The sequence below is a fragment of the Archocentrus centrarchus genome, chromosome 19, assembly GCF_007364275.1.
Source record: "Archocentrus centrarchus isolate MPI-CPG fArcCen1 chromosome 19, fArcCen1, whole genome shotgun sequence".
NCBI lineage: Eukaryota > Metazoa > Chordata > Actinopteri > Cichliformes > Cichlidae > Archocentrus > Archocentrus centrarchus.
Window position 1 is genome coordinate 8,810,249 of NC_044364.1, and position 144,179 is coordinate 8,954,427.

Consider the following 144,179-nt stretch of genomic DNA (forward strand, 5'->3'; position numbering starts at 1 on the left):
AGCTTTCAGACATTTGGTCATAGCTCTGTTTAAGTCGTTGATTGTATTTAGGCGAATAATATAAACACAATTTAGAAAAACCCTACTTTAGAAAATTACTCCTCTCTTTGATTTCACGGGACTTCATTTCCCTGCGCGTCTCCAGCGCGTTTAATTGGCCATATCTCTTTAACTTGCAGACAGCATGCCCAAACTCTCCAATTAATAGTCTGCTAACGTCAAAAACAGTTGACCATTGTTTTATGGGCTTTGTGTTCGCTCTCTCTCTCTCTCGCTCTCTCGCTTGCTCTCTCTCTCTCTCTCTCCATGGCAGTCAGACTTGAATAGGCGCCTGTCTGCTCCAGTCCACCTCTATACAAATACCTCAGTGGAACTTGTGTGGAGCTTCCAGAGTAAAAAACACAGAGACCCCAGACACTGGAGGCTTGCGCGTCTGCTCTTGCAATTTCATCATTTGACACTGTTTGAAAAGTCTGAATCATATTTTACCCACTATGTTAACACCTCGGAACTCAGAAGCGAGTGGAGATGAATGCGTGCGTGGCCTCTCCTCCCTCTCTCTCTCTCTCTCTCTCTCTCTTTCTCTCTCTGGTTGAGACAAATGAATGCCAGGTCTGTGGAGGCGCTTGAGGTATGCGTTGCGCATTAAGGAGCGTAGTAAATCAGCCTTTTCTAAAATCACTGTGACGGCGTGGAGCGTCAGGCAGTCCACACAAAGTCACCGAAACTTTATCGTAGTTAGTAACTCCACTCCACTTCGGAGCCCAGCCGTCTACACTGCAAAAAATCATTTGCAAAAGTCTTTCCACCCTTTATTATTATTATTATTTTTTAATATATATAAAACGAGGCACAGTTTCAGGGGTTTCCGATTAAAAAAGATACAAGAATATTGCAAGAATACTAATGAATGAAATGGCATTGCTGGGATGTATGAAATCCCTCCAGTTACCGCGAATGGAAACCAGTGAAACGTAACTCTGCAGCTGGGAAAATTTTTACAGCTTAATGAGACATTTTTAGATGATGCTTTTTTTTTTTTTTTTTTTTTTTTTACAGTGTACACGCCCCTCTGGATATACACAGTCATAAGCATGGGTTCACACTAACACATGTTGAAAAGATGGACTTTATTGCTAAAACGTGTAACCATAACATGTACACTGATATGTTTTTATTTATTTGTTTATTTTATTTATTTTTTTGTCATTTTTTAGAAATATTCAAGTAGACATCTCCCATATTTTTTTTTCTGGTATACTCTGCTATTCTCTTTCCTTATGCTCTATACTCACAAATCGTTAAAATAATAAATAAAACGTACAGATTTGTTTATTCCTACAATACTATGTATTCCAAAAAAAAGCTGAGTTCACGCCTTTATATATATCTTTAACCTCAACTTTTTTTTTTTTTTTTACAATTTAATTATTATTGATATTAATATACAAAAACTCTAGGCAGCATTGCAGTGAAATAACAGTCAGCATCAATGTTCAGTTGAAAAAAAAGTCACTTCTTGGAGAAGTGTAGCATATGCATTCCATCTTCAATGTCTCTTAAAAATATCAAAAAAAAAAAAGAAAAAACGCTCCTTCCTTATGAAGTGCTCGTATTCCCCCCAAAAAACATTTCAGGGCTGAGAATAAAATATGGTCCTGGTTCAATTAGAAAAAATAGCTGCATTTTCTTAAATATGTACAATGTTGGTATTTCACTTAAAATGCTATATAAAAAAATAGATTTGCTATGGTGCCCACCTCTGTAGAGAGTTAACAGTGCAATAGAAACCGTATTTCCAGTCCACTCCCGCGTCGACCACTACTACTACTTCCTTCCTTAGAGAAAATCAGCACGAACACTTGCACTCTGAGATGATTGGGTATTGCACCTGTATCCACGTACAGTATTTCTGTCTTAGAAACCCTTGACAATACCACCGGAGGAAAATCTTGGTGATTGACTTCACGGGTTTGCAAGACATCCCCTCGGGGAAGGAGCACGAGCGCTCAGAGAAACAGTTTCCCTCTTTGATGTAACGTGGCCAGAACCTCACACCCAAATCTTTCCAGGTGTACACCACTGGGCAGTGCGTATAGGTCCATATCCACTGCAGAAATTTCCTACGGGCTTTCTTGCCCACTTTTACCCGCTTTCCATAGGGAGTCTCTGTGAGGTCCAGCTTTTTAATATCGTTGGGCATGGGCCCCTGCGGCTTCACCTGGTTATCTGGCGCGGAAAGGTTCACCAGCATGGGCGAGCTGATGGACATGAAATTGGGGTCAAAGTTACTGCCGAGTTTTTTCCTCAGAGTCCTCTCGACCAAGTCCTGCTCACGGGGGTCGTACTCCGGGTCTGGGTCCTCCTTCAAGTCGGGCACTGGGAGGTGATCACTGGGCGATGGACGGAGACGAAGGTAATGCTGGGAAACTCCAAGGTGAACGCAAACCAGCGCGTAAACGAACAGCGTTTGTGAGAAGCCCATTATTCCTCTTGTTAAACGCACCGGCTCTTCTCGCGTGAATAATACTCAGTCCCTTTCCCGGTTACTGTGTTCTCTGCAGTGACTAGCCCGGGGCTTCATAAATAGTAGAAGTTCAGTCACCAGCAAGACGATACTTTTAATAGACCGCGTCGGGTTTGAATGACATGGAGCGGAGTGCTTTGCTTTTTAGGGCTCCTTCAACTTTGCAATTTGGCCGCTGATGCAACTCTGCAGCGTGAAGCGGTGCCCCCCGCTTTACAGAAAGAGTTAAGTCTAAACAAAAAATGGGGAAAACTCGAGCCTATTCACGCTCTCTCCTGCCTCACCCCGCTCCTCGGATTCACTTTGGGTTTCTTTCGGTTGTCATGGTTACCCCGAGGACTTGAAGCCACGACGAACTGTCTGCACTGGATGACAGCGGCCGAGGCGAGAGCTGCATGGAATGAAGTGTTTTCTAAAGGGACAGAATAGATCCGGAGCTCCCAGGAGAGACGGGCGCACAAAAGAGCACTTCACCAAGTTTTAAATGTCACGCGCCCGGCAAAGAGGGCTGCCTTGGCCAATGTTATTTTTACGCACGGCTTTTAGAAACGTGGCTTCTCTTAACGTTGCCTGATGCTCTCAGGTTTGACAAGGTCCCAGAGCGCACAGTCCGTGGACTGAGGAAAAAAAGTCTCTGCAGCCAGTCTCTTGTGGTATTCCAGCCGTCAGTGCGCACTTCCCCTGAAAATGACAGAAAACTTGGAGGAGCCGTGTGACACAATCTCAATTTATGACACAACAGCCATTTATTTTATTTTATTATTATTATTTTTTTTTTTTTGTAGAGGATGTTCCAAATCGCAGAGCAGCTCTAGTTTATATATACGTTTCGGTTGAAATATTCCCACAGAACTCTGGTTTTGCTTGTAACAAGAAAAAACGATGAAAACAGGCTTTCCAGCGAAATGCAGTGTCAGTGCACGTGAAATGCAAGCTGCATAAAGATTGAAAACGTGGTTAGTTCAGAGTTCCTTTCAGTGTGGCATTGCTGAATCTTCACAAAAAGAAGAAGAAGAAGGGGTAAAAAAAAAAAGATTCTAATCGCAATGTCGTTGCATGACGAGACAGTCCATAATCTGCGTTTTTGCCCGGTCTGTGAGAGCAGTCAATTCCTGGGGGAGCGTCTCTACTCCTTTGATAACTGGTACAGCAGCTACTAAGTCGCTCCTACTTCAGGAGTGTGAGAGACTTGGCGCTGGAGCATTTCTTTGCTTAGGCACACTGTGTGTGAGTGTGTCTGTAGCGAGTGGTGCTCAGTCCCAAGTTAAATATCCCCCTCCGACGGTACAAAGTGTCAGAGGGGCCTGCCCACCCTGGCCACTTTCACTATGATTGACAGCACCCCCCACCCCCTCCCACCCCGGCCTACCCCCTCCCTTCACAACGTGGAAAATATCAGCCACAATGACAAGGATCAACTGGGTCCTAAAGCACTAGTTTTATTATATTGCATTTAAGTGTAATATTCCCAGACATGAACAAGATAATGCATACAAGAGATATTTTTTTCTCTTACACACTAAGTGTAACAACAACTGTTTCTCCTGCGGTTTTCATCATCGGAGTATCTCTGACGCACTAATAGGTTCAATGCGCTGTCAATATTCAGCTGAAGCGTAAAAGAGTTTCCTGAACTTTCCCATGAAAATGATGGGAAACGTTTGGTAGCTTGTCTGCGGAAAAGGGGCATCACATTCCACCTTTGTTCATCGGGATTTGGGTCTACACAGGAATTGGCCCGTTGAACTCAGAGGTCACAAAATAGGCGCATAATTAAGGGCTATAAATGGTCGTGGATAACTAAGCGGTACCTTTCCCATGCTAAGCAGTCATTAGGAGAAAATCAGCAACCCTGCTGAACTTTTTACTATTGAACTATGTTGATCTTCCCATAATCCAGATTAGAATTTACACAAACAAGCTACATTTATTGACATTCAAATTGCTTAAACGTGTCGTTTAGACGCACTAAACGGATCCAGGAGCCACTTTGACGTTGACCTCCATTCCAATGAACATTTACACATTTTCAAAACTTTAATAAACTAAAAAATGCTTTGTAATTAAACTTTCCAACAAAAGCTGATTAAACTTAATCTCGACGTGGTTACTCTGAATTTTATACTGACGGTTGTATTTACTCACGCAGTTTGGATAGGCTGTCATTGTGCTTGTCTTTTGTAGTGGTCACTAGAGGGCGGTGATCCAGCATGGTGAGGACATGAAGCCAGGGGCTCCCCAGACTCTCCCTCACTGCTTGACTACTCATGTTTGAGTCCATGGGGAAAGAATGTTCACTCGCAGTCAGGATGCAGCTTAAGTGAAACTGCTCACCAGCTCTGTAATCAAACTTCTACACTACAGAGGGCGAATGAAGTAGTTAACCTGAATCATGTTCAGTATGAGTATAATATATATAGATACAGATGGAATGACTTTTATCACAAGAAGCACTGTAATTTCAGTGTCTTGCACAATTATTCAACTTCATTATCTAAGTCTAACCAGATGGAAAAAGGTGCCAGCGGTCTTTGGCATCCTGTGAGTAAATTCCTACTGATCCCTCTAACATCCATGCAGACACACAAAGTCATAATCTGGTTAATGATTTAGGTGCCGGTGTAGACAGAACTCAGTGGGCTGCAGGGACAGTGAGGCTGAGCTGGCTTCCTCCACAGCTCTTAGTGTGCTGGACTAAGAGAGAAACCCCATGCAGAGAGAAACACTTCCTTAGTCCCATGCCCAAATACTCTAGAAACCCTGCAATGAGTCAACCCCCATTTACTGGCTAATTACTGGAGATAAAGACAGAGAAAGGGGAGAGAAGGGGACCGGTGAACACAGTGGGGAAGGGTCGAGGTGATGTTGAGCATGTGAGGGAGATGGCAGAGGGGTGGTGGTGATGAAGATGGTTTCAGCAACGGGGTGGGGGTAGTTTTAGTGCTGGATGACAGTTTTCTGTGGAATGGCTAATTAAATAACGGCATTAAAGGACCCCAGCTCGCTTTAACGAAGCCCGTCAACCTCTGACAAGTGGGTCAAACTATAGAGGAGTGAGGGGGTGGGTGCAAGGGGGGTGGGGGGGGGATTGGTGCTGAAAATTGGCCTTGTATAACAAGGGGACTTAGTTCTTTGGTTGTGCAGTGATTGTTCACGCTCCCTTAGGCCTCAATAGGGCACATGTGAGGGGGTGCTGGGGCAGCAGGGGTGCCCTAAGGCATAGATTTGACTCCCTTCTCGTTTTCTGCTATGAATGCTATACAGACATACACTCCCACACATAGCATGCACAAACACATACACTAACACCCCTACAATTCCAAACAAAGGCCTTTTCCCAAGGTCCAGACAGGAGCTTATCCACTGCAGGGGCACAGCAAGGGGCTACCCTGGCCAGACTGGCCGACTGTGCCCACTGAGGACTGGTAGAATGGCACAGATGGGTGGATGGAGATGGACAGATTGGAGAGGATGGAGAGGAGAGAGAGAGAGGGGCGAAAACACAAGTGACTCAGAAACTAACACAAAAAATATTACCTATCAGAAGATTAGTTAGGGAAAGTTAAGGATTTTGGCAAGGTGCTGTGGCTGTTTTGGAAATAGGATTTAGTGGCAGCGATAATACCCCCCCCCCCCCCCCCCCCTTCCCCCCCACCCAGTCAATAGATATGCCTGGAGAATGTCTTATAATTAGTTTTGTGTTGTGGCATCTGCAGCAGAACGCTTTCTGCTAGATCTTTGGCAGCCTGACAAATCTCAGAACCAACCAAAGTCTGAACATTTTTTTTGTTGAGCTGTTAAAACAGCAGAAACATTTTTTAGTATGTCAGATAAATATTTGCAGTAACTTGAGATTAGGACAGTAGTGTATGTGTTTAATAGTCATTTTAAATATGTTTGATGTAACTGTCATATGAATAAGACCAATGAATTATATCATCCGGCATCTCTTGCCTTGCAGGGACATACACAGAAATACTCACATTGCAAATAAATAGTTTTCACTATTGCTCGTCAATATTGCATTATCCTTTATTCCTTCTCCGCTGCCCTGTCATCTTCTCCAGTCTTACTCCCCTCTTCCTTCTCCCCCCATATTCGACTCTGTCTCCGAGCTTTAACCCAAAGCAGATGGCTTGGGAACCATGTCAAAAATCTGTCTTCCGTTAACACTACTTTTGAAGCCCCCCCTCTACATTTTTTTTCTTCTCCGCTAAATTCATCATAAAGTTATTTTTTGCAAAATATCCAGTAAACAGCATCAAAGTGATATTTTTTCCTCTTTCCTCTAAGAGGAGAAAAGAAAGCTGCATTAAGTGTATAGCGTGTTATTGAAAGAGCGCTGTGCCACACCGTTGTTCAATCTGAAGTCAATCTGAGCAGGGCCCCGCATCCTTTGTGTCTATTACGGCATTCCAGTCGTGATGGCGAAAACGCTGCTCCATGCATGATCAAAAGCTGTGATTAATGGTGATCATATCGTAGACAGCTCATTGGCTTTGTGTGTTGACGGCGGGGCCCACTTTGAACTTTGAGACTGAAGCATTTGAGCTAATCCAGGAAACTTTACTGTGGCACAAGCACCGCTAATATAAATGTTTTGCTTTAGGTTTTGTGTGTGTGTTCAGTCATTCATTACAGAAGCTGTTCAATACCTGAGTTTTCCTGTGAAGAAGATTTCATTTGACAGTGCACATGCGAAGAACTGGGCCTGAAAGCTTCTTAACAGAAGGGTAACAGAACTTCAACATTTTGTTGAGCAACTCACTAAATAATTATTCCTAGTAACAAAATGAGTCACATTTCTGCAGTATTGATAACTAATCCTAAAAAAAACCCTAATCTGGAAATGAAATGAGCCATACTCTTACTGTACTTAATTTTCTTTTACTTTGTTGAATGTAGCATTGTTATTGAGAAAAAAGTTTAGCTCCAACAATAACAAGACATACCCAGATGCTGATTATTCAGCTGTGATGTCACCCACTGGCTGGTGGAATCCTGCTTCTGAGCACACTCCTTTGGAAGAGGCTTTTTAAAAACAAAGTTGCCACTTGCTAATGGGCCAGTCACACTAGAGGGAAAATAGGATGGCAACTTCCTTGCGAATAGGAAAATTGGGAATTGGATTAAGTATTTTCGCAGTTGGTGACCAACTGCAACCAGTTGCAATGACCGCTTTCAGTCTCAAGGTGACTGCGCATGTCGCCTGGTGGGAGGCAACCTGTCTCCAAACATTTGCAGTCTGACTCAGATGGGCTGCAATCACTCTCCGACAGATTGGTGGCATCTAATTTATAAATGCAAACTGACTGACAGCACATTGAAATCAATCTGAGTCAGTCTGCGATGATGAATGCAACTCACCTGCAGTGTCTCTTTGCAATAAGGAAGTTGACTCAACTTGTTGCCAGCTGATTGTATTCTGATTATTTTCCTATATAAAAGCAAGGCTGCTGAGTGCCTGTGTCATGGTTGTGCAGTGATTGTTCACGCTCCCTTGCATTCATAGATCAAAGTATTTGTGATTACAAGTCATAACAACTTGATCAAATGTCATGACAACCAATGAGCTAAGCTTCAATAAAGGACCAGTATGTAGGATTTAAGGGTTTCTGCTGTATTGACAGAAATGGAATATGGTGTCCACAGTTATTCTTTTTATTGAGTTTATAATTACTTGCAAGTGTAAATCAATCTGTTTTTAGTAGCTAAGAATCAACCCTTCAGATCTACATATATGGAAAAGGAGCTCTTTCAAATATGGCTGGATTATTGCAAAATGGTTGCAGAAGAGCAATAAAAAACTATTATGTGCTTTTTTCTGCTTTTGTAATGGGCTAGCTGGGTCACTTGGAAATAAGCATTGTTAGTTTCCGTAAGTCATTCCCACTCTTTCTTCATGAATTGCTATTCTCCTGTAATGACGGCTGGCAGCTTTTAATTGGGTTTGGTGTGACCTCACAAAATTCCAGGGTGATTACTCTTATTCACATCTTCTAAAGTTGAAGTAAAAAGAGGATCTCAACAGCTCAAAGCATCCCATGGTCTTCTTCTTTTCCTCTCCTTTCATATTTGTTGCATCCCCTTTTGGAAGACCCCAAGAGTGCCCCCATCCTTCTTCTGTCCTCTGAATATCCTCCTCCTCCTCTTGCTATGCCACCATCCCACCTCCCCCATCTTGCCTCCTTGGCCCCCTCAGATCACGGAGTGATGAGGGGGGGGATTAAATTGATCGCCACCTTCCGGAAAACAACAGGAAAAAACAGCACATTCCAAACGCCAGGAGGGCGTTCCCCCTGGTCTTCCCTATGGCAGGATGACATCATTGGCCTGCCGCCAACAGCCTAGAGAGAGGGAGAGGCTGAGAGAGCAACACAGAGAGATGAATAAAGAAAGCTAGGGGGAAAATAAGAAGGATACAAGTAATGTAAAGTCTCAAAGGCCTCTGTTAACATATCTTCAGTCTTGTGACCAGTCCTCCACATTCCTCTGTGCAGCCTTGGCCGGTTGGAAATGTCAAGTGGTGTGTGAACAGATGCCATGGCAAAGATACGAGAGCTGCGATAGTGGAACATACAGTATATCACAGTTTATTTGGACAGCTATGGCATGTGTTTTCACTATCCGCAAATCCTAAAGCTTTAATCTGTCATTCTAATCTCCTTTCTCATCAGCGAAATCATTGTTGGCACACTGTATCGATGAGTCTCTGCATGCTTGTTACTGTGCTCTTCATTTACATAAGAAGCAAAGTAACTACAATGGAATAAAGACTTCAAACAAAAAAAACAATTTGCAGTTCCACTTGAAAAGATCACATTTTGAAATCCCATTTTAACACTAACTAACGAGTAATATAATGTAAAATGTGACCACATGTCTTTCAGAAGCTCTGTCCAACCTAGGTAAACCCTGACCACAAATAACTGGCAATTCGTTCATTCTCCCAACCACTAAGCCATTGTGTTGCCACAGGCCATCTTGTCGAAATGAAACAGTTTGCCCACAGCCACTGACCACAGCAGATGTTCCTTTGCCCGACGCTCTCCACAGCATGTGTGTTCTGTTGAGTCTACAGCCAAGATACTTCCATGGACTGGCACTGGGTAACAAAAAACAAAGAGAGGGAAATTCTACGATGGCGTCTCCACCAGTCTGTGACAGGATTCAGAGTGAGGTAATTCTGTTTAAACCTGAGATCTCGTTAAACCGCATTAAAAACCAATGTGTCATGGATGGAATGCATCCAAATAATCGCCACAGGTTGCACAGACATGATGGACCGGATCAGTGTCACGACCTGAACGAGTCCCACCTCTCCAGTTCAGGCATTTCTGTGGGTTGTAGTGCTGGGATCCTTGTGCCCTTTGGTCCTCTGGTGTGCTTGTGGAGCATGCAGGAGGGTACGAAGGTGACGGCCTGCCGAGATGCCAATAGGACTGGGAAGGCTTTGGGAAATGTCTCGCTGGTGTGTGAGCGCACACTTCTGCTCAGGGGGGGTTGCCCGCTTGCTTGGGAACTGGACGGAAAGGGCTGGAATCTGACAACAGCCCAAGTGTGCACTCAGTAAGATCATTTGTCCAAAAGATGTACGAAATGTTGACTCTCACTGGTTTGCTAATCAGCAGCCACAAGCCCCTGGAGCCATGTGTAAATAGGAGTGTCTGCCTTTTTCTGTCACTCGTAGCGGAACAGAATGAGGCTTGAGAGGGGCAGGTAGGCATGAAAAGCGAGAGTAATAAAGTGCCAAAATCACGAGATATTAAATTGGCGTGGTTGAAGAACAGAACATCAGTAAAATTCCCTTCAACCTCATTAGAGCTCAAGCTGAAACTGCTTGTGTCTTAATCAAGTATTCAAGTTTGTTTTTGCTTTTTTAACTAGAAATGCAGTGACAGAGCTGACAATCCTACTCAACTGTCACTGTAAATAAGAATTTGTTTCTTAACTGACTGCCTGCTGAAATAAATGTTGGTGAGAGAGTAGCTACAGACAGCACATTCCCACAAAGACGATTTAAAAAAAAAAGTGTGTAATGAAGCCAACTTTAGGTTTTGCTGGTGCAAAAATGGTGTGCAATTCTTCTCCAACATGCTGTTTGTTTAAGTCTTCAATTCACAAATTTTGGCAGATACTTTTCTGGCTCAGTAAACCTTAAACTTAGTGTCTCTATGAAACAGGAAGCAGACAAAAGACAGCTCCCTCCATACATTTAGCAATAGACAGAAGCTGTTAAATGCATTTACACTCCAATAACTTTCACAAGTCAGGAGGACGTGGATGGAAAGATTAAGGGAAAAAGAAAACTGCCCAGTCAAGTATATCCACAAGGAGCTATTGATACTATAGATCTGTGCTGGTGTCAGCCTTAGAGCCAAACAGGATCACAGTTGTGGCTTGTGCCAATAACCTTGCTGACCTTATTTAACCTTGCATTTGGCCTGATGAGAGGTCATGTTTGTTTGAGTCTACTCTTTATTACATGACCAAATCTAGACACCCCGACAATAATAACGCCACAGCAAACAATGACATGAACAATTTTGCTGAGAAAGAAAGTCACTGGCATGTACAGAGTCCAGAGGCCTGACCTCAAACCCTTTAACATCTTTTGGATGAGATGGAGACCGAATCAGCCCATTTTCCCAGAGAATTACATTCAAATGAATTAATATCTTGCAATTCATGCGCAGCGATGATATTCAGTTGTATTAGAGGAACTTTATACTAAAGCATAAAATATTGGTGTACACTTTTTTCAACCTTAAAGTGGACCTAATTTATGTTTGCATGATTCAAAATAGTCCTTGTTGATCTTATACCAGACAACACATTTCATCCACATTTTTTAATGATTGTTTTTTTTTTTTTTTTTGATTTGCAATTGATCAAACATCAAATAGATTTCTATTTAATGCTGATTTTCTCAATCTTCTTGTCATTATAATTCTGAGACCGTTTAGGTGTGCGATGTCATTGTGGACGTAATAGTGTAACGAGACAGAGAGAGCGAGACAGAATTCAGGAGCCGAGCACCTTTCACTGTCTGTCTGTTAACAGTATGTGCATCGTGAATGTGTGTGTGTGTGTGTGTGTGTGTGTGTGTGTGTGTGTGTGTGTAATTACAGCCAGGTCCCCGGCATGGAGCCCAGTAGAAGTATCGTCAGTCTGTCTGTGGCATGTGGTGGTGGTGCTGACCTCTCCTCTCCTCTCCTCTCCTCTCCTCTCCTCTCCTCTCCTCTCCTCTCCTCTCCTCTCCTCTCTACGACACTCCACCCCACATCACTCACACAGGTGTTAACAGCAAAATTCCCTGTCTCGTGAAGTCTTCCCTGTCCATGTATCAGAAATAAATTGCATTGATTTCTATGTGCACGGGCAGTCAGCGTTGCTTTCAGTGTATTGCAGACTGTAGAGACAGACAAACAGAAATCAGACTGCTCCAGTCACTATTACCTCGTTGCTCTCTTGGAGCCAATTTTCACTTCTGTGTTAAGGGTTACTTAATAAAAGATGACTATTTCGATGGGAATAAAGTTATGTTGGAGAATTTGAAGGTTGCATCTGCATCTCACATGTGCCTCCACCACAGCCACTAAAGCTGCTGGATCCAACTTTGGGCCCATGGATTTTGTGGTGCTCTGGCAGCATCAGCTTTTACGCACCAGCCAGCTGTTTTTTTTTGTTGTTGTTTTTTTTTTTGAGGAAGTATGCAGAACTGGTTCTACATCAGCACTGCCTACATACTGAACTGCTTTTTGTTTAATTTTTGGTCAGTTAACATTAATCAGTAAGGGTCTGGTTCTCAGCCGCGCAGGTCTCTGGGCCTTGAAGGTAAAACTGAGATGGACACGTGCACTGAACAGCTCTATTGCTTTTTGTATTTGCCAGTTTATGTGTGAGCGTGTTGATAACAGCGCCCAAAGTGTGTGTCAGCGAGCCTGTCTGTAAATTGTGTGTCTCTTGTTTGTGTGTACAGTCTGTGTGTTTAAGCAACTGCGTCAGTGTTTGAGGAATGTCACAAGACATCGCAAATCCTAATGATCAACATTGTGATCCTGTGTTACATGTGCTGTGTGGTTAGTGCACATTAACCCAAAGTGACTTAGGCTGCCTCTGTTGTGGTGAGACGAGGGTTTTTTTCATGCCAGACATTGGACAAAAATTAGATGAAAGTACTTGAGAATCAAGCAGCGCCAGAACAGAGGTGACATTCCACGGGAAGTTATTTAATTCCTTTGAAAGCTGAATCAAAAAACGTGTCAGTGACAGTTTGCAGTGGAAACATTTGAAACCGCTTAAATGCCTAAAAATGCTTATTCTTTGATGCTTTTGAAATGTGTTTCTATAATCACTGCAGATGAAGGAGAGAGAAAAAAAACACACAAACACAAAAATTAAAGTTATTAAAGTTGACGCATCCAGAAACTTTGATGTGTCTAAGCGTGAATGTGAGCTCAGGTAAACATGCTCAGAGTGTGTGTGCGTATATGTCTGCAACACCACCACCACCTTAACGCATACACACTGCATCCAGGGCGATTTATTTGACCCCTTATTGCCAGCGGTGAGCCTGTGGTGGAGATGAAAGCATGCCTTCCCAGTGTGGCCCCAGTTTCTATAGCTATGGACACAGGCTCACACTGGTTGGGGACAATAGAGGGGCCCTGCCACTCGCCCCTGCCAGAGCCCTCTCCTCTCCCCACCTCATCCGTCACCGCAATCATATTTTCAAAACAATAACACAGCCGGGGGAGTGGGGGAGCATGATTGAAGTGTGTGCATGTTTGATCTGCTGGTATGCGAGTGTGTGCTGCGTATGTCCTTTGTGTGCATATATACATGTGTGTTGTTATTTTTAGGCACGTGTTTGGTTTCAGCCGAGTGCGAACATGCTCATTTGACTTGGGTCTGTGGGTGCGTGCATGCAGTTTAAAAGCAACTGCTTGCAGGCATGCATGTGTTTGTCTGTGTGTGTGTGTGTGTGTGTGTGTGTGTGTGTGTGTGTGTGTACAGATGCAAGAGTGTTGGTGAGTGTGTGAGCTGTGAGCTGGGTCTTTGATGGCATGGCCGGAGCGTGCCTAATGTGACTGCTTGCTGGGGTGGGGTGGAATCAGAGGGGTGGCAACGTTGAGCCTCTTGCACTCATACTGTCTATCCTCCCGCAGCCCCAAGGCTCCCCCGCAAACTTGAAAGGACCAAAGGAATCCCCCCCCCCCCCAAACCCCTACACACACACACCCCACCCCGCTCTGTGTTTTCAAAAAGCATGACATCATCCTTTGCACAAAGGGGATTGGAGATGTAGTCAATATGGATGTACAAACGGGGTACAAATTAAAGGGGAAACTAATATAAAATGTTTTAGTAATGTTTTGGGCCATCAGGTGCCACCAGAACAGCTTCAGCACACCTTTTCAAGGATTTTACAATATAAGTGTTTGGAACCATATATAAGAGCATCCAATCGGCTTTTGGAGCCCCACCTGACACTAACATTTCCTGATTTTTGCTCGGAGATACCATCTTTCATTCTGAGAACGTTTTGTAATGCAATGACTCAAACTGAAAGAAAATATATTTCTTTCAGAGTTCAGCTCCAGACACAGGATTTTGAACTGAACACAGAACGTGGCTTGACAGATTCTTTTGCTGCCCCTTCCTGCTCTCATCAGTGTCTGCTTTTCTTTTTTTCTGTCCACAGTGTTGGCTTTCCTCGTACCACCGTTCCGGCTACTCGGCACGCAACCAACACTCGGAGAAGACCCAAGCTGCTGTTTTCCCCAGGGAAACAAACAAATGGCAGTTAATGACAAATGGTGTATGCTTAATTAAGTTTTTTGTTTTCTGTGAGAGCTAATGTCCCCCTTGCCTTAATTTTTGTAAATCATCCATCCATCCATCCATCCATCCATTTTAAATATTATAAAAGGCTTAAAGTTATTCATGCTTAAAGTGGCAAAGTTACTTTGTGCATGGCCAGTTTGAGGTACAGGTGGGTGCCAGCATTGCTAACTGGAATCACTGAATTGGACCTTTTGATTGTCTCTGTGATGTTGGTGCCATTTGGAACCATTTGGATGCCATTATCTGTAAAACAAGATTTGTTTCACAGGCTTTAACAGCCCATCTATAGAGTTCATGCAGCAGTTTTATTTCTATTTTACTTAGCACTAATTAGCCGATGTCTATGTCTGTGTGATGTATCCATACAGATGGCACCTTAGCGTGCCTCCTTCTCATCCAAATACGGTCACTTCTGGCTCCAAAAATTCTAAAATTTAAATTTCACAATCTGAAGTCTAAAAACCAGGGGGTGACATTGGTGGCTGCATCTATCTTTTATTTATGGTCTATGGTAAATGTGGAAAATTGTTAAACTTTTTAGCTCATAACTTCAATTGTCTTCTCAGCTTTCAGAAGATATATCTTCACCATATATATAGATAAAACACAATGACAAAAAGGTGGAATCAATACAGACAAAAGCAATATAATCCCACTTTTTTCTTTCTAGAGCAAGTAGTAAAACTGAATTGGAGAAGGGTGTCTGAGGGCATAATAAGAAAATAAGATATTCTCCTGTCATAGCCTTGTTAAAAGCAGAGAATACAAACCTTTGTGACATTGAGAGCTGCAGTGGGCTCAATCAAAGCCACCTGCACGCCTAATGTCATGGCCACTGACTTGTGACTGCCACTCAAAACACCCACACACAATTACACACACACACAGAAATCTGCAGTGGCACTTCAGAGGTAAAAAAAAGAAACAACCCAAAAAACACTGAGGTTAACACACAAAAATGTGCACACACAAATTCTTTGTTATTCACGCGTTCTATCTTTGCCTTTGTCAGACACACTTTCTGCTCATACAAGTGCTGCTTAGAGTTGAGGGCTCGTCGCCCTTGCCTGTTTAATGGGCCGTCCATTTGCCAACTGTTCCTTTGAGGGGGCCAGTGCGTCGGGTGTCGGAGCAGGGATTTGGGAGGGAGGCCCGGTGCCGCTGGATCAGACAGATGGAGGGGGGTCCGGCTCCATTCATTTAGCTCTATGAGAACAACAGAGCCCCACTTCAAACAACAAGAACGCAACCTGCTGGCCCCATCGTCTGCCATACACAGGCATGCACATGCTGAAACACATGCATTCATGCACATGCTTTTATTAGAACTTTCTTAATGCGTATTTGATCTGATGTGTCTTAAATCTAAAATCTATCCCAACTCAATACCTCAAGATAAAGTTGTCACCACTGCTGTTCACACTGCCTGCGTAGCTCATCTGCCTCCCTGACACACACGTACGCACAGGGGGCATAAAAACAGCAGGCTTCGCAATGCCCATCCCTGTTCCCAGCCCTTCTTTCCCTGGGAGTCCCTCTTCTGCTACCACCCAGCCCCCCCTCCTGAATTCACTGGCACTTCCAAAAAGCTCCGAGGCGCCAGCGGAGTGGGGCTCATCTCTTGGGAACAATAAAGCCAGATCTTCATAAAAACTTCAAAAAGGCCTCGCCAAGTGTTTTATAGGTGCTTTAAAGGTTTATGGGCCCTGGGGAGGGAGGGAGAAAGCGAAAGAGAGAGAGAGAGAGAGAAATGAATGATGTAGTAGTGGTAGGCTTCACTTTTCCCACCCACTGCACACACATAGCACAAAAACACACACATGCTATCATGCACACACATATATGCTGCTGCTAATCTGCCAGTAAGCGCCACGCTGATGTCAGTTGGTGGTAGGCAGGGTGCAGCAGGGGGTGACTGTGGATGAGGGATAGAGGGAAAGGGGATGGTGGGGGTGTAACAGGTGAGCAGTTAGTGTAGAAAAGGAATAGCAGAATAGGAAAGCAGGATGCCACTGTGGCGTCAGTAGAATGCTGTCAAAGCAGCGGTTAAAATTTATATTCTTTTTAAGCTTAAGCTCTTTTGTATATATTCAAACAGTTGAGTATATGTCCAGTGTCACATTTTAAGAGGATCTTTCTAGATAAGATGGAAATTAATTGACTAGCTGGACTGGTCTGCCAATTTGTACTTCAAATGTGTAGTTGTCTGGCCAAGGTGTAGCCCAACCTTAATCCTCAATGACCTCAGGGTGGGTTAAGAGTCAGAGCAGATTAAGGTCTAAAGTCTGCTCAGCATCAAAATGCACTGGGTGCTGTTTCTTAGGTGGACCTCGTTTAGCTGCACACGAACTGGAGCAGGGTCTCACATAAAATTAGCAATTTGAACTCTTCAACTTCCAGTACACAAGCTTAACAGCCTCTGAATCCTACCTCTCTGCCAGCTAAAGTGCTGACAAAATCACCTATTAAATGATTCCCCCAGATACATAACTTCACATTGCCACATGTGGATGCATATATTTTGATGAGTCACTGGGCCTGTGCTAAGCATGCTCCATGTTGAATCTCTTTTATGAGCATGAATAGCCACTATTCAAGATGTTTTTGGAATGTTTTCTTTGTAGGTATTCAGATATATGCCAGGGGTTATATTTAGCTCGGGTCTTCCTGGAGTCAGAAGGTTTAAAATTAGGAGGTGTCAGAATTCCAGTACAATTCTTAAGTTACTGTCAATAAACGGTAAGGGGTTGCTCTTAAAGGAGTAGTGTGTTGGCAAGGGTGAATTATGGCATGATATATGTGTGATAAAGAGCTTGGGAAAGTGTGTATGGATTTGTCTTGATATAGTACAACAGTGTAAATCTTCTACATGGCAGCACATACATGCACACTTATACATTTGCACATCTCAAGATTCCTGAGTGCCTGCCATGTGCATGTTGTGCATCGGTGTGGGTTTTGTGCGTCCTTCTCTACATTAGTGTTTGTCGGATCTGTTGACAGCAAAGCATGCAGCATTTTATTTGCTCAAGGGCTGAAAAAACACATGGCGTTAGCAAGGGAGCGCTGTGATTTGAGCCTGCTGAAAGCAACCTAGACAGACAGAATTCAACCATGGTTCAGCTGCACATATTAATACGCTGTATGAAAACATAAGATTAATCAGTGCACAAACATAAATTCATATTCTGCTGTGATGCAGATGGGCTGAGTTTAAGGTATTAGACAGACAGACAGACAGATAGACAGATAGATAGATAGATAGATAGATCTGTCCTTCAAAATGTGCTGAAGAGAGAGCAGATATAAAAGAAACAGTAAAGTCCCCAAAACAGAACCTTGTGGCACACCGTAGGCAAGAGAGGGTTGGGGGGAGGGTTCTTAGGTGGACCTTCTTTAGCCACCTAGGAAACTGTGATACCCGTAGTGTGAATGATGATGGTGTTAACATCTGACTTTTAAGAACTCATATACATTAAATGACACCAATCAGCTCTTACAGGGTGGAGGTGGCTGCCATCAGGGAGTGCCATTGTTGCAGGGGAGGCCTATTCTGAAATGCATCACCACTATAAAACCTATGTTTGTAAATGGGTGTAACAAATTTGTTTCTGGTTCTTTTACTAGGGCAGTCTCTTTTTCACAACACTAACACTAGTCTGCCTCTGAATTGGTGTTAATTTAACTCAGAACTGGATGCTTGTGTTTGAATTTGGATAAAAGTGCTTTGTGAAAAAAAGGTGGGTTTTTTTTCATCTTATACTGAGTATAATTCTGCACACCCTAATGCACCATCAGCCAGAAACTGTTGAACCAAATGCTATTACACCTTCATAGTACTTTTCTAATGCTTAATCTTCATCCAAGCCTGTTACAAAAATGATAGTAAAAACACTCACTACACATTATTGTTCATCCATGGGGAGTGCACGCTGTTTCCCTTATGCGGCCATCCCCTCCACTTATGGACTAAGTTTCAGAGCGCAGCTGCCCACCATTCAGTTTTCATCAACTGGGTGGCAAACAGAGGTGAGGTCATTTCAATATAGCAACAAGAGCCCTCTATTTGTCACTCTCATTCATATCAAATGAATGGATGGCTTTTGGGAATGTATCATACAAGCCCCACAGAAAACCGGATCTACACACACTTGAAATATAAGCTTGTTGCGGTGCTTGTAGCTAAAAATGTCAGTGAGGCTAGTTTTCAGCTTTCACAAACTTGGAAAATGTGGTGCAGTTCATTTGTAGAGTGGACAATCTCTGAAACAGGAAGTGTAAAAAGGTAATATCACATAAAAGGAGTTGTTATTGCTCACATGAAGGTCAGAAGCTTCCTACACTTGTGTGCGGCAATAACAAGAGTAGAAACCACAAAAACAACCGAGGCTTTCATTTTGTAATATTCATTTATTGTTCAATAAAAATAGATTTTAAAAAAGTGACGTGATGTCTCCTTCATGACTTTGCCTGATGCATCTGCCAACTCCTTGTAAACATGGTGCCTAACTTTTTTTTTTTTGGACTGGTAAGGGAATTTCTTCCCATTCAGCACAATTCTAAAAAACAAACAAACAAACAAAAAAACAGCCTGCTACTTCACTGATCTTTAACCTCAGTTACGATAACCCGTCTTATGCTCACTTTCACATTTAGGGCAGATACAGTACATTCATCCACACTGGTGTTTGTTTGTTTGTCTATGTACATTGTTCAGTTTCTGGCTGTGTGATTTATTTTTGCAGATGGCCCTCGTAAAAACAACTTTAAACAATTTGAATAAAGAAGACATCTAAGCGCTAACACAAGAGTTCAAGCCATCAGTAAAACCAAGTACAACTTATTAGAACATCAGTTTGCCTTAAGACATCTTTATACAGTAGTTACAGGTAAACAAAAGGAGTAAGGAAAGTAAAGTCTGTAAACACTTTGAAAGACACCACTGTTGGCTCCCCCTGTGAAAGCTTCAACAGCATCCTGTGAACCTGGAATGCTACAGTAACTGAGGCCAGGTCCATCAACTTCATCAAACTCTTCTCTTTTGGACCTTTCTGGTGCTACATTTGAAAATTCTGCAGGTCATTATAATGATAAGACATTGCTGAGCTTGGCTGACATATTAGAAGAGGAAAACTATTCATCGTAGGCTGAAAACAGCTGTGAGAAAAAGAATGAACTTCCTGTTACCATTAGATATGGCGCTGTAAACTATGCACAGACTCTTCTGTTTCAAGTGCTTCTGAAGTTGAACTAAAAAAAGAAAAGAAAAGAAAGCGCCGATTGGTAAAAGGCCTAATTCACCGCGTAGAAAGAATGAATGGGGTTAATCTGAGAAAAAAAAAAAAAAGATAGTATTTTGTATCTATAGGGGATTGTCTCATTCAGTGAGAGCGAGACAGTCCAAAATGATTTCTATAGGAAATAACAAAAATGTAATTCAGAAATTATAATGTATTTTAGAATGCAGAAGTATTTATATGTGGTTTTCAGAATCTGAATGAATATTTATGGGATAATTATATCATATTTTGGAGGTAGAGTAGATTAAAGAACATTATGTAACATTTGCGGAGGAATGGCAACAGTGACCTCTGTGGCCACAAGTGGTAATTACAGTCAAAAAACAGCAATGGTATACAAATAAGACTGCCATACTGAACTACTTTTTCAGCATAATTTTACCAATATGCAGCAGAAGCCAGTGTTAGAAGTTATATTACGAGCTGAGTGAAGCAGATGTTTCTTTTTTAAACTGAGATGTTAAAATGTTTTGACTTGGGCATCTTCAAAACCGACAAAATCAACAGCTTTGCTAAGTGCACGAGTGTAAGACATAACAAGCCAGCCATTGCTTCCTAACTGCAAGACTGACAGCAAGAATGCCAGCTCGGCGTCAACCTTGCAGCCTTTTGTTTCACTAAGATCTTACTCAAACCCACTCCACTTGTATTCAGCTGCCGATTATAGGTAGCTGTGATGACGACTTTCAATTGCAAGGCGACTGCACACCTGGTCACCTGGTGGGAGGCAACCTGGCTCCAAACAGTCGTTGTCTGACTCGGACTGAGTGCAACCATCTCGTACAGTTTGGCAAAGGTTTAAATTAGAAATGAAGACAGATTGCCAGCATGTTGCAATCAATCAGCTGATGTGAGCAATTTTATTTATTATAACCCACTCGACTCAACTGGCTGCCAACTGGTTTTATTCTGCTTATATTCCTATACAAAAGCAAGGTTACCAAGCACCTACAACATTTTGGAACTAAATTGCCATCCTGCAGCAACAACATTACTACTTGTGGAGGAATCTGAATTTTTGTTTCATACCTACGCTCCCCTCCAAAAGTATTGGAACAGTGAGGCCAATCCCTTTATTGTTGCTGTAGACTGAAAACGGGAAAAAAACGATTTAATCAGAGGCAATAAGTGGAAGGTTTTAGACGGGCCTGGTCAGTCTCCAGACTTAAACACTATAGAAAATTCATTTTACCTGCTAAAGAGGAGACTGAAGGGAGTAACCCCCCCCCCCCCTAAAAAAAACAAACAAACAAAAAAAAAACAACAGCTGAAAGAGGCTGCAGTGAAAGTCTGGAAAAGCGTTACAAAAGATGAATGAAAAAGTTCAATGATGTCAGTGGGTCACAGGCTTGATGCTGTTATTGCAAGCAAAGTATTTGCAAGTAAATATGAAGTCTTATTCAGGTTAATCTATTTTAAGTGTCTGGTACTTTTGCTCGCAAGAAAAATGGGTGGCTTCAGACAAAAGGTGATCTCTTCTGAACTGTGTATCAGATCCACTAGTAATTCCCTGGAAATAAAAGCTGAGATGTTGATCTTTTGTCTTATATTGATTTTTTTAAATTTATTTATTTTTTTATGTCAAACCCAAATGTTTTCAGTCTACAGCAAAAATAAAGGGATTGGCCAAACTGTTCCAGTACCTTTGGAGTATGGGGAGTATATGAGGTTCTAGCTGGACTCTGAATGCCAGTAGTTGATGTGAATTTCTGTTTAATGTGAATTTCTGTCTATGTAGATGCAACAGATTTGCAGTTTTTGCTGATTTATCACAGTAAATTTCTGTATTATCACAAATAGATTCCATGTAGCTGTCAAATGGACCCCAATCAATTGCAAACTGAAAGCAAACTATCTCATTGAGGTTTTATTCCCATCTCGACGTATCAAAGACAGCCTGATATCCAGGCTGTGACTACCGAGCTAGCTTGTTCTAGCTAGCTGAACACCCAGTTAGCATTGCATGATGTAGCCCCACAAAGTGTTACGCACATTTCACGGGAGATAGTACCTGGTCAACCTGAATTCCAGTGCAAGATGCTTTGGAAGCAGAGTGGGAATGCCACTGTATGCTTGAAATGAATGTTGAGACCAGCTGTCCAATGCAGGATTCATGGTACCACATCTGTATCCTTTTGCGCAGATTTGGGGTATACAACCTACACAGTCCTCCAGAACGTGCCATCCTCCAAAAAACGAACAGTGCATAGTCCATACGGATTGGTTGAAAAGTGGGCCTGAACAGGAAAAGGAGTGACATGTAGTGGGAGAACTATGAAAAAACATCAAAGATAAAACAACATAAAAAGTACAGACAGTGGCTGCAGTGGACTTTTTTTTCTCGTTTTTAACACTGTTTCACTTCAGCTGTTTGTATGTTATAACTTCGGTCTTCTCCAAGGCTGGCTGACATAGTCCCATAGACAGCATAATAGATGGAGGTAGTTTTTGGGTCTCAAAAGTGAACCCAACACGAAGTGCCTTAAACCTGCATTCTTTCAAACAGCCATCAGGGGTGCTACCTGTGGTTGCACAAAGACGTGTGGTCCTATAGAAGTCTATGAGAAAACAAATCTCTGATTTGACCTCTGTAAAACCTTTCCAGCTGACATTAGGCTCTCAGTCACCCAGTTCAGGTCTTATTGAATAAAAAATTAAGCCCATTTTGTAAATCTTGATCATACTATATTTCAGAAAGGCTTACTTTGGGTATGTTCATTGGCTAAGGACTTGTCAAAAGTCCTTAGCCAATGAACATGTGGTTTCACATCACACCTGGAGGCAGACCTGTGGCGACTGTGGCAGGAGGTAGAGCGGGTTGTCTATTCATCAGAAAGTCAGCGACTTGATCCCCAGCTCTTGTAGTCTGCATGTCAAAGGATCCCTGGGCAAGATACTAAACCCCGAGTTGCCCCCCCAGTTAATATATCAGAGTGTGTGTGTGAATGTTAGACAATGTTTTTAAGCATAGAAGAAAAGCACTGGATGAATGTGTGTGTGACTGGGTGAATGAGGCTTGTAGTGAAAAGTGCTCAGAGTAGAAAAGCACCAGTCTGTTTACCTGTCCCTTGCTCATCACAACTAGTTTCACAACACCGAGGTGGCAACTGCAAAAACACTAACCTTGAGGCTTCAAAACAGGTCTTCAAAAACCAATAGGTGATGTCATGGAAACTATATCCATCTTTTATACTGTCTATGAGTAATCCACAGACCGCGTGGTCCACATATTTTTGACACTGACCCCTGGTGGCAGTAAACAGCCACCACTTGTAGGTAGCAATTTGCCAGACAGTTTGTAGGCTCTGCATAGGACCAACACCCAACAATGCTGACCCCTTAATGCTCTTCTTTATTCTTTTCTATAAATACAAATACGAATGCCTTTGGCTGTTGGTCACATGAGCCTCACTTTGCAGGTTGTTACAGTCAAGAGTCATGAGTGTCATTTTGGCTAAAATAAAAAATATATAAATACATACTTGAGTCCCTTTGGTTGAGTCCTTTCATGTTTAACAAATTTTGAAGTTGAGTAAGACACAGTTTTGGGGTATATTGTATAGTGTGCATCTTAGAAATCGTGGGCCTTTTAACAACCCTTTGGGAGAGCTTGTCCTAGACTGACGGGCACCACTTTCTGTTGCATCTGGGAACACCACTGAACCAAACACAACAAAACACTGAACTAGTTAACTCTGAGCACAGCATGACAACAGTACTTGAAATGTACTCAGCACAATTCAGGAAGGTTTGCATGCTTTTTCCATCAATTAGAATAACAAAAAAGTAAAAAGTATTGCTTGTTTTCTTTGTTTTGAAAACCCAAATCAGCTGGTTTTATTTTGTGTTTCTTCACAAGATGATCATATTAGTTAGCTACACTATGACTAAGTCTACTACACAGCGGACTTGTTGCTGCAAAAGGGAGAAAAGGAGCACCAGAGTTAGTGCCAGGATTTGTGTGATGTAACCTCCACCCTCCTCCTATTCACTCTTCTTTCTCAATCTCACTCTCTATCATACTCTCAATTCCTTGCTTGGCTGCTTGCTACTAGACAGTACAGTGGCCAAGAGCAGTCGAGTGACAAGCTGACGGGCCAGATTGTCGGGTCCATTGCATCCCCCAGCAGAGACGCCAGCCACCTCTGTACTTCTCCCCTACTCCCCCTGCCTCCTGGGCCAGGTCCAGAGCCCACATCCTGGGAACATGGGGACGGACGGCTGGAGCCGACAGCAGAATAAGAGAGTTCATAGGAAAAGCCGTGTCCGCGTGTGGCTGGGGAGGCGTTGATGCTGCCCATGTCATTTTGGCAATACGCACGGCTCGATGTGCTGGCGTCAATCACGCCAGAAGTCAAAGAGACGCTCCATTAATCTTGCTCAGCATCACAATCTTTTACCCAATGACTTCTGACAGCACAAAAAAACTGTTTTCTCTTTGTTCTACTTTGTTATTGTTCATTTGGTGTCCATATGAGGGTCTCTGATGTTCATAAAAAAAGGTCCTACGTATGGGAGAACAGATTTCATGGAAACAGATTCTCAGAGTAGCATTTCAGATAACAAGAACACAGCAGAAAATATGACAACATCATATAGCTGCAGCTGAAGACGGTATAAACACAGTGAGAGAGAAAAAATTATAGAGTTTAGGAGCCTGCAGACAGCGTGATAGTTCGGTACATTTATCAAAACAGAATCTCGGCATGGCACGAACTCTTAAACTTTGCCCCTCTCACTCCTGGAAGTATCACACTGTGGTGGCCCGGCTGTGTTTGAGCGCTAGTGGTGAATACTCCTTAATACGAACGCACAGTTTGCCCCTCAGCCAGGGGTTCTGAAGCTCCAGGGGACAGAAGTCATCCTGAAGCCACTTTTCTCTGTCGTCCACAATCAGCACGAGGCCAAAGTGCTTCAGCTGTTCAGGACTGTAGTAAACACACTGCTCCTGTTCATCGCCATTTCCACTGCTGCCCATCATGCGCCGAGACACAACGTTCATCTCCTGCACCACCAGCTGGACCATCTCCCGTGCGGATGTGCCTGGAGTTACACAAAGCTAAAAATGCAGGAGGAGATATTAGCTTTTGCCAAAATAAACACAAGGCGGTTTTACTTCAAGTCCCTTCCAATCCAAAATTTATCAATACCTTAACGCTGGTCTCCTTTGGCAGACCTGTACGATACTGCGGGTAGACTCTGAGTGTTGCATGACAGCCTTTCCTGAGAGCAGCAGGCGATGGTGAGGCGAGTCTCTGAGTGCCGCTGTCCTCTGATAATGTGCGTGCCGGTGGAAGCCGTGGTAAGCAGCGTTCAGCGGAACAACAGCGGTCTACTGATGAGGGCCTGTGCCATCTTTGCTGCGGTGAAGTGGAGGGTGAAGGGCAATTAGTGTGGTAGGAGTAAGGCTGCTGGTGGGCTGACGTGGTGGAAGGGAACTCTAGACTGCTGGTCCTCACACAGAAGGCCTGTCTTTTCTCTGTGATGTGCAAAAGCTCAATCTGCCTGCTGGGCAGGATGAAGTCACTGTCAAGCAGCTCCGGAGCCCCCCTTCGCCTTTCTCCTCCACATCGAAACCCTCCACCTCCTCCACACCTCTCACCTTCTCTCCCGTGCTGCGGCTCTGATGCCTGAAGGACGTCTGGTGTAGAATCCCGCAGCGCTCCCCCTCCACGTCCACCCCCACTGAGATGCATCCCTCCTCCTGAACCACTCCCCTCAATACGCAGGAAACCACGGGGCTCCAGGGGTGCAGAGGACGAGAGAGGTGAAGGGGGCAACAGGTCCAGCTCACGGGGGCTCTGGGCACGACTGGAGTCATAGTCACTGTCAGTAGTGAGGAAAACTTCAGAGGAGCCTTCCTCATCTGAGAGACCAGCAAAATCTGAAGGGTGTGAGAAAGAGAAATCTATATGAGTAAAATAGTTCCACAATATCAGATTTTCTGTTTTAAAAATCTTATATTTATAATAAAATCTTTTGCAGCCACAGAATCAGATGTTTCTGACCTGAGTGCTTGCGGCAGGGTTCAGGTGAAGGCACAGGGGAGGGCATGAAGTCTGGTTGAGATGAGGTAGAGGGAGGCTTTTCAGGCATCACTTCCTTAGAGAAGTCAATTATCCAGCTTACAGAGATGCCTCCTGTTGGCTGCTTGTAGCGGGCATACTGCAAGGCATCCATGATCCACCTCACATCCCGCCACACCTCCTCCATTTGCTGTTGTAAAGTCATTGAGATCATAACTTACAAGTGACATGTAATACTGTGCTAATCTGGAACTGTGCTTTATAATGGGATCCTTGCACCAAGATGTTGCTACAGTGTTAGATAAATCAAAATAGTTGAGATGTATTGCCCCGTTTTTGCCCCTGGATGCTGGCAGTATGCTGTACCTGTATGTGGTCCTGAACTTGTTGGTGTTTCTTCTTGGCAGCAAGGAGCTCAGCTTCAGAGAACGCCTCCCGCAGTGCCTGCTGAGACATGAGGGACTCCAGCTCCAGCAAGGCGGACACCCTGCAGTACTGGCCGATGAAACTGGGGCAATAGGCATTAAAGTGGACTGCGGAAGAAAGGGAATCCAATAAGGCCCAAAAAAGAAATATAAAATGCTCTGCCAGTGAATACAGAAACATATACAGTAACAACAGTTGGTCAAATATTTATTTTATATAATACTGTTTTTGATTATGACCCTGCATAAAATTTGATATACTTACCCAACTCAAAGATCTGCAGGGGCAGTGTGAGGAAGCCAGAGCGGGGGGAGTATGGATTATTCTGACCAGGAGCTGTGCATACTTCATCTGAAGGTGGCAGGAGGAGAAGGAAAGATACTTTCTCCCCAAACTCCAACACTTCCTGGCTGTAAATACGGAAGTCCTGTGCCTAAACATAAAGAAACAGGTGATCTTGGTGGATCTCTGGAACCACAGGCACCGATATAAGCTTAATTTAAGTCCTTTAAATTAATAAGCCATTTTTAAGGAAGGGGAACAGGGAAAAAAGGCTGAGTTATGCCAAATTACACAAGAACTTGACTAAAAATCAGTGGCAACAGGTCTGATGGAGGGATGAATCCAAATGTGAAATTTTTGGTTACAGCCATCTATAAAACACGGTGGAGGCTCTGTCACGGTTTTTGAGGTTTTTGAGGCTGCATTTCAGCCAGTGGTGTTGGAGAGCTTGTCAAAATTTGATGGAATTATGAATGCATAAAAGAACCATGAGATTCTGATTCACCATCAAATACCATGTGGAAAGCATCTGATTGGCAACGGCTTAATTTTTCAGCATGAAAACTATCCCAAACACGCTGCCAATGCTGTTAAAGCATATATGGATAGAAAAATACACAATGCAACAGTTTAAGTCATGGATTGGCCTCCCCAGAGCCAGGACCTCAACATTATTGACAGAGAACAGCACACAGAGCAGCCAACATCCAAAGAAGAGCTCTAAATGTCTTTCAATAATCCATTCTCCTAGCAAAATACAAGGAAATGAGAGGTGGCTCAAGATTTTTGCACAGTACTGTATATGTATCAACACAGCGCATATTTATATTCATAGTCATGTAGCTTTTTATAGCAGTAAAGTTTATGGTGCTGGTGTTCCTCCATTTGAACAGTTGGTGGGAAAAATCAAATGGACAATGACTACCATTGTGCAAGAATTCAAACCATGTTCTTTTAGAGAAATCATGTAGAATTAGTGGTCTAACCAACGCTGCCTCAATTTCCACTGGAATCATTTTAAAGAGCTTTGTGCTGGTGCTGCTGCCCGACTGGCTCTATGTTTCCCTAGGTTCTATGCATCAGTCAAAATCAGTTTTACTAAACAAATTGTGCACTCGCTCACTAAGTAGACCTATCAGGCCTACTGATGCAGTTGTCTTGTTCTGACCTGATTGCCAGGAACGTTGATGTGAGCTATCAGGTCCTTGATGGCACTGCGCAGGTCCTGTAGGAGGCGATGGGGAGCACTCTGTACGTCATGGTCCATTTCCAGCGACTCATCCAGAGAGCTGAGGGCCTGAAGCCACTGCCACTCCTCTCTAAAATGTCACAGAAACAACATTTTCATTGTCTTACTCCTGAAATTCACCAGCCTAACGAGCAGCATACCAACATAGACAAACATTATTTCAACCCACTGCACCACAACTTAATTAACATATTAAATGACACATGATCCCCACCTGGACACATTACTGTTGTCTCGAATTTTGGTATGACAGAGCACGTTGGGGAGTTTCTGGGGTACCAGTGCTCTTATCTGCTCCACTGATGTACACAGCTTCAGGTAGCCCAGGTATAAGCCTGGAGACAAAAGCTTCCTGCTCCGCCTGTGGTATGCCAGTTTCTCCTGAAAACAGCAGGTAACAGGATGGCAGGGTGTCCTTTAAAACTTTTTATTACATTTTAATACCACACAAACTCAAGATGGGAATCCATAATAAAAGTAAAACTTAATGCAGTCACTTCAAAATAAACAGTAAGGTCAAATTAACACTGTCCACCTGCATTTACTAAAAAGCAATTAGACAATTCCTGACAGTCTGGTAGCAACTTGCATCTTCTAATTTCTGTAGACAGTCAAGCAGGCCATCCATTCCTTAACTAACCCCTTGTCAAAATTTGTGGGTCAGACTCTGGCCTGTTCCAAAAGCAGCATGGCCTTAACAGTGGAGTTACACTGCATGACCTAAAGGTGTACAGGAGGCCAAAATAACGGCTTTGTATGCTGGAGTTTCTTGCGCTGATTTAAGATCCACCCAAACTAAAATTAAAATTTACTACAATTTAATACCCTTTTATTTATATAAGTGACTTTCAGATATTTTAAGGCTTTTTAAAGCCCTGCGGCCATCCTTGAATCTAGTTCTTGCTCTGTGAGCATGCTCTCATTCAGTAGTACTGTTTTGTATGTTTCGCTCTTTGGTTAGTGTTGGATGCTTTTCATATTGTTTCAACATGTTTAAAGTGGAAGCCGGTACTGCAAAATAGCCCATAAGCACATTTTTTTGTATTTCATCATATAATTTGTTCATAACTGGCCACAAAACAAATATTTCAGTGAGCTGTGGTTTTGCCAGAGGGAATCTTCACTATTGTTTTGGAACCACGGGACCAAACCAGTGTACACTGGAGCCCAAACAGCACTGCAACAACGGCATCAGGTTTACTAGGTTATATAGACAAAATCAACTTGCGGTTTACTTCCAGATTGCATTTTTTTTTGTTTTGCTGAACAAAACGGCCACACAGCATTAGTTATATAACACTAAATAACAACGGTTGCATGATTAGATCATCACCATGTCCAATGCACTGAAAGTTTAAACTGCTACTGGCTGAACAAAATGCTTTAAAAGTGGTTACATTCATGTTGTGCTGTCACGGATCGAAGATATAACTTGACATTTGGCATTTTAATTAATCAGATGACAAGTCAGTACACCGAATGGCCTAATAACGACAGTGACAAATGGAAGAGTAGAGTCACGGTGATTAATGTTTGTCTAAATAAAGGGTGTCTGCACAAACAGAACTTGTAATTGGAAGCAGATTTCAATTTAGAGTCCCATTGTTCCTGCCTGAGTGCCTCATGTCTGTCAAACCATGTTTGGTTTTCCGTGAATGAGAGCCTTAGAGACATTACAGCGATTCCACTAAATACATGTTTAGGGGCATTTTTGTTGTTGACAAAGCCCTTTACTCGACACTGTTTGATCTTGCCACATCCTTGGGTAACATAAATGCAACATAAACTGCTGTGGAAGCATTCTTTGTCCAAAACAAAAGCAAAAATAGCCAAACTTACAAAACTGAGGTCACTTCTAATCACTGCCAGCCTACAATTGGGGGAACCAATCAGCTTGCTTTGAGGTGAGTGGATATCTGGACAACAGATACCTAACATGAGGGGTAAGATTTTGTAAGACTTTGTATTCTGCACATTCATACACAGATGCAGTTTTGTCACGATCCCAAGGTTTGGTGTTGTTTCTGAGTTCTGGATTCTTAGTTAATATATTCGAGTTCTGGTTTCTGTTTGGCATTATTGTGATTTGTTTTTCTGTGCTTGTTGAATTTTTCAGATTCCTCTGTGAGACAACTACACAGTCATATCTTAAGACCTGTAAGACTCACATGAAGCGTGATGAGGAGCATGTCCAACGCAGTGGGCTCTTCAGGGGATGATATAGATTTTCGTTGGAGCTGCAGTTTACAAAGCTGAGTCCAGCGCACCCCGTCCAGGTTGGGAGAGGTATTCATGTCCTTCAGCAGCACCAACAGGGCATTACCATGCTTGTCTTTGATTGGCTCAAAATACACCTGACCGAGGTCCTGGGTTCCCAGCGCTCCCTGATGAAAACCATCAGACAATACACATTACACTGCTGTTCAGGAAACATAGAAAACTTGTACTGACAAAAAATTCTGGGACTAAGCTCACTAGTTCATATCCACCATAATTTACTTACAAAATCATTATACTACCTGTAGATGGGAGACAGCCTGCAGCATCTTGAGGCGAGTCTGCAGAGTGCATGAACATGATGTCTGGGAAGGACTGAGGCACTGCTGCAGCCAGGAAATCTCCTCCCATAGATAGGACACCTGTTGCAGGATTGGGAATCATAATAATGGATACTGTATTTTTTTTTTTTGTGCAAATGCAACGATATGTCATTGTCAAATTAAATTGTGGTCCATGTACCTTGGTAAACCACAGAAAGTCCTGCATCAGTGAGCTGGAGTATGAATCTTCAATCTCCACAATAGGAATCTGCTCCTCTGGAGTCACCAACACATTATCGTCTCGGTAGAATATGGACGCCAGGTAGAGACCTCTGGAAAGAAATGCAGAAAAAGTATGTGTGTATGAGTATTTGACACAACACTGAATGCTAAAATGTAAAAAAAATAAGATCAGTACTTTGCTCTCTAATGTAAACATAAATACCAAAGGCTAGTGTAAAAATAAAATAACAAATTACACACCAAATTTGTTTTACACATAGTTAAAAGTCTCAAACACCAAGTTGTCTCATTTTTTTTTTTTTGACGTGACATTTCAAGGGTACATTTTCATCTACCTTTTCAAGCTTTTGACAAATTTGTTTGTGGGCTGGAAAAGGTGCCGCAGACTCTTGGACACTGAGTGCTTCCTGCTCTGTGGTGGAGCTTTGCACTGTTCTGTGTGAAAAACACAGGGAAAAGAAAAAGGATTAAATTAAGTCCATACCAACAACAGAATCAGATTTCCTGAAAGACCATTACAATGCCCCTGGATGCTTAAAATCACAATTAGCATATTAAACGCTGTGTGACTGGTTGTTCAATCTTCTTTCTAAACCAATGACTACTCCTGTCCTAACCAACCTCAGAAACATCTATTCCAGTGGCAGGCTGTTACCAGAGTTACCTAACTGACAACAAACCTGACACATCCAACGACACGGTCAGAATGGAATATTTTTTTTGACATTTCATGCTCTCCAGTGGTGCGGTACCATTTGACAGTCAAGCTGGCTGCCAACAGCAGGGTATGAGCCTGAAGGGAACCGCTTACTCTCAGGTCCCTGAGGAGTTGTGTCTAGATGTGTGTCTGTGTGTTTACCTGCACACGCTATAGCTGCTGGAGCATGGCGAGCCTTGAGCAACAGCCATACGCATGGAGTCGAGGAGCTGTCGTAATTTGTGTGTATGCCTGTATGTGTCTTAAGCCTTCGCTGCTCACTTACAGGGAGGGACATGTTTATTTTTAGTGGGGGTTGGAGGTAAGAGACAGAGGTCAATGCATATATATATATATATATATATATATATATATATATCTGTGAGGGTGCTTGTTGGTGAGATAACGCACCTCCCCACTAATTAGAAACCATGAGTCCCAAAACCCTTTACAGATATCCTCCTCCCTGCAGGTGAGGTAACTCCAGCCCCAAGCTACTTAGAGTCAATAAATCTCCCCATTCAGGGCCCAACAAGAACTAATTTTCTCTTCAGGTGGATGAGTTGAGGTGTAGTAACCTGAAAAAAGCAGCACCCATGGACCCTTCTCACCTCCCCAAATTTTGATCCACGTGCAACTCTGTTCAGCTCCGGCCTGCCAGGCCTCAGTCCCTCTTTGACACTGAGTAAGAGAGACTGCTGGGGTGCCTGTGTTAGTCAAGGCTTCTTTCACAGTTTAATTAATAGTGTTTGGACAAGAGGGAGAAGGTGGTGTAGGTTTTGGCTGTGATGGGGGGCGTGTACATGAACATGTAGGGGAGTCACAGTTGAAAGTGAGAGCATGTACTTGAATATTTGTGTCTGCTCGTGTACATGCGTATCCATGTGTGAGCCTGTCTATCTTTATGTGTGCGTATATATGTGAGGACAGTAGACAAGATGACTAGTGGGCTGCAGGGGGCAAGAGTGGGAGGCAGCAGTAGTCAGTGTTAATTTATGCCCTCTCCAGTCTCCAGCCTGGGACTTGTCTCCTACAGGAATAACAAACATGACCCCAGGACACGCCACCTTGACTACCGTGTCTGAACTCTCAAACTCAATCAGCCACCGTCTGAAGAACCAAGAGCCACTCAATACTGGCTATTATATTGCATCTTGCCCTGTTGCAAATATGGTCTAGCCACAGTGGACAATAGTAAGTGGGTGAGTGTGTTTGGGTATGTGGGTGTGAGAGAAAAAGAGAGACAACTTGCTCAAGGCTAAGTGCAGTTTGCCATCATGTAAAAGAGGCAGTGTGGACAGGTTTTGACACTTATGGGACCAGCTTACAGCCAGCAGTGTTTAGGGATATAAACAGCTTGAGTGTGAGAGAAGCTGATCTGCATTTTGTCACAGAGAGGGAGAGGTATTCAGCTGAGGAACGGCTGAGTCATGGAAAGACTCGTGCAGGAGCAGGGGGTTGTAGAGACAGACGGGAGCGTATTATTTTTGAGGCGGCATGTCACCTTAATATGTGAGGCCTGAGATTGTAAAGTGTCTGTCACGGTGAGATGAAAAGCAGCGACCTGTTGCACCTGTGAATTAAACTGTGCATTGTTGGGTCTTTGCACAGGACAAAAATGTTCCTGAAGCATAAAGTTGAAAGTGGCTAAACATGCTGATCTGTTTTAAAAGTGATAAAGTTGTACGGAATTTACTTAAAATTGTACCAATATTAAAAACTGATCTTAAGGCTGAGTATAAAATACCTTGAAACATGCACTGTCTTGACACAGTTTAGTGGGGTGGATTTCATGTGGGGTCAATTATGCAAATGCTCACATTACTGTTCAGTCTTTTAAGTCAACAGCCTCTTTAAACTGATCAAAAAGTTGTACCATGGCAGACGCAGTGTCGGTGGGCTTCTTTTATCTGCCCAAGTAGCTGGTCTAGTGCCTCCTTCTGGCCTCTCTGACGTGGAGCGCGTCCATCAATATCCCTCCAACCTGCAGGCGGATGAAATCAGAAAAACTGTTAAATTCAAACATTAATTGGACACCTCATTAAGTACACCAGACAATTACAAGACAGAAACTCCATGCATGCATGGTGCATTCCAGATTAAGTTGGAAGCTGGAATTTTTATCTAGAACATCTCCTCAACTAGGATTTCCACCTCAAAAATTCGGAGCAGCCCCACCAACCCTGAGTTGACCATCCAAGATGGCAGCAGTGAACGTAAGCAGTAGTAAAACTGTAAAACCTTTAATTGTACTGCCGCTGTTGTGTATTTGGGACTGACAAATAAGCCATATGCAAAGCACTGACCAAGCTCTATCCATGAGTGTGCTGCAGAGGTGTTTTGTAAGTGCAAAAAACAAGCATTATGCTGTATTGCTAGTGATGCATGAATGGCTCTACTTTGCTAAGAAGCAAAACAAATCCTGTTTTTCACGTCTTTCCAGCCTTACTACTGGAACACGCTAACTCGGGAGTGATGTCACTCCCGAGTTCCGACATCTGAATGTGACATTAGGCATGTAGACATGGTCAAGACAAACCGCTGAATGTATGCAGAAAAGCATCTCTGAATGCACAATACATTGTACATTGAAGAGGATGGGCTACAGCAGCAGAAGAACACACCGGGTGCCACTCCTGTCAGCTAAAACTAGGAAACTGAGGCTACAATTTGCACAGGCTCTCTAAAACCGGACAACAGAGGATTGTAAAAATGTTTCCTGGTCTGATGATTCTTGATTTCTGCTGCTACATTTGGATGGTACAGTTAGAATTTGGTGTAAACAACATGAAAGCATGGATCCATCCTGCCTTGTATTAATGATTCAGGCTAGTGATAGTAGTGTAATGGTGTTGGGGGATATTTTCTTGGCACACTTCGGGCACCTTAATACCAATTGAACATTTGAACACTGCAGCCTACCTGAGTATTGTTGCTGACCATGTCTATCCCTTTAGGACCACAGTGTACCCATCTTATGATGGCTGCTTCCAGCAGGATAACGCTCCATGTCACAAAGCTCAAATCATCTCAAACCAACCAACCAACCAACCAACCAACCAAGACTAACCACTCTACCACTATGCCACTCAAGCTGACATCTTATTTAATGTTTTTGTGAAATAAGCTGAAAAGTATTAGACGTACTATCACAAAATGTGGAGCAAACATTTATGTTTTGTTCAGCTGTGTTTTTAAAAATCTCTTTCTGCCCTCGTCAGACCAGAAGTATCTTTATATAAAATGTGGAAAACTGTAAGTTTAGGGCTTTGCACTAAGTGGCAATTAGCTAGTATCAGAGAGACAAAACACTAAATCACAGCAGTTATGTTCTGTAAATTATACTTTGTTTATGTTGCATTGTTATCCAGGTGAGACTCGTATTCTCTTCTGGAAAGGGAGATCCACTGACTACTACTGCTTTTGGGTTCAGGACTGAACATGTGCACACATCCACGCAGATATTCTAACGTAGTGTTGCTTCCACTGTGACAGAGTCTAAGGAACGTTAATGCACCACAAAATTAACTATACCTCCAAAAGCAAAACATTCTGAATATTCTCTCTCTGTGTGTTTCTTTGTTTGTTATTATGATCGCCTTTCCCTGTGATGGAGGCACACTTACAAACACTAAACAATAAAGCCTACTTACACCGTATTACAAAGACTCAAACACACACACACACAGTTGGCCTTCTCTCCTTTCGAATGTCCAGCTCTGCAGAAATCTTTCTCCCTTATGTGTTAGCACCAGAGGATGTGTCAACGATAAACTACCCCCAACCAACATCAACTCCAACCCACCCCCACTCCTTCTCCTGGAGCCCCCCGGGGGGTGCATGGGCCTGAAACACGGTGAGCTCTATTCCCGGAAAGGTGCCTGTCCCGACAAGACAAGCGGGCCCTTTAATGGGCGTCTACGGCCCGGTATAAGGCCCCCACTGTTGGGGCCGCGTCGCGCACTACAGCACAGACATGCAAATATTTCCAGTGGTAGGCCCAAATGGAAAACACAAACACGCAACATCGAAATTAGCTCTGAGAGAGGGAGGGAGAGAGGTGGGACAGTAGAAAAAAAAAGAGAGGGGGAAGCCTAGTTTCACAAACTTGCTGAAAAACACTGTGTGCTGATGAGGACAAACATGTTCATGTGTTCCCCAGATGTGCTGTGAGCGTGCCAATATGCCCACAGTACTTCTACCTATGTTCATGCTCTTACAAAAGGTACATATCAACTTTGGAGGTTTTGCATCCTTTAGACAAACAATCAGAAAAGTCCTTTCACAAATCATAAAAAAAAAATGGAACCGTAAAAAGCGCACACAAATAAAGCACATTTTTAAGAGATGGAAGGATAGAGGGAAAGGGAGAAAGAGGGTCAGAATTGCAGTGGTCAACACCTCAGCTGTTGCACATGACTCCATGGTTAATTTCTTGGCTGAACCCAGGCAGCTTCTCCTGGCAGCCGGGCCAAGCAGCATCCTGAAGCTACTGTTACACTCACTAACATCCGCAGTGAGGGTCCCACAACCCACCCAGCCATCCTGGCAGAGCTGGAGGAGAGTCCAGCTGCCATCCCTCTAACAATGTCAGAGCAAAGTTGGAATGATGCCGGAGTGACAAAATCAATTAGCAGAATTAGGCAACGTCCAGGTCATGTTATATGAGAGACAGCGACAAAAATCACTTATGCAGGACACACACACACACACACACACACACACACAAAAAAAAGTTATTAATTTAGTGCGGCCAGCCCAAAACCCAGTTGAGCAAGGGGCACATTTTGAAATCATTCTAAATTTGGAGCTTTATGTTTAGCTTTGTGTAAAATTTAGACACAGGCTTTGAAATACTCACATTTATACAAAAAAAAACTAGACACTTACTGGAAGGTGCAGCGCAGGCTGGAGTGGAAACTTTTGGAGGCCCCCAGCCCTTCATGTTATACGCTGACACCTGTATGTAGTAATAGGTCCCCTGGGAGGACAGGAGATAGGACAGTTAGAGCAGAATTTGCTTGCACAACTGCACAATTGCAGCTACAACTGAAAAGGAAGGGATTCTGTAAATGAGCATTTGCATACATATGTGGAGATCAGTGCATCTGCGTGTGCATGTAGAGCTCTCTGTCTCTCAGCATGCAGACAGCAAGCCTCTGTCTCTCCTTTCTCAGCCAGATCAATCACGCCAGCCGCCAAAACTTACTGGCCTTGCCTTGACCCCTGTCTTGTGACAGGAGTGAGCTTTGGCTGGTAGCAGGGGTCTTAAATGGGGGAAGGGTCTTCACTCACATAATAACTAACAAGCAGTGGAGTGTCCATTTGTCTATGTGCCCGCTTAAAAATGGCACCCATAAATCAGGTGGCAGGCTACCAAGCTGCATTTTTTTTTTTTTTACCATTTTGGAGGCCGTCTTGCAAATGTCACTTATGAGTGGTCAGGAGCAAAGACTTTCAAATATATTGCTTAGGGTTTCACATATATGGTAAAGAAGAGTCACTTGGAAAATGCTTTTAAATGCCGCCCAAGCAAATGCTCCAGGCTTGTGTGTAATAATATCAGGGCCCTTCACGTGAAAGAATAGCTACAAAATTTTTCATCGGTCAGCACCAACAGCTGGAGAAGCTGCAGCTTAGTGTTGCTAAAACTACAATAATAAAGTGTGATTGTATCTATTTTATCTGCAAATTGGAAGGAAACACAACTGCTCAACTGGGTGAAAGTGGTTTAGACGAGTAAAATGCACATGGATACAAAAAAAAAAAAAAACCAACAACAGACGTGCTGGCAGAACTTACAGGTGTTAGTCCAGTAATGTTGCACTGCAGTTGAGTGGTATCATCCACTATCATCTCACCAAGTTGCGGACTAAATGAGGGATTACTGCTCCAGCTCACTTCAAACATACACAAATATGAACATTTTTAATTAGTTATTTAATTAGTAACAATAGTAATGACTTTAAACAGGACCTACTTTGCTTTTCCTTGTTTTCTTTAATACATACCATGCTACAGTGGTGGATGCTTATGCAGAAAATGCCCACAAGAAGTTTCAAATAATATATATGCACAAAAAAAATCACTATGAACCAATAGCTTCACATTTTGGGAGCTTTATGACGTCAGAGAGAGTGGATATCCTTAATATAGTCTTCTCAGACACACAGCTCTAGTCTCACCCACCTGCTGTCCATGTTTTTCCCCCAATGGGCTGCCAATCAGAAGAAAGCTGTGGCCTTTAAGAAAGAGGTGCTAAAACAGCTTGTTTCAGACAGGGGATGAACTGAGGGGCTTCGGGCCAAGTATAGGATAAATAAGGATTTTGAACTGTGGGCCATGCGAAGCAACTCTCGTAGAGTCCAAAAATAAAAGGATGGAGCTGGGAATGAACCTAATTGGTCCACTTTTAACTCTACATATTGTAATACCGAGCAGCTTGTTCTAAATGAAGTGGTTGGTCTGATATGACGGCTGACCTTTGTATTTGGTAACCACAGCAGAGTTGACACAAAGAGGTTCCTGGAAGTCAACTTTTAGACTGGTGCTGCTGCTGACAGAGAGGGAAATTACACTGGGAGCATCTGGAGGATCTGGATAGACAGAACCAGAAAGATGGCCAAGTAAATAAGCAGAAAGAGAAACAGGAAAAGACAAACTATGATCCTCTACACAACAGTTTACTAACTAAGAATATACAACAGTCAGCTTACTGCAATGGCATCTTTTGGATTTTCTGATCTGTGCACAGCGCACTCCTCAGTTTGAGAAGGTTTGATATGCAGTGAAATAGTGGACGGTTCTAAACTTGAAGCAATCTAATCTTCATAAACCCATATAAACTTAATGTCATTGACTCTCATTGTGAATATAACAGCATAGACATTAACCTTTGACAGTTGGGTTATTATTTTCATGTGCATTCACACGTGCCCATCAAATTAGATGAGTGTTGTATTTATAAGGTGGGAAAAGATCTTTTTTTTTCACATCAAAATGCACATTGGTGTGGGTACAAGGGAGGAGTGTCTGCTTTCTGGAGGAGGGGGGGGGGGGGGGGGGGGGTAGCTGTCTGCCACTAAGCGTGTCACGAAATGCCTATAAAAAATTAAAGCAGGAATACAGGCGTGTTATGTTTGTGCACACACATACATGCCCACATAGTTGTGTGTTAGGCTTCCCAGTGTGGAAGCCATTAAGTCAGCCCAGACAGAATGACAGCAGAGGAAAAAAAGGAAAAAAATAAAAGGTGCAAAAAAAAAAAAAAGAGAAAGAAAACCAAAGATGACTGCTGGACTGCAGGAACGATGCAGGCGGCAAACTTTCATCAGCTGTTTAGCACGTGAAAAAAAAAAAAAATCAACTTGAAGCCTTACTGGCATGCTCAAAGCCTGTCTGCATGCGTCTGAAGAGCCGGAGCCTCCACTCCCAAGCTTTTAGCTGTCGCTCACGGTCAGATCCCTCCCGCTCACCGGGACCCTCATTCCGCACCTGGGGCTGGAGCTCCAATACTCGCTGCTCAGCCTCCTGCACCAGTGTGGCCAAATGAACTGCTCGGCCCTCCAGACTCACAACTAAGAGGGAAATGGGAGACACAGTGAGAGGTAATGTCAGTGTATGATTTCAGTCTTGAAAGGAGCAGAATTTTATCACGTAACTCCATTATTCCATCATTTTGATTAGAACTATTAAATCAGTGCATGTTTCCAGGAACAAAAGAAGTTCACCCCAATTTATTCACCATATATTTTATTCAGTGATTCAACAATGCAAGCACTCATATTGCTAGAAACCCATTGCTTGCAATGTTGCAAATTGCTTCTGCAGGCCACTCTTTTTAATGTCTTTGTTTGCCAAAATACTGCGGCAGATTCCACAATAAACAGCATTTAATGTAACTAAGCAGACTCTCTTTGGGGATGACATCACCTAGAAAATGACACAGAAAATGGGGCAATGAAAGTGAGAGGGGTGAGAGAGGGAGGGGCGTTCTTCATATGCGGTTATAAGGGAAAACAAAATGGTGGGAACGTGCATAGGCATCATTTTAAAAGTGCCATTGTAAAACTATTTTTCTGCAAAACGTGTGGAAAAACTGATCTAAAAATATAATAGGCCCCCGTCTACTACAGCCAGAAGATACTTTCAAAGGGGAGAGGTGGTGCCACGAAAACACTGCGAACAATGATGTTTAAAATGCATCGCTACAGTAGATGAGATGTAACGCCCAGTGAAAACATTCAAACCATGGCCCGAGCGGTTAGTGATAGTGAGCGGCGGCATAACACAGAGATCAAAAGTGCGCCAGTTGCAAATGCACCCAGATCACTATAAATAAAAGTATAGGACAAGCAATGTAAAGCCGCTAAGGTCAAAGAGGACAGTAGACTACTGTACTCCTTCTTCAGTGGCTGGTCATTTCTTGGAGTGTTTGGGACTGGTGTGTGTCTATGTTTAGTCTGTGTGGTCTGTGTTTGTTCATTGTAGATTCCACTGTTGAGCGTTAGATTCCACTGTTGACAGTAAGTTTAAAGCTCCGTGTCAAAATGTCCATCTGGGTGTTTAATTCTGCGGCTCTCTCGGTGTCTCCTCGGCGACTGGGAGCTTCTCTTTTCGATCTGAGCGTCTCTTCTGGGTGTCACTTTTAAAAGGGATAATGTGAAGGTCAGGGTTGAATTAGGTTAGGATAGAATTATTACTAAGGTCTCTTGGACCTGAACTCTAGCTTGGATGGAAATAATAAAAATAATAATAACAACAATATTGGTCCATTTTGATTTATATTTCCAGCTCCTCCGGGCTTAGAAAAAGGCCCAGAAGCTGTCACCAATGTGTATGTGTGTCTTGATTTGTCCTTATTTCACATTAAGGCTTTGTCTTATTGAGAGCCACTAAGGGATTAATAGTGTGAAGATGAAGTTGCTTTTGAGAATGTGTTTGTCTTTGCCTGCCCTTGTCTCTCTGGTAACCACACACTGTGTAGTCAAGCATGACAATAACAATAAGCACCATAATCAATTCCTTTTAAAGTTCAAGGAAAAGTCTGCATCATCTCTCATGTCAATTATCCTCAGATGGAGTTTGAGTATGTTCTCTAAAACTATAGAAGGAAAGCTTTGACTTTCATTATGCCCTGTTGTTTTCTTTTTTTATTTCACTATTTATGTCTTTTGTAGATGCATGCACGTGCGCACACGGCTCGCTGTCTCGTGAGTTATTTGGGTTCTGGAGAGGGAGCAAAATCAAACACTAAACTTTAGTAAACACCACTTTCCATTCAAATGTTTTCAATTTAATGATACCTTTATAAGACGTCTGGCTCAGCTCTTGAAAAAAATGTGTGTGTGTGTGTACAAACACAAACAGCCCAGGAGCCTTACTGGCGAGTTCTAATCATTAACAGAGGAAAGGAGCAGAGGCTCACCAGATCACAGACAATTAAAAGTGCTTACGCAGATGACTAATATTGCATCATTATTACGGCCCTTTCATTGGCTTTAATATGTTTTCACTGGCAGCAGAAAGCAGAAGGAGGTGTGTGAAGCTGTCAATAAAGTGAGGATAAATCCATTACTGGTGTGAATGAAAGGAGATTGTGTAATGAGTTAACACCTGCAGTTGATTTATTTGATGCTGACATTGCTGGTTCAATACAACAATTCCCTCTTAATCAACCTCCATCAGAACCAGGGCTGCGACCGTGTGACCGTCAGCTACTTGGCATGAGGGGAAATGGAAGACAGACAAAATGAGCATTTGAGAAACAATAACAGGTTGGTTTTGTCTGTAATAGAAGATCAGAAAAACACAGCTTTGGAGCCAGAGGTACCCGCGGAAGGGTTCAGGGAGAGAAAAGACACAGACTACAGGACAGCCGTGAATGCACTGAGACTGAAAGAGAAGATGGAAATCCAAGAGACCAACAGGACATCATAACACAATCTCTAATCAGTCACACCTTTATGGTAATTTTTAAGCCTGCTGCAGACTGAAATCAGCAAAGCTGATTAGAAAGCAGCAGTACATTACTTTCTCCCGGTGTTACAATCGGAAAGCCCACATTTAGAGCTTTGATGACTTCTGATCACTTCCCTGGGTCAAACGCTCTCCTGACTTCAAAGCTCTTACTGAAGTGGCACTGGTAATTCCAGTCTCCAGTGTGGGAGCAGAGCACAAATTAAGCCTCCAGAACTAATTAAAACCGCCATGATAAGTTGACTGTTGGAGGCACAAAACCTAAATGACAACTGCCCTTGCAGCAATGTCTCTTGATTTGTTTTGAGTATACAGAAATGGGTGCTCGGCTCAAGTGCATGCAGACGAAGAGAAAGGCTTGAGTTCAAGCTATTCCAACAAAAGAAAAACATTTTTCATATTTTATATAGTGCTGAAGTGGAAGGTAATGCACAGCTATTGTCTCTCTTTATCTTTTCTCTCCCTGCTCTTAAAAATCTTAAATTTGTACATTAATTACTGTAACTCCAATTACAGTGAGCACAATACTGTGTGTGCATGTGTGTATGCTGTATCTCTCAAAACAGAATACTATGGAGAAGGTGTGCTAAATAAAAAAAAAATCATACAGAAACTGTAGTTTTATTTGTTTCATTAACATTACCATAATCTTAAATTACCAGTAACAGCATTAAGTTTTGCTTCTCTACTCACAGTGGGGGCTCTCCTTGGCACCGGCTCGCAGCAGAAGCTTAGCCATGGGCACATTATTGGTCATGATGGCGATATCAAGGGGCAGGAGGCCCTCGCTGTTAGGAGTGTTGAGATCCAGCTCCTCTAGACTGTACTGTGAGAGAAGGAGCTGTACCAGGTCCAACTCTTGGTGTTCCACTGCCTCAAACAGAGCTTCATTACTCTGAAACTGTGATATAAAACAAAGTTCACACCAAGTTTGAGCTTTCCTTTCATTTGTATTCATTTTTGTTACTATTCTTGAGTGTAAATGCTGAGCATATGGGAAACATTGTTGCTATACAATAAGTCGATAACTGGGTGTGCAACATCAACACCTAAAGTTCTTAGACAATCCAAGTCTACGTGTTTTCCCAGACTATTTTTAGATTACAGTGTTCCTGGGCTTATTATTTTTTCCCTCTCTTTCTCTCTCTGACTTACTATGGTGGTTTTGCGCAGCCTCTCCTTGTCTCCTCCCCGTCCTGACACCACGCTGTCCTCGAGAGCAGGGGGGTTGGTGCCCACGCGGAACTTTCCAGACAAATTGCGGTAAAGGCGGCGAGCTGCGCTTGGTGAGGAGAGGCTGGCAGACTTGCGAGCCGAGGCCGGCTGGTGGGCCTGGTCCCCTCTCATGGGCTGCGTCATTTTGGCCGAGTCAGCCCTACAAAAGAGATGGGTGTGCAAGAGAAACGAGTGATAGGTGAGAGAATGAAGGAGAATCTGACAATCTGAGGTGCGATACATTATACTGTAGGAGAAAAAAGGGAAAGAAAAGTACAAAATGCACCATGTGGTCACATCTCCAAATGTTTACCATAATAGCTTACATCTTTGGAAAAGGTCACTGGAATCGTGACTCCTTGTTATAGTATTGGAGGAACAAAAATCAAGGGAAAATAGAAAAGTATGCATTTTAGCGCAAAAAAAACAAACAAAAAAAAAACTCAACATTCTCCTTTCTAAATGTTTCTGCTTATGGAAAACAGCACATAAATTTCAAGGGTATGAACGTGTTTTAAGAGCCACAGCATCAGGGTTATGCATGACTTACGTTGTGCAATTTCTAACCAATTAGTTGTTGAAACAAATCTCAAGTGTAGGTTTCATGGAAAGCCGGCAGTAAGGAGAGTACCAGCAAGACCTCCGTACAGAAGTTCACATCAGCCTCAATGCATGTGACACTGACTGATCAGAAAGAGGGTTGCAAATCAGCTAGCAGATGCATATCTTTGCCAGAGCTAGAGCAGCTTAATTTGTGCACTCTATATAAGACTTGCCAATTAGATGCATAGAAGTATATTAACCCAGAGATTGAAGTTGGGCTTGACTTTGTGGCCTAATTAACGCTAGGCTCTATTACTCTAATACTATTACCCCACGGGAGAGGGGACTAAAACGCCAGTGAACGAAGGCATGGTGATACATTACACTGATTTGCCAGATGGGCACCATGCTGACATTATCAGTTCTCACTCACAGGTGGTACACAGTCATCCTAATCTTGCAATGCCAGCTTGGTAGCCAGTTTGCCAGCCCTGTTCTGTAACATCACATCTTTTGTCAAAAAGATCACCATGTCTTGCTGATGGTTTCTTGGCATGACTGGTACGAAGATTATACTGTCCCTCTACATTCTGCCATGGGAACTATGTGGATGACACTGTGTTTGTAGCGAGAGTCTGGCATGTAGTGCTCACACACACTCAGCTGCTGAAGGAAATGTCATCAGGACTCTACAGGCGATGGTGATAAACTCTGTGTCTGGTCCCACCAAAGAGAAGTGGAGAGATAAATGAATTCCTCAAGGACGCCTTTTCAACAGCTCTAGCTTCTGTTTAGTATACCTCTCCTGATATCTTATGAACTTGTTCCTCCTCTAATCATCTGCTCCCCTCTCTGTCTAACAGCTCCCCTTCTTTCTATTACTGTTTCACTCTTACTCTGTATCCTCTTATTGTTTGTTTTCCAGTTTTTTTTTTAAATGCTCTCTGTACTGTTGTCACGAAATCAGCATGAGTATAAACAATATTAAAATCAACATCCAGGCATCAAAACCCACTAAGAATCCATACTGATTAGTTTTACACATACTAAAAAAAACAACAACTAGGTTTCAGTATGAGATGTAAGATAACAAATAAGCAAAAAAATAGTAAGTATTTTCTAGCTAACCTATGAGAAATTTAACTTAAACATACAGCATGTTTTTCTCATTCAGTTACCTGAAAAATGCTCATTTATTGTCAATCCCTCTGAAAAACAACATCAGTTAAATACTTAAGATGTTCTTAAAAAGCAATGGCTTCATAAGAGTGGGCACCGGTTGAGGAAACTACTGTAAATAAAGCTGTTAGTTTGGGCCATCGTGACACATGCCAAGAAGTACCATACAGGCCAAGAACAGATTTGTAAAGGTGAGAACATCTGTAGGAAAAATGTTATTTATACTCCCGCTCTACAATGGACGTGTGAGCCCAAATGAGCATGCACACACACACACACACACACACACACACACACACACACACACACACACACAAACCCTCCCCCAACACACGTAGTTTGTACAACAGCTGACAGCGGCCTGCATTGTAGACTTTAAAGCAGCTCCAAGCCCCCGCAACAAGGCCTTTTTCACATGGCCAATACACCTAAAATACCCCCGATCCCCGTCCCTTCCCACTCCGTCCCATCCATCTCCACTCCATCCCGTAATAGAGGCCTTATTTTAGACATCCTCGTGTTCCCGGCTGGGTCTAACCTATTCCAGGGTTCCAGATAAAGCGCGGCAGGTATTTGGAATAATTTTTCCATGGGCCTGGCCCGGAAGATAAAACAAGAGATATATTTGTAATGCGTGTGCTGGTATCCCATTTCAAAGAGAAAGCCCATTGGAATCCAGCCCTAGGCTTATTGTTATTTGCCTGAGATGGAACAGTCGACTTTTTTCTGTCGGCAGGATGGTGCCCCATCACTCTCTGACGACATTAGGGTGTGTGTAATGTGCTGTGTGTGTGTTCTGTGCTTTCAAAGGGATGTTGAATCTTACACATGAAATGGGGATGTCATTCCCCAATGACACGGCCCCTACCCTAGAGAGAGAGACGAAACACATAATGAATGGAGCCATTTAGAAAAAATATATCAAATCAAATCTGAACAATTAAGTGTCTCAGAAACAGAAATGTATGAACCCTTTTAGAGAGACAACAGTACTGTGCAAATCTCTTAAGCCACCCCTCATTGCTTATATTTTGCTTCCAGGGAGGAAGACTTGTCATTTTTTAAAGTGGTCTTGAGTAGTTCTCCAGGCTTTCTGAAGCTCTTTCAAAAAATATTTTGGACATTGGCTGCTTTTTCACTCATTTTCAGGCCAACCCTCGTACCTGACCATTATAAAGGAATGCTTTTTTTTTTTTTTTGGGGGGGGGGGGGGGGGGGGGGGGGGGGGGTAGCTATTTAACACTGATCTATGAATCATTTGAGCACATAAAAGGCACCTATTCAAGAGATAAACCAGACACATCTAAGCCTTTGGATGATCCATATACTGTTCACTGAAGCCTCATCAGAAATGGTCTCAGTTCAAGGATGCCTGTCAATAAGCCACTGTTAAGAAGGGAAATAGGGAGAAAGGCTGAGGCTGAATGCCAAATTACACAAGAACTGGACTAAAAATCAGTGGCAACAGGTCTGATGGAGTGATGAATCCAAATGTGAAATTTCTGGTTCAAATTGTTGTCACTACGGATGAAGGAAGTCAGAAGAGAGTTATGGAAAGAGCTACAATGGAGGCTCTGTCGTGGTTTGGGGCTGCATTTCAGCCACTGGTGTTGGAAATCTTGTCAAAATTGATGGAGTTATGAACACAGAAAAGTACCACCAGATTTCAACCCACTAAGCAATATCATCTGGTCATCTGAGCCCAAGCACACTGCCAGTTGAGTAAAAACATCCTGGATAGAAAAACACACAATGAAACACCATCAGTCATGGATTGGCCCCTCCAGAGTCCGGACCTCAACATTACTGAATCAGTGTGGGATCATCTTCACAGAGAACAGAACAAAAGTCAGCCAACATCCAAAGAAGAGCTTTGAATGTCCTTCAAGAAGCCTGGAGAACTATTCCTGAAAACTACTTAAAGAAATCACATGAAAACTTAAAAAATAAAAGTGGTCATACCAAATATTGACCTTCAAACTTGCTAAAATTGCACAAAATCTGTTTTTGCCTTATATACTGTATTTCCGCAAATGGTTGCACGTTTTAACCCTTAAAGGAACCAGCCTAGAGAAAAAGAAAAAATATATAAAGCAAAATATAAAGAAATGGGGGTGGCTCAAGACTTTCGCATAGTACAGTATATATAAAATGGTGCAATTCACTAAAACAATAAGTAACATATTAAAACTGAATTAAAACTGACAGCTGAAGTTAGTTAAAATCCACACTGATGCTGTTTCTGTTATAAAGTGACTACAGTTTCTTCATATGAAGAACCAGATGTGCAAACTCAGACTCACAACACACAAATAACCATACTTGAACCTATTTGAACTTGAACAAATCCAGACAGGGACTACTGCACACAATTTCCTACTGTTTTACCAGTTTTTGGGAAGCAGGAAGCAGTTGTTCTGGGAAACCAAAAGTCTCAACCAAAAAAGCCAAGCTCTACCCTTGGCTCTTGATCAGTCCCACATCAAATACACCAAGCATGCTGCTGTGAGACTCTATTAGGCCCACAAAAAAAAAATAAATTAACACCCCCAAGTTGCAAACACACATACACGCAGCATCCGCTTTATCAAACCATATCAAAAACAGCTTGGGCCTCCAGTCAGTGAGTCAGATGTAAACAAAAAGTTCACAAAAACATGCAGACAGAGTCTAGACATTTACTTCACTTTTTGACTGAAAGTCAAGATAGGAAAACCTATTACTTAAAGAAATGGTAAATAATTGTTGGTTAAAGCATTTGGGATTTTCCTAGCCAGCTAAAAGACAACCACAAGCATGCAAATACCAGCAGTGGTGTGCAGACGGCCATGTCAGAGAACCTGGTAGCAGAGTGAATAAACAGCAACTTCAGTGAATCCATCCAAACTGATGGATTCACCCATCATGTCAATAATAATAATATATTGTCTAGCAATAAATCCATCCACAGCCACAACAGCTGTTCTTGTTCTGGTGGTTCAGTTTTGTCAGGCTTGGGAATGAGAACACGTTCCTCTCCCTCACCATCACCAGCTTTGATTCTGACACATTTTTTGCTGTTCCGCTCTCTCCCTTTGTTTCCTCGTCTTTCACACACAATTAGTTTGCCTCCTCTTCTTGTCATATGGTAACATGTTTTTGCCATTAGCCGCACAAGCAACTCAAGGAAAAATTAAAAACAGTTGCTCGGATGTTTATAACGAGGTAATGTACGAATAGTTAAGACAAATAGGAATGAGGATGCAAGGAGAAAAATGTTGCCGGCAAGTCCTTTGTATTCCTATAAACACAGATAATGTCAAGATAAACTATAAACAGTGGAAAATATCTTTAACACACACACACACACACATAAAAGCACAAAAAGTGATTATGTGGTGGCGGTGCTATTGCAAAGTATGCATGTGTGTGCATACGTGCCAGAAAAGGACATTACAGGGAGTGCTGCTCAAATTAGCTACAGCAGCACAAAGGAAGATCTATTGACAGCAAGGTGCATACAACATAATTACAGTAATGCAAAGTGAAGCAAAGAGAACATTCTAAATAAATATGGACAAGTACACCAGGTCTTTAAAGTCCAGAGCTGTGCAAAAGGGATGTCCTTAAATGAGAGCAGGTACAGGACCCAAGAAGCCATCATTACTTTTCTTTTGTTTTCCTTTCTTTTATAAAATGAACTTAACATCCCTCTCTATCTCCCTCCACACCACCTCCCACTTCTCCTCTCGCCCCTTTTCCCACTCAACCCATCGCGTGCCATCCAACCCCAGTGTTTTCACATTCAGTCTCTAATGTGACTCCCTCAAACTCCTCACTATGGCTGCTGCTTGTCTGTGTACTTCTAACTGAATTTACTACTGCACTGGAACAAATAAATATTCATATTACTTGAATGTGACTGTCTCCACAAAATAACTGGAGGTAGATGGATGGACAGAAGGATGCAGAAAAGGCAAAGAGCAGTAGGGGGACAGTGCTCGGTGAAAACAGGGTGGTAGGGAGTCACAGAGGTAGACAGCGAAAGGAGAAAGTCACAAACTCACGCACTCACTCACACGCGCAAAGACACACATGCACAGAGTACGCTGGCTGCTCTAAATGTGGCTTGTAGAAGGAAATTCTGAAATCTGAGTCTTGGCACCAGACAGGCTGGAAGCAGCCAGGCTGCTAGAGGGAGAGGGAGAGAGAGAGAAAGTGGGGTCGGGTGGGAAGAGAGAAGGTTGGGTGGGTGGATCGGGAGGACGAGGGGCAGTATTGCTAGAATTGCCTTGGCTCTTATCAGCTTATAGGCAACATGAGGCCACGGCAACACTCAGCCACATGCAGCCCCTCGTGCATACCACATGATTTTACAGAGGCAATCAGAACAACTCTTACTGCTCTTTTGGGTCAGATTCTGTGCATGAAAATTCACTAAGGATGTATCAGGTGTGTCCATCCATTTAAAAAAATCCCTTTTCGCAATAATTCTGAGTCACATGTGGATGGAATATCATTCCTGATATGCATTCAAAAAAGAGGTTGACTGGCCTGTAAGTACGTAGTGTAACTGATTGGATTTGTAATTTATTATAATGAAGTTATTCTGAAGGCAAACAGCCTCATAAGTGCAGAGAAACTATTACTGTGGGAGAACAGGGCTGCAGACAGGCAAACTGATTCTGGACAGGACAAAGATTTTTCCACTGCAGCTTCAAGTTTCCCTTTCTGATAAGCTCAGGGTGCTGGGGCTGTATATCTCTGTTCCTGTAAATTGGTATTTATTTGTTATTGTTAGCTCTGGGTGAGTCAGGCTATATTCTTGTGACTCATCTTGTATGTGAGACATAATCTGGGAAACTTGATTGTGATAAGCTCAAGTCTGTGCCGCTGACTGATACATGTCTGATGTAACAGTAAAAAAATAACTGAACCGAAAAACAATTTCAGTATCTTGCTATCACTTTTAATTGTGTGCACATTTATAAAGGAGCTGTGGACACCAGGTATCTACAAAACCATGCTTCATGTTCCCTGACACTGCTTTTTTTTTCTCATTTCTGTCTTTTCCCCCTCTCTTTTACTCACTTTCTCTTCCCCTCTCTTGGGAGAATGGCAGAGAAGGGGTAGGCGGCCCGCTGTATGTTTAACCTCTGAAGTCGGCCTGCTGTGCCGAGCAAGGCCTGCCACCTGTTGGCTCTGTGTGTGTGCATGTGTTGTGTGTGCGCACGCAGAGGTAAATCTCTCTAATTTTGATGAGCAGAGACAACAGCGGAGTCACCATGGGGATGTGACGTGGCGGGCAGTGGCTTGACGTTCTCAGGAAGGAGGGGGTTACTTCCAAGGTGGGATCACCCGCGCACAAACATACGCAAAACCCCTCCTCTGTTAGAAGCTTGGTGACACTGTGTCTCCCACGGTGATCGTGGGTCCAGCCTGGGTGGCTCCAGGCCTTCTGTATGTCTTTCAGTATGCATGTGTGTGTGTGTGTGTGTGTGTGTGTGAGAGACACCAATGGGGTCCCTGCCTGGGTCACCATATGCCACCCACCCAGCCAGAGAGAGGAGTGGGGTGGGGGGCGACCCTCGGCCACTGAAGCCACCAGTTGGCTCATTCTCTCAGTCACACGCCGGCCGGGCGCCATGTTTAAAGTCCCACGGCTATTTATCTGGGATAGGGATGGAGGGAGGTGGTTGGATGGGTGGGGAGGCTATTCTTCTTACTGCGATAGATGCTTTGTAAAAGTGATAACATGCATTCTCACACACATGTACACAGTCCACATCGGATGGACAGATGAATGATAGAGAGAATGGAAAGGCTGATGAACCCATATGACATCATTGTGTGTGTATGTGTGCGTACACTGTGCCAAACATGGGAAAATCACATGTTAATGCCAAAATGAATTAAATTATTATACTACGTATTATACACGCACACAGATACAGAGAGTTTAAATGAAAGATGTCTCATTCATAAAGCGAGTTCAGAGTTCAAAACACCTCTCGCACAGCTATTTGCAGTTTTTCTTATATCATGAGAAATACCCTCATAGTTGAGACTGATCAGGATGAATGCTTATTTAGATTAGTTGTATTTTTAATATTTTTTTTATTACCTTATTAATAAATCAGTTATTAAAAATCTATTTCATCATCCAGTCCCTGCAACAGTGCTGCGTTATGACACATGATCAGAAAAATGTTGGACTTTAAATCTGAAAGGACACCGAGCATTTATCGGTACTTTCAGTGTTTGACTTCAAATTTCACTTCAATAACATGCAATTAAGATCATCAACAGCAAATGTAATTTTGCATGACGCAAATGGTGACTTAGTGAAATGGTTTACAGACTAACATTAGGTTAAAGCAAATAACAGTGTTAGAAGATGAATGGTTTAATGTTACAATTACCCCTAACATTAGCATTAGCAAAAGGTTTATTCGTATGGGAGAGCTGATAATCTGGTGCTGTCTTTCTGTTGCTGCAGGATGTTTATGCTTTAAGTGTTTGTTCATTGCTCTTGTACTGGTTTGATAACACTTCAGATATTTGAGGGCAAGGTAATTTAGTCGCAGCTTAAACTTCGGAGGAAGCGGGAATCTTTGCTGTATTTTACTGTTCATCAGTTACATTAAATCCCAATCACAGCCTGTCATTTAATGTTTCCCATTTGATGTTTCCTCAAGAGAAGTTTGACTAAACAAATGAGCTCGAAAATGAGCAAGGGATGTAAATCCAAGTGACCAAAAGTAAGATCAAATAAACAAAAATTCAGTTTTCATTTCAGATGTGAGAGCACTTAGTGTAATTTCCTGTAATATACAGTCCTGATAGTTTCCCTCCCCTTTGTTTCACCACACCTGTGTGTGTGTGTGTGTGTGTGTGGGGATAAGCCTCTGCATGCAGAGCAGAGAGAATATTTAAACTAGAGGAAACACTGCTAAGGAAAAAACAAGCAAAAACAACCCTCCAAAAAAACCTTCACTGTAAGCCAAAAAAAAAAAAAAAAAAAATGCTGAAGTCACCCCTCCACTAGTGGGTCCCCAGCAAAATACCGCTCAGTTTAAACAGATCTGATGCCTGGCTGTTGAGAACAGTGAGTTTTCTTTGGTTATTTGTGAGATTAATTTATTCGACTGTTAAGGAAAAGCTGCTGTGAGCCACACCGTTCACACTGAAGAACTCTGAGCCTTCATATGAAGTTCTGATCAAATGAGGCCCCAAAAGTGACACATTCTGGAGCTTCTACTGATAAAATCAGTAGCACACAAGTGGAGGTGGGCCACTGAAGGGGCAGCTGAAGGCATCTCCTAACAGGGACATTTTTAAATTGTAACATAAACAGAGATTGTGACAAAATCTGATAGTGTGAGATAAATATGGCCACTGCTAGTTGAGTGAGAGCTGCGAAAGTGAAAAGTAGGAAAAAACTGATCCACTGATTCATAAGCAAATTCAACTCTTTACTGAATTTTTTTAGAGTGCTTCTGTTGCTCAAATTGGAAATTGTTTTTCAAGATGACTTTAAATTAGGGGGTATAGTTCCTCAAGCCTTGGCTGATTTAATCATTTTATTAGCCATGCATGATTCTGCTCAAACTCTTTGCACACACATACACACAAGCAGAAACAAACACACCGATACTACACATTTCTCCCATGCTCTTGTACCTTCTCCCTCTTTCCTATCCTTCTAAGCACTCAGTCCAGTTTTTAGATCTTTTCAGCACTCTCTCTTGCTGTCTATTTCCATCATCTTTTCAATCTGTCTTTTCATCTACTTCAGTCTCAATCAGTCAACCTTGCTCCAGTTTTCTTCTCTCCTTCTCTTCTTACCTATTTCAGTCTTTTCTGACTTTCCCAACTTCTCTGTTTAAGTCTGCTTCCCTCCCTCCTTCCCATTACACTCCATCCCTACTCCAGTCTCTCTGTGTCTGTGTGCTGAGTTGAGGTTTGGAGTGGAAACCAAAGTATCAAGTCAGAGACACACAGGACAAGAGGGAGCCAGCCTCATAAATCTCCCTTAGCGCAGCCCACAGCATCCAGAGTCAAGATTCTGTATGAGTGTGTTCTGGATGCATGTGAATGCACAGACATATATGTTTATATGCATTTGACACAACATTGTTAATCTGTGCGAGCACATTTTGAGAACATGTGTATCAGTTATAGTCTGCCTTTATATGCAAAGTTTTTGTGCCGTTGCAAGCGTGTGTGAGCGTGGGTACGTGTTTTGCACGAGCGTCAACGTGTAAGAAACTCGGGACTTATCCAAAAGCAGAGGTTAGCAGAAATTCTGCACCCACATGCAGACTGGAATCTGTAGCCTCATCCCGCCAACAACTCAACCTCAACAAATGAATATTGCAGGTCAATATTCAGAGGAAATTGTTTCCCTTATCCTCAAGAGTTTGTCAATAAAAAAAATGAAATCTGGGCCAAAAATGTCAGGCTGCACCAACTCTTTACTTTTTGTTGGAAGCATTAAAAATAGTGTACAAAAGTCACTCACCTTTTTTCAACAGACTTATTCACCCTTATTGAAGGATTTTTTTTCTTTTCAAACACTCCTGCAAACACTCCTGTATACCTTTAGTGTTACATTTAATTCAATTGAATTTTAATTAAATTTTATATAGCACCAAATCACAAAAACTGACAGCTCGAGGCGCTTTATTTTGTAAGTTTGAGACTCTACAATAGTACAGAGAAAATCTCAAAAATCACTCAACCCCCTATGAGCATGCACTTCGTTTTAACAGGAACAAACCTCTGGTATAACCAAGTTGAGGGAGGGGCAGCTATCTGCTGCAACTGGTTGGAGGTGAGGGGGAGAGAGAGAGAGGGCAATTAAAAAAGAAAGAAAATATCATAAATTGAATTTCTTATGTTGCATCTACAGTCCTGTGAAAAGTAAGCACACCCCAGATTCAGTAGCGTGTAGAACCACTTAGCAGCAATAATTTGAAGACTTTATCAGTCTCTCACATCATTGTGGAGGAATTTTGACCCACCCTTCTTTACCACATTACTTTAATTCATTGTTTTTTGTGGGCACTTGTTTATGCACAGCTCTCTTAAGATCCTGCTGCAGCATTTCAGTCAGGTTGATGTCAGGATTTTGACTGGGTCATTCCAACATTTCAGCCAAGATTCAGCTGTCAGACAGATGGCCTCATTTGACTCTTGAATACTTTGGTATTCAGAGGAGTTCATGGTCAACTAGATGACTGCAGGGTGCCCAGGTCCTGTGGCTGCAAAACAAGCCCAAAATCATCACCCCTCCATCACCATGCTTGACAGTTGGTATGAGTTGTTTGTGCCGATATGCTCTGTGTCACCACATGTGGGATTTTGCACTATGGCCAAACATCCCCACTTTGGTCTCGTCTGGCTAAAAGTCATTGCTCCAAAATCTTGTGGTTTGCTCAGTCACAACTTTGGAAAACTAAGCCACCATGTTCTATTAAGAGAGCAGAGACTTTCTCCTTGCAACCTTTCCAAACATGCCATACTTGTTCAGTCTTATTCTAATTGTACTTTGGATAGTCTCACCTTGGGGTGTATTTGCTGGGATGTCCACTCCTGGGAAGATTGGCAACTATCTTGAATATTTTCCACTTGTAAAAATAAAAGAGATTGACTTCAGAAAGTTTGGAAATGGCCTTATAGCCCTTCCCAGACAGATGGACAGCAATAATTGCTTCTCTTAAATTGCTACTGATGTATTTTTTCCTTGGCATTGTGTTAACACAGACTTGAGTGCTCCAGACCAGCAAACTGCCCAAACTTCTGCTTTTATAGAGGTGCTCACACTTGCTGATGATCAGTTAATCATGGTGCATTTCATTATCAGCATCTGGCTGCTACTTACCCTCTTAATTCCTATAGAAGCAGTAAAGATGTGTAAAGCATGACTTAATGCTGACGGTTGGTGGCTTGTGGTAACCCTCTAATGTATTTACTATCAGGTCACATGTCAATCAACAGTATCCTGTGCTTTCATTGGCAGTCACTTCAGTCGCTTGTCTGGAAAAAGAAAAGTTTATCTTGAGTCCCACCCACTTTGTGTCACCAGTGGTTATTTTGCCTGTAGTTGCTTGGAGTTGCTGAATGTTTCTCACTTTCTATGGGCTCTGGTTGCCACGTTGCTGCTAATCACTTTGTGGGACACAGATTAAGTGTGTACTTAATCTCTAGGTTGTGTAATAGCTTCAGCTATACCGGTGCAGTGAAACCTTTTCAGTGTTTAAAACAATTTAATGCAGTCTCAATGTAGAAATAAAGTGTCATACATTCCAACAGAAGCCGGAGTCCACCCCACTCAGCAGTGATTTTTAACAGATCTTTAACATGTTCTGATCAAAATTTCTAAAGAGAAAAATCACAGGCATTTATAACCTCCTCATTAGTCTGTTTCGTTTGAACTGACAGCTCTCGGCCGCAGAAGAAAGGAGAAAATTTTAAAGAGAGAATGAAAAAGAAAAGGCAGGGAATAATAAATCAAATTAGAACCAAATGTGGCGAGTGGCACACTGTCCAAAACCACTTTACACCCGGGCCCCCTGAGCATTGTCCTTCTTTTACCACTAAGACTTTGGTGATTTCTTAGTTCTCTTTTTTTTTATTCCCTTTGTACACATTTCATAAGGATTAGCACTTGGTAGCTCCCATTCACCCCTACACACCCAACACAGTGCTAAGTATTACAATATGTGGTTACTCATGTATGTGTGTGAGCATGAATACCAAGAAGATATTTGTGTTAATACACTGACAGAGGGATAGGGCAGGCAGATTTCTCTCCTAATATCAAAGTTAAGACGTCATCCTTAGAGTGCTGTCAGCTTGGAGTTATTCCTGAAGACACAGTGGCACCAGGCAGTGCAGAGGGCCTTCAGGGGATTGAGAGAATTTAAGCCTTCTAGCGCACACTGACTAAAAACACAAGACAATCAAACACTTTCTGGTGTCGTACCAACTGCACTCCTTCCATTTCCAGCTTTAATTTGTGAAGTGGATGTAGTTTGATTACCAAACGCGAATGTTTAAGTACTTATGTATAGAGTTTCCTCTCCATGAGTGCTGCAGGGGAAATGATTTGGGAAATAAAACCTGCTTGGCTGATAGACACGGCTGCTTCTCTATTGCACTCAAGGGTTTTGGTGAAGGGCTAGAACTGCCTGTCTGTCACCAGGAGAGAATACAGAAATAAAGACTTAGTTGCTGGCCCAGTGTTGCACACCAGTGCTAATCAGGATATCCCCTCTCACTGACACTACACGTAAACAAAGGTAGAAAAATCTGTCTGAAATCATGCATTTAGAGAGCTCTGAAGCCTGAACTTTTGCTTCAGAGACATCACTTGCAGATAGGTGAGGGGGTCCCCTCTCCGTACCAACCGGACACTGAACAACCGCTTGCTAATAGTTGTGTTGCTAGCAAACTGTTACGATAGCCATCCGCTCCGGTAGCTAACTGCTGAAATTCTCGGCCCAGGTCGACAGCACCTCAGCAAGGCGCAGTGCCAGTTGATCAACCGCTGGCTAGAACCCTGCACCCTAGATCCGTTGTGTTCACAGTGATGGCTTCCTGGGAAAAAAACTAAAATTAAATCAATGTTGTTTGGAAATTGTAAGTTGTAGCAACTACCTTCCTATTTTCCCTTTAACACTTCTTAAAACCTTCACTCTCCACCCTCCTTCCACTATTTTCTCCGCCCACATCCCCAGAGCCCATTTACTATGATTACCAATAACAATAACAATGCCATTATCTTTTACCGTTGCACTTTCCCAAGGTTCTGCCAGCCTTTACAGACTCTGAGCTACAAAACGGCTCCCATTTTAAGCTTGTATATGGGCTGCCTTGGCTCAGAGCTCCCTTAATAGTCGCTGTTTGTTTGGGTATCTGACGTGAATTGACATAAATGGCAATGGTCCACTAAATAAGACAATAAAGTGTAAAGCCACCTGAGTCAGCCTTACTGCAGAGAGCTGCTGGTTGCTTTCCAGCTTTGTATTTTATATAACCTTTGTATCATTTTATAGTTACAAGTTTTATTTTAAAGAGTGAAAGCAATGAGCAGATACACATAATGAAACCTTAATTTAAGAGCATTACAGGGACCTACATTCCAGTGCATTTTCTAACTGTTTTACTATGTCTGGGTAAGAACAAAGAAGATTCTTCACTCCTTATTAAAGCTTGGAACACTGGAAAACAATTACAGATTTAGATCACTGATCTCTACTGGAATTTCTCAGCATACAATACATACAACACACCTTACTGTCTGAAAATTATATAGTAATGTGCAAAAGTCTTGAGCCACTCCTCCTCCTCCTCTTCCTGGTTCTTTTAGGGGTCACCAGAGCGGATCATATGCCTCTGTCTCACCCTATCCCTAGCATCCTCTCTTACTCCTTTATATTTTGCTAGGAAAGTGGAAAATAGGTGCAGCAATGCATTGAAACATGTGCAAACAATGTGTCATGGAAATAGAGTATATAAGGCTAAAACGGCTTGAAAGTCAATATTTGGTATGATCACCTTTATTCTTCAACACAGCCTAAACTCTCTTGGGCAGCTTTCTTGTAATTTCTTTAAGTAGTCTTCTGGAATAGTTCTCCAGGCTTCTTGAAGGACATGCAAAGCTCTTCTTTGGATACTGGCTGCTTTCTGTTCTGTTCTCTGTCAAGATGATCCCACACTGCTTCAATAATGTTGAGGTCTGGGCTCAGGGGACACCAATCCATGACTGATAGTGTTCCATTGTGTTTTTTTTTTCTATTCAGGTATGCTTTTACTGCATTGGTAGTCTGTTTGGGAACATTGTCATGCTGAAAAATTAAGCTGTTTTGCAATCAGATGCTTTCCAGATGGTACGGCATGGTGGATCAAAATCTGATATCTGTGTTCATAATTCCATCAATTTTGACAAGATCCCCAACACCACTGACCTATTTCTTAAGGACATGACTTTCAGCCACTACTTCTTTTGTCATTCACATACTGTACACCATGGCGAGGTATGTTTTGTTTTCTGTTATGTGTAGGCACAGCTCTGGTTCCCTTGCGTTAGGTGCCTGTTTTGTGCTTGAATTATTCATAGGTGAGAGTTTAGCAATCAAACAAAGAAACATTCCTCTGAAAATGGTCAGGCAAAAGGACTGAACTGAAAATGAATGAAAAAGCAGCCAGTGTCCAAAAAAAAAAAAGACCTTCACACAGCCTGGAGAGCTATTGCTGAAGACCACTTTAAAAATTACAAATCTGGATCCTTGGAAGCAAAATATAAGGAAATGAGGGTTGACTCAAAACTTTTGCACAGCGCTCTATATGGAATAACTTTCATGAGTAATTGCGAACTCAGCTCAGGAGCATGGCATAAAACCACATAACATTGTATACTCAATGAGTATACTGCTTAATCATAAATATTTCTGGGATGACATTTGTTCCTGAAAAGTTCTCATTAACAATGATTAAAGCAAGACAGATTGTTTAGACTACAGGAAGCGCTATAAGTGTTGAACAATTTCAAATATGCAACTGACTGACACACGTGTTTTCCTTCTGAGTGTGTTGATGACTTTGCATTCCAAAGAAGCTTTTTTGGCCCAGTCAAAGTTGGACCAACCTTGTTTCACCTCCCAGCAGAATGACTCAGGCCTCAACCTTGAATCTTTCCCCCTGGGGTCCCTTATTTATGATGTCACAAAAGGCCAGTCACACTCCTGTAACAGTGGCACGGCCTGCAAAAAGTCAAAATCCAGCTGTAGTCAAGCCCCCCCATCCCTCTTGTAAATGAGCATGTCCAATCTACCCACTGAGTTTCATTAAAACCAGACCACATCAATCAGGGCCTGAACTTTAAAGGCCAGGTCCCTTCTCGAGCAGCATGGAAGAAAAACATGGAGTTGTTAAAGTAAAAGACCTCACATTGCACATAGACTCTAACACTCATTCACTTAACACCACATTTCTGCTGGCAGACCACACATCGCAATGCTAGTCCGAGACCACACAGTTGGTCTCATAAGGCCAACAAAAGACCTCGTAAGACCTCACACCAGGCCCTAGCATGATTCGAAAGGACCTCAGAAACTTACACACCTGTAACGCCACAAAATACAAAGTAACTCTGCTGAATAGCTACTGTAGTCCCTGCACAGCAATCATAAACCTAAAAAAAAAATCTGTTTAGAGCTGTGACTGGGGATTTCTCACTGGACAAAATTGAGTGCAAAGGAAGTTTAAGATCCTCTTAAACCCAGGCCTGTGCTCCCAAATGTAGGGGAAGCACAAAGGAAGAGCCAAGAATACATAGCAGGAAGCTCAGGAGGCATGTCAGATGGACGAAAGGCAGGATCAATGGGCAGATAAATGAGTGTAAGCCAGGCAACAAGAGGGGAGACTGGGAAGGATTCCCATGGGTGGGGACTGGAAGGCAGCCTCGCAATGGAAAGCTTTCAAACTCCTTTCATCGGGTGCCTGAAGACTGGAGCTTTACAAGAGCAAGATGAGCCGGCGCCACTGGAGCATCTTGGCGCTCCTCAACAAAACCCAGACGCAGAGACAGAACAGGACCCTATCACTACTTTGCTCACCCTTTTCTCCCTCCCCAAATCCCAGCCCCCAGTCCTCATCAACCTGAGACTTGACTTTGTAAACAGACATGTCATTGCAGACTTCCTGCAGTTGTCTCTCTTTTATAAGGTATTGTTTTAATTCAAAATCATACCTATGACACCAGTTAATATCTTATATCCCCATCTATTCTTTACAGTGTGATATGTATTTAGGTCTACTGCTACAACTTCCTGTAATTTTTCATAATTTCACAAAGGATTGAAAAAAAAAGAAAAAAAAAAAGAAGAAGAAGAACATAACCACCACTTTTGTCTTTTAGTGAATGCATGTGATTACAGAGACTGCGAGATGGTCTTACCAGTCCACACTAAGAGATCGTCTCCTGTAGGATGGAGGCCTGTCTGATGAAGTCTTCTCTGCCTTCGCTGGACGTTCTTTGAGGGACAGGCGATGAGTAAATTTGGAGATTCCTGACTCTGACCTGGGCAACAGAAAAAAATTATAAAAGATAAGACTCAATAGGACTGATTTACACAAGGATTTTGGCACCCTGGTATGGCAAGCCTTAAGAAGCTTTTTGTTTTCCTTGTCATACATTATACATTCTTGCATAGAAGTTTGAGAGCACTTAATGTCCTGCTAGGGTCACTTCCCTGTCAACATCACCTTTGCCTCAATACTTGATTTAAAAAACAGCCAATAGGAAACAAGCGCAGGGACTGACATACAGTTGGTATGCCAAAAAGTGTTCAGCAGAGGTTAAATACTGCCAGAGAACATGAATATCTGAGAAATATTGATTCACTCGTGCCTCAAACTAAACTCGTTTTGCAGAAATCACACAATACTCGGTGGGAATGTAGTTCACAAAGTTGACAAACAGCGTAACAATGCTTCAATTCCCAGAGGAAACATTAGGTTTCAGGGAAAGCCGCATACTTCCTGCCCAATTTTCTCGAAATCTTTTTCCACAAGAAAAAAAAGTCAAACACATTTTAATATCCTCTACTGGGCTGCCAATGTCCCAGTTCAACTTTTTACTCAAAATTAAAAACAGGAAATGTAATATTTGTTCCATTCCAGCCCGGACACATTTGATGAGAGTCAACATTGCAATATTGCTGTGGTAACATTGGGGACTAATCAAAATGTAATATTATTCTCTATCAAAGAGCCAGGCTTGTAGAGGAGCATATGATGCAAAAAATTCACAACATTTATTAAGCAAACTTGGATAATTTTAAGACAACTTAAAGCAATGTAGAAAATACAGATGAGAAAGGATTACATAGATGATGCCCAGGCATCATGCAGGATTCTTCCCTTTCCCAATCTTACACACATGCTTTTTCCATTTCATTATGACATGGTAAAACAATAATAATGACTCATACATATTCACACACGTACATAGATCTCTCAACCTGAGCCAAAAAGCATTTTAGTCTCCATGGTGAGCTCTGCTGGAGACAAACTACATGAATGGTTAGATTAAGATTTGTACAGATGACTGAGGTTCCTCTTGCCACTCAAAAACAAGACGTGCATCTGCCATCACTATTGTGGGTTTATGCAAGATGCTTCAGAAATAAATGTGAGCATGAGGTCTTAATTAAAAAAAAAAAACATAGAAAAGAAAAGATTAATAAAATTGTACGCAAAAGTTCATGGCTTTATTGGATTACTAAGAAGTGACATGGATGAATGACAGTGTGGCGATTCAGCCAGTTTCACCTAATTAAATTGCTTGAGTGGCATAAGAGCATGTGCTTTTTTATTTTTTTATTGATGAAGACATCTGAGAGGCTCTTGAATGAGTAATTCATATGTTTTTGTCAAGGAGACTGCTTTGTTGTACAAAGGAGACAGAAGGTCTGAGTGTATCCTGACAAGTGTAATTTTTCTATGAGGAACGAATCAGATCTGAGAGCATGATTATTAAAAAAGATGAAATTTGGATCCAGAATTTTGTTGCATCATAGACCTTTAAATATTTGCGGTGACTGAAAGACTGGTGAGCTTGAAAATTCAAGTGAAACAATACATGACAACCTGGCTTTCTGCTTTCATGCAAATTAATGTATTGCAGTTGACACTTACTTAAGCTAACATGCTAGCCAGCTAGCACTTGCGTAACACTAGTTTAAATATCAAGATGGGAAACTGAGACATCTAGGTACAGAATTTTTATAGACCAATACCAAATATCGATATTTGGTGACTGAAAAATCTGATATATCAACACTTGAAACATGAACAGATTTACCTATCATTTGTTATGTGTAGTTATTTATGAGTTCATATTAAGATAACATGAAGATGCAAAACACTGGGGATGGCCCAATTCTTCTCGAATCAGCTGATTGTTGTGTTTGCAGCGTTCCAAACAGCGAAGTTGCAGAGTGCCTTTTGGTGGACAATCTATGCAACAGTAAGACTCATAACAATGGGTGAAGGGTGTTTCTCCCATCTCTTCTTTACTTTTACGATTTTTCATTTATTGCTTATAATAAATGCTGATTCAAAAAAAAAAAAAAAAAAAAAAAAAAAATATATATATATATATATATATATATATATATATATATATATATATATAAATCTGCCGATACATCGGCCACTGTCAATATTTCAGCTCTTGTTGACGTATCGGTCGGGTTCAAGAGACAACCTTATGTTTATTCTGCCCTCAGTCCAACATTTATCACTTTTGCATAGTAACCAGTGAATAAAACAGCACATGCAAATGAAAAGTAACTGCTGGAGAAAAGCATGGCCAAGAGATGAGATGAATGACTAAGGCTTTTTTTTGCTTAGCCTAACATGGACAACCACTCTCTTGCTGCACTTAAACACTTCTTAGCACTCTCTTTTTGACATTTCCTTCCATTAGGCGATGCAGAAAACTAGAGGCCCGGTCTCCACTGCAAGCCAACATTATCCCACAGATCAGATTTCTGTGCTTTGGCAGTGTCTTCTACACTGATCTCAATGTCAAAACTCAAGTATACGTACACCAAGATGAAAGTGATTTCTGCATCTCAGGGCTTATTATTATAATACACCGCTCTACATATTGCACCTTTAAAAAGACATAAAAACATCTGATGAGACTGATTCATTGCCAGTATTATTTCACCCCTCATTCTAACCAGTTCACATCCAGCACAGGCACCATTAACCAACACAGACAATTTTTTTCTTTTTTTTACATAATAATTGTGAAATATTTTCTTCTGATTAAAGAGAATGTCTGAAAATGTCCTCTGATGCTCCAGAAGTTATTCCTCTTCAGACCAGCTGCCATAAGCGGAGATGAAAATGCAGTTCGTGTTCAAAATGACCTCATGCTATGGCTTATCTAGTAGAATAACAACAAGCCCTACTGCCTGTGTTCCCACTCCTACACCCTCAACTACTGTTTCCTGACCCAACGCCAACATCTCCAAAGAGTTGGTTGACCTCTAAGACAAAGAGACATATTTTCCTGTATGAATCACACAAATGGGGTGTGGGATTTTAGTCATATGGCAGAGAAACCCCTAATTGATGGCATTAAGCTAGGCTGGGCTTCTTCTTCTTCAAGGGTTTTTAATTAAATTAGCACACAAGCTACTGCCAACAACTGACGCTGATGTCTGTTTTCATAAACTGTAGACTTGACTAGTCTGTAAAATTCTGATTTCTGAATAGATTTCAGGAGAGAGTGGTTTGGATCATCCTTGGTTGTTAATGAGTGATTTAGTTTATATGGATCTAACATGTTTATTCTGTGACTTACATAAAGAATTCAATGTAAAACTTCAAATAAACTTTTGGATCAAACACATGACATGTACTGACCATAGGATAAAAACTTCAATCCCATGAAAACACACTGGATCATGACTTCAAAGACATGGGGACCAGTGGACACAGAAGAGGACTCAGGGAATCCCTTTGAAGGATTTAGGGGAAAACTGCACATGCAAAGCAGGTGGGTCTGAGTGGAGGGGGATATGCTGGCAACTGGCTGCCCCTTGGCTCCGTGAGAGCCTCAATGCTGGCTCCACCCCATGCAGCTGTCCCTGATAACATCATCACAGAAGGCACACTGTGATGATGCAATCCCCTTGGAGGCCCAGGATATCCCGGTCGATTATCCTCTCATCAGAATTAAATTTTCTCTTTCGTTTTCCTGGTGTTGATTACAGTTTGTGAAATCAATGATTTGATTGATCACTTTTCATTACAGAATTGACACCGGAGGAGGGTGCATTGGGTCACATGACTTTAAGGCAACATGGTCCTATCCACACACAACCAAAGACATTTTTAATCTACACTACGACCATGAAAATGCAGACCAAGATGACACAAATACACTCGCTGAGCTGCTCTTTCCTCTTCTAAAACTCTTGAACGTTGTCATACCTGTATGTCAGTCCTCTTTTTCTTTTTCTCAATAACGACATACAAAAGCTATAAAGTTATTTTAGCTTACATGCAGAATGGATATAAAACACTCACTAAGCAAAAACCATGTGTGCGCTGACAGGAGCCCCCACAGTGGATGCTTTCTTTTCTACTGTCTTCCTTTATCTTCGAAATGGCTTGCAGTTATATAAATATAATGCAAAAAACACATCCTACATCTTTGTTTGATTGCCTGTATATACATATATTTATATGAATTCTTTAGTTATTACTTTTATATTTTGTGTGAATCTGTCTTAGTTTGTAGAGAGAGCAGGGAGAAGGTGAAAGACAGCTTGGAGAGGTGGAGGTATCTTTTTTTAATCTTCATACATCACCCATATATTCTGTTGGAGTTTACGCCTTTTACCTGAAATGAAGGGTTTAATGACTTGGATGACTACGTTGGTCTTAGTAAGCTGTCAAGTCACCAGTGGTTCAAACTGAAATATCTCAACAACTGTTTGACAGATTGCCTTGAAAATGTAGAAAGACTTGTGGTTAGGAGAAGATAAAGCCTAAAGAATTTGGCAATCCGCTGACTTTTCCCTCTAGCATAAACATTAGGTTCAAATTTTTGCATTTTAATGAAATCGCTTGCCAACTACTGGATGGATTGTTATGAGCTTCACTATAGATATCCTTACCCTGAGGATGAATCCTAATGACACGTGGTTTCCATATTGATGGATTGGCATTAATTCTTGTACAGCCATGCATAGCTCTAAGACGCTATGTTCTAATCACTTTCAGTTATCCTGTTGCTTTCCCTCAAGCTCCCTACGAGCCCGAAATGTTTCAACAGCTATGTGATGGATTTCTATAAAATCCAGATACTCTACGGAGAATGAACTGTAATAATGTTCCATGCATGACCATCATCAGTTTACTATTTAAATTCCTGACATATAGAGATTCATAATGCTCAAATACTAATAACATTTTAAATGTTAAATGTTAACTGAATAATGTTAGCATAATATACTAAGATAGTAGAGATCTTTGCCAGGGTCAAGTGACCTCAAGTGGCTACTTGTGGACAGGAAAAAAAAACTAGCAGCTATGGTATGAGGGATGGTGGAAATTCAATAAAATTAAGTGACTTCTAGTGATAACACGTGAAACACACACACACACACACACACACACACACACACACACACACACACACACACACACACACACACACACATTGGTAATGCAAATTATCTAATTAAAGGAATCTCAACTTTGAGGTGATTGGCTGAAGCAGATAACAATAGGAGCAAAGAACGCAACTGATTAACATATGACTGGGTGGAAAAATGTGCCTAAAGATGAATATTGTTTTTATAAAGAAGCAAGCTTGCAAAATTAGTATTGGAAATAAAAGACCAGTTTCCCTCGTTTGTTTGTATTTCATACTTCTTTTATCATAAATTCACAGTAACTACAACAACGAAAACCATTCCTAATATATTCCTCCTATTTGAAAGCCGTACGCTGCCTCACTCCAGTGTGACTTAGATTATGCACTCGCCAGCATTAGGAACTTTCCCCAATCCTGTAGCACAAAAGTGCTTTTGTCAGCACTGAATGGCTTGTGTGATGATACTGAGAAAATGTTGACCTACGATTACATGCACACCTCCAGCCGTTGCACACACATTCATAGTGTCACTGCGACAGATTGCTTTCTTGCAAACAACTTACCTAATGTCACTTTTCAGCTCTTGTTCTGTTGCCATGGCAGCAATTAACCGTTCAGAGGTATTCATGTGCAGAAGCACTGCTAAAGAACTAATTGTTCTCACTCATAGTACACAAAGCTACTGATGGTGCACTTTGACCCGCGCTCACAGCCTCAGTAACCCACTATTTGAGAGCAGGGTTAAGACTGTATGGAATTCTACAAGCCAATGCAGCTTAAAGATGTCTAACACTGTAGAGTTACAGTGTAGACAATATTCCACTATTTTATTACATTTGTAAGGAAAATCTACATCTTCATGAATCATTTAAAAATGTATTTTACTGTCATATGATTAAGCATTTTTTTGTAAGATCTTCAACAATTTTAATGTTGAATAAAAAAGTATCTGCTCAGAGGTCACCAACTTGGGACAATTTCATGCTCCCATGTTTGTGGGAATAGTTTGGGGATGGCCCCTTCCTGTTCAAACATAACTGTGCAACAGTGTGCAAAGCAAGGTCCATAATGACATGGATGAGCAATTTTGGTGTGGAAGAACTTGACTGGCCTTCACAGAGTCCTGACTTAAACCCAATAGAAAACCTTTGGGATGAATTAGAGCGGAAACTGTGAGCCACTTCTTCTCGTCCAACATCAGTGTCTGACCTCACAAATGCTCTTCTGGAAGAATGGTCAAAAATTCCCATAAAGACTTTCTTATGGAAAGCCTTCCCAGAAGAGTTGAAGCTGTTATAGCTACAAAGGGTGGGCCGACATCATATTAAACCCTATGGATTAAGAATGGGATGTCACTCAAGTTCACATGTGTGAAGGCAGACGAGTGAATACTTTTGGCAATATAATGTCATTTAAGTTCTGTACATTTTACCACCTTGAAGAGTCAAGTCACCACTGTAGAACATCCAATTAGGGGCGAATTCATTAATAGTGCAACCCTGAATTGGATAAGGTGTTAATTTCATTGAGGAAATATTTTCGTCATAGTTTTCGTCGACGAACCTTTTTTTCATGACGATAACGAGACGATAACTAAATAAAAACTACCTAAAATGATGAAAACGATAACGAAATTAATTGACACTTTCGTCAACAAATGAAAATGAGACGAAAATGTTTGGTGGGGACGAAATCCAATCAGAACTTATTTAATTTTGTGAAAGGGCAGAACAAATTAGGAAAGCATCCAATCAGAACTGATTTAATTTTGTGACAGGGTGGGACAAGTTAGGAAAACATCCAATCAAACGCACAGATGCACAAATTTGCTCTAAACCCGGGAAGACCAAACTAGCCTGCGATTTGTCGTTCCTTCCGATAGAACTAAGTTATGTAAACAATGTTAGCAAGGAGAAAGAGAAGAGTCGATGTATGGACACATTTGTCCTTTGATGCCCTGACAGACAAAACGATGTGTAAACCATGTGGGGCGACTATCTCAGGTAAAAACACGACAAATTTTAAACATCTGCAAACCAGTCACCCAGATCTCCATGCAAAGGTAAGCATTTTAATGTCATGCAGGGTAAAGTGTTTTTTCCCAGTTTAGTGTTTGTGTTTAGAGAAAATCTCCACACCGCGGTGGATTAGCCTTTCCTAATCTTAGTCCTGAACACTGCCCTGTACCTTTCAGAGCGTGTCTTGCTGTAAAACGCTGGTATTATCTCAGTAAGGTGGTGTTAATGATCAGGTGTGTGGGAAGCAGGTGAAACACTAATGTTAATATTATTAATAATATTGCATAACTTTTAAAAAATGATTAATTTTTTGTGTGTATAATGACTACTTCAAGGGAATTGAAGAAAAAGCATTTACATTTTACACCCTTTATATTTTAGTCAACTAAATCGACTGTAGATTTAGTCGACTATATTCTTACGATAATTTCGTCGACTAAAACTAGACTAAAACTAAAACTATTCAGATGACTAAATTATGACAAACTAAATTACATTTTCATCAAAAGACTATGACTAAAACTAAATCAAAATTTTCTGTCAAAATTAACACTGATTGGATAAGCAGAAGAAAATGGATGAATGAACTGATGGATGTTTTAACACATGGTTAACACATTGGCCTAACATGCAAAAAGATCCCCAGTTCAAGACCAGAAGGTGACTTAGGAAGTTAGGAAGGTCATCAGGTGTAAGAGCCTGTGACAAATCACATATGTAGATCAACCTGCTGTTGCAACCCCTTACAAAGGAGGGAGCAGACAAAAGCTCAGTGTATCAATAATATGATGACATAAGGACGTAAGACAAAAAGACTCACCAGTCTAATCTGATTAAATCCGCTTCAAAGATTTGGTGGCTTTGCCCTTTTTAATTCAGTAAAAAAAGAATACTTACCTACACCTTTATCATGATAACAATAAAAATATATCTGCCACCACACAGCAGAAACTACCATAAACCTGTGCCCTTGCATCAATGCAACAACACGACTGTCAAACATATTTTCTTGTTCAGCTGTTGATTAGCTCTTCGGTGCCATTTTTGGCAATAGGAATTCTTTCACAGGCTTTCCCCCCCCGAAGATTTGTTGAATGTTTCTGTCTGTATGATGTCTCTGGTAAGTTTATTGTTAAATACTGTTTTTTGTGTCCATCCATTTCCGAATAATACCACATGTTTTATTTACATATTTGATAGATCTGATTTGGGAAATATTGTGACAAGCATGCTCTGCATAGCTTCTCAAATCATAAAGGGGGTTTTTGTGCGAGATGTTTATAAAGGGATCCCATTGAAACCAGCAGAATGCTATGCATTACACAATCTATGTGGTCTGTCTGAGGTTAGGCTGCCCTTAACCACAGATCTTATGTCAGATTACTAAGGCACAGACACTATAGTAAATCATAAGCATGACAGGCGAATACCTGACCCTGTTGGAGCAATTATGGGCAATGGCTCCCTACCTAAAACAACTATTTTGGAAAGAAGGGAAAACAAAGCGCTAGGATTGCTTTCATCTGTGTCTCCCGCTATGGTTTCTTATCCCTGCCAATGGAACACTAATATGCCAAAAAATAATGTAGGCACCCCCCCCATTATAAGAGATACAGGCAAATGGAGTGCACGCAAGCTCAAATGCTCAAAGTGAGCGTGTACACATGCACAAACACAGTTTAATTGATGAGCATACCCCTCAATGTGTTTCATTAGGCAAACAAAAAGGCTTTCAGTGGTCCAATCATAAAAGAACACAGCCAAGCTATGAACATTGCTAATTAAAATGTGCTCAAAGAACGCCTTGTATTCCACTCACCATCCCCGTCCAAACCCAAGTCTGTGTGTATGTCTCTCTAACATGGTAGGGGCTGCTTTTATTTCACTTGGACTGAAGTCTCACCAATAAAATACTGATATTTCTTCAAACTAACAAGCTTTCCCTTTGGTTATGTTATCTGAATGTAATATTCAAGCATTGAATATTACATTTATTACTTCTTATTTATTGTGATGGTCAATAAATAAAAAGTAATAACACAGCCTTTTGAATATTACATGATACATTTTAGAGTTTAATGAATTTGGCTAGCTTTTTTTTTTTTTTTAATCCTAAAACTAAATAAATGCGTCAAAATTGTAGAAACAATTTACAATAGCAATATGTTGTTTGGAAGTATAATTCTCTGAGCACCTACATGGCCCAGAGGAGAGAGGAGGCATTTAAGAGTCAGTTTGTTGCCTTGAAAAATAAATCCTAATGATCTAATCACAATGCTACATGCCAAAGGAAGGGACTCTGTTATCGTCCTACATGCATCTTCTCATATGCTGCCCATCCACCCACTGTGATAAACAGAGATATTTCCATCTTGGCTTTTTCCCCCTCCATTCCTTCATTTGCGCATCTCTGAGTCACGTTCATCGTTTCATCTTCTTCTTCTTTCTTTTTTAAACGTTTCCCTTTTATTACTTTGCTCTCTCGCTCCCGTTTTCCGCAGAGTCGGCACATACAGAACTCATCAGGGAGACAAAAATGAGGGAGGAATCCAATGCTGCTTTTCACTTCGGTTGGCTCCCTGTGGTGTTGGGTTTGATACCATTCCCTCTGTGTCCCCCCCTTTCTGTTTGATGTGTGGCATAAGGCTGACTCAACACAGCCAGATACACAGATGATGGATCTGCAGTCGAATTAATGTTGAATTGAGCTGACAAGCACATGGAAGCCAGCAAATTATTAGAGTCTGTAGCTGGAATACCATGCCACTGAGAAAGGACGGGCAAAGCAAACAGTATCACAGACAGGTTTCACTTTTCACCCGCTCTCGGTTAGGTGGGATGAGATAACTGTGAATATAATTTGGAGGAAACTGATCTGGGGTAAATGGCTATCACACTGGGTAGACATGGTAACACTCATAAAACCCTAGACATTTGTGCCAGGTACAGGTGTCCCGAATCCAACATGAGCCAAGGTAATTATTAGTGGGACACAATCAAGGAAATAGATAAGCACCATAACAATATTTACATGTCTCAGTAGCTGGGTTATCCAATTAAAACCTGTAAGCCTCATTACTGACACTAACTTTATCATTTTACATGACCCACTAAAAATGCTGCAAAGAATCTCACAATTATCCTCTTAATCTTCTCATAAAACTCCACATAATAGTCCAGCTGGCGTCCTGCGAGACACAGAAAAGCTGATAAAACTTTGTGGAGCCTGTATCTTAACCCCCTGTGTTGTTACATTCAGTACTGGAGCACTGCTGCGGGTCTACTAAGGCTCATGTCTGACTAGTTGACTAATTAAGTGAGGGTTTGGAAAAGTGTGAATATAAAAGAGTGTCTATGTATTCCAGACTTCATGTCTTTACAAATTACAGTAAATTGAAGATTTTTAGGCCTGGCCTGCTGGAGATGGACGCCCCTCTCATATCAAGTTTAAGGCCTAACACTGACACACAAGCTCACGGCATCCCGCTTTTCCCTATCCACCCACAATTGAGCATGGCGTCGAGATTCCAATCAGGGTTGAGCCAGCAGACTGAGAGGATTATTTATGCTGGAAAGGAGAAGGGAACCTCGAAGAGGGAGAGAAATGTGTTTGTGTGTTTATTGCAATTCTACACTTGTGAGAACCAAAGATAAAAGTTTAGACAAAATTTACCAAAGTAAATTTTTCCTCCAATTGCCACTTACAAAGTGAACCTATTTAGTTTTAGATCTGGCAAATATTTAATGCATTGTAGCAAGAGTTAAACATGGAAGCTGAGAAAATGTACATATTAACATCTATGACTGGACAAACTTCATGTGGGTACAATGAATGAAGTGAAAGACTATGTTTCACTTCTAGGAGATGTACTTTGGGTAACAACACCTTATTTGACAGTTTTAATTAACAGTAATATAGCTCAATGTAAAAGTGAAAGCAGTGCCTTGTTGACTGAAGTTCTGGTACTTTTTAAAAAATTAAATTTTTTAAAATTTTTCTTCTAAGAGATGTACTGAATGAGGAAGACGAGTTTTGTTTTGATGTAAAGAACTGTACAGATGAGAAAATGTGAAAAGAGTGTTTTGTTTACATGACAGTGCAATAAAACTACTAACTGACTTTATTATCATCCATCCATCCATCCATCCATCCATCTTCTTCAGCTTATCCAATTTAGGGTCACATGGGGTCTGGAGTTTATCCCATCTGCCATAGGGCGAGACTTAGCACTATATCATTATTATTATACTTCAGCACAGTCTGAACTCTCTAAGTCAAATTTATTGTCATTTTTTTAAGTAGTCAGGACTAGTTCTCCAGGCTTCTTGAAGGACATTCAAAGCTCTTCTTTGGATGCTGGCTGCCTTTTGTTCTGTTCTCTACCAAGATGATCACTGCTTCAATAATGTTGAGGTCCGAGCCTTGAGGAGGCCAGTTGCCTTTTTTATTCTTGATTAATTCATAGGTCAGTGATAGGTGACTTAACAAACAAAAAAATTCCTCTGGAAATGGTCGAGTACAAAGACTGTGTTAACCCTTGTTCTTTATTTGATTCTTAGTGTTATGTTTAGGTTTTGATTTTCATTTCTTCCTGAGCTTCATGAGCCTTTAGTTCTTGTCATGTTTTAGTTCTAGTTAATGTTTTACATTTGTGGAGTTATCAGTCCCCTCTGGATTTCCCATTTCTGTTATTGTTAGTCATTTCCTGCTTTACTTTGGTAGGCCATCACCTCCTGTGTTTTGCATTTAGGTTTACTTCCCTTCTGTCTCACTGGCTTCACCTACATGATTATTTTCATATGTCTCGTTTCTCGTTTCTCCCCGTATCCCTTGTCAATTTGTTTGTAATCTTACCCTGTATGTTTCCCCTGTGTTCTCATATGGATGATGTTGCCTTGCTTTTGGACTTGCTTTGGAACTCTGCTGTTTAGTTTATGGGACCTTGCTACAGCCTAAATAAACGACTTGCCTTTTGTTATTGGAACTCTGCCTCTCCGTGTCTTGGATTTAAGTCCTCTCACTACACATCTCATGACAGATTGGATTGAAAATGAGTGAAAAAGCAGCCAATGACCAAAGAAAAACCTCCAGAAAGCCTGGACCATTTTATAAAGAGAGTCTGACTCCCTGGAAGCAAAATATAAGGACGTGGGTGAGGTGGAGGTAGTTCAAGAATTTGCATAGTACTATACATGCTGATCATAAACTGGCCTCCCATTTTAAAAATTGTGTCACAATTTGAGGATAATTATGCAAGTTGTACAGTCTATTGCATACTGTCACTGAGGAGATTTTTAATGACTTTTAAATAACTAGTCTAAAAACATTACTTCTTGTCAGCAGCTAAATTATGAGACATTACTGAAAATTGGGCTTTCATGATGGTCACCATGGTCTCAAATTTGGGGAGGGGTAGGATGGAGGAGTGGGTTTCATCCCACTTTCCTCCAGTCACAGATAAAGAAAGGGGAGTTCATTCATAACAGGTATTTAGAAATGTTTTTGGTTAGTCACAATAAAGGATTCCATTGAGCTCTGCCAAAAAGTATTTCCTAATTAATCCAGCAGTCACCTGGTGGGAGGAAAGAAAAAAAAAAAACTTTAATAGAAACGGTCTTTGAGTGACCTTAAAATTGTGATCACACTTAAAACGCTGAGTTGGCCTTTGTAGCAAAAAAAAAAAAAAGCTTAATCTTGAAACGATGTTTGCAGTTGTAAGCCCGCAAACTATGAGAATCCAAAGTGTTGAGATGTTTTTGGGAAAGCTGATCAAATTTTGATGTGTGGTTTCAATACTGGTTGGAGAGGTTTGGTAAAGGCCTTGTTGTGCAACATGACAGAGAGAAATTTTCCCTAAGAACTCCCTTAGCTAGTGTGGTTGTGGGGATGGAGTGTTTTTATGTGAGTGCGTGCTTTTGTATTGAAAGCTAGTATGGAAAAGGCTTTGCTCCGTAAAAACAGCAATGTTCAAGTGCTCTAAATTATGCTTCGCAACATGCATCGTCTTTCTCTTTCGCTGTTCCTTTCTTTTTTCTGCACGCTCACCTACATGCAACAAAACAATTACAGCCAAGATGCTTTACCAACAACAATGGCTGTCTCTCCTTACTCCATTCTTTGGCCTGGCAGCCTGCTGTTGGGAAGTTCTCAAACAACCCAACATCAGTGCAGCCAAACCACATCAAATAAGCGCGTGCACACACAGGGGCACACACACACACACACACAAATATACTACACTACAGTAGTGTAAATTCTGCTAACAGCGCATCCTCTTCATGTAATGAAACAACACTGGATAAACACCATAACTACAAACACGCAGGGAGAACATGTGTGCGCACATATTCGCACTGGATCAACTGTACAAATAGTCACACGCTCAGACAGTCAGCCAGTGGCAGTCTCCTCCAGCCCGCTGAGTTAGCTCCCACTCTTACCACTATTACCACTATTGTAAATAATCCTCAGTATGTATTTACTTGGGGATTTCAGAAACCTGGAAAAAAAAAGAAAAAAGAATGAGGTGAAAAGAAAAAAGCCTGGAAAAATGAAGGAATGTGTTTCACGTCGGTCAGTCAGCGGGAACCCTCAGGCCTTATTGTGTTTCTGCTAGAATTTGCTTTGGATTGCTTTGGGCTATGAGATAGAGTGATGCGGTAGATATTCCCTCTGTATCTGTGGACTTCTTTTTTTGCTTTTTTTAATTTCCAACTAATGCTAAAAGTGGGAATGGAAAGACGTGACGGCAGAGTTTTCTAAAGTATATAGGGAACACTGTGGTGGATCGTGAGATCACTGAAATCATGCCATAACTTAACTGCTGCAGGGTTTTGGCTCATGTGTCACCCTATAACTGTGGCAACAAGAAGCTAGTGCTGGGGATGGGGGGGGGGGGGGGGGGGGGGGGGGGGGGGGCATAGCAGTAAAAAAAAAAACCCAAAAAACTGTTATGTTTAAAAAATGTGCATAAAACTGAAATCACAGTGCAAACTGCAGACACCTAGGAGCCCATTTGATATCCTCTGGAGACATAACTGCTGCCAGGGCTTCCAGTGTAACCAGTTATGGTTTACATATGCAGGTAAATAAAAAAATGTAACAAGACAACAGCTGAAATTCAACTGAAATTGAATTTCAGTATGTTTCCTCTTTAAGAATTTGGACTACAAATGGACTATAAACAGAAACAGAAGCTGTGTTTTCATAACTATATATTCATATTGTTTATAGTTACTATAACCCACTAAATGCATCTCTGAATTGTGGGTTTTCAGCTCCTGTTTAAGGTGTCAACAAAGCAGTCTTAGAACCACTCTGTGCAATCTGTATGTTTTTAAAGACCAGTACAACTAAAAAACACTAGTCCCTGGATCTCATAAATTAATGGCTACATCCCCTCTGTTATTTCTTCAAATGAAGGCTTTATAAAATATACAAAATATTTTGTTTTGAAAAACATCACCAACCACATGAAAATGCAAAAAAACAAAAACAAAATAACAAAAAAAAAAACCTGCCCCCCCCATCAAGCTCTGTCAAGAGCATGCCAAAGCAACAGGAGCCAATATACTCATACTGAAATGTTGGCCAATCAGATGCCTACAAACAACAACATGGTGCAAAGTCTGAGACAAAATCTTTGTTTTGCTTGTCCACACGTAAACGCAGAAACAGAATAACGAGTTTTTCAAAAGCTCCATTTTCAGTGACCTAAAACGCCGTTTATGTGCGGACAAAAGGCCAAAACTCAGAAAAAACTGCATTGACCAAAATACCCATGTATGTGTGGACAGGGCCTAAGCCAACTAATATGGGCAGTCATTTCAATAATAAAAACTGAAAAGGCAAATAACCAAAGTAATAACAGTTAATTGGCCAGTAAATAATAGTTACTTTTGTTTTTATTCTGCTTTGGGCAGAAATCTCTGTGCCTCTGAGTTTGTGGAAAGCAGATATCAAAATTGGTGTAATGTGAGACATTTTGGTACATCTGGTACTACGCTTTGCAGAAGCATTTTGAACCACTTGTAAATGATCCAGCGATAACCAGCTAAAGCCCATAAAAAGAAGTTTTAGCGGTCTAAGAGTGATGCTGTAAAAGAATATCAATACGTCTTCCTTTCATAAGCACAGGAAATCAAAAGAACCTTCGCAAAACAGCCTGAAGAAAAAGAAGCACTGCCTGCACCCTATCTACACCAGATGATAGGTGATCCCTTATGGTGTTTAATTAACTATATAAAAAGAAGTTTTCTAACATTTCAGGCCTGACTGTAGCTAAATGACAGTGCCTTTGCACACACGTTGAAAGCTGCTGTTCAAATTCACAATAGAAAGCAGAATAAAAGGCAAAAAAGAGAGGAAGTGACTGTTAATACACTGGAGGAAAATATAATACAGGTTAGACATTAACTCGCACTGGCAACACAGACAAGCAAATACACATACAAGCACTATTTTTTTCTTTAGATGGAATGAATATATTCTATCATTTCTTCTTCAGGTTAATGATCAGTTTTAGTATTTCTGTGTGCATAATGTTCTCCGTTTACTCTGTATCTGCTGTATCTTCACTTCCGCTTATTCACTTGTTTGTCATAAATCAGCATGCGGTTGAGTAGATCAATCAGTTCTCTTTTCCTTAGTCTAAGTCAGACTTCTGTCACTTGACATCCAGCGATGGCTCTGCTGATGAGTCTCTTGAATACAGCTGCTTGTCTCCTGGCAACAGATGCCTCCAACTCCGGCACACTGAGTGCTCGCTGTGCCGGCACAACCGGCACGTAACAAACAGCAGATATGACAAATAATATAAATTACATCTATAATGGTTTAAATCAAACTTCAAAATTGACTGAAATGGAAAATATGATGCACAAGTGTAATTTACGGAAAAAATGGCCCCAAAAATAATAAATGTAGATGATGTATTTCAGAAGACACCATTAAAATGACTTCTTTATGAAATATTGGCCTATTTCCTGTATTTGATATGCAATTTCAGAAGTGCATAAACACATATGCGTTTATGTGTGAATGTATGTGCACCAGCAAATCTATAAATGCAAGTGACTGTATTCAGTATATAGTAGTATGTGCAGTACCCAACCTATTTAATATATCTGCTCATAAGTCTCCCTGTATTTTGTTGTTTAGGTGAATAGGTGAAACAAAGCTCTATTGTTGATATAGTCTGACCTCCCTCTGTTATTATATTTATTTAGCAGATTTTTTTTGTCCCTTTGGTAGAGTACCACATTGAAAATCTGGAGTGATTTAGAATTTATGGTTTGCTGGTTTTGAAAGGCATGCACAGGCATGAAGGAACTTACTGGCATCTTAACGAATCTGATGAAACTGTCTAGTAATGTAGATTACTTTAGAAAATGAGTAAAAATTGAGCTGCCTAATGTTCTTACCACACTTGGAAATTAGACATAATCAGTTATGTAACGTTTTGTACCAAGTTCTATTTTTAAGACACAACACTGAATGTGTGTTACAAGACTCAACCTTTGTGTTAGACGTTGCCAAACCAGCGAAATCAGTATGGATTAATAAAAAAAGAAAGAAAAGAGTAACACAAGGATGGATGGAATTATGTGCAGACAGGTAAAGGTGAAGTAAGTGAAGGGACTTACTTCTTATTCTGATTCTCCTTTCGGTCAGCCGAGCCCAGACTCTGGAAATAAATGAAGAAAAACTGACATTAGAAACACATCCCATCCTTAAATACTCAGTGTATATATGTTATAATAGCATATATGCTGTGAAACCATGGGATGGGTCAGGGCTTATGCGCTTAACATACTGCATAAACATACAGACCCTCTCAACGCAGGCTTGGCTCAAAAACAGCTCAGTGCCGAGTTGGCAGTTGGCAATCAGCTGTTTAACAGCTGAGACTTGAATTATTTGAATTATTTTATTTCTCTTAACTGAGTTTAGATTATTACACTTGAAGTGATCCATCTACCTTCGAGGCAACACCAATCAAACGCTCATCAACATCCTGTAAGAGCCAATTATGTTGGTAATGGCCTCGCCTCCAATGAAAAACAATAAGCTCTCTGGTTGAAATTACAAACACTTATCCCATTATTTACTTTATTTGCATGCATTTATCAAACTGTGGGTGTCTTGTGTGCAAGGTCGCACATATGTTTGTTTTAAAGGGTAAAAGAGAAAAAAGAGGAAGAGGGAGTGAGATTAAAAGATATTTCCTTGATAATGAAGTCAACCGAGTTTAGAAACTCCAAGGTGAAAACTAATACATCCTGCCAGCTCGACTCAGCGGGGGTCGTCTGAATGCATTCCTCCGGCAAAGCCATACACAATGACACAAAACACATCTATAACAAATGTCTGTACTCCCTGCTGTCCGCATCCGTCTGAGGTGTATAGCACTCAGAGGAGAAACATGCTGAGACAAAGTATACACAAACAACCCCCCCCCCCCCCCCCCCCCCCCCCCCCCCCCCACCCCCCCCCAACACTAACACACACACACTGGCCTTAGGCTGGAGACAATTTTGGAGTGAAATTTTGTTGCTACTTTGCATATTTACCCACGGGAAAGACATTAATCTGGGCTCTTTAAATGTTAAAAGCACCGTGGAACTAAAAGTGGAGAAACCGAACCCCCTGAGTGAGTCGACCAAGCATATACTGCTACCTGTACCACAGTTTAATCCACTGCATTTATTTAAATTTGATCTAAGGATTCTCTGTCATATACTCAAAGGTTAATACTTTGGGCCATTTGTCTTAACAATAATATGTGTTCCTGTCTTCTGGAAATTAAGAAAAAAATCAGATGCTCAATGTATTACTGTACATTGCTGAATACCATGAGTTTCAAAATGGTTCTAATATCTAAGCTCCACATAAAACTAATGCTAATGATAGGTTAATATACTGCAATATGAAACATAACACTGATTATAAGGCTCCCACTCCTCACATCTTTATATTTTGCTTCCAGACTTCCTTGTAATATTTGAAGTGGTCTTCATCTGGCTCTCCAATTTATTCATCTACTCTTCACTGAATCAGAAATGGGCTCAACAGAAGGGTAGCTGTCAAGAAGCTATTTCTAAGGAAGAGAAACCAGAAGAAAGGGCTGAGGTATGGCAAATTATACAAGAATTGGCAGCAGTGGAAGCAGGTCTTATGGAGTGATGAATCCAAATGTGAAATTTTTGGTTCAAATCACTGACAGTATGCACAGAGGAAGTCAGGAGAGAGGCACAACAGTAAATGTCTTCACAGAGCCATCTGTAAAACACAGCAGAGGCTCAGTATTGTCATTTGGGGCTGCAATATACCATGCAATACCATCTGGAAAGCATCTGATTGGCAACTGCTTCATGTTCCCAAACCCACTGCCATTGCACTAAAAGCATACCTGGATAGAAAAACACACAATGGAACACTATCAGTCATAGATTGGCCTCCACATTATTGAAGTAGTGTGGGATCATCCTGACAGAGAACGGAACAAAAGGCAGCCAACATCCAAAGAAGAGCTTTGAATGTCCTTCAAGAAGCCTGGAGAACTATTCCTGAAGACTACTTAAAGGACTTACAAGAGAGCTTGCCTAAGGGAGTTTAGGCTGTGTTGACAGATAAAGGTGGACTTTTTACATTTTATTTGAACTGTTGTCTCAAATGCTACCAATGCAAACAAAAAGGCTGCTTTATGAAGCTCAGAAACATGTAAGCATTTGAAAAAAGCACCCCTTTCCTTTTAATCTCAGACCGAACATCAGAGAGAACAGTTTATTTTTCTCTCTCTGTGTGTGAGTGTGTGTGTGTGCGTGTGTGTGTGTGCGTGGGTGCGTGCGTGTACTTTTATGTGAGCAGTGTGAGCTGACATTTTGACCAGCCAGTGACTTTTCTACTCTGGCACCTACAGTGTGTGGATACGCGTGTGTGTGTGTGCTTTTATGTGTTCACTGCTGCGACATTTTAACCAGCCTCTGAATTCTCGGTGCATACATGTTTGCATACAAGTTTCATCCTCCTGGAGGGGACAGGATATGGCATACAGAGTGATTAACCTTTCACCTGCCAGCTCGCCCACAGTGCCTTCAGGTAGTACCACTCTCCCAAGAGGGATGAGGGCAAGTGGGTGTGCATCACTTGAAAGACAGGTCTGTGGGGGGTGAAAGGAGGGTTATTTTAGAACCTTCAGACTTACTGCTAAATTGTCTATACATGGATAGTGCTGCAGCATTTCAAGAAATTGCTATTTTACACTTACATGGCAACTTTCACTTTAAATTTGTTAACATTACTCAAATGGTCACTTTTAGTTCTTCAAATCAATGTTCAAACACACCAAAAGTAAAAAGTACAAGAATCACGCCTCATATTTGAGCCATTAGAGCACCTGTCCAGTGTCACTAATACATTTTTGTTGCACCATCATTGCATCCTGCTGGCTCATTAGTTTGACTTTAAAGTACCTGAAATATTAGGATAAATACAAACAAAAAAAAAAACAAATAAAATTGGTCAAGCAGAGGATTAATTGCAACTTGTCATCTGCACCCTCTCACCTCTTTCCCCCTCTAGCCACAGAAAGCATCACCGGCAGTCATGTTAGTTAAAATACAGGCTGATGTGTTATAATCACCACTCCTTTACAAAACCTTCAGCCTACATCAACAGAAGCAGGATGCATCATACCTGATAACTACTGGCTATTTCTGGAACGTATGGAAGAAATTCATCTGGCTTTTCTGTAAGCTGTGCAAATAAGTGCTATAACTATTTATAAGAAAGAGACCACACAGAAAGGATCAGAGGAGTATGATTATAATAAATACAAAACAACCACTTAAAAAAAAAAGGGTGTTTGATTAGGAAGGTGTGTGAGCACATACCTTTACAGTAGCTTCCAAAGAAACCCAGCACCCCCTCATTTCAGCAGTTAAATCACATTTACACCATACACTATTTTCTTGCCAGATGTCTCAAAAGCACAGACAAGTATGTTTGTAATTAAATATTTCCTCCCTAGCAAACCAAACCAAAAAAACCAAACAAACAAATAAACAAAAAAAAAAAAGAGTGAAATGTGAACTACACATTAGGTAAAAACGCACAAGGGCAAACTATATTTGCAGAAGCAAGTGATATGTTGACTTTGCATCCACTAGTTACAGCACACACACACAGACATACCTGTCGAGTCCAACCTAGTAAACCCAGTCGGAGAATGCTATTCCCGCTCTCCCTGTCTTGCTTTTCACTCGTTTCCAAAACCCAGGGTCCTCACTGCGCCGACTCTAATTGCCGTTCACCTGTTCAACTCCAACTCTTCAGCTCTGTTTCCCTCTCTCAGTATGCAACTCCCTCAGTTTTCCTGTCTTTCCGTCTGAAGCTTTTGGTCACACGAAGGTTTGCGAAGCTTGCTCCAGTGGTGGCTGCTACCACCACTGACTTGTTGTACTTTAATTGTAGTTGCTAGGCGATAAGCTTCTCCAATTCTGCACACAGTGTGAAGGGGAGGATGGGAGGGGGGAAGAGTGTGAGAGAATAGGTGGTGGTGGTGGTTTGGAGGGGGTTAATGCTCATGACATGCACCGTAGCGTAAAGAGAAGGATGGATGATTTGCAGGAGGGGAGGTGGTTGAGAGATATGATGAAGGAGAGGAGATCTCACATAGCAGGTGCACTTCCTTGTTTTCCTTTTGAGGCCACTGAGTGCAACCTGGAGCGGCAGCACGCTCAGAGGATTTGCTGTAAATACTCTACACGGACAACGGCATTTAGAGAATTCCTGTACGCACATTTCCTTGCTTTCTGCTCACTACAGGATTGCGTTGCAGCTATGTTTGAAAGGACAACTTACACCTCGAGTCAGCAGTAAATATTTTTGAAGTACAAAGGTTTCTACAGCTGATAAACTATTCAAATCATTTTTTGTGTGTGCAGTATGTTATCTATTCTGTCTCTACCCATTCCATGTGTTAAGGAATAAGCAAGATTGAAATTTGGCACATTAATGTATCTGAAAAAAATATAGCAGCATCTCATCAGAACGCACGGTTGATAATATAATCAGATGAGATTAAAAAGTAACTTTTCCACATCAGGGTAGAGAATCGCAGCTTCTGTTACCACTTAAACCAATAACTGGTGTTTCCCACATGCCACTGACTCACACTCAACTTACTGGCTTGTGATATTCTCAAGGCAGCCCCTTTACATAAATGTAGGAATGGCATTCTAGTAACTCACTGAACCCCATGAATTGGCAGGGCTTATCTACTATGTGTCATCACTGTCACATTTCCATTACCGATTTTAAGTTGAGTCACTTGGCTTTTATTCTGAAGAATCAATTGCAGCCAGCAGGACTACAGTAAAGCATGTATAACTTAAATGTATTTGTTTTGACTCTATTAGTGATGCAGTTCATTCTCTAACAGAAAATTTATTTGTAAAGTAAAAGAAATATAACTTCTTTAAAAAAAAAAAACAAACAGATTATGTTCTTTTGTTGTTCAGCTACATTATTTTTGTTTTTAGAATAATACTGATGGTGTGCCTTCAGGTTTTTTGGGGCGAGCAAATGCATCATATGTGGCGACTGCAGGACTCAGTAGTGAGTTCTTGGCCCAGAGTTCAAAGTAATTGTTCAAGACTATTTAACCATCTTTAAACATGCACCGCAAGCCTGAACTTACAGAAATTACCCACAGGATGTGAATGCATGCGAGAACGTACGTTTGACGCAATCTTTCACCAGCTCTCTGGTACAAAGCCCAAAGTGATTGCCCACGGCACTGATTTGCACTGATACGAGAACAGCGCAGATAACAGCCTGGTGAAGTCACAGCGAGCAAGTGGGCATCATGTATGCTGTCTCCCGCACATTCTCCTCCACCAGCTCCCTTTTACCAGATAAAATGGAATATTTCCAAAAGTGAGAATGCATCTGAAGCAGACCCTCTCCTGCTATGTCTCAAACCCGACACTGTCCAAAGATCTTGCGTGAACATGGCTTTAGAGACACAAAATCAGCATGTACAAACAAAATCTTACAGCAGCAGCCACCCTGCTTAGTATCTCTGGTGGATGTTGATATAATTCAGCACAATCTACATTGTCCTTAGCTGTTACTGATCATTAGTGTGACTGTTTTTGTTAAGTTTTTGTGTGTACATATATGGCTTTTATTTTCTGTCTTAAGTCACAAGCAAGATAATAGATAATAATCACAAGCAAATAACAGTATTCCACATGTGGGTGGTATTCACTGCCACTTGCAGAGAACATCTGGATGCAAAACAGCAGTTAGCACTAAACGGTATGTAAAGCACTCAGCAAGCACACAAGAGTTTCTGCTTGGTGAGTGCTGGATGACATAAACGCTCTGTGCAGGTAACTCGACTCTGAAAGTTGAATTTTGCTGAATGTCTGGCTGATATATCAGAATTTCTGATACTTAAGTCACCAATTACTGGCATCATGCTTAAAAGTCCTGTATCGGTTGAGCCTTTTTCTTTGCCGTGAACCATGAGGTGGCAGCTACCACTGGATTACTTTGATACTGAAGAAATCTTAATTTTATCAGAACAAATATGAGTTCATGTACCACAGAATAAGACAAAGAGAGTGGGAAAATTCTGCCCAATGTGTGTGAGGATAGTGAAGGTGGAAGTAAATTCCTACTCCTGTGAAATAATATTTGCTCATGAGCACATTTTACTGTTTGCTTCACTTACGAGAGAAATTAAACGCCATATAAATGTAAATGTATGAGCGACAGTGCGTGTGTGTGTGTGTGTATGGTGTACTATGACTCACTGTGTGTTTGCAGTGCCTGTGGCTGTGGGCACACACAAATCTCTGCCACCTCATTGTCCAGTAAGCACTGTGCAGCCTGAGTTGAATAGTGAACATTACTCATAGCTGCTGGAAAAGTCAAACATATTGGCAATGTTCTGAAAGGCCACACAGGAAATACTGTCATACTTTCTTTTTTTATCCTCCCATTTCTACTTGTGTCCCTCCACCTCCTCCACCCACTTTTGCTTTATTCAAAAATAAATAAATAAATAAAAATCCACCTGCCAATTTCAGAGGGGAGGCAAGCAACCAACCTGCACCACTCAGGGGCCGCAGCAGGTTGTCCAAACACCTGCCAGTCAAGTGAAGCTTTTCTAACAATATCTCACACACACACAATGCATGCAAATGCAAATGCGCACGCCTCTCACTGTCATACGTGCACACCTCCAAATTCACATTTAGCAACATCCTTTAAGGGCTCTCAGTGGGTTCCTGGTGGCCCTTTAGTAAATCACTCCTGTGCAACCTTCTGGGAGAAATGTGTGACAGCCGGCTTCACGATGCCCCCGCAAGCCTCCCAGAGACAGTTTAATAAAACACGACTTCAAACAGCCATTAGTCAAACCTAAATTTTGAGTATTTCTAGTGAATATGTTTAAATATGTGTTCAAAAAGTGATTTGCTTTGCTGTACAATATATTCAGCTCCTGATGGAGTGATAAAAGCACACTAATCTGTCTAGAATAAGTATAAAGATATTCATTAACACAGCCTCATCACTTGTAATATTTCACAGTGCCACATGAATAAAAAAATACAAACAGTTTCACTTCCAACTCTGTGTCCAGCAAGCAATAATTGGCCAGCAAATTAGCCAAGCTGTGACTTTCAGGACATGTAGAGCTAACTGTTGTGCTTTTTTGCGTGATGCTTTATCATTTGGCAGATTCGGAGGATAAAAATTCTGCATGCTATGGCAACAAAGCACATCCCAACCCAATTAGAGGCTCCCTGTTCATAGCAGCTGGGAGCCTCCTACACACTGTGGTTTTGCTAAGAGAAAAAAGGTCAAGAAGGTGAAAAAGAGGTTGAGTTTAAAAGGAAAGGAGGCACTTTAGACAGACATTTTCAAATAGGAAGAAAAGGCAATGTGTGGTAAAAGAGGTCAGAAATGTTTTGGTCTAATTATATCAAGACAACAATTCAAAAATATAGTTGTTCTTCAAAACTCAACAGGTGTTTTGGGGTTTAAGTAAACGTCTCATAAACCAAACAGATAAAAAATAATTTACAGCTTTGTTAACGAAATACAAAGAAAAATATACTCAAACCAATGCAAGGCTGATGTGGAGGACGTGAACAGCGTGTTCCTTCTTGTGCTAATCATTTTCCACTGTGTTGTTAGACAGAATTATTAGGGCTCTTAAAAAACTCAGACACTTCTATGACAGAAATAAAAAGGGAAAGGAAACAGATGTCCTCAGACATTTTGCCCATTGTTCTATTAACACTGTAACAAACGGACAGAATGGATGGCCAAAAGATAAAACGGGAGACAGCTAATTAGATAGGTACGCATGTGCAGGTTGGAAACTTCATGCAAAGTGAACTGTTGCCATAGCACATGTGTGTTGTGATCCCTGATTTCACTGACCAGTCAAAGCATGTCAGCCGTACTGGGTGATGAGTGAGTGACAGGGCGGGACTTCCTCCCCTTTACCTCACTGTCTCCATTTTTATGCCATTATTTGTATAGGATTCCCCCTCCCAGATCTTGTGGTTAGGGGACCAAGGGGACCAAAACATGGCTCATAAATCAACACAGCAGAGACTATGGATATTTACCCATAAATCACTGCGGCGGAGCCACCTACAATCAGACTAATAGGGCTGGAAGACGTGCTGTCATCCAGGCCGTGATGTCACCATGCCTGAGCCTTATGGTGTTGATGTTGGTAGTGGGTCTTTGGTTCTGTCTGTGTGTGTATGGGGGGATGCCTGCATATGTGGCTGGTGGGGGGTGGGGGGTGGGGGTGGGGGGGTGTCTGGGTATGTGGTGGTAGGTCTACAGTTCTGCTTATGTAAGTGTCTGTGGTGAGTGTGTGTGTGGTGTATGTGGGAGGCAGGATGTCTGTTTATATGGGTTTGTGTGTATTGGGGTGGCCAATGTGTGTGTTTCTATGAGAGAGCACGTGTACGAAGATTTGTCTGTCAGTATGCACTTTCATCATGTGCGTGCATTTATGTTACACTGATCTATACACGCTCATATGCACAAGCTCAACTGGCACACTCAAATAAAGCGCACACACACACACACACACACACACACACTGACATGCAGATGCATGAACACACACACATTGGTCTTGTGGTTATTGCTGGCTTACAATGGGTGTGGGATTCCATAGAGAAAATCTAAACAAGTCGAGTGGTTAGCACGGGTCTGCCACGTTTCCACACAATGGTGCTCATTGACATAAATAACTGAGGACTTTGTGAAATGAGACACCCATTAACTTCTCCTCCATAGATAATTGCCCATTAGATCTTGGAAGAGCACTGCATTGAGAAATCATTCAAATCTGACGCTAAATGCAACTTGTAATAATAAAAAAAAAAAAAAAGTCACATTGTGAAACGGGCCTGGAATCCGTTAAGATGGGTTGGCTTTTTCGTACTATCACCCAGCCAAGCGCTTGGATTATCAACAAAGAAAATTATGGCTTGTTTTAGGAGCTCGGGAGTCTGTGCCTTTGCCTTTGAACATGGAAAAGATGATGACAACAAGGAAAAAAAGGAGACAAAGACGAAGAGGACTGCAAATTAGAAAATAAGAAGAAAGGCAAATATAAATTATTGCAGAAGAAAGTGAAAAACACAGTCAAAGAAACAAAAGCAGTGCCAAAAAAAATGTATGTTCAAATCAAAGAAAAATATGAACAAAGCACAAGGAGTTCCTAGTTATTATTTTGTTTCTTAAAAGTAAATATAACCAATTATGATGAGTAATAAATGCCTGCAATACATTCAGCACTGATGTCACTCATGACGTAGACACTGGTAACAATAGCCTTCACCTTTGATGAACCAGCTTTGTTGTCGGATTCATATATTCTCCCTAAATTGATGTGCCCATATCAGTACTTCACTTCCACTTACTGTCATATGCCTTACTCTGTGTGTGTGCTCCTATTTGTATGCGTCACAGGAGCATGAGGACAGGACAAATGATCCAAAGTACCATGACTCATTCACAAAATGAGATGCCTCTTGCCTACATCCCTCCGAGCGTACCACACACAGTAGCAACACAGACCCGGCAATAAGGGGTGAGTCAATTCTGATTAAAAGATTGTGACGATAACTATCTGCATGGATCATCTCAGAGGTGAAAAAACGTTCTTATAAGCAATGACACATCAGCCAGGCTGACCTCCGTTGTCAGCATTTTGTGTCAATTCCTTTGAAGTTTCCATGTTAAGAAGCTGTGACACAGAAACTTTAGCTGAAAGTCAAGTGCTCAGTCATGTCTGCCTTCATTGTGCTGTCTGCGATTTGACCGCTAGCATAAACACACGCCTGTTGTTCAAAAACCTGCCCCGTGTCACATACACGGGGTGACAAATGAAAGGAAGAAGCAAAATTTAGCGTCTTAGTAAGAAGTTGGACTACAGCATGGCACCAGGACAGCCTGAATGGGCCTTGGCATTCATTACCACAGAACTGAGACACCATACTTCCAAAAGATATTCCCTTATTTGGTGCTTATTGACAGAGGCGGCGAGTGCTCTCTAACACTGGTCAAGATTCTTCCATGGGTGTTCATATTTGGTTAAGATCTGGTGACCACAAAGGCCATAACATATGATTCACATCAAATCATGCAGGGACCCATCCACTTCCTTCAGGACAGAAATGCTTCATTAAAGGACAAAAGTAATCATTTAGAACAACTTCATATTGATTTGCACTAACCCTTCATTCTAAGGGGGACAACAGGACCCAACCCATACTGGCACAACAGAAGCACCAGATCTCCTCATTGTAGAGGTCAATTTTCCTTTGTCACCCATATGTATATACAGAATATACACTATATAGACACACACATGAACTTCATACACTCCATTTACACATGCCAATGGCAATGGCTCTATTTATTTTCCCTCATTAGTTTTAAATGGTCCATCCAGACATTACTGTGGCCCCTGCTTTTAATCATGAAAGAGAGTCGGTACTGGCTTCGTCCCCTTTGATGTCCCTATTCAGTCTGCCGGCCAACCAGCAAGCCAGCGTATCTACTGCGTTCCCTTTCTGCTACTGCAAACTGCAGCCTGTTCTGTTCTTTCTTAGTCTGAGTCACACATCAATCAAAATAATGTTCAGCAATGATGCACTGATGAAAACTGCAGGACTGTTTAAGTACAGTTTTACTGGTCTATGTAATATACACACTCACTTCAGACTCAAGCAGATCATGAGACTGACTCCAAGATGCATATTTAAAAAGTTGCCAACTGAGGCGCCTCAATAAGCAGTCTTATCAGAACTTCTTTAATGCAGGGACATTATTAAACTGTAAGTATGGAAACTAAGACACTTTATTAATACAGTAATTAACCAACAATAGGAGACTTCACAGAGGAGCGATTAAAAAGCATTTATTGCATTGGAAAATTTAATTATCTCTGTGCCACCTGAACCATTATGATGTGAACTCTGTAATTATACTGTACTGTTATTTCATGGCAATAACGGGTGATTTGACTGAACAATACGAGGACGGTTTGTTTGTTTGAAATGTTTTTAACTAAACTTTCTCTTGACAACTTGTAGTTATCAGAGACCCAAGGTCATTGCACGACAGGAAGTGATTCTTTAATGACATTATCATCACAGTCATGTATCTAGGGACTTTACTAATTCCAGTAAGTGCATCAACATTTTCAGCCTTTTTCCATTTCCCTTTCAGGTTGAATGTTATCCCAACTCTCATGAGACGAGAGGTGGGGTGCATCCTGGACAGACTGGCAGTCCATTAGAGGGTTAACACATAGAGACAGATAACCAATCACGTTCACATTCAAACCTACAGCCAATTTTGAATTATCAGTTATCCTAACAAGCATTATCTTTGGTCTGTCATGAAAACGCCACACAGGAGGGTCCCAGATGGCCAGCAGATCCGGATTGAGAGCCTTCGTGCTGTGAGACAAAAGTGCTAACCACTGCACTATTGTGCTTCCCGCACTGGCCATGCCATATAAAACAAAACAAAACAAAAAAAATTCCAAATTGGAGTCTCACTCTGAATGCAAAGACAGCATATTCTCCAGTGGTCTTATTTTAAGTGGACAAAAACAACTTGTTAGATTTTGATAGAAGGAGAAAAAAAATTTCAGTGCTTTTACAAACAGTGGGGGATATAATTATTTGATCCCCTGCTGAATTTGTAAGCTTGCTCACTTCCAAAGAAACGAACAGTCTGCAATTTTTATGGTAGCTTCGTTTTCATGGACGGAGACAGAATATCAACCAGAACTCCAGAAAAAACTACATCACATAAAAGTTATAAATTGATTTGCATGTCATTGACTGAAATAAGCATGCGATCCCCAAAAACCCTGCCAGAATTCTGGCTCTCAATGATAGGTTGTGTGGCCATGTGGTATACAGATTGCAATCAAGCAATCAGATACTCCTGATCTGAACTTGTAATGTGTATAAAGCACACCTGGCCACAGAATCCGTTTCTTCAATTCTAGCCTCTCTACCACCATGGGCAAGAAAAAAGAGCTGTCAAAGGACGTCAGGTACACGACTGTAGATCTGCACAAAGCTGGAATGGGCTACAAGACGATCAGCAAGAAACTTGGTGAGAAGGTAACAAATGTTGGTGTGATTATTCGGAAATAGAAGAAATATAAAATGACCATCAGCTCCATGCAACAGCTTGCCTCATCAGGTGAAGATGATCATGACTAAAGCGGCAGATCAGGTCAAAATTACACAAGAGGAGCTTCTTGATGATCTGAAGCCAATTTGGACCCCAGTCTACAAGAGGACCACTGGTAACACACTACGCTGCAACGGATTGAAATCTTGCAGTGCCTGCAAGGTCCCCCTGCTCAAGAAGGCACATGTACAGGCCCATCTTAAAATTACCAGTGAACATCTAAATTATTCAGAGAAGACTTGGGAGAGGGTGCTGTGGTCAGATCAAATCAAAATCAAGCTCTCTGGCATCAACTTGCCCCTCTGTGTTTGGAGGAAGAGAAATGCTGAGTATGACCCAAAGAACACCATCACCACAGTCAAGCATGGCGGTGGAAACATTACGCTTAGAGGCTGTTTTTATGCTAAGAGTACAGGACGACTACATTGCACTGAGGAACCAATGGACAGGTCATGGATGGGTCTTCCAGCATGACAATGACCCAAAACATACCGCCAAGGCAAGAAAGGAGTGGCTAAAGAAGCAGCACATTAAGGTCATAGAGTGGTCTAGCCAGTCTGACAGTCTCAATCCTAAAGAAAATCTGTGGAGGGAACTGAAGCTTCGAATTGCCAAGGAGCAGCCAAGAAATCTAAAGGATTTAGAGAGTTTCTGTAAAGAGGAGTGGGCCAAAATCCCTCCTGAGATGTGTGCAATCCTACAAGAAATGTCTTACTGCTGGTAACAAGAGTTTCTCCACCAGGTACTAAGTCACGTTTTGCTTAGGGATCAAATACTTATTTCACTCAATCACATGCAAATCAATCTATAACTTTTATATAATGTGTTTTTTCTGGATTTATGGTTCATATTCTGGCTCTTTCCATTAGGATGAAACTATAATTAAAAATTAGAGACTGTTCATTTCTTTGGACATGAGCAAATCAAATAATTATTTCCCCCACTGTATATTTTTTGTAATGTACTGCACACATTTGTTTCCAATAAATTTTATCAGTGTTGTTGTTTTGCAAAATAAATTTACATCATCTTTACGACATCACCAACATATGTGGCGTTTGTATTCAACATAGCAGGGGGTCGGCCCACAGACACTAGTCCAACAACAACTATTTACAGTAGCTGTTAAGAAAAAAAAAACCTTTGATAAGAATGGTATCATCACAGCAGGGCCTGTTTCTGACTGGAGGCCTATACACACACTGAAACACCTGAAAATAACCAACAATATATTTATGTAATTTGTCAAATTCACAGAGGGAAAGAACCTGGCCTTCTTTTTTTAAAATCACTGATTCAGAAATTTGGGGGGCCTAAGGTTTAAACTGCAGGCACAGTCCAATGGGGCATCTGCTGTGATGCTGCTAGGTGGCACAGCGTTACAGCAGTAAGTTTGTGTTCTCTCCTGACCCCAGAGTGATTTATTCAATTTTAATACAGCATGTTTGCTTTGGAGCACGATATGTATTTGGTCATGAGACCATTAATAGACTAGAAAACATGTTGAAAAATGAGCTTGCTGACGAGTGTGTTTGGGCACTGTATGTGCTTGAGTGTGTGTGTGTGTGTGTGTGTGTGTGTTGCAGGAGTCTTGAGGCCCATGCTGTCACTCAGCCCAGCTCTCAGGGTGGTCTAAACACTGAGCCTTTTTGACTCAGTCACACACGCACACACACGCACACACATACGCACACACACAAACATATGCAGACAAACAAACAAACACTCACTGGTGTACATGTAATAACATACGTAACAAAGTATACATAAATATATGGCCATATATATGACCATAATGAAGCAATCAAATAACCTCAGCGCTTCCCCTCTTCCTGTCCCAAACCGTACACCTAAATATATCGCAGCAGACTCCATCGTACAGCAGTAGCAATGGAGAGTCCAGAGGAAAGGACCAGCGCTACACAGCGACCCTTTCATGCTTCACATTTCTTGTGGTGAAAGTTTTCACAGGAAGGATGCTAAGTTTGACAGCATTGGGTATTAGTCAGTAAGTGGCTGTCATTTGGCACTTTTTTTTTTTTTTGGTAAGTGAGTGAGGCGAATCAGCAGTGTCGCTGCAGGCTGGCCCTTTACTTTCCAAAACCGTCCTAATATTAACAACCATTCTCTCACCCGAAGATGATGCAAAACCTCTGATACCCAATTTTCCAAAAGCTGCCCAAGCTTGGGCTGTTTTTGCATTTCAGCAAATTGGATCAGAGTGGCACTGATTAGAATCTGTTTCTCCTTACCCAGGCAAGTCATAAAGCTCATCCCCAAAGCCAGACAATTTCAAGTTTGCTGATTCAGCAGTTTGACTGGTGTAAAGATTTCACAAGTCGAAGTATCTGAGATGACAGCGTTTCCTGTAAATAGCACCCAGCCGTGACAGTTTTGAATCTAAATATTTGCCTCCTTTAGCTCCACCAGTCACCACTTCAAAGAAAAACTGCATTATGATTACTTGCAGAATCGTGGCGCTAAACAAAAATGATCAAATGGGAGAGGGTGAAGGAAAAAGGGTCTCTTTGAGCCTGTGTGTATAATTGCAGCAAAGAAATGTGGAATGCAAGTTGTGCAACATAAAAGTGGCGCAAAACTTCCTGGTGTTGTGTCTGGTGACAAAAAAGTGAATATTCCTGTCATTACCAACCAGAACAAAAATGTAGTTGTGTAATCAGCGTATCAACAGACTAGCAACAAAGAGATAGAATCTAAAATAGGTTCAAATGTGAGAAAATGTTCCTTGTCTGAGCACCATGCCATGGTTTGATTTTCCATATCCTCCAAAAGACAACAAGCCACAAAGTGAATGAAAAAGTGATTTAGTGGGGCTATTAGCACTGAAGTATCTGGATTAGCTCTGCTTTCGTCTTCCAGGTGAGGGGGAAATGAGTCATTAATATCTAAGCCATGCTACATGCTTCTCTTGCAGCATCACAGCTTGCACGGAGGGAAATGCACGGCTCCCTCCCTTTCCCGGTATTAGACATCCACTGAACAAATACTGCAAATGAGCCCCGCTTCCCCCACAAAATGGTAATAAGCCATAATTGCCTGTAATCTGAATACATTAGTTCTAAGAGGGTCCTGTTGCTTTTGTGTGCAATCACGGTAGAGCTTGGGTACTAAAATACGATGATAAGAAACATGTATCTTTCTCTGCAGGCAAGAAGGGGTCTGATTTTGGTCTGCCTCATCAATTATATGCTGCATGTTTCATTACACAAGATTACATCGTACACTGAACCTCTTTTCCAAAATATGTGGGGCAATGTTATTAAAATCAGAATCCTGTAAATCTTTCAACACCTATATTTAACCCTTCGTGCCAGGTAAAAATTTACTGTGCAAAGAGAAAAAAAAAAAAACGCTGTGACCTTCTTTGGGTCCGAGCTCACTTATGATGAACTGAGCGAAAGTGGAAAACATTCCTTAATTTGAACAATTAAAATTTGAAATTGTTTTGGCAAATCAGGGGCTGTCTGGGTTATTATTACCACACAGTTCAAAAGCCAGAATCTGTGATGGCAGAGGGGTGCATTAGTGCACTCTGTGAAGGCCCCATTGAAGCTGTACCATTATACACATTGTGGACACCATGTTCTGCGCACATCACAACAGAATGGCTCCACAGCAGAACAGGTGTTAAACTGTTGTCCCATAACTCCTGAGCAGCTAAAATCTTTTTTAAACTGCAGCAATTAGTCAGTTCCCTAATGCTTGGAGTTCTGATAAGGGAAGGGGTGATGCAGCACAGTGGTAGACCATCTCCTGTCCAAATGAGTCTTTGCACTATTTTCAATTAAACAGGTGGTTTAATAGATTTGCAAGGCACTGCATTATGTTTTCATTCGCATTTTACAAAGCCTTCCAATTTTTCTGGAAATGGGGTTGTAGATTAAACGAGCTGTGCTGTTAAAATTGTGGTTTTGAGGAGACATGAGAGACTATGTGAAACTGAAGCTGACTGCTGAGGACAAAAGACCAATCATAGTTGACATGATATGTATTCAAGCCTTGACTTTATTAACCCAGATGACTTCTTTACTTCATTGGGGTTTTTCCTGGATGCGTAGTTTCAGTGCTACGTTTCTGTTTATCTGTGAGCAGGAGGGCAAGTGCAGTACGGTCAAAGGAAGAAGCCATTTAATCGGATTCTGCATCCACATCACTTTTTTAAATTAGCAAGATAACATCCAGGACTTGTTGGAAGGCTGCACTCTCTGAGTTGCTGTTTGTTTTGAGTTGTGTTCCCCTCAGTCTGGGGGTTGGCATGCCTTCTTTCTGTCACTCGTTTTCTCTTTCATTTTCTTATTGCGCTCCTTTCTTTCTCTCTGACTCTCTAGAGTGAGAGGCGCCATTGTGTGCTTGTGGCTTGTTTACGAGGAACACTGATTCACCCGTGAGGTTTGGCTTGCTTGCACTGGAGGGGAAGAAATATGAATGAATTTACTCCAACACTCCGCTTCTACCCTTTATTCCCAAATTCTCCCATCATCGTTCTTCCTCTCTACATGCTAATCGGCTACCTCTAGTCGCACTTTTCCACTGGTGTGTGCGTGTGTCAGTGAGAGTATTTGTGTAGAGCCAGACGGGCGGCCAACACTGGCCAGAGGCTCATTTTTGTGGCCAGGCCAGTGTGTATCCCGACGGCTTGCAGGCGTCTCGGGGGCCAGCTCCTCCTTCCAGCTCCATTCCCTCACCCCAGGGCCTCTCCAGAGAGCCTTTGCAACCCAGCCATTGCTTAGTCATTTCTAGATTCTCCAGCACACAAACAGCACTTGGTTTCCAGCATTTATTAAGAATGACAGACTGTGATTGTGAGACCTGTTGGGAAAAAGAGGACGAGGAGTGGGGGAACAAGTATTCAAAAACTGGAAAGAACATTGAGAGTGGGTTTCATGGCTCAGCTGGCAATGGGAAGTCTTGGACTCAGATGTAATGACATTGCTCCAAAAATGTCAAGGTTAAAAATGTCTGCCTCCCTAGCTGCTGATGGCCATCTCTATCTCTCATGTGCAAAGCCTGTGGTTGCCATAGAGACCCACCTTGCCTATTCTGGGACACTGGCTTGCTGTTCAGAGTAAACCAGCAGAAACTCAAACACGCTAAACCAGGACTGAAGTCTATATTTATCCCCACCAGGGAAGAAAACATGCAAAACTGTAGCCCCCCCATCCCCTCAATAAAATGCTGTAACTGCAGAAACTTTGTTAGTTATTAATATCCATAACATATATCATAATAAATTGGAGCCAGGGATTTGGCCCTTTTGTGTTGATAGCAGGGTCTTTAACTCAGTAAGAGCTGAGCTCCACTTGAATAGTACACGTGGCAAACAAATAAAATGGCACGTGGTTTTAGGAAAGTTCAGAAGTTCAGGACATCAGTGAAGGAAGGGGGTGGTATTTGATTTCTCGCTGACTCAAGAGGAAAAAGTCGGGGGTTGATGAGCGAGACCAAAGGGGAGAGAGAGACAGGGCACGGAGACAGCAGCATCCTCTGCTTCACACCTCATCTTTCCCACGGTATTTGGTTTGTTTACAAGCAGGAGTCAGTGACAGGTTCATTCCTTGTATCCTGGCCCCCCCACCAAAGGCAGGTAGCAGGCAGCCAGGCTGGACTCTGAGGCCTTTCTGCCAATCAGTGGCCCACTTGGGCCAGCATGACAACAAGCCGGGATTTCCATGTCGTCACAAACCCCCTCCCCAACTCCTGATGGACACCAAGCTTTTCCTCTTTGCTGTCTCATACTCCAGCCCCCCCCCCCCCCCCCCCCCTCCTATCCATTTTCGGCATCACTCCAAGGGGCTACAGTAACCGCAGAAGATCAGAAACCTTACTGGAGGTCTTTCTACCCCCACCCCACCCCCCCCCCGTCTAATCGTTTCTGCAGTTTGTGCTGTTTTGGCATTGCTGTCCGGATGCTGATACCTAAGACAGAAAACCTGACCCCTGCTGACTCCACACAGCCGCACACTCCCCAGAAACAACCTTGAACCGACAGCTAGCCTGAAATCTTAACAACCATCTCCCTCCTAAGCTTGGTCTACTTATCCCCTTCCCTTCAGAATGTTTTTGCCATCTGATGGTCTCTACTCTACAGTATTTGTGTGTACTGAGACATCCATGAATGGCTAGCTATTCTGAGCATGTGGAACATGGCATGTGCCGGATCACATCCATGAGATCTCCCCTGCGTGCACCCAACTACCATACCACGCTTACCATCCCCTGCTAAAGCATTTATCCAGGCTGGCTCAGGTGTCTTGCCCAGTAGTCGAAGAGTCTGGAGAACATTTTGCTTTGTCACAAAAGGCCAGAAGTATTTCTGGGGATCAACAAGGGTGGCCCAGAGGTGGTCAGACAAGCCCTGTCAAACTCATCAAATCCCTCCAAATGAACTTCCAAAAAGTGCAGTCTTAATCCTCTTAGTTGTTTGAGTGTGGTTTAAAAAGTATTTATAATTATAAGCATGAGATTTCTTGACTGTGTCAGTGTGGTGAGTCTTCCTGCTTTGCAAAAAATAGACCAAGAGAGTAACAGAAGAAATTCAGAGAAACACTTGGAGAGACAATCGGGCCTAAGATATTCTGTGTTCTCCATAACATGCCTTTGAATCCTTTGAAAGAAAAAAAAAAATTACCACAGTCTCTGCAGAGCTACAGCTCTTGTAAATAATCCGAGTCTGGGCGCCACCTCAGAATCCCAGCCTGGTCGCTGGCCTGATGGGTACCATGTCAGTTCAAGGGGAGGAGCGGGGGGTGGTTGTTGGGAGAGGAAAGACTGAGGCGAGGAAAAGAAGGGTGAAAAAGAGGAGGAGGTAGAGGGGTATCCAAGCCTGCTCTTGCATCATCGTTTGAGTACTACTTATCGAATGCTGCCTGGGTGAGTGAGCAGACTACACATGTACAACTCAAGGAGCTGAATAGGAACTACTCTCTTTTTCACTCTCTTGTCATTCACACCTTCAAACCTCACCTTTTGCAGAGTTAATTAAGAAAGTTTGCTCGATTACAACCCGGATTTGTGCGCATGTTTTGAGAAAACAATGGGAAAATTGATGTCAGTATGCTTCTGCATACAAAAATTCCCGTTTCAGTACAAATATCATAAACCCTTACAGTGCTTACGTGTCCTCTCATTGTCTCAGCTGCCCTGCAGCATTTTCTTGTAAAGAAACGAGGTTTTTGCTCACCAAAGTGAACTGTGTATATCATTAAGCACAACACACGCACTCAGTGCATTTCTCTCACCATAAGAAACCTTTAATCCTGCATTGTTTACATCAGTATTTACCAGCTTCCAATCCTCTTCTTCCTGACCTTTACTGGCACGTTGCTACATATTGATCACCTGAGTTAAAAGTAAACACTGAGAACTTTTATGTGCCACATAGTTGAAACAAAGATGCAGCGAACTGCAAGTCATGCAAATTTCAGTTTTTTTAAATGAAGGTGGAAGGCTTTTCTGTTTGCAAATAATTATTTTGTCTTTTTTTTTACACTTTATTGGACTTTTACTCCTGTTTTTTTTTACTTTCTGAATGCTATTTTCCAATGTTCTATTTATCTCAATGCCTAATATATTTATATAAAGCACATTTAATTGCCTTGTTAAAATGTGCTATACAAATAAACTTGCCTTGCCTTGAATATTGTGGGGGCATTGGTAGAGTATAGCATCGCCTGTGTGCACTTGTTTCGCAAAATGGGAATAGTCTAAAACTCAACATGAAACTTTTGATACTTTTTGCAAATGAAAATACAAAAAAAAAGAATTAATACAGTGGCTGGGATTTTTCCCTATTACTTGGGATGTAAGGGCTTTCAGGTCTGGTCCATGACTTCCAAAAAAAAGAATGTTTATAGGCTAGACAAGGGTCTAGCTGAGTATGAATATGGAAAACTGGTCGTGTTTTAAATATGCGTGGCTTAATGGAAAAAGAGAGAGAGAATAAGGGAGACATGAGAGAAAATGTGCAAAAGATGAAAAACAGTGAAGCCTCTGAGATCATATAAGAATATGCTAATAGGTCAATGAGAGAGAGCTGAAAGAAGCGAGAACTGTATAGCGCTATATAAAACTGCTGCTCCTAGACTCAAGTTTAGAAGCATGCAGAACACTTGTGCTTAGTGTCACAGTGGATGAGAAACACAAACACGCATGTCTCCTTCGCATGCAGATTATGAAATGAGATTGCAATGACAACAGTGTATAAGTGCTCAATATTTCACAGTGCTGCAGCAGCAACAATCAGAATATCCAGACCAATACAATACATAACACAGGTGGAGGAATGAGCTGCTAAGACAAGAAGAGCTAAATCTGACCTGCACTGGCCACACCATGTATACAGTGACTACTAATTCTGATTACTGTAATGCACAATCTTCCTTTCTCTGATGAATACATCATCCCAAAAGTCCTGCAACTGATAAACTTTGCAGTGCAGTAATGCTCGCCATTAATGTCATTAATTTGACTCGCAAATGTGCAAATTTTAACCGGCTGTGAAGGTCTCGCTTGAACAGTATGCATCTATGGTGTGAATTTGAACTTTCTAGCTCACATCGTTCTTGAGTTATGGCCAACGTTAAAGTTTTTGATTAACAGACGCCACCGCTGCCGTCAAAGCTATGACAATAGCTCAACTTTTATCATTGAAACAGCCAAGCTAAAAATGCCCATTTGAACACACATTATGAAAACTAGCATGACATAAATCACTGAATTTATTTGATATAGCCATGATAAAAAGAAAGTGCACCCTCTGCCTTCTTAGCAGGACTAACTAAACTGAAATGCAGAAGCGGGGTACAAAAATTAAGTACACCTTGTGATTCAGTAGCTTGCAGAATAACCTTTAGTAGCAATATTTTCTGTGTGACTGTGTGATCAGTCTTTCACATCATTGTGGAGGAATTTTGGCCCACTTTTCTTAACAGTGCTGCTTCAGTTCATTGAGGTTTGCAGGCATTCATTTATGCACAGCTCTCTTAAGGTCTCAAAACAGCATTTCAGTCGAGTCTGGACTTTGACCAGGCCATCGCAGCATGTTGACTGTTTTCTTTTTCAGCCAGTCTGTTGTGCATTTGTTCCTTTTTGACTAAAGCCAGCAGAGGTGGTTCAGACCTCTGATCAGGTTTCCTGAATGCCTCCCTTTTAAGGTTATCCAGCCACACCCATTTGGAAGGAAATCCAGAGGTAGACCCTAAACTTGTTTTCACAGCATTCTTTGTAGTCCTGTAAAAAATAACGTACACCCCACGATTCCAGCTTGTAAAAGAAGAAAAATTTCAGGTATTCTGTTATAGTCGCTGCTGTGCTTGGAATCATTGTCTGGTTGTATGACCCATTTCCAGCCAAGCTTCAGCTGTTGGACAGATGACCTCACATTTGACTCTAGTATACCGTGGTATACAGAGGAGTTCATGGTTGACTCAATGCCTGCAAGGTGCCCAGATTCTGTAACTGCAGAACAAGCACAAATCATCACCCCTCCACCACCGTGCTTGACAGTTGGTATGAAGTGTTTGTGTTGGTGTTGCTGTGTCTGGTTTTCATAAAACATGGAACTGTACATTAAGGCCAAACATCTCATCTGTCCAAAGGACAATTGTTCCAGAACTGGTGGTTTGTTAAGATGAAGCTTTGAAAGCTTGAGCTGTTGTGCTGTGTCTATTTGAGAGAGAAGAGTCTCTCTCCTGACAACCCTTCTAAACAAGCCACATTTGTTCAGTATTTTTCTAATTGTGCTGTCGTGAACTTTAACAAGCTAACTGAGGCCAAGATGTAGCTCTTTGGTTTGCTGTCCTTTTTTTCCGAGCACTGCACAGTCTGATCCTGGGGTGAATTTGCTGAGATGTCCATTCCTGGGAAGACTGGCAATTATCTTGAATGTTTTTCAGTTGTGAATAATCTTTCTCACTGTAGAATTATGTTTGGAACTTACCTTATAACCCTTGCCAGACTGATGGGCAACAACACTTGCTTCTCTTTGCTGATGTCTTTCCTCCTTGGCATTGAATTAACACACAACCTAATGCTCCAGAGCAGCAAACTGCCAAAACGTCTGCTTTTATAGAGGTGCTCACACTTCAGTAATCAATTAATCAAGTACATTTGATTACCAGCATCTTCTGAATTCCTATAGAGAAATTAAGTTTTTTCACATTGCTTCAGCACTTTTTTTTTTTTTATTTTGCTAAATAAATAAAGACCCACTGTAATATGCCATGTGTTGCTGCTCATCTGAGGCTGTATTTACCTAATTTTAAAACCTGCTGTGTACCAGATTATTTTTATTATGTCCTGTTATATAAAACATAATAAAACTTTCTTTTTACCATGACTGTATCTGGGCTTTTTAGGAGTTTCTGTTTCTGGTTTAACTTTTTTGATTTTGAGAATTGTTGGTTTGACTAATGGCAAATCCACTAATATGAAAAGCATGAATTTTACGAGCTGTAACTGGTCTCTCAAGAGTAGTTTACATATTTTGGTTTCACTTTCACTGATGATATCCTGTCCCATGACAATCACTGCCCATGAAGTAACTGTCCAGACAGCACATTAATAAAGAAATGGGCACACTTTCTTTTAAAGAAAGCTGGTAATCTATAATCTCATCAGTTACTTGTTGGGGTTTCTAACAGGTGACTTCAAAAGCTGTGGCAGCACAGACTTGAATAGAAAGAGAAAACTGAGCTGTTGCAGTCACCTTCCATCATCACTATTTAGACATCCAGAATATCACGTTATTAATAGCATACTTTCAGTATTATAAAGCTATTATATTATAAAGCTGAGTGTATGTAAGATACACTCACCTGCGAATGCATCTCAACTCTTGCCTTTCAGCAAATGTGGCAGGTGTTTAGGAGAGCAGCAGACAGACAATTTAAGAGTGGAGATAAAAAAAAAAAACAACAACAAAAAAAACACAGGCTATCTTTATTACATCCTGATGGTGTGTGGTTTAAAATACATTGCAGTTATTTGATAGTGTCTGTGTGTATTAGTTTATTGTTTGCTGTTAATTTGTGTGGTATTGCAGCACAGTAGTTGCGGTGAAGCTGTGGCTGATCACAGCAGTTTGTCAGCCTCTAGTGGTTACCTGTAGAAGTTTCAGCTGACACTGTAGTACCATACAGTGCCTGTCATTTCTACTGCTGGAGCTCCTCCGTGGCCACATGCATTGTCTGTGCGTTCGCTAACACATTTCCATGAAATAAGACTGCACAACTAAGAAGGCAAAGCACAACTACCGTAGATAGATCAGTGATTTCTTAACCTTTACCTAAAACTGAGTCTTTAAAAAGTAAAACAACTTTTTAAGTGTATACTGTCATTAGATAGCTATAGGGGCACCAACAGCAACATGGCGCCTATGTGGTTGATTATATTTTTCTTGTCAGACACTCTTAAAAGTGACAACGTGTTACCGATTAACACAATGTTCACTTACGCTTATGAAACCTGAGTCATGCTTCGTGTGTGCTGAAAGGCTGAAATGGTGAGATTCCCTTGCCTTTTGCGTCGTTTCATACATCAGCATCCATTCATTAAGTCATTCATCTTTCACACTCATCCCTCCTTCTGTTTCATACTTCTATGTTACTGTCCCCGGCGGGTTAGTGCCTCGAAGTTCCATCTGTCAGCACCATCCAGGAGGGTGACAGAGCGGATGAGGCCCAGGGGAGACACATCAAACGTGGGATGCTGGCCTTGGTTCTTCCCCCCACCCTCCCCATCCCATTTCTATTTGAGTTTGCTGGCCCCTCCATCTGTCTGCGCATGATTTGGAGCTGGCTGTCGCAGGAAGGAAAGAAAGGACCTCCACCAATGACAAATGACAATCTCAGAATAAACACGCCAACGAGGGAGGGGATGAGAAATAGAGCTGAATCACTCTTTCATCATCCATCAGTCTCTGTTGGTCTTCTCATTAACCTCTGGTCTCTGCCCATGACTCTCTTCTGGTGTCTGTCACTCATTTTCTCTCATTCTTTCACTTTTGTAATCATATGGGGCAATTTGTCTTTTTTTCATTGAGACTAATTAGTTTAACACATTTTACGGCATTATTATTAAAGCCTCAGTTTGACTTTAACCACGAATTATATCACTGAATTTTGGATTCTCACAAGTTCTTTTACAGCGTGCATGTATTTTAGTGCTAGAGACATGAACGCTGCCAGCAGTAAAACTTATAAGGGCATACCAATACACCAGCTCGCACTCTACTCTAGCTCTCAGCACTAGCTAAAACCTGCAGCCAACATGCCGAGCCCCCCTGATCCCAATGCCGGCTCAACCAAGCGCACACATGACAGATGCCTACTCTGCTGCAACGCAGGCATTCAGAGCATCTCCTCCAACACCAAAGGCATATTCCTTTTATAACCAGCAGGGATTAGGGACCAATGGAGGAAGCTAGCATGTGCACTGGCCTTAGGCGGCTTGCAGATAAAAAAGCATCTCAAATTGAATCAATAACCACCAGCCGCCAACTAATCCTGGCTAGCCCCCATAAACACCACTGCAGCAGTCCCTCTGCCAATGCTTTACTCTTCTCCACTACGCCCAAGCTCCAGACCCCTTCATCTTTTTATAACTGAACCCAAGGGCCATGCACGCCGTGCTCAGGTGAGGGCTTTTTAAGCAGGGTAGGGTGAGCTGTATATTCAGAGCAAAAGGGAGATGAAGGGGTACGCTTGTTCGCCCAGGTAATCCATCAGCAGACAGGCCAGCTTTGGACCGCACGGTGATGGGCAGCTGGAGAAAAGTGGACAGCTGATGTAGGTCGAGCCCATCCGCAGCACGCCAGACGGGATAAAGAGATAAAAGCCCCACGATGCTCAGAGCTCCCCCTCGTCCCCCATACATAGACCCATGTCATTCCAAATCTCTTTCATCTTCTAACCCAGCGGGTGCTAAAGCAAACTTTCCACATTGGCTCTCCAGGGTCTGGGCATTGTGGAATGGAGAAGAGGCATGTTCTCTTTTCTCAATGGCTCAAAGGAGTGCCACACTCCTTCAGTAGGTATTGACTGTATAACTCCCTGAATAAAAGATCCAGAGAATTCAAAATATGGCATTGTGGGATGCATCAGGAAGGGCATCTCACACAAAATTCCCCCAAAGCAAATATGTGGAGCCTTCCACTGTGGAGACCACTGGTGGACAAGGGAGCAACCAAAAAGAAGCTACTGGTTGAGCTCTAGACATCTCATGGCAGAAGAACTCAGCCCCTCGTACTATATAGACAGTGGGTAGTGTGATGTATTCTGAAAACGGATGGATGGACTCAAATATAACAAAAATACAGCAGCCAAGAACTACATATTTATCTGTATTTTTCAGAGGCAAAATGTTTGCTGCACAGGTAGGCATATTACGTGTGGGGATCCCAGTGTTTCTATTCTTCCTACTTCATGTCTTTTTGCCACTATTGACTTTTATCTCCTTCACAGCTCAGTTTATCATTTCAGAAGTTCATAAAAACTTAGTCTGGGACACTCAGTCTAGCCACACTACATCTTTAAGGCATTCATCACCTTTCTGCTAAGAGACAGAAATGACAAGAAGGCCCCATCATGAAATACAAAGTCAGTGGAAAGCCATGAATTGTTTTTTTTTTTTTTCCACTGCGGGCGAATGTGTACTGTCTCTGTTCCCCTGGTGTTAAATAAAGATTTGCTTGCAAATATCAACACTGAGCGATATGTTTTTACAGTAAAATCAATTTGTCATTTGCTTTTATAGCTCGCAAATCCTTAGTGTCAACTCACACAAACTGCTCACAGCCTTCCTCTCTCTCCCCTCTAAATTAATATCATTTTTCCCTCTTTAAATTTTGGGTTGGGGCAGAAGATGCAAGCTAAGACAAGGATCAAACCATGGAGTGGTGGGATTTCCAAGCTGTCAGGAAAACTCGGCAAATCCTATCCCGAGGCCACTGGCTCCACACAGGAATGCGGGTCGTCCACTTTAATTGTGCTTTTCTCCCGATCCCCATCTTGCAAAATCAAATTTCCCTTTTCCCACTCGTGCATTCCCAGAGGAGCTTGGTGTAACATCTTTAAACACAAACTCAAGGCCACATATAAAAATCAGTGAGCTTAAAAGAGGAGGCTTCGAGGGTTAGATAACTGAAAGCTTCAAAGTCAAAAGGACTATAAGAGACAGCCGGACAGTAAATCAGGGAGACACTTCAAAGTAAGCTATGGAAACAGCCGTACGGATAGATGGATGGCAGAGAAGAAGAAAGAGAAAGATCGTGGAACAATTCAAGACAGCAGACAAAACAAACAAACACCACCATGCAAGAACAAAACATCCTAACAATAAGCTATATACACAAACTATCAATGTAGAAAAATATGACCAGTGGTCTCTCTCTCACACACACACACACACACACACACACGCACACACACACAGCTGTTGTTAGCAGCCAGGCAGGCAGGCAGACAAATAGAGTGAGAGATCTCCATGTGAAAGACAAAGGAGGGTACAGTAGTGGGTAGCAGCAGGCAGCAGCCAAGGGAGACTTCATTAGTGAGGTCAGTGCCCCAGGGTACTTAGTGTAACACTGGAGGCCTATGCACCCGCCCCCCCGGCCCTATGCCGAGGTGGATATTGCATCTTTGCGATAACATCTCCCTACATAGGAGGGGGGCCCCAGCATCACAGCATAAAGACCCCTGTTTTCGGCAAGTTTGAAATAAGGCTTTGTTCCCCCAAGGCCGTGCCCCCCCCCCCCCCCAACACACACACACACACACACACACACACACACACACACACACACACACTTCTCCTCCTACTCTTTCCTCTTGGGTGGGCCAGAGACTCTCCAAAAAACTGAGCAACTTGTGTCTGGGGATAGACCCCCCCACCCCCACCCCTCTGCAGATATACACAAGCACACAAAAACACACTCACACATACACATACACAGGCATGTGCACACTCACACACGCATATCTTCCACCAGCCTCAACCCCTGATCCAGACAGTGGCGTCCCCTGGCTTTTGGCCACGTCTGTGTGGAGCGGTTGGTAAGAGAGGTGGAGAGCCTAGGCTTCAGGGGGAACTGCTCCAGGAGGGGCCTTGGTGGGCTCATCTCACCCCAGGGAGAGCAGGGGGCCCACAGAGAGGTGTGTGTGTGTGTGTGTGTGTGAAGGCCTGAGGGGGCCCAGCCCTGGTCAAAGGTGCCTGGCTGCCTGGGCACTCCAGGGAGCTCCAGAGACAGGCAACCTTTACATGGAGCCTCCCTTAGTACAGACGCTGCACAGTCAGTTACATACAGTTTACCGTAAAAGCTCTCACTACTCATCAATAGCCATACACACACTCAAAGGCACAGACAATAATAGTAACATTCATGAATCAGCACATTAATTTCACTGGCAAACAAACTTCACACCAACTAACAAAACCAAGCAAGCCTTTGGAAGAGAAATGCCATAATTAAAGTAAAAAAACAACAGTGTATGCTAATTTCCTTGTCCATTCCTGACACGTGAAGGCTTTGTCAAGGTCTTACTGTAGGATGACAGTATAAATATCCCTGTTGTGATGCTGAGATGGGTTGCCAGGTAGGAAAGACATGTACACCCCCCTTTTATACCCACATCTGCTAGTGGATTTATAGGACCTTTAAACGGATCAATCATTTTCCACTCCCAGGTCTCTACACCTCTCATCCACTCTCTCTTCACTTTCCTTTTTGATTCTTCTGTTGGAGCGCACATGCAAAAGAGGGAGTGGTGTTACGTGTGTGCGCTTCGCGTCTAATGTAACGCCGCTGTATGCACGCACATACATGTAACTCATTGCGTGTGTGCGTACACGCACATGGCAGTACGTGCTTAGCGGCTCAGTCAACTACCAGCATTCGGTGCTTTAATGTTCATTATCACTTGTTTTATAGTGGAATATTTAAGTCAGGGGGCCTTGGCGCGGCTACAGCTATAGTTAGAGAACAAAGGAAAGCGCTGGGGGTGTCAGGAGGGTGTGGCATGCCGGAGCACAGCATAGAGCTTTTCAGTAAGTGTTGCACCCCACACTTCATGGAAAGCCGGGGGGGATGGCCAGGCCAGCCGTGGAGGCAGACGGAGCTAAATTCAACTCATTCCCGTATTAATGGGAGCTTATGTGCCATTCCACCTCACTGAAGAGGGCATTAGCCAGAGCCAGACAGCCAGGATACACCTCAAAATATCTCATCTCTCTGGCCCACTCTGTCTCTCTTGCATTCTGTATTTTTCCTTACATGTGGGTTTGGCAGTATGGTCGGTTACGCTAAGTCTGTGTCTATTCAGTAGACTGCTCTGTCTAAAACTCAGCAATTTCTATTCGCTGCATATAAAGCCCTGAGTAAACTAAATAAGAATGTCATCTGCTTGCCATAAAAGTGGTTTGGCAGGACAGTCACATCACTTAAGACATAAATAGAAAGGTAGGCAGGGCTCTCAGAGAGAATGGATCTATAATGCAACAAGGTTTTTCCACCTGCAGAAAATTTAGGCAATAGCGATATTCTGTGTCTATCTGGAACTTTGCTTTTACTCTCCAGTCATGGATATGACATGATGTTTGGTCCCTATGGCACAGGCTGAGATGAACTTTCCAGGCTTGTGACGAAAAACCCTTGACACCCCTCCAAAATGCACATGCATTTCAGTGGAGTTGGGTCAAACTGAGGGTCACTGTCACTTACTGTGACACTGAATATAATTTAGAAGAAGCACATCATTCACTTCAGATGGAGCAATTAAATTATATTTGACACTGGCTGTTTGCAATATGCTTTACAATGCTTGGCTCATTCACATCAGTGCTGTTTCTCTGATGATTATGCCAATGCCAAGATAGTTTTTTTTTTTTTTTTTTGCCTCAAATAGTTTTGAAGTGTGTTGTTCTGCTTTTAATTGTCCAGACTTCAACTGGTTTGTTTTATTGGTCTCCCTTTTGTTTAGGATTTCTCTGTATACATACACATACACTGAAACATCTAAAAACATTCATTGTACAACAGGGTGCAGGTTTGTGCATGCGTGCATGCGTGCAGTGCAATGGAACAGGCTGAAGAGTTATTAGTTGGCAGGGATAATTGGACTCTATGTAGGTGGCTTGACCCAGCTGTCTGCAGCAGGAAGGCCCAGAGCTGAGTGTGACCTCAACCGCTGACCTTACAAATGCAATACAGTGACCTCTGACCCTCCCCACATTAAAGAGACAGTGTTGTCTTTCTGCAGTCAGCCAGCAAATTGGAGCACAAGAGGCCAAAGAATCTTCTCCTGCTCTGTTTGCTCAGGCTGGGGTTGCATCCTGTTGTATTGTCATCAAAATCCTCTAAGCGAAATATCACTGGACGGCTACTGATTCGAAGCAAAGAGCTGCAAGGCACATTGGAGCCATCTCATTTCTTCTCCTCATTAGAAATATTATATAGACCCACTATTTAATAGAGGAATTTTTAAGACAACCTGGGTCAGGTCATGCATTGTGTTAAATGTATAAATGAGGTAAATTTGGGTTTGTGAGCAGGTGAGGAGCCTCGGTCATGACATTCACTGGTGTCAGCAGAGCTGCGTTTTTCAGGAAAAACAGGGTGCTTCTACAGTAAAGTTATTCCAGGAAGCTCAAATAACATGCTATACTAACTCACTGATTCTCTTAATAAGTACAGATGTACTGATACAGTACTGTGCAAAATTCTCAAATCACCCCTTATTTCTTAATATTTTGCTTCTAAGGAGCCAGACTTTCTTGTTGTTTTCCAAATATAACACAGTTTGACAAGACATAAAATAATATTTCTGCACTAACATTCCCAAAGAGCTATTAGCTCTATTAGTATGAAAACCTGGCATATCTTTAGAGTGTATCTGAGGAAAATGGACAACTGTAGGACAAAAGTGTGTGGCAGCCCTAAAAAACTATCTACACTAGATGAAGAGTATGTGGAAATCATGCACCTGGCCCTTCAGTTGATCCATCTAGTGTTCACTAAAGCCTCATCAGCAAAAACAGTCTCAGTGGGGGTAGTGGGTGAGCAGGCATCCATACGCCCCTTGGCTGAAATGCAACAGCCCAGGTTCAAGTCCAACCTGTAGCTCTTTGCTGCATGTCCTGCCCCGCTCTCTCTCCCCCTCCTTCCTGTCTTGTCCACGCTGTCTAATAATGGCAAAAAAGCCAGAAAATAAATCTTTAAAAAAGAAATGGCCTCAATGGAAGGGTGGCTGTCAAGAAGCTGTTCTTTAGGAAATTTCTTAAATTCTTAAAGCAAACAGGGAGAAAAGGCTGAGGGTTTTGGGTTCAAATGATCACCAATATGTACAGAGGAGGTCAGCACAGAGGTACAACAGTGAGTGTCCACAGCCATCTGTAAAACACGGTGGAGGTTCTGTCGTGGTTTGGGGCCACATTTCAGCCAGAGGTGTTAGAGATCTTCTCAAAACTGATGGAATTATGAACGCAGAAAAGTCCCATCAGATTTCGAGCCATCATGCAATACCACCTGGAAAGCATCTGATTGACAAAAACAATTCCAAACACACTGCCAGTGCAGTAAAAGCATACCTAGATAAAAAAAATATGCACAATGGAACACTGTCGGTCATGCATTGGCCACCCCGGAGCCCATTATTGTATTTCCATGTATGTGTGCAAACATTTCAGTAAATCACTGCACCTATGTACAATTTTCCTAGCAAAATATAAATAAACAAGGGGGACTCAGGACTTTTGCACAGTACTCTGCATAACAACATCTAAAAAGAAAATCGAAACATCATAAAGGCACATTCTGCAGAATGCAAACATAATGTCTTTGTTTTGTTTTTTTTTTTTTGCTCCTGGAAAAACACAAGAATTTCATCTCCTCTATCATCCAATCATCACAAACAGATTATTTAGTTTGTTGTGTTGGAAAAATAAACTAAGCATGAATGTTTCTCGGGGACCAAACTGAGTGTGGCATCAACAAAATTCCACCACACAGTGCGTGCACACAAGAAAAACACACACAAAAGACAAAACTATACACCTACATATTTATTTTTGGATACAGTCTCTCAAGAGATCACCCCTGTTGTCTCTCTGTGCATCAGTCACCAAGGGGGTAGGTAGGCCTCTCTTGGGGGCATTAGAGAGAAAGATATCTGTCAAGATGGAAGCAGTGCTCCCTTAGGCTGCCATTGAGCGACAAGTGTGTCCCTTTCCCTGCCCTCCTGTATCACAATACTGCTGTTGAGTGACTGGAAAGCCCTAATGGATGTAGGTATCTGCTGTTACTCTGATCTTCTATAAAAGCCCCTGGTGAAAAAAAAGATAAAGGAAAAACCAAAGGGAGGGGGAGAGCGCGTGTGAGTGTAATGTAATGTGTATATGTAGGAACTCCTTTGATGGGGAAATGCGTCTGACTTGGTAGCTTGTGCATGAGTGTGAAGAAATATAATGAGGACATATGTGGGTGCACAGAAAAAAAAAAAAAGTGCATGTGTATTTAAGTGTCCAGCATATAAGTACGATATATGTGTGTGTTAGGTCATTAGTAGGACTTTAAAGGCTTGGCATCCCCACTGAAATGTGCAATAAACCAGAGGAATTCAACAACTCACAAGGTCATCGTGGAAAAAAAAAAAAAAAAAAAAACTTTAACAGCCAATTCATCATCTAGATGACTGTTTCTCAGGTTTTTTTTTTTTTTTTTTTTTTAAAGCACGCAACCCCAAAAAGCCGCCTTATGTTTCACGCAGTTTCACACAGTTGTGAAGCTTATTACTGACTTTTTTTCGGCACATCCTAAATGTTCTTTCTTACTATACGCGCAATATTCAAGGGTTTGCCACAAGTCAGTCAGCAGAAATGCCTAGGACTCGGTAAGTTTAACATTTTCATTGGGGTGGTCTACAAGAGGTGCAAACGGTAGAAATGTATCCTGCTTCCCCAACAAATCAACAGAGAATACTGTTTCCACTCTGGAAAGAACTCTGACATCTCAAATATTCCTACAGCATCTTATTTTCTGGGTCTCACATGCTCACTCGCTCACATGGACCACCCCGATTCATCCCACCACATCTTTCATTTCACAGCCCAAATCCCTCTTTCCTCTTCACTTCATCCTCTCCATATCCTCCTTCATCCCAGTGCTCTTCTCTGTCTTGCCTGTCATGGTTTCTTTTCTCACCTCCTCCTCTCCCTATTATTTTTTCTTGTTTACTGCACTCATCCACCTGCCCCAAGACCCACCCACCCCAGAACTGCTTGCTGTTGGCAGCCTGAATGAGCTAGAGAAGAAAGAAAGAAGGCCACGCATGGCACGTGACTGTTTATGAAAAACAATAAAATGATGAGGTAAAAGTTGAGCAAAGTTTGAGCAGGATATTAAAAGACCAGCAGCATCTTCTGTGCTCTATGTGTATCTACATAAGAGATGTCCAGGTACTCTATGGATTAATAAAAAAAATATATAACATATACAAATAAACAAACTTAATGCAACTTTCTGTGTAAACTCACAGTGAGTATGATGAGAACAACCAGTTTCACGCAGAGCAGCACATGTGCAGTGTACACGTGTTTCCCATTAAGGGGTATGAGGGGTAAGATTGCTTCTATTGATCTCCATAGGGAGACATATTCTCTGCATTTAACTCTTATACAGTACTAGGAGCAGTCTTTAGCCACCAACTCCAGTTGTAAGGCAAAATCTTGAGTCAAGGGCACAATGACAGAAGACTCTACTTAGCATGTTTATCTATCTATTTCTATGTGAAGGTATCTGGTTACAGTATCATGCAAAAGTCTCCAGCCACAACTAATTTTTATTATATTTTTTTAGGAAAATGGGAAATAGGTGCAGCAATTTATTGAAACATATACATGGAAATACAGTATATAAGGCAAAACAGAGTTTGTACAATTACAATGAGCTTGAAAGTCAATATTTCTGCCTTTTGTTCTGTTCTCTGTCAAGATTATCCTACACTGATTCAATAATGTTGAAGTCCGGGCTCTGGGGAGACCAATCCATGACTGAGAGTGTTCCATTATGTGTTTTTCTATCCAGGTATGTTTTTTTACTGCACTGGAAGTGTGTTTGGGATCACTGAAAGACCTTTAGAAAGACTGAAGAACTGCTCACTTTAAAATAAAAATGACAAGATAGTCTGGGTCCTTGGAAGAAAAATATAAAGGAATAAGGGGTGGCTCAAAACTTTTGCACAATACTGTATTTCTATGTGAAGGTATCTGCTTATGCAGAAGCAACTGTGATTACAAAGGACATAAATCAATAAGATGTTCTACATTCAATTCATTATTCATACCTGATCTGTGAAAACACCTGCATAATGTCTTCTGCAGATATGTGAAAAAATTAATTAAACTAGACTATTTAGAGACATTATGGAAAATATAAGATTTAGGTAGGCCACTACTAAGAACAAGAGAGTACCCTGGCTCACTGTTTTCTGTGTCTTGTGTTCCTCTCACTAGCTGTAGCATATTCCATGAATACTCCATTATAATCATTATTTTCACACTCTGAAGTGAGGAGGAGATGTGACCTTCAATAAAAATAGTTGACTCCTCTTTACTACCTCTACATACTTCCCTTTGGTCAAAGATGACTGCATCAAAAAGGGGTGTAACAGGGGGGGAAAAGAGAGAGAGAGAAAAAAGCAGAGGACAGTGGTGATTAGATGAGCTAAAGTATGAATAGAAAGTGGAAAAAAATGAAAAAAATGACTAAATGACTAAAATGACTAAAAAAGAAAAAAGCACAAGTGAAAGACAAAAAAAAACAAAAAAAAAAACAGCTATAGATGGTGGAAATGAAAAGACACTGAGGGATATACCAAACTGACAGACTGCAGCTAAGGGCAGAGTGGATGGCCCATTGTTTCAGGCTAATTTCATGGGATCAAACCAAAGCACAGCCCCAGACACAGACAGAGCTACAGCAATCTGCTAGGAAATCTCCCCTCTAATTGGCCCCATGGAAAAGGCAACTGCCTGAGCACTGCTGCTTGCTCTTGATTGCTGCACCTCCCCAGATAACCGACTATCCTAGCAGCTAGGCCTGCCAATCAATCAGCACACCGACAGCTAGCCCTGTGTACCAATAAAGACACCACACAGGGCTAACAGTAAGTGATTAATTTGTGATGTTGGAACACTGTGTGTCAGTTTTAGATGAGAGAGAGGGGAAAAAAACAAGGCTTTCACTGTCTATCAACCAGTCTGATGGATGAAAACACTGCCAGACTGAGGGGACAACGAGTGAAAACTTGACAGGGATTGACTGCTTCTCTTTGTATATCGATGTGCATGCGTGGGTGGGACAATAAGGGAGAGAGAGGATTTGATTTGAAAGGGTTTATTTTGAAAGAGTGCAGCAGCTGAAGGAAAAAGGAAGACAGAACGGACAACTCCATACGATGGGTTTACAAGTATCTTTTCTCCTGGACCAACTTCCCCTCACACATCTACACATCAGTGGCTGCCATTGCCCTCCATCTCTCCTCACATTGCTTACATGCATCCTGATAATGTCCATTCATTTTTTCTTGTATGCATGCAAGAAAAATACTTCAGCATCACCTCATTTTGCCGAACATTAACAAAGGCAGACGGGTAATGAAGTGAAAATTCACTACGAGATAAAGTCAGAGACCAAATGACAAGTGTCAGCATAATCTTGTAGAGCCTGCCTGGGCCCGATGGAGGCGACAGTCCCTTTCTGGGGTGACTCATTGTTTCCAAGACGTTTCATATGCGTCGCATTAAAAGGAGACGAAACACAAAACAGAGTTCTCTACTCCTTCCTTGCTCCTTTTTCCCAGGCTTCTATCTCACCCTCTGTTCCTTCTCAGCATTCTCCTGCTCTTAGTTTGACTTTGCTCTCAGGGATTCGCATGTATCATCTTCACCTCACTCTTCATCGTGTTTCCCACTTTGTTTATTTTGTTTCTATAAATGTCAGCCTGCTCTTTTTTTTGTTTCCCTTAATGAGAAACTGTTGGCATGAAATGTCAAATGCGCCAGTTGCTGTGCTTGCCAATCCTTTTTATATATTTTTCAACTTATTTTCTTAGCGTCACTAACTCAAGGTTTATGTCTGGGTAGGTTCTCAGTCATCCAGGTCATGGTAATCTCTCAAGCTTGAAAAAAGGCGACTGGACACTCAAGGTTTTGTTCCCATTTTAGCAGCCAACTGATTTTTTGCCTGGTATCTGTACACCTGGCTTTTTAATAGTGTGGCTCAGCGACCTCTGTTATCAGATTACTAAAATGTGCCTGATCTGCCAGACACGTATTTAAATGTCTCATCTCAGGCTATCAGTTTTTTTTTCTTTTCTTTTTTTTTTCCTGTGCCAAGCCACAAGCCAGTAGAAATACTGGCTTGTGATTAAAAATCTGTGTCCTTCCTTTTCCTTTCTAGTCCTGTGAAGTTAAAAAAGTAAACTGCATATAAAAGACAAACGTAGTCAGACTGGAAGCTTGGACTGTATCATTTGGACTGTTGTGATTTTGTTGTTGTCTTTAAAGCCAGAAGTGACCACATACAGAGGAATGCCCCATTATCAGCAAGCGAAGGTGCCTCCCTAGATCTTACGGGTGCATCATGCAAACACTGCTAATTAGTGCACGTGTACCAAGGAAAACAAATACTAGAACTTGACAAAAACAGCACGATTATTATCAAAGCAAGCCACGTTAGTCGTCTGTGTCTCTGTGTTGGCCCTGCGACAGGCTGCCCCCACCCCCACCCCCCGCGACCCGAACAGGATAAGTGTAAGAGAATGGATGGATGGATGATAAGATTTTTAAGGTTGATACCATTACCGATATTTTGTGATCTAAAAATCATATATATTGGCCGATTTTTTTTTTAACAAGTCATGGATTATTTTTTTATGCACTGCACAGTTCTGGTCAGATCAGCTGGTTGTTGTCTTTGTGGCATTCCAAACATGTGTTGCTAACAGAGATGTTGCAGAGTGCCCTCTGGTGGATGGACTCTGCAACATCAACATTCATGAAGTGATTGAAGGTTGTTTTTCCCGTCTCTTCTTTACTTTTTAAATTTTCAATTATTGCCCATTGCAAATGTTAATACCAATATAGCGGCAAACAGCTAATATCAGCTGATATATCACTGATATACCGATATATCAATCGGGCTCTGTTATTTGTAAAATAATTCTTCCGAAGTGCTCTAAAAAGTACCAACATCCCAGTTACGGTCAATCTGCCCATGTCGGCATGCATCTCGATCAACAATGCCACGATCATAATAATGTATAACTTTAAGACTTATTTAAATTGAACCCCTACTAGTTATTATAAAAAAGAGAAATATGGCTACAAGGTTGTAAACAGGTAAGGCTGACATATTTGCCTTGCAAGCTAAAGATCCCTGGTTTGAGACCAGGAGGAGACACAAAACCTGCCTCAGGGAGTCACAAGCCGGTGTACCCCTAGTGCTGTTCCCAAGCCCAAATAAATGGGTGAGGTTGCATCAGGAAGGGCACATGGCGTAAAATCTATGCCAAATCAAACACGGGGATCCATCCGCTGTGGCGAACCTCTTGGGAAATAAGAGAGTGACCGGAAATACCACCACAGCCTATGACTCGCATTTTGGGGGCCAGTTTCTAGAGGCCACTCAGGGAAATGCAGGGTGCTTTTTTTTTGTTGCTAATTCCATGATGGCTTCATTTTTCAGCCCTGCAGGCTACTTCTTGGTGAAAATAACATCTATACCTCTGACACATTTACAAAACCAACTGAGAGTAGAAGTGGATGGCAGAGTAGGGAAAACTCTAGCCTGAGTTTGAAGCAGTCAATAACACAGAGTTATCCAACAAATATGCCTCAGTGTGTATGAGGTTATGCGTGCAGTGATGTGTGTGTGTGTGTGTTCGTGTCTGTGTCTCCAGTGACATGCACTCTTAAGTGATTATGTGTGTGTTATGAGAGTGTATGGGAGATGGGAGGAGAAGGAGGGGTAAACCCTTCTAAATATGCATCTTAATGGCTGCTCTGTTCCCACCATTCACACCAAGTGATGGAGAGAGAGCGAGGGGGCGAGAGAAGCAGCGGACGAAAAGTGGTGCTGCATGTTTTCAAGTGGCCAGCCGAGACGGGGACAGAAAGGACAGAATGGTGTAAGCAAACGTCAACAAGAGACAAGCTATGTGAGGAGTCGCCATACCTGACTCCTTCAACCGTGGCCCCATTCCACAGTGACACACACACACATACATACACACACAGGCCTCAGCAGCAGTAGTATTGAGGAGCAAGAGTGGAGAACTACCCTCCTCAGGCAGTTGCTGTTTGTCGCTAAATGAAGGCCAGCATTCTTTGGTTTCCTAGGGAGCTGGGTGCCTGCCAGTCCCCCGGCCACTGAGTGCCATTTTATTAAGAACAAAATGGAGCCCCTATGAAAGGAGCCCAGCACTGAGCCTGCACAGGTCTCACTGAGCTAAGCCTCGGCATAAACAAACATCACCTTAAAGAGACAGGCTTGCAGAAAATAAGGGACGGCAGGGCCCCTCAAGAGGCGCTCTAAGAGACAGAAATAGCAGTGGGAGTGGCAGGAGCCATTATTGATAATCAAGACTCACAGAGATAAGGTGAAGGGTGAAGGGAAGAGAGCAACGAATAAAAGCATGTTCGAATTTAATTGTTTTAGCAGAATACCGGTGATTGGATGAGTTTCAGTTCAGGTGCACATCACGCATCTCACAGGAGAAAATGTGATCTCAGTGACTTTGACCCACATCTGTACAAGACCACATCAGGTTCTACACCTGCCAACCAAGAGCGGAAATTTAAGGCAGCAGTGGGTACAGGTACACCAGAACTGTTGCAAGGGTCAGAATTTGGCATCAAAAGCATGACTCTGTGCGGCCAACCTACCTTACATGCCATTATATGTGGCCTGTTGACACAAGGCACGTTCTATCCATGGGTCGCTGCTTTTGATGCCAATAAACAAGTACTAAAAAAAATACTGCCATGCATAGAAACTAAAAAAAAAAAGAACCACAATGTTCATATTTACAAAGACTGAAACTAAACAAGACTGAAGATCTTTTTCTGTGATCCCTCCATTCCTCCTACACCTTTCCTCGCAACATATTTCACTTGATGAGGAGATTAGTGCAAATGTATATGGGTCATCCCAAATATACAATTCATCATGCAACCAGCAGGAGGGGTCAGTAACAGAGTTTATACTGAGGCTCACTACCTGTGTGTGTGTGTTTATGTGTGTGTGTGTAAGTGAAAATGTGCATGTGAGTGTGAGAAAGGCAGAACTTTTCTAGTTTGTAGCTACAAGTACACGAGAGACTGTGGTTTTTCTGCAGTACGTGTGTGAATATATGTGTGTGTGTGTCTGATGCCCTGTCACTTTGCTAGATAAAATTGTTCTTGAGATGATGATAAAATTGCAGTACAGATAACAAATTGTGGCATTGTTACCCCCCCCCCCCCCCCTTTACTGCATTCTTTTAAGTTATATCACAGTGAAACAAAGCATACCTGGGCATCACTGTGTCATTAAACAACACAAATCACAAACTTTTAAACAACAACGTGCCACTTTTGAGAACCCTTTGTCCATCACATTTCAGCCTTTTCACACAGTTTTGTGTGAGTAAGAAAAACTTACCGGTGGAGGTGGGTTAGGAGGTAAAAGGCACGTTTTCAACAGTAAGGTCAGCGGCTCCGACCTTGGCGGGCGGCGGCTTTTTGTGTGTTTTTGTTGTCAACCAAACTTCACAACTCAGTCTATCACCCTTCATACTGAGACACAGTTTAAGGCAAACGTTCAAGAAAAACTGATTCGTCCTAGCTGCAACGCGATGACATGAGCCAAAACACCAATGAGTTCAAGGAGCACATTTTCAGAGAAGAATGTTTTATGGGTTGTGCGTTGGTCCTGTGCAGAACTTTCCAGACTGTCGTCTATATGTTGTAGCTGTGTACTGTCAGCCGAGGGCAGTGTCAAAAATATGTGGAAGAAATGATCTGTAGCCTGCTGTTATTGGTCCTTTATAGTGACATTAAATCACAAGTTAAAACAATAATAAGTGTCTACTGCAGTAATCGTCCTATTGTACTTAGCAGTGAACTACACTGTCACACCTCTTCCTGTTCAGGCAAATATTTTAACCAATCAGCATTTTATCTACAGCATTTTTTTTTTTTTTGAGGACTCAACATCTGGGTAGGTTGCCTACCCAAAATCCTTCACTCTGCGTAGCCAAATGCCTAACAGAAAACAAAAGCAGTACAGTGAAGTTCAACTTAGCTTTCCCGCAGTTGCAGCACTTCTAATCTACAAACCGCTTTGCAACCCATGTGCAACCCAGCTCCTCCTTTTATGACGTATCTGTCTTAATCAGCATCATATCTGTTGTCACTGCTGTCTTCTGTGCTTGTGTCTTCATGGTGCTGGCCCCAGAACAGAACTTTAAATGACAGCAGATGGAAATATCAGCCTTCTTTTCACTATAGTGCTCCTAACTGAACTACAAGTTTTGTTACTGTGTCAGTCGGGTTTTTGACAAACAAGACGAGGTTTAATCGAAACCAGCCACACTGTTCTAGCTGGTAAAGAAGAATCACACAGTGTTAAGATAAACTGCACATCTTTATTTTCCAAAACATTTTTAATGCAATCAATGAAAAATTATCTATGCAAAAGAAATGATTTCGAAGGAAGCGTGTTCCCAGGGCGCTCCCCCTCTGTTTCTCAATCACAGACACACGATAAAAACACACACAAAGTATGATGGGACCAGAGCCAACATCTGTCTTTGATATTATTTAACTAACCGCTTATTGTGGGAGCCCACCAGCACCACGGATGGCGTCTAGCGCTGTGTGTGTGTGTGTGTGTGTGTGTGTGTGTGTGTGTGTGTGTGTGTGTAGGTGTGTGTGTGTGTTAATCTATGAATGCGCTCCGGTGTCCATTCAGACGCTTTGGCAAGCCGGTGTTGTGTTGTTACATCGTTTAAGGGTTGAGCTGCATGCATGTGTGCGTACGCTGGTGCGTTCTCTCGGTATGTGTGTCTGCATTTCTGAGAATGTGACTGCATACCAGTGCGCAATGTGTGTTTCCACAGACATGTGAGAACAGTGTGAGTGTGTGCGGTGGCGATCCCCCTCCACAGTGAAAGCCGCAGCCTCAAACCACATCAGAGAGTGTGTGGGAGACAGAATGACAAGGCCAGGAACCAGCCAGCGTCTGCCTGAAGCCACACACAGGCACACACACACACACACACACAGTCACATTTACACATCAACTTATTGACACATACTGTCCCTTACGCGCTCTATTTCGCCGCCTAACACACACACACATTTAACGCCAACCGTCATTAGACCACAAGTCCTACCCAGTGGTCACCATTTAGGCCAAGGATGCAGCAGAGGTAGATGTTTATGTTTGCAAACTCATAGGCAGACATTAACAGAGCAGAGAGCAAAATAGGTCTTCTGCGGTAAATTTGTTTTTCATCACTGTGTGGGATAAATAAAAATATCGGATTTATATCCACCACACCGGGCACCGAAATAAAAAGCAAACAAGCAATAAATGGGCTAAAACAAAAGCTCGGAGAACACAAGATATGCATATGCGTTCATGCGCATATTACGCAGGCAAAATATGCAGCCTTTCATATTCATGAACACCCCGACAAGCACATACCAGCAGAAGAGAGACGTGGTATGATGGTACTTGCCTTTTTCACAAACACAAACACGTTGCAATTGCCAGCCAAAGGCCATTCATGCCATTTCTCACGCTGACACAAGCATGCCCCCCCCCCCCCCCCCCCCCCCCCCCCCCCCCCCAACACACACACACACACACACACACACACACACACACACACACACACACACGGACAAAGACACAGCGCAAGTGTAGGTCATCCATGGGTGAGTGAAAGCTAGAAGCGGTGTTTTTCCTTGCGGTGGACACACATCAATTTCAAGGAAATTGCTCGCCCCATTATTGGAAAGTGTTACCGGAATGTCAATTAAGGGGGAAGTTTTTAACCTCGCACCACACAAATAAACAGTGCACCCCGTTCCCCCTTATTAAAGGCGGTGTCAGTGCAGACAGAGAGTCTGGGCAGGGGTAGAGGGGAGGGAAGGAGAGATGAAGGGAGCAAGGGAGGCCCAGAGAAAGGGAGACGAAGAGACAGGAGATTCTGGTGCTCTCAAAGAAATGCTTTTGGCCCTGCTTTTGTGCCAGAGGGCCCTAGACCCTGAGAACCACTCAAAACCTGGGTTCTGGCTCTGGCTCAGGCCCACTTAAGGTTGACCTCATCAGGCAGGGATCAGCTTGACAGGTGGTTGGCTCTTGTAGGTGCAACTGCAGCAGACCAATAAAAAGGATGGGTCAAGGCGAGAAAGAGTGGGTCACAGAGACACAGATGGAAAAGCGAGTCAGAGGGGAAGAAGGCTGGAAGAGAAGACGATTTCAAAAACAAGACAAGATAGGTGCGGAAAAGAATGACAGAGGGGAGAGGAACAATGCAAGCAAAATGAGAGTTTGCCTGAAATAGCATATGCAAAGGAGAAATGGTGGGAGGGGTGGAGGTGAAGGGGTAGTTTGTTTTGTGCAGAATTACTTCAAAAATACAGTGGGTACAGTGCAAATAAACATTGTGGGGAAAAGAGGCAGACAGAGACAAAATTCGAGCAAACATGTACAGAAAATTAGCTGACCATTAAAAACAACTTCAAACAAGACATTAAAAACAGCAAGAGAGCCAGTATGACCATACTGAGAGTCAGGGTAGAGTTGATATAGTAGATTATCTTTTAGGGTTGGGCAATTTGGCAATTATAACAGCTAACAGCGGTTGGCTGAGTCCACAGCCAGTTGTTGTATCCGCTGGGGTTTTTTTAAACTTGTAAAATGCAATTGCTGAACAGGACCCAAGGTCGTACCTCCTGCTTTTTTGTTGTGCTGCTGGAGAGCCGTTTGCAGGCGCTGACAGAGGTATGTGTAACTAGAAGTATAGTGCCAAAGAGACCAGGCACTGTATGGTGAAAGATACATTTATGCAGAGCAAAGCGCCAGTTTAGACAAACTTCTGAACTGAGTAGCTCTCTTGACACATATGTCATCCTCACTCACACAACCACAAGTTACAGGTTGTGCACCCTGATCATTTAATAGCTTACTGTATGCCATCCCTATCTGTTTGTTCATGTAGAGGCTGCAAGATTTCTTCATTTAAGCCCCTCCATTCTCCCCTGCAACAAAAGACTGTGTGCAACACTGGTTTTTCCCAACGGCCGGTTGGAAAGCATTATGAGTATCACTCAGCCCTGTGACCTGTGTATAGCAAAGTTAGAAGGACACAGAAGCACACATCTTATATACTTTATAAAATGGGCCTAAAAAAATTTCATGATCCTCATCTAACCAGTCCAAAATGCGACTAACCCAAATAGTGCGCATTCTTAATGTCCAAAGCATATAAACTGAGTTTGACAATAATCTAGAAAGACAAGGCACAGACCCGGTCGACTTCAAAACAGGTATCCTCGACTGATGCTTACTGAACAAAGCCTCCAAAGCTGGGTGGAGTGTGCTCAGATGGCTCCAGGGGGTCTAAGTCTGCAAGCTCACAGGCATGCGAAATGCCTTCACATAGCCAGTGTGTGGGCCTCTGTTTGGAAAAGGGCTTGCCAAGAGCCCCATCACCATAACAGATGAACAGCTGCTGAGAGGCTGCATGTTCCATATAGCTTGTGAGAACACACGCTGGACAAAAACGATGCAATTTCTCGACTCACTCTGGATGGAAAAGGTACTGAAGGCGAGGGCATGACTGCAGAACTACTCATATCCTGCAGGAATAATAAACAACTTGGGTGGGAGCAAGCATAATCTCTTGAATTATGTTTTACCATCCAGTAAGCACAACTACATGTTCAGCACTTCAGAAAATATTTAAGTGTCAAGCTGAGTTAGGAGGAAATACACTACACTTCACAGACACTTCACAGAGCACAGTGTCTCTGATTATAATATTTTATACAACGTAAGCACCGCAAGTGTTGGAATAAACCTATATAGAACACTGAGCACATGATGTTGTGTATGGGAGGCTAAGGGGAATTTTGAGGGGAAAATCTCCCAGCATGAAGCATTTAAGGAGAGAAGTGTGTCAGGAAATGGTCATTAATACCTATTAGCAACAGGAGACTCAGCTGGGGTTTACCTGTGGAAAGGTAAAGGCTGGGCATCATCAAGTCACCCTGCTCCAAGCAGTCAGAGCACTGCTGCTGTATGGCTGCAGGAGATGCCCTGCAGTCATGGAAATTGAAACACTGTTGGAGCGTGAAGATTCAGGAAAGACTCCACACATCCTGAATGGCCAAAAATGAAAATTTCAGTGTCTGTTTCTGCAGAGGTGAATGGTCAAGCCTGTAGGGGTGAGGCCAGGGTAAACAGAATAAGAGAAGTCAAAGCTAGTAACTACAGTGCCTAAAATGCATCTAGTGGTTGAGAAGTTTGATAGCTTGGAGAGTTTAAGTAGACGCATGCAAGAAAGAGAGAGAGAAAAAAAGACCAAAAAATGGAAGAAAAAGAAAACAGAGGAGATTATCATACATCATCATTAGTGAACTACAGGCTCCACAATAATCCGCTGCAAGAGCTCCCATGTCAATAAGAACTAAACTCCAGCCCCGAGTGCAAAAAGAGCCTACAAGAGATGGAGATCAGGATAAGAACAGATCTTAACCTACATAGTTCATGAAAATTTCACTGGTTACCGTAAGCACCCCCAAGAAGCTGCAGAAAAATATTCCCATGCCATTCTTGGATTGCTTTGGGTAAGTGTGAGTCAAAAAGAAGTCTGGTTGAACGTGCATATTGAAATGATGGGTATGTTTTTCTATTTTTCTTTTTTTTTAAGGTAAAACAGCTGCATTGTGGTTCTGATCTTGGGTCAAACTCCAGTGCATTAAAGTCATTCAGAAACACCAGGACAGAGGAAAAGTTGGTGCTGCTAAGGGGAGGGTAGTCCTGAAAGTGGGGATGAACTATGTGTGAAGACGTGAGTTGTGTGCATGGGCATCTCACTAATTGTGTAACGTATGTACAAAAAAAAAAGTGTAACCAACCAGACCACAAATGTTCCAAGCTCTTTCTACCCACTAATGCAGGTAATTAAAAATAATGTGTTGAAATCAGTTTACATTAAGAGACACTCCTCAAAACCCATTTTACTGTGGTTGCCTTTGTTTGTTTACCATCATTAATGGTTTTACTGCTTTAACCCATCCTACATCTGCATTGCGGGGGAGAGTGACAGAAAAGATGGAGGGTGAGAGAGAGAGAGAGAGAGAGAGAGAGGAGCCAAACAGTCACTTTATGGGGCTCAGCTTGCTGAGGCCACCGGTTCACATCCCTGATTGTGTTCAGTGCAGGAATGCTGAGTAAACAAAAACAGCACTGTTTCATTTCCACAAAGTAGCCAAGAGCCTGGACTCTCTCTCTTCCTTTCTGCCTGCTGCTGTGCATTCCAATAAAAGTCTCCATAGATAATGAATGCTAGTACACTGTCCGCAGCCAAACCTTGGCTCCGATGGCAGTTATGACTGTCCGCTGTGGTGTCTGTGTGTTAGTCATCTCCGGATGAATGAGTCACCAAAGAGAAACCTCAAGCACCACCCAGGTAACCATTCAGTCACACAGGCAGTGAACACAGCACCGAGATGAAGGGGAGAGGGAGTGTCAGGCAGGACTTGTATTCTGTGGCATTGTGCTGCCACCTTGTGGTCTACAGAAGAATGAACACAGAAGGCAGAAGCAGAGCGCTTCAGCCAAGAGAGCATTAAAAACTGGGGCAAAAAGAAAAAATGAGAATGAAAGAAGATGGAAAGTAAAAATAAAATCAGCTCCTGTAACCACTTCTTTTCCTGACTCCGCATCGGCAACACCATCAGACTAATTACCCCAGTAATCAGTCTGCTAATATTACAAAAGACCTTGAGGCTGCACTCCTCGTTCCTATTTCAATTGATGCTACTGGAAGTTAGTTAAAGGGAATAATGAAGCTCTCATAGTGCTGCTGCTGTCCTGTTTAACCCTGTCATCCCTGGCCTTAAGTGATGTGTCCAAGTGTGTCTTTGTTGACACCGAGTATACAAATTCAGTTCAACTCAATTGTATTTATATGGCGCCAAATCAAAACAAACAGTCGCCTCAAGGCACTTTATATTGTAAGGTAAAGACCCTACAATAATTACAGAGAAAACACAACAGTCAAAGTGGCCTATGCAAACAACAGTGGGAAGGAAAAACTCCCCTTTAATAGGAAGAAACCTCCAGCAGAACAAAGAAATGACACTTTCCCAATAATGCTCAACAAGACTTCCCCGGCTGAGACCCTTAGCTGCGTTTATACAGGACTTTACGCATTACCAGTGAAATGCTAGGCCCATGCCTTTACCAAAACAATTTTGTCAGTGGCTGAAGTCTAATCTGAGGTTTTCATTTTGTTTTTGCTGTTATTTATTTCTCCTTTAGTGACAGGGAACAAAGAAATCTTCTTATACTACAGGTTTATGAAAGACAGCAAAACAGACAGGACAGAGATATACATCAGCCTCTGCCATCAGCGAATGCCAGCTTATTTGCCAATAGGCCAGTGGCATTTAAACAAGGTGACTACACACTGCTTTATGAATATTTAACAAAGCTGAATATCTATGTTAGCGTTGCAATTTGATGTGGTAGCAGAAGACGATTAAATCACATCACTCCTGTACAGATAATTATTGTTGAGAGTGTCAAATCATTTCCATAATCAGAGTGAGGAAAAAAATACCTACATAGTGACTTTTTACCTTTTGTTCAACGCAGCCCTATTATGGTCCTGCTCGTTTTTCTGACATACAGTAGCTCTTACATGTGCATATTGTCAGGGAGAGTAAACAGCAAGCACACAACTCTGGCCCCACCTGCTGTTCAGACCTTCTGTTTGCAAGGGGCAGCAAATCAGAAGAAAGCTGGCCTAAAGGAAGGGTGGCCTTAATTGCGAGGACCTAAAACAGCTTGTTTCAGACAGAAGCGAGAGGCTACATGAGTGCCCAGTCAGATAAATAATGATTACTTCGACCCATGAATAATGCAAAGCTGCTTTAACACAGAATACAAATGAGGAGCTGGAAATGAGCCGGATTGGTCGACTTTAAGCACTGGAAGACCAACTGATAAAGCACTGTTATGTAATAAAATACTGTCATAGTAATAATAAGGAATCAATTAATGGTTTCAAGATCATAAAAAAGAAAAACTAAATTTATACAGCTCTAGGCCTCTCTCAACACACTGTATTGTTTAGTATGGTAATGTTATATTGAGGCTCCCACACAAAACACATCCACTCCCACTGCTAAAACTGTTAATGCTAGCTATGTTGTATCTTCCTAGCCTCCTAATTGAGGGTAACCCATGCAAATGGGTGGGTGGTGAACAGAGTTGAAAATCTAGCAGCCACAAACAAACAAAAAAAAAATGTAGGTGGATTGTTAGAACAAAAGTAAATACTGGGCTTGCATTCTGTGGACATGAGGATGATGGTTACCAACCTTTTATGCAAGCGGATATTATATAGTTGTACTTTAATCTAGTTTCTGCCCTCTAGTGGAGAAAAATCACACAGTCCAACTTCAAATTAGTAAAAATATGATTCTTCACATACTTGTTTCTGATTCTGATTTGTCAGTTCACTGGATTTAAGCATAACAAAAGCATCCAGTGTTTAAAATCAAGTATACAAGCCATCTTAGGATACATCAGATGGCAGCTTAGCAATGAAAACAAATGGAAAGCTCCATGATCCACGGAAAAGCAACACAGTGCATCCAAAAAAAAAAAAAGAGGCTTTTGTCTGCATGGAGAATAAACTTAACTGCTGTCGGGCACAGGGAGTTTAAAACCATTAATATGCTTCTTTTTTTCGCTTTCTTAATTCCAAACACAACTACGAAGGATTACTCTTATTACTGTATGAACACAATATATTCTGTGTTCCTGGATTCAAGGATCATTGCAAGTATTTTGCGCTGCTTCGTAGATGTCTTCTTGCCCCACTTTCACCACCTCAACTAAATGATTTCTGTTCAAGGTGCAACCAGGCTGATTTACAAGCAGATAACATGGAAAAACAGACATCACTCGCAGTAGCACTGTAACACTTCTAGTCTTCATCCAAGCCTCACCAATGCCCTTTAAATGTCTGATTTTTTTTTTTTTTTCAAGTGGGTTAAGTATGTTTTTATGAGCGATTATGTGCAAGCACACTCTGTGCCCATTTCCTGATAACATAAAGGAGCTTAACCACAGGCAGCAGTATCAAGTTTCTTAAACCAATCCGGACAACTCAGAGCCTTTGACCAAAGCAACATGCTGAATATAATTCCCTTATTCAAAAACCTAGATACCACTGAGATTCCTGCCAGTACAGTATCAGGACTCCTGCCACCGTGCGAGGATTATACCCACGTACGTGATCTGTTTGAAATCTCTCTCGTGGTGCTTCCTGTGGGTTTCCGGTGAATATGGAAATTGTGAAAAACAATTATTTGCATTCCCTGTTGTTGTTGCTTTTTTTTTTTTTTTCATTTATTTAATAGAGAAACTTTGTGAGTCATCAGAGGATGTGTCAGACTAAAGTGCAGCAAATACGCACGAACAACCCATTATGTAGTTACAGCCATTCAATCAACAGAAATGATACGGTCTGTACTTTGATTATGTGGTTAGTCAGCCTCTTAGCTTGCTGCCATTAGGCTTTGAGTGCATTTGCACATCAGCCACATATTTAAATAAATAAAAAGACACACAGGCACATATACATATTTATGCTGCATATGCAGCATGTCAAGAGATAAAATTACAGTAGATGAAAACAAAAACTGTTGAATGTGTTTCGATGGTTAAAACACATTGATATCAGCTGAGAAAATGATCCTTTCTTCAGGTATAATTTGCAATGCCTGCTCTAATATTAGACATATCTATACACCGCAAGCAGATTGACTTAACACATACACTATATATACATATGTGGTTCAAATATGGCTTAATGAGCCCCCCCACCAGTGTTCAAAGATGTTTTTCTAGTCATAGGCTAATTTAGATTCATTGCTCCATAAGACCTGTTGCCAGATCTTGTGTAATTTGGCATACCTCAGCATTTTCTGGCTGTTTCCCTTCCTTACAAATGGCTTTGTGACAGCCACCCTTCCACTGAGACCACTTCTGATGAGGCTTCAGTGAACAGTGGCTAGATCAGCTGAAGGGCCGGATGTATCGCTCAGGTTCTCTGGCAGGTGTTTGTTGGATTTTTTTCCCCGTTTCTTAAGGGCATGACTTTCAGATACTGTTCACCTGCTGTAGATAGTTTTGTAAGCCTGACACTTCTTCTTTTGCCCTCCACTCCAGTTTTCTCATTTTTTTTTAAGGACACACAGCACAACGAGATATGCTACATTTTCGGCTAATAGCCTTAAATAATAACAAAAACTATAAACAAGCATATGAAAAAAGAACCAAGCACTCAACTACCATGTCTTAATACCTACATACTTACACTTGCTAATTACGGTAACCTGAATCATTCATCACTGCAAGCTGAGGTTAATCATGACTCAGCTGGTCTCTCTCGCTCTCTTTTTCTGTCTTTGTCATCTCTCTAACGTCATACCAGCAGCAGTGTGTGCGCAGAGGTGGTTGCTGTTCCAACTTTGCCACATAGTATGTGGTAGAGAAGGGGAGTAATAGTACAGTAACTGCATTAAAAACCTCTGGGAAACTAAGAAGATATATATATATATATATATATATATATATATATATATATATATATGCGCAGTACTGCAGAGTTTCTTGTCTATGTAGTTCAATAAGTTAAAGTTGATAAAGTGAAAGGTACTTTTGGTATTCCAGCCAGTGAGATCCATCTTTGCTTTACTCTAGAATAGCTCAGCACAGTCACTCACAAGCAAAGGTAACAAAGGCATCTTACAGCTTGTTAAAAAAAAAAATAGAGAAAGGTTAATAACACTCTTGACAAGCTGCTTCTGTTGTGGATAGAACAGGGAATTAATGGTATTTCAACTTAAGATGCAGAACAAAAACAACTTCATTGCGCTGCCTGTTGCTGAACAGATACCACAATCTGTTGACCTTGAAGACCTTGAAGACAAGCGCTCGCAGAGTGTGATAGTTAAAGAGGGAGATGACACTGATACTGTTACAGCAGATAATTAACTTTGGTTATAATGTAGAGTTTGGCAGCCTTACAAACTCAGGGTTACTTTCTCCTTCTTTTCTCTCACGCCTACCTGAATCCAGCTTTACTTCTTTCTCTCTTTGCTTTATCATACACAGAAACAGCTTCAGCTTCTTTTTTGTTTTTTTACCAAGACTATAATGTCATACTGAAATATTACCTAGTCTGAATGATACAAAACATTTTAAAATTTTTACTATAAACACCTAATCCACCTCCATTTGTATCTCTGTAAGATACAGTGGATTATTTCTAACACACACACCAGCACACAGGCCTTCTGCAGTGTGGGCTGACTTTTGCTAATATAACAGCATTGTTGCTCTGCTGTGTCACTGTCAACCTCCATAGCAAAATACTAAACGCTGCAGCACAACAGTTGTTTGGATGAGCCAGCAGGCTAAGCTGCAGTTGTTTTTTTCGCGGTAATTTCCGCGAAGCGAGCCGTGCTCTGAAGAGCATATAAGTGTTGACCAACAATGCACCACGCTAAATGCATTCTGTGTGCATCCATAACAACAACAACAACAAAAAAAAAATGCCATCATTGTCGCTTGCCTTTTTTTGTGCAGGAAAAAGAAACGGGGAAAAAAGACTGAGTGACTGAGACAGAGAGAAGACAGGCGGCATAAATTTATCATGCTGTGATGATATATTTACAGCAGGAATGATGCAGTAATGAAGTATATTTGAAACTCCTCCGCTGATGTGCATTATAACACAATACAATACGAACTCTCACCCCAAAGCACCTGCGGCAGGTCATCAGATCCAGTGCTGTTCCCATTTCAAGTAAAGATGGCAAACTGTTTGAACGTGATAGACGTTTATCTAATGAACTTCTTCCCTTTTATTTTCAGGCTGACTACTGCGCCCACAAACTGATCTGAGTCAACAATTGATGGGCTCAAGGATGTGTTGGAAAATTTTGGAAAAAAAACTATTTCAATCCCTGACAGGTGAATCCAGTTTGAAGTCCAGGTGGGTATAGTCTTATGATCCACATCCAGCAGTATGATACAGAAAACTCCCACCAAGCTATCCCCTACCTATGCCGGTCTCCTGTTTCACCTGTGACACCGGAGAATCAATTACAATGCTGGGGCTGGTAATGAGCTCTCCAATTACTTGATCCAGAGACTAAGGGACAATATAGAGGTCTTTAATCTTTAATGTGTGTTCAACAAGCCTGCTGCACATGTCTGGCAGCATTTCCCCCAAAAGATCCAACACTATTACACACAGCTTACAGAATTCAACTAAAATCAAAACATCATTTTAATCAGCTAGTGGGGTAATTATATTTTACTAATTAGATAAAATGAAAGAGACCAGGACCCGGTCATTTTGGAAGCTGGAAATTGGCCAGCGGCTTTGGGCTTCCTAAGCTGACCACTTGATGGATGCTATTTTAATTGCCGAAGCCCCATAACTGGAGCAGCTACAGTCCTGTACGACTATTCTCTCTATATGAGCTATATGTGGTAATGATTTCAATTTAGTACACAGCATAAAAAAATGGAGTTCTTTCTTTCTCTGACACGTGTGTGTACAAAAAAAACCCAGAACTTAAACTTAAAATAGATTTTTATGTACTGGCTCAGAGTGCATAATGCAAGATCATCAACTACTGTATACAGGCTAGTAAAGTAAAACAGGTAGAATGACAACTATATTCATTGTGTTTTAAGGCATTATTTTCCATTTTGCAACTTATGTTGTATTCTCAGCACTGGCAGCCCTGCACTCTCCTCTTTATCATCTTTGATTACCAAAGTTGCTCTTGTTCCCTTACCTTTCACTTATCAGGAAAGAGCAATAAAGCTTTAATGAGATAAAGTCGCCCTCCTTCGACTTTCTATCCCCATTCCCTCAGGGTGACGAGTTGGATTTATTTTGCAAAAATAGCCACAGAGCAAAAAGTATACAACTGTATGAATTAATTAAAGATGAGGGAAGAGCAAGTGAGACAAGCTTTCTTCATTTGGGAGCTGCTGTGACTGCATGATGCTACACTCACAGTAAGTGAGAAAAGTTAAGTCATGCACTGCTAAACAGCCATATGTTCTGTAGCAGGGAAAACTCTTAATCCACTCAAGTCAAAAGAAAGGGTGATACCGAGCCACCGTTTTGCAGTAAGCGTCTGTGTAAATGGGCCTGCTCTGGGATGTGTGAAAAAGAGGATGAGGAAAACAACACCAAACCTCCAGTGTTTGAATCAAGGGATGATAAAGAATTTAGCTGCACATGGCTGCGGAGAACTAAATCAATTAAGAGGAATCAAACTTACAAACTTCCTCTTTAGCTTTCCCTTGCCACGGTTTGGTTTGCTGTCAACCGCAGTCACTGTGTCAAAGTCGGAGCCCATGTCTAGGTGGTCATCAGCAGACATGCTCTTGCGGAGGTACGCAGCGCGAGCCCGGAAATGGGAGAACGGCGACTGGGAGCGTGGGCGGACCTCGGTGCAGCCGCTATTCTCCGTCTCATTGTCACCCTCCATGTCATCCTCCAAACGCCAAAGCTCCCCTAGATGAAGAAAATATGAAAGGAGCAAAGAAGATAAATAAAGACATCACAGTGGCATTACATGAAGGTAACAATAAAAAGAAAAAGAAGGGGAGAAAAAAAGACAGAAAAAGATAAATGAAAGCAAGACTGACTGGACTGTGCAATTACTGGAAACTCATTCCACAAATTCTCAACTGTCATCATTGATTGCTTCCATAAAACATTTCCAGAAAGTAATTTAGCTCCCTTTAATAGTAAAATACTTTACAGCCACAGCATTACTCGCACCATGCCTCTCGAACAACCTGATTATGATTTCATATGCTGGACAGACAGGGAACACGGTGGTGTTTTTCTCCAGAGCTCTGACACGATGTCTGCGTTCTCACAGTCGCACAACAGAGATGGACGTGTGCTGTCAGAAACTAGCTCAGCTGCACTAATCACAGGCAACTTCCATCGCTCTGCATTTGATGCTCATCAGACATCTTGTCACATCCTGTCTGCAGCGTCTGGTGAACAGCTTTCAAAAACACTCACTGGTCTTTTAGGTACTTAAAGAAGCTGATAGGCTGTATGCTGAGTAAGCAAAATCTGCTATCCATCAAGACATTAACAATCAAAACAGTGAAATATGCTCATAACTCAAATACAATCTCTATAGGGCTTCAGTTATAGTAGGAAAGTGAGCTCATTGTGTACTTCCCAGCTGCTCATGAGGTTCATCTCAGACATTTGTCCGCTGTAAGGGCTTTTATTAAAACATCAGATACTTAAGTACAGTCAGGACCACTGTAGTCAAAAGAAGATTGTTATTTATATCTTCAGTATTTAGTTGTAATATGGGGGTGGTGTGGTGGTTAGCATTGCTGCCTCACAGCAAGAAGGCCTGGGTTCAAACCCACCTTTACTTCTAAGCATCAAATGGACTGCACTCACACTTTGTTTGCCTGTACCATGTTGGATCTCCTTTTGTCATCATAGGTGATTTAATTCTTCATGGCACAGATTCAACAAGGAGCTGAAAACATTCCTCTGAGATTTTGGTCCATATTGACATGAAAGCATCCCGTGCTTATTTGTTGGCTGCACATCCATGATGTGACTCTCCTATTCCACCAAATCTGAGATCTGGTGACTGTGGCGGCCAGCTAAGTACAATGAACCCACTGTCATGTTCAACAAACCAGTCTGAAATGATTTAAGCTTCGTGACATGGTGCGTTATACTGCTGGAAGCAGCCATCAGAAGATGGGCACACTGTCGTCATAAAGGGATGGACGTGGTACTGTGTTAGTACTGTGGGGCCAAAAGTGTGCCAAGAAAATATCCCTCAATACATGACACCACCACCAGAAGCCTGAACCACTGATATAAGGCAGGACGCTTTTATGTTATTTACACCAAATTCTGACCTGACTGTTGCATCAGAAATTGAGGCTCATCCAATCAGGCAATGCTTTTTGAATATTCTGTTGTGCAACTTTGGTGAGCCTGTGTAAATTGCAGCCTCAGTTTTCTGCTCTTAGCTGACAGGAGTGGCAACGGGCGTGGTCTTCTGCTGCTGTAGCCCATTTGCTTCGAGGATTGGCACGTTGTGCGTTCAGAGCTACTCTTCTGCATGCCTTGGTTGTAATGAGTGGCTATTTTAGTTATTATTGCCTTCCTATTAGCTCAAAGCAGTCTGGCCACTCTCCTCTGACCTCTGGTATCAACAAGGTATTTTCACCCAGAGAACTGCCGCTCAATGGATATTTTCTCTTTGTCAGACAATTCTGTGTAAACTATAGGGATGGTTGCGTGGGAAAATCCAAGTAGATCAGCAGTTTCTGAAATACTCAGATCAGCCTGTCAGGCACCAATAACCATGTCATGTTCAAAGCCTCTTAAATCACCTTTCTTCCCCATTCTGATGCTTAGTTTGAACTTCAGCAGGTCCTCTTGCCCATGTGTACATGCCTAAATGCACTAAGTTGCTGCCATGTGATTGACAGCTGAACAAGTGTACTTAACAATGCAGCCGGTGAGTGTATATCACACCAATTATTCTTATTGGCTATACAAAATACTTTACACACACACACACACACACACACACACACACACACATACACATTTATATAGCATTTTATTGTACACATACAGTGGCTCCACTGTGGTGGTTTACACATTCATCTAACAAGTGAAAGATCCATAGTTTGATCCTGGGAGGAGACACAAATTTTAGTGGCTCTTTGTGTCGGGAAGAGCATAATAATCTATCAAATATGTGGAGGTACCTGCTGGGATTACCCTTTGTGAATAAGGGAGCAGCTGAACAGTAACTTTTTTTTTTGTGCACATACATCTCTTTTTACCCTCACACTCACCGATGACAAACATCACTGAAAGATTTTGGTGCCAAGAGCACTTTGTCAGGTGGACTACAGAAGAGCCAGGGATCAAACCACTGCAGACAACCAGCTCTACCTCCCGAGCCACAGCTGCCGCAATTTATTATTCATTATATCCATTATTAAAAGACTGAAACTGTAGGTCTTTTTGCGGTGAGTGTTTTTCTGTGAGCTTATGAATGATCTCCAGAGTGTGAAATATAACCTCAGTATCAGTTCCAGTCTGAGCAGCAGCCAAAACACATCTGGCTTACAAAGCTGAGCCAAATAATAAAAGCAACAAAATGACTGAACGCCGAGGCAGCCTTGCCACTAACACGGGATGTTGCTTAAATCCTTGAACTGAGTTTATCTGGCTTATTAAACAACTTGAATTGTACAAAAAGTTGTCTGTATACTGGAGACATAAAGAGAGGTAGAGAGAGAGGGGAAGGCAGCATCATGGTCAATGACAGTGGTTGCTAGGCAACAAGCAGCCACGTGAGACTTGAAATCTCTCTCAATTTGATATTTTCAACAGAGCAGCAGCCATGGAAGAAAAAAAAAACAGACCCAGATAATTAGTCAAGATGTAAAAGGACATAAAATGGAAGCACTTGGACTAAATCAACCCATCACTGACAAAGAACTGAGTCATTAGACGTAGTAAAAGGGAAGATTTACCGGCTCAGAGCAGTTAGGGCTTGGGATTCACTCGATGCTATTTGGCCAAAGTGGGTTACTGATGACATTCGCATAGTTCAAACTACAGGCAAAACAGGAGAGAGAAATTTAAAGAGAGAGAGCAAGAAGGAAGGAGGGATGATGGAAGTCTCTTTTTAGAGGTTTTATTTCTGTCATACTTCCTTTATTTGCTTTATTCATTAATTTTAACAAATAAACTCTCTTATGGTATTAAATGTACTACAGTTTATGGGATGGACCAAATGAAGTCAGCATGATCTAAACAAAAGGCGACTTTAGTATATTTGGAAAAACTGTTTCATGCCACCCTGGATGGAAGTGGATATATTATTCTTATTTAAAGCTCTATATATTTATTCTTGGACTCTAGTGTAGCTTTGCATGCTTCACAGCTCGAAATAATCCTCATGCAGCCCCACAGTTCACTCTGTCTGAACCAAGATATTTTATCTCCTGCTGTCACTCCTCACTATTTACACTAGTTATAGAAAATTTGAAAAATGTAAAATGCTGTCAGCTCAACTTTGCTTATTTTATTTGCTTATGTTTAGTAGTTCGCCAGCAGTTCACTGAGTTATGATCAGTTTTTACATGAAATATCATGAAGTTAAAAATAGGGCAACAGAGTCAATCAGACCAGCAATGAACTGAAGAAACACCTGTGAGTCAAGACTCAGGGCACAGCGGAGCAGTCGCACACAGGCAGCTGGTGTTAACTGAAGTTGCCACCTCACTTTAATCATCTGCAGAGTGTGCAGATCAGCTGTGGATACACTGAACTAGTGTGAAGAGAGCTGTGATAAACTGCAAAGCGTGTCTTGTAATGGCACTGGATTATGTGCAGCATTATAATGTGCACATTTTTAACACAACGTGAATCTTTCATTTTTAAATACCATGGTCAAATGTAGTTTGAGTCCTTTGTAAGCAGAAGATTTGAATAGCAGGTGGTTGGGACATGGTCCGAGACGACCACGTAAATGACATCAGCTCTCAGTGACATCAGACAGCGCCAAGAGTAAAAAGAAAAAAAAAAAAGATCTGAAACAGTGTTTAGAACAGTCTAAATCCTGAGCTTTTGGCTCACAGGGAATACTTGTGTGCTTATAAATTACTGATGCATGTTACAGGGTGGTAAAGGAGGGCTAACCCAGGATACAAAATCCCAGGTAGAACTCCTTTTTCAGTTTCAGTTTTATGTGACGATATTGTACAGGCTCCTGATAAGTTACAAGGTTAGGTTACTTTAGTGTTAAAGTGTGAAGCAGCTGCACTTTTACTTAAAATTTCCACAGAAAGCACTACCTTGGCTACTTTGGTTCTTACCTTGAACTTGGATAAAGTGCTGTGTTACTACTACTCCACTATAATGCTACTGCTGCTGGCACCTTGTAGCAATAGATCCACCTTTTGAATTAGATGACATATTGTGATATGAGCCCACATTATGATAAATCGGTCTTCATTCAGAGTGTTGGAATGGAAGCTGTCAGAAAGATTTACGTTCAGGTTGCTTGACTTGATCATTTATAATTTATTCATGCTTCTGGACCCAACCTGGGGCTTTTCTGCACATGTGTATCATGAGAGGTCACATTCACATTGGTTAAAATTTGCACCAGCACTGACTGCAGCCAGGAGTCAGCAAAGGAAGACAGTCTGTTGCCAGAGAGAGAGAGAGAGAAGGCAATCAACAAAGAGGGGGCAAAAATAAGCCCATGCTGCGTCAGCATCTCATCCCCATTTAGCCCACTCATCCACTCTTAAAAATGTGCAGCTCCACAACGACCTTCATTGTGAAGTGAACCAAAATATCAGATCTTTTCTGGATATGAATTTTGCTTTTTTTTTTTGAGCAGGTGTTTCCGTTTATTTTGAAGCTTTTACCACCTGTGTTGCTGCCTGTGTCTCTACGAATCCAGGACTGACTTCAAGACGAACACTTTTTTCTTTTTTCTTATTTTATTTAGGTCTTCCTCGCTTGGTTGCATCTTTTTTTGAAGTTACATACTTCTCTTTTTTTCTCAAATGAGTGCCGTTTTAGGAAGAGCTCCTGTGCAGATTTCTCTTGTATTAAACATCACAAGCGAGGATGATAACACAGCATTTTCCCCTTATTCCAACATTTAAAACGTGCCAAAAGTCATCTCGCTACTGATGGAGAGGAGCTTCCTGTCGTCAAGCTGAGTGACATCAGTCAGTAGTGAAAGTGAATGTGTTTGTCTATCAATGTGTGTGAATGAGGAGACAGGCGTTAGGATGTCTAGCCTGAAGCCTTGCTCTTCCTCTGTTGGGATGGTGATTGGCTTGTTCGGGGATTACTTTTCAAATCAGGCATTTTGAGCACGTATCACACCTGCTTGAAGGATGTTTAACTGTCCACTCAGAAATTAGAAATGCATTCACTATATAGCACAAGCACAGGTTTCATTTGAAATATTTTATCCATCCATCCACCCATTTCATTTTTTATCTTAACAGATAATCAAATGTTTGTTTACTTCACTCATTCAATCTAAATTTGCCTGATTGATTCCTCTCCTACCTTCAGTTTCAGATGTCTATTATTGTGGACTTTTCACAGAAGAGCTCTTTTTGATCTATATAAATCAAAGCCCATCTGAGTGTGTGTGTGTGGGGGGGGGGGGCACCTATCAATGTTTTCATCCTTAAAAAACACCCTCATTTGTCTTTAAGATGAAAGCTATCTCTGTCAGCGGGTTACACCTTCAGCATTCTCCATGACAGTTTCCCCTCTCATGTGAGGCGACGGTGTTTTGATTCCTAAGCAAGAGGAGGAGAAGGAAGAGAAAAGAGAGAAAGGATATACACTGTTTTTCTTGTATGTGCAACTGCTGAGACAGATGGCTGCTGGGTGCTCTCAGCCAAGTGAAGCATAAGACAGAATATCACAGAAGCGACACAGGTGTGGGCATTTGAAAGGAAAAAGAAAGACTTTAGTTTAAGCTTTTGTGCCCTTTAAAACAAAGAACTAACCATTTGAGTTTATACTTAATTCAAAATGCTCAGGTCAGAGACTGTTATTTCATCATGAAAAATGAAAAACAGAGCAAAGTTCATCAAAAAAAGAGCATTTCCAGAAGATCAGCTAATGCCAGACTACATCAGGAACTGGGTCAACTGATACCCTTCTATGTCCCCTGTTGGCAAATTTCTCATAGGTCACGTTTACAGTTCCGGTGTATCCGCAAGCTGCTTTACAAACCAACTCAACCACACCGCCTCCCTTCCATGCTGCTTCTTACTTTATCCATGCCCGGTCTGTTTTCAGCAAGGGTCTTGCTGCTGCTGCTGCTGCTGCTGCTGCTTTCCCCACTTCCAGCTTTCCATAGATCCACATGGAAGGCTGGGGGAGGTCCCACAACAGGGCTAAAGTGCCAAATATGATTACTGCAAACTGAAATAATAAAAATCTTCTTTAGACAACAGGAGTCAAGGCTCAACTAGAAAGAGGTTATAAGAACCACTTAGATTCTAAAAACTTGTTTGGTGTCATTTCCCCAAACACTGAAAAAGATATTTACCTGCTGGTGGCAAAGTGCAGGCCTTTGAATGGCTGGTGGTAACTGGAGGACTCTTCATGCGCGGAGGACTCCCACCAATGAGATCAGAGTGGTGGACCCTGGAGACTGTTGGAGACTGGGGGATGCTGGGGAGGGTACGAGACTTAGCCAGTATGGGTCTCTGCAGCTTCCTTTCCAGTGACCTGCACAGATAGCATAAATGCTCAATTACACAGATCGTTACAATATCACCGACAAACCCAATATCAGCACGAACTCACACTCGGGCATGTACGCGTAGACAAATACAGCTTACCATTAATGAGCAACAAAAGCATCTTTGCCAATCAATATTTAAATTGCTTCCATCTCAGTGTAATCAAAGCGAAGGTCATTTAGAACACTAGAGCAGTAGATCAATACTGGACTGAACACTCTCCAATGGGACGCAAATCAATAACTACAATTGCAAGATCTGCTTAGCAAATTGGTAACAAGCAACTTTATTTGTCTTTTTTTTATCTCAATGTTTTCCCACAGAAGTCTGTTTTCCCCTCGTCTTTAAACCCCCCTTTTACTCTCACAGCCATGCTGTGTTAGACTGCAACAGATGACTGATATTACATAAAAATCCTCTCCAAAACATTTTTTGTCTCATTTATAATAGAGACTTAGAATCTGAAAAAACAACAACTCAACAATACTGACTCAGTGCAGCAAATCCACCTCCAACGCCACTTCTGATCAGCTTGATGTGCTCAGATTTAATGAAACGTGGCCAGCATTTCAGACATCAGTCAGCCTAGTAGAGTTGGAAGACATCTGACCTCCAAACTCTTGCGTGACAAGCCTGGGTACTGAGCACATGATCCCCAGCTGAGAATGAGTTGAAGACATGCAAGCTGAGTTCTCCCAGGCTGATTTGTCCTGAAGCCTTCAGGGGCAAGTTTTTGTTTGTTTTTTTTAAATATATACAGTACCAGTCAAAAGAGTGTGTCCAAACTTTTGACTGGTACTGTATATAGCTGGATGATATTGTAAAATATGAGATAACTATTTAATTTTGAGCATTTTTTTTTAAGGTGAAACAAGACCACCACTTGCAGATTTGGGCATCAAAACAAGCCATTGAATTTCATATGCTGGCATAATGGTTTGTCATTACACAAGTGGGCATGCATGCTAATTCCAAGTCTCTTCGTGCATTTTTCATTTTTGCTCTCTCACATGCCGTGCAGTCCCATTTGTTTCTTTGTGATTTGTCCGCCGTATACCCAAGATTATTTTCTGAAAACCAGCAACAGCTCCACATTTTGAGTATTAGCATTACAGTTTCAAAATTAATTCTAAAGTTTGAGCCTGAAATTAACTCTGCTGATCTGCTGGGAAATAAATACAGGGATTGTACACTACAGTGCTGTGCAAAAGTCCTAAGCCACCCATCATATCTTTATATTTTTCTTCCTAGGAGCCAGACTTTCTTGCAGCGGTCTTGAGCAGTTGTTCTCTAGGCTTTCTGAAGTTTGTCTTTGGACGTTGGCTGCTTTTTCACTCATTTTCAGTCCAGTCTTTGTACCTGCCCATTTTCAAAGGAATGTTTTTGTTTATTTAGCACGATGTCAGCACCATCTACATATTTTGCAGGGTAGGTAAGAGCTCTCAAAGGGCTTAAAAGCCAAGGCCCATACAGTATGGACACATTAATCACTGTATCGATTTATTTGGCGGACACTGGCCAAGGACTCAATAAACTAAATAAACTGAGTGAACCATACAAAAAAAAGATTCTGTTTTCTATTTTGCAATAACTCAATAACAACCTGCTTTAAACATTTCAAACAAGCTTGCAGCCACTGAATCATACGAATGCTGTAAACCCCTTTTAACTGCATCAGGCCAGTTAAACATAACATATTTAATGTAATAAATGGGATGATTGAAGGGATAAAAAGGTCTGGGCAGATTAAGTGACAAACAGAAGCACTGTGTGTATCATTTTATATACATTACAGAAAGATGGACCTTAACTTGTTCATTACAGAATGAATTATTTACTGTGCACTGGCTAAAGAAAATAAATCACTGTATACTCCCATTTTAAACAGTTCATGACAACTATATTGGGTTGAACCTTTGTATAAATCACCTATTTCATATGCTTGAGCATTCTCAGTGCCACATTGTCACACAGGCAGCTGTAGCTGGTAACTGTCTGCCAGGCTTTGCCTCCACTAATTCAAGTCACTGAACTGGACCTCTTGACTGTGTCTGAGGGGTTAGTGCATCTTGGAACAAGGCTATGCAATTACCTGACAAACAACATGGTCTGCTGTGCGGTTACTTGTACTAAATGATTGTCCAGGACTTTACTCTCCAATTTCGAGGTGTGAACTTCTGATATTTTTGTGTACGTAATTAACAAGTATCTGTGTTCCTCATATGCACCTATACAGTCAACTGATTGCTAACCAAGCTTAGAATATTTGAGCTATCTAAGAATAGCAAGATACGAGCAGCAAAAAAAGTTAAAATAATATTTTTTCAAACATGACTTCATAAATCAACTGGCTACATCACTGTGGCTACATCCACCTTATTTATAGTCTAGTCTATGGTTCTCCTTGGGCTTTCTGCAGGAGATCAAGTAAACTTATTCCTTTAAAGGTAACTTTTTGAGATATTACATTTAATTTGACTTCAAATACAATACAAAAAGCATGGGTGCACAGGCACTAATATGTCAAAACTGTCTTCTAAGTGGCCTGAAGAGGGTGTAGGACTGATAACTGTAGCGATAGAAATTCACAAAATGAGCAGATTTCATCAAATATCATCAATCTGATGTAAGCCAGACATTAAAGCCTTTCTTCTACACAGAGGATCATATCTAATCCATTAAGAGCTAAAGAAGATTATTAGTCATTAATTAATTCATGAGAAACTCCAATGCTGCAGCATTATTCAGAAGTGCATGCACTCAACGGTGAACAGCTTTTCTTTTTGGTACCAGCATGTTTTTACAAGCTACTTTTTAACATGCTTTCAGAGGTAAGTGCACTTCTCTAAAACTCAAGTGCACTGAGTTTGAGGGGAATACTTATGTTCTCTTTTAATTCCCTTCGATTGCTGGATCAGGATATAACATGCAAGTTCGGGGTTACTCGCCACTAGGGAGCCATCAGGTAAACCAACAGCAGGTGCAAAGTCAGCACATCTGCAGGTGTGAGAAGCAAAGCACTGAGACATGCCCCTGCCAGACAGGAAACTACAAGCTAAAAGAAAACGTGGGTGGTGAATTTGTGAATATTTGACATTGACAAACCAGGGTGGTGTGTAATGCTTTAATGTTGACTACATACACGTAGGCAGGACGTACACAAATAGAGACTTTGATAGTAATGCAAACTGAAAGCTCTCTCACTCCTCAGCAATCCATACTGACTTGCACGAAAAAGCATTTGCCTGAGGCACATACATATGCACATCTCTTCTCAGTGAGCATAAGATGAAATAACTCAGGGTCCACGGGTAAACAAATGCACGCACATACAGCTACGCTGACACACACGTGCGCAAACACAGTTGTTGGCCTCCCACCAGCACATTATGATGATAACACACTGTGCCGAACAGCCGGCCCAGGCCACTCTGACAATTTGGGCTTCACTCATCCAACAAACCTGTTGCTTAGCGACTCTGACTACAAGCAGGGGGAGACGAGAGAGCACAGGAGAGGCTTATTCTTGCTTCCCACCAGCAATTTATACTTTCACAAAAACAGTGTCTCGCCCCGAGTTGTGAGCATCAAGTGAACTGTGTTTTTTTTGTTTGTTTGTTTGTTATTTTTTTTGTCACCAAATTTATTATTGCTTACGTTTCAGTTAAGCTTTCTTTGGCAGTGCACATTTGTGCAAGGGCTCTGATTGAAAAAGTATAACGCAACAGTGAATGGATGACATTCTTTCTTAAGAATAACAGAAGAAGGCATAAAGAAGAAACAAAAGTCAAGAGTATTCCATTAATTACAGATGGAGGGGTCCACAAGCTAAAAAAAAGGCACTACGCAGACAGGTCATGACCAGGAAAACTGCTGACCGCTGCACTGTGTTCTTATGCGGTGTGGTTGGTTTGTGGACTCTACTGTGGTGATTAGAGACCTGAAGTGGTGTTCCTGGAGCTGCATCATAGAGCAGTTCGCAACTAAACCGAGTTTGCCACAAAAAGCTTACCGATAGAAGAAAATAAATATAAATATTTTCCATCTTTTATGTTTTTATTAAGAATAGGTGGGACCATGACTTAAGAGTGGCACCCTTGTTGATAGTGATGTGACAAGTGAGGGGTGGATCTGACCTACGGTCTCACGGTACCGCGGTTTTGTCAGTTTGTGTTGGTACTGGCCCACGCAGAGCCTCCATGTAAGAGTATGCAACACATGTTTTGTTCTTTGGGTGCAAAGTGGGCCAGAACAGGAAAGGGAGAAGCACGAAAATCTGGAGGAGTCGCCCTCTAATGGCTATTAGAACAAATGCAGGTTTAAGGCACTTTTGCATTGAGACCTGGGAGCTGTGTCTATCTTTTATAAACACCCTGTGGTTAAAAAAAAAAGAATCACGTTTATTTGCATCTTTTAAGCACTCATCCTGTTTTTGTTTTGTTTTGTTTTTTGGGTGGGGTGGGGGTAGAAGACAGCATGAGGGGTTTTTCAGTATACCTTTCTGTGCTTGACTTAACATGAAAAGATCTCAGGAGGAACTGCAAAAGCCTCTGTCCTCTGTCTCACTGCTGACTAAAATTAGCTTTGTTTCTACAAGAACACACGCTGGTGCAACAGAAGCACAGTAATTTGTATTAGTGACCTATATGTTAAAAGTAGCACATGCAATGCCTTCAGTCCTTTTGGTAATCTAATGTGCAACTGTTTCCCACTGCTGCCAAAAAAACCTTTTTGCCCAGCTATTTCTCTCATCGACTTTTACTCAAGCTGCAGAGGGTGTCACATCAGAATTGAGGTTGATGTGAATACACATCAGGTTGCTACTGAAGGCTATATACGGGTTCTTCTAGGCTCAGAATGGGAGTAACTACACACAGCAGTAAGTATGATCACCACATGCATAAAGGCATTTAGCAGAAAACTGTGAGTGTTGTGTGTTGAGTAGATCAAACCCTAACTAATAAAAGACACCGAAGGAGGGACTATGCAGACCTTTGAAGAAATATCCTGTATATGATGGGAAATGGCTGTGATGGTGAATGTAGCTGCACAGAAAGAACTATCTATGGTGCTGAACTGACTTGTAGCACACTCAAAAGCACTCACTCATACTCATACTTGTGCCCAAGTTTTCATGCTCATATCTCTGGTTAGGAACATTCAGCAATTCTAAAGGTAGTTAAACAGTTCATTCATAAACCAAACTTACTGCTCTGTACTGTGCCGCTCATTAAAATTCCTATTCAATATTAATGTGTTATTAAAGTGTGTCCGTTACGTTGCACTCTCCCCATATTTTAATCACTCCAGTGCATTTATTTTCCTTTGTTTTAGTTCATATCGTGTTCTGACATTGTCTTCTTAGGGTTTTTATGGATTTAAAACATTTTTTTAATTATTTTATTGCTGAGTTTATATTTAACTAATTGATAAGAAACTGGTCAAAAAGACAAATCTGAGTAAATCTGATCAGATGAAGGAAAAATTATGACTGTATATTACAGAAGGATGGACATTAACTTATTCATTACAGACTGACTCACCATTGTTCACTGTAGACTCACCGTCCTGTCATCATACATTATGCTAATGGATTTATCCGAAAGAGGACATATAGCAGTAAAAAACTGCTGCAACTACAGCATGCCTCATTTAGTAAGGAACTTTTTATGCTACCTGTTTAAGCCAAAGCCTTTTGCACTTTGAAATGCTTTTCCTGCTAAGGATGTCATCATAACCACTACCTATGATACCTTTAAATACCAAAATTCTGAAAACACAATCGTAGTTGTTTTTTGTTTGTTTTTTTACTGTATATAATGGTGGCAACACAGTGATGTGGTGGTTAGCACCGTTGCCTCACAGCAAGAAGGTTCTGGGTTTGAATCCATCTTGTTTTTGCATGTTCTCCCCATGTTTGCATGGGTTTCCTCGCACAGTCCAAAGACATGCACATAGTGCGGTTAGGTTAACTGGCAATTCTAAATTGCTCATATGTGTGAATGGTTGTCTGTTTCTTTGTGTTAACCCTGTGACAGGCTGGCAACCTGTCCAGGGTGTACCCTGCCTCTCGCCCCATGACAGCTGGGATAGGCTCCCCCTCAACCCTGATAAGGATAAGAGGAAGAAAGTGGAAGTATGTATATAAGGAGGCTGCAAATCTTCCGAGACTGATGAGGGCAGTATATGCCTACAAGTTTTCCAGTCTAGTCTGTTCTAGTCCTTACATGCTCAAGAAGAAGAAGGATGCCCACAAGCACAGAAAAAAAAAAAAAGAAACTACATATGGAGGAGCTGTCATGATAGCTCCTCCCCAAGTTGTTGCTAAGAAAGAGTCAGGGATAGAAGTTGTCATCCCAAAATGCACACCGTTGTGAAATGACCTATTTTCCATAGGCTAATACATTTAGAATGAATAATGTTGTGTAAATGGTTAAAGCCATAAAAAGTGAATGGCATTCTGCAACATGATTTTTTGGATTTTAATTAAAGAGTTTATGTTTAAGTACATAGGTCAATGATTTTGTTGTTTGTTTGATTTTTACTGTAGTATCAAATTGGGTAATAATATATATAATGCTTTTGAACATTTTCAAGTCTCCATCCAGTGACTGTCCACTGGAGATCCACTCTTGGTGTACCTAAGTTTTTCATCACTTTTGCTCTTTGCCCTCTTCTTTTGCTGGGTATATGTTTTGCAGTGATTCTAGTCAAAGCGAAGGATACCTACTGGGAAAACAAAAAAAAAACAAAAAGTGCTATCCTCACCATCCTCTGGTGCCACAATCAAGCCTTCATTATCCCCAGACATTTTGTACCCAGTGCATACTGCAATTAGCATTTACTTCAAGTGTCTATTGCCTGTTTGAAACGGCACATATCTCACTGAAATCTGTAGGGTACAAAGCTTTGAGGCCACTGCAGACAGGCAAGTACAGCATGAGCTCTTTGTTAGACAACCGTAATGCTGGAGATTACTGAGGCCAGATTTTCATTCATTCACTAAGAACAGAACATTGTCTGATAGCTGTCCCTGCTGAAGTCACTCTCTTTCTCTGCAACCATTAATAAATAATACATAAATCTCTATTTTTGGCCATTTTAGTCCACCCCCCCCCTGCTCCTATTCAGTTAAAGGCAATAGAGATAGAGCTCAGCTGTGCCACTCCAACTTCAACAAAAAGTCTTGTAGCAACTCTGATAGCCCCAAACCCCTCTGGCTCCTCCTTTGTGTGTGTCAGTGTGCTGAGAGAACAAGCATGAGAGTGGGGCTATACAGAGGGAAAGAGAATGATAAAAGAGACAGAGCAAAAAAGACAGAAAGTAAGACTGGAAGAGATTGAGGGGCGTAGGAAGCGGGTGGCTTGTGAGAAAGAGAAAGTGAGTGGGAGAGACAGAGACAAAGAGACTGTGGTGATGAGAGATGCTGGATTTGTAATGGCAGAAATGGGAGTTTTGGGGGTTTTTTTTAACATTGTTGTTGGGTTTTTTTTTTTTGTTTTGTTTTTTAAATATACCAGATGTCCACCCACGTTAACACTTTTCCTGTGAGAATGATACGAGATTTGATGGATATATTTTCAAAGTCTAGAGTAGTGGCAGCGGTGGGAGTTTTTCACACTAGGGTTCTGATTTTCACTTTTATCCTGGTTATATAATTTAACACTGACTCAGATGCAATTTTGGATCCCCGGTTAAAGCAGGCACGGTTGATCATTAGAAGGACAGTGTTGCCAGTAAGCAAAAATAGAAACACAGAGCTCTAAACTTTTTTTCTCGTTTTCCTTTGCTTTGTTTTCTTTTGGAAGCTTTAGTTTAACAGCAAGCAAAGTGAATTCCATTCTCTTTCTAAATCAGGGCGCTAATTGCAGTGCTGCAGTATGCTGCAAGAAGTTGTTAGATCTTAAAGTAAAGTAAAGCCACGCAAATTGAATTTGCCAGAGGGTGTGGACAGCTTCTGCTTGACACAAACAAAATTAGCAGTGTTGCAGGGAAAGTAATATTTATGATTACATCTGGACAAGCTTCACTATACACAACTGGACTGATCCGAAAAGCTAGAATTAAGGTAGAGTTTGACCAAATGTGAATTATGGTGTTAAAAAAATCATCATGATGTCACAGTAACAGTCATGTATGACCCTCTCAGTACGCCATGTAATAGCGTAATCATTTTACCCTATTACATATTTGTAAAATGTTTTCATAATTAGCAGATGAATTCTTGAGCGTGTTTTGCGTCGTCAAAGTGAGCTTGACCGCCGAGCACCAAATTACAACCAGTTCATCTTTGAGTCCGCATGGATGTCTGTGCCAAATGGGATGAAATTTCTTCCAGGTGTTCTTGAGATACTGCATTCACAAGAACGGGACAGGAGTGAGGTCAGAACATGATGTCACAGTGACCGTTACCTTCGACGAGGGAAATTGAATCGATTCATGCTGGAGCACAAGTGCATGCTGAATTTGAGCAGCCTTTAAGAGGTATTGCATTCATGGGAAAGGGATGAACGGCTGGACCGTTGACCAGACAAGATAATAACAGCCCTGTTCCGAGATGACTGTAATTTAGAAGATTAAATGAAATATGCTGCTAAACATACTCGAAAAGTAATTTAAATCTAGTTTTTCAGTGTGATGGCAGGGTAAACCATACACCTTGTGACATTAATGTTAATTCTTCAATCTGTGTCATTAACATTCCCCCCTGGCAGCTGTAAATTCATTTTTGGAGAGCAATAAACAGTAACATTTGTGGTTGCTACTGGGAAGCTCCCAGTGTAAATGTGTGTGTAAGAATATTAAATATGAAAAAATAATGTGAACTGGGCAGACTTTGCTAATAAGGACTTTGTCTCTCCTCTATATTCAGCCTAATGGCTTTATCCTCTCTAATTTTGTGCAGCGCAAAAGCTCCATATTCAACTGCATCAGTGGGAAGAATCTATAGTAGCTACCACCATGCCTGACAACAGACATCCACCGCACCTCCACACTTACGTAACCCAAAGCCACACATGCATACAAGCACATGTTTACATGCACATACAGGTACACAAACACCTTAAAGCCTAACAGTCCTGTCTATGTGTAAAATCTATTTACGCATGGGTTGGCTTTTTCAAATAATCATACTTATTTTTCAGTCAAATATATGTTGTACTCACATCAGTATATATCTGACTGATATTACTGAACCATTAAATCCTTCTACACGTAGAGATGCAAGTGTGTGACAAGTGGCATGCAACCTCGATCCTCTCACGTCCACAAGCTCAATTTGTTGCACTGAAAGTCACAGAATACAGCCAAGTGGCAATAGAGACAAACAGTATACCAGGCAGGCATACCGAGACAGACACACACACACACACGTAGACACGCACGGCTTACCTGGCCTCGGCCACAGTGCAGCAGTAACTGCCACTGCGCCGCGAGCTTCTTCCCACCCGCAGC

General features: G+C 41.7%; 2 protein-coding genes across 2 annotated transcripts; both read right to left on the bottom strand.

The window, feature by feature from the left end:
* Positions 1 to 1,164: 1,164 nt before the first annotated feature.
* Positions 1,165 to 3,753, bottom strand: nog2 (noggin 2). The gene has a single exon (XM_030755404.1). It carries the CDS (start codon positions 2,483 to 2,485, stop codon positions 1,850 to 1,852), a length of 636 nt encoding a protein of 211 aa, XP_030611264.1. The 5' UTR covers positions 2,486 to 3,753; the 3' UTR covers positions 1,165 to 1,849.
* A 19,736-nt stretch (positions 3,754 to 23,489) lies between these two features.
* On the bottom strand, positions 23,490 to 79,693 carry ankfn1b (ankyrin repeat and fibronectin type III domain containing 1b). Its single transcript, XM_030755500.1, has 21 exons — positions 79,439 to 79,693; positions 75,889 to 75,929; positions 59,000 to 59,122; positions 42,274 to 42,493; positions 41,812 to 42,019; positions 38,520 to 38,717; positions 37,623 to 37,736; positions 36,943 to 37,040; positions 36,031 to 36,121; positions 33,017 to 33,124; positions 30,779 to 30,878; positions 30,400 to 30,532; positions 30,180 to 30,299; positions 29,829 to 30,044; positions 27,875 to 28,041; positions 27,580 to 27,730; positions 26,394 to 26,562; positions 26,070 to 26,236; positions 25,686 to 25,893; positions 24,828 to 25,561; positions 23,490 to 24,736 (listed from the first exon to the last, which is right to left on the bottom strand). The coding sequence occupies exons 4-21, from the start codon at positions 42,475 to 42,477 to the stop codon at positions 24,428 to 24,430; spliced, it is 3,495 nt and encodes a 1,164-aa protein (XP_030611360.1). The 5' UTR covers positions 42,478 to 42,493; positions 59,000 to 59,122; positions 75,889 to 75,929; positions 79,439 to 79,693; the 3' UTR covers positions 23,490 to 24,427.
* Between the last annotated feature and the right edge of the window lie 64,486 nt (positions 79,694 to 144,179).

Excerpts from the sequence above, each read along its gene's own strand:
- ankfn1b (XM_030755500.1), bottom strand. The coding sequence starts at position 42,477 with ATGACGCAGCCCATGAGAGGGGACCAGGCCCACCAGCCGGCCTCGGCT. Across the intron at positions 30,045-30,179 it reads AGGCTGTCTCCCATCTACAG|GGAGCGCTGGGAACCCAGGA; the intron begins GTAGTATAATGA and ends GGTTTTCATCAG. Across the intron at positions 26,237-26,393 it reads CCTGCAGATCTTTGAGTTGG|TCCACTTTAATGCCTATTGC; the intron begins GTAAGTATATCA and ends TTTCTTCCGCAG.
- nog2 (XM_030755404.1), bottom strand. The coding sequence starts at position 2,485 with ATGGGCTTCTCACAAACGCTGTTCGTTTACGCGCTGGTTTGCGTTCAC.